The sequence below is a fragment of the Martes martes genome (genome assembly GCF_963455335.1).
Source record: "Martes martes genome assembly, chromosome: 16".
Taxonomy (NCBI): Eukaryota; Metazoa; Chordata; class Mammalia; order Carnivora; family Mustelidae; genus Martes; species Martes martes.
The window spans coordinates 14,475,819-14,619,997 of record NC_137904.1 but is presented as its reverse complement, the minus strand read 5'-3'; the positions used below and the strand labels follow the sequence as shown (position 1 = coordinate 14,619,997).

The 144,179-nt window shown below is 45.8% G+C and overlaps 1 protein-coding gene across 1 annotated transcript; it reads left to right on the top strand.

Moving 5' to 3' along the window:
* The first annotated feature begins 26,292 nt into the window (after positions 1-26,292).
* On the top strand, positions 26,293-124,606 carry MYOCD (myocardin). The gene is made up of 14 exons (XM_080826955.1): positions 26,293-26,657; positions 67,532-67,597; positions 76,394-76,449; positions 77,877-77,952; positions 80,645-80,806; positions 94,496-94,671; positions 97,124-97,249; positions 102,125-102,375; positions 103,996-104,149; positions 114,105-115,037; positions 117,355-117,498; positions 118,410-118,541; positions 119,742-119,799; positions 122,258-124,606. Exons 1-14 carry the CDS (start codon positions 26,603-26,605, stop codon positions 122,809-122,811), a joined length of 2,943 nt encoding a protein of 980 aa, XP_080683081.1. The 5' UTR covers positions 26,293-26,602; the 3' UTR covers positions 122,812-124,606.
* The last annotated feature ends 19,573 nt before the right edge of the window (positions 124,607-144,179 follow it).

Below are 144,179 nucleotides of genomic sequence, written 5' to 3'. Positions count from 1 at the left end.
CCTGGCAGCACACCTGACCTGTTGCTTGGCCAGTTCATGTCCACGTTCCTAAGCCAGTGCAGTGAGGGGAGCACATCTCAGCACGAAACAAGCTCTGAGAGAACCAAGTGAAATGGACTTGGTTCTCAGTGGGGATGTGCATAGTGGTGTTGGAGGCTGATACTGAACAGAGTCAGACACTCCCGATCTCATCGATGCTGAACAACAGAAGTTTCCTTGAAGCCAGTAAACTCCGAGGGGCATACGTTCTAGCCCCGGTGTGGGATCTCTGCAGATGGGAACAGCACACAATGACTTCTTCTTTTTTTTTTTTTAAGATTTTATTTATTTATTTGAGAGAGAGAGAGAGAGAGATCACAAACGGGGGAGGGGGAGAGGGAGAAGCAGGCTCTGCACTGAGCAGAGAGCCCGATGTGGGGGCTCGATCCCCGGACCCTGAGATCGTGACCTGAGCCAAAGGCAGATGCTTAACCAACTGAGTCACCCAGTGCCCAGCACACAAATGTCTTCTTGACTAGATGTAGGAAAGTTTCCACCCCTGAACATTGGCCTTGACCAAACTATGCTATATTGGAAAGCAACAGTACAGTCTAAATAACTTTTATTCCCTAAAAGTTCTTCCTATAATCACAAGCTTTACTTCTAGTTCAGAAGGCACCGTTGGGAAAGGCCTGGGTCTAAGTGAAGCTGTGTTGAGCAGTGTAGGGAATAATACAGTCCTGTACCGTCGGAGACCCCAGCTGGGATCTCACTGAGGCATTTGCTCTCCGCCGAATAGAATTACGCACGATTTCATCCTCTCTGCAGGGCCCTGCCTGCTCCTCCAGGATGGGGGATGAGAGGCCCAGTCTCATCCCCTCAAGGCAGGACAGTTCTGAAGGACCAACCCAGTTCCAGAGCTATCTGGGGTTCAGGACCAGGGTGTGGGTGAGGGAAGGAGGCCCTGGCTCGTCTCAGATACATTTACCAGGGCACCCAGAATCTCAGTAACCAAGATGGATACAATTTGAATTCCCATTATTCTTAAATAATACCCCCAAATCCATAGTACATAGCCAAATTTCAAATATAGACGGACCTCCACAGGGCCAGGATTAGGGTAAGGAGATTGAAATAAGTCATTGCAGGCGCAGGGTGAAATTTTGACCTTGTTTAAAATTGTGTCCATCGTGGATTTTTTTTCTATCAGCTTAAAATTATTCAAATGCTAGATTAAAATATGATGTGTCTTGGCGGCTGAGTTTTCTGGCACCCCTTACGTATTATCCCAAGGCAGGACTTGGTCACCCCGGTCCCGGCTGGGGTTTGCTGGAAGCATCTTCCACTGTGATCCTAGGTCAGTGTAACTCCCCTCTGCACCATCCTGCCTGCTTTCCTGTCAGAACTATTCCTAAATCATGCCCAACAAGCCTCCAACACCCACATCTGAAGATGTCCCCGTGAGTTTCCTGGGGAACCTCGCAGAGGACAGGGAGACACCTTGGTAGGATAAAAAAAATATGGTGGGCAAACCTGAGTTCGAGGCTCAGCCCCATGATTTATGGAAACATGGCATGGAGTCTTGGTGACCCTTTTCCTCCAATGCACAAGGAGAACAATCGTGTCTCTCCTTCATTTCATCGTGGGGCACCTTGCAAGGAGTAAATGAGCTACTCTAGGTAGAGAGTTCCTTTTCGTGCCTGGCGGGTAACAGGTATTGGTTGGATGGGGGGGGCGGTGGGGGCAGGATAGGACTGCACCTCCCAGGCCAAAGTGATAAGTGCCGTGACCTAACAGGACAAGACCGGAAACTCTGAGCAAAGACATGACACCGTTTCACTGGTTTTGCCACATCTGCCTGGGTGCATCATCCTACAGCTGAATCAACACGCTTCTTCCTTCTGGCTGCGGATAATCTGCCCCAGTGCTTCCCGGTGAGAGTCTAATGTGTGGGGTCTTGCTTCTTAGTGGCTTCTAAATATCTGCGATTAGGGACAATTAGAGACTGGCATACCTGCCTCTCCTTTCCAGCTGAGGAGGAAGTCCTGATGTGCCACTATCAGGGGCCAGACAGCATCTGTCAGCCGCCGTCTCAGGAATCCACGGGCTCATTCACACCCAGCACCCGCCTTGCTGACTTTATCTCTGTCCCCTGAACGCCCCAGACTGTTTGCTTCCCACTGACAGGGGAATCTGGCGTCTCGCTTTTCTCAATGACCAGAGCAAGATTCCTAAGTAGCAAGAAGCAGAGATAGGTGTTGCGGAATGTCACGGAAATCAGGAAAACCCCTCAGAGGATACGATCCCCTCTCTCAAGGGGCTTCCAACATTCCAACAGAGGGGAGAGAATAAACACAGACGTGAGACAAGCAAAACCCATGACCACAGACCAATGATGGGAGGTCCCCATCTCCCTGCCCACTGCCTGTCAAAACCCTTCAGGGCTCCTGGGACACCTCCACCATTAAGCGTCCCGCTCTCCTGCACAAGCGCCTTCTCCCATCCCAGACAGAAGCCACCTCTCTCGGTTCCCACAGCCTGTCACAGTGCTATTACCGTAGCGTCCGAGCATAGACAACAGCGGAGGTGGAAAAGCACACTGACCTTCCTTTCCCATTGCTAGAAGCTTTGCTTCAAATTTGCACGGCTGTGTCTGCTCTCGTGCATTTTTTTTTCCATTGGTCCCTTCCACGGTGTTTGTGCTTAATGGGTGCTCAGGAAATGCTTGCAATGGGATGGCATGGCTAGAAAACGCCAGAAGTCCCGAGGGAAGAAAGGAAAAATCAGTGAATAAGTTTTGGCAATAGGAGAGGTGCGGGGGGGTGGTAATTTATTTTCTGACACAGCCTTTTTTTTTTTTTTAAGAGAGGGAAGGGGGTAGAGGGAGAATACCATTTTTTAATTATTTTTTATTATTTTTTAAATTTATTAATTATTATTATTTTTTATTATTTTATTTTTTATTATTATGGTTTTTTTATTATTATTATGTTAGTCACCGTACAGTCCACCATTAGTTTTTGACGTAGTGTTCCATGACTCATTGTTGGCATATAACGTCTAGTGCTCCAGGCAATACGTGCCCTCCTTAATACCTATCACCGGGCTCCCCCATACTCCACCCCCTTCCTCCCTAAAACTAGAGGGAGGCTCCTAAGGAAGCTCCTTGCCCAGCACAGAGCTGAATGCAGACTCAGTCTCATGACCCTGACCTCATGCCCTGAGCCGAAATCAGGACTCTGACATTTAGCCAACTGAACCACCCAGGCGCCCCTCTGACATAGCTTTCGAAGAAACACAGCTACATGTTCATCTGAAGTCAAGGTTACAAATTGGAGCCCCAAGGGCCACGTTCAGCCTCCCTGCATGTTTATGGGGCCACTGTGAGGTTTGAACTCGGAAGGCCTCTGACTCGCAGACGCGTCCCCCAGTGGAGCCATATTTGCCCTCGGTTCCTGTTCCCAGAGGCTGGGAGAGGTGCCGGCCTCCCATGGTCATCTGACGTCCTCTCCCGCTCCGCCACGGCCCGTCCCTAGCTGCTTCCCTCTCTGGGGTTAGATCTGTTTAGCCAAAACACCCGGAGGATTAAGGTAATTTTTCCTTAATTTCTCAGCCATGTCCTTAAATGTAAGGTAAGCACTCCTCTTTCCAAGCCAAAAACAGATCTGGGAAGTCAAGGGAGATAGCTATATTTTGAGTGCAGACCGTAAAGCAATGCTTTCTTTCTATTAATCCTGACAACCACCTAGAAAGGAGGTGTTACTTTATCCCCATTTTACAGACGTGCAAGCTGAGGCTCAGAGAGGATAGATAACTTGTCCAACGCTACAAAGCTGGGAGGCAGCAGAGCCAGATTCCAGATCTGCAAGGAGCCCCCACCCCTAATCTTATCCCCACTTGGAGCTGTCAGGAAGGGGCAGCAATGCTGAGCCTCCATTTCCAAGGGCAGAATTTGGGAGGAGGGCAATTCCTGTTCTGAGCAGCCTGGAGGGTTTTCATGTAAGCAATTCCTGTTTATCTGCAGTAAGGCAGGCTGGTCATGTGCAGATAATCCAAAAATAGTTTCTAATTTTTCTTGGGATAAATATAAATTTTTTGGCAACAGACACCCCTCTCAAAGTGTGTTTTGATTAGAGTTACACGAAAAGGCGTTTTTATTCTCTGAGGATTTGCCAACTCATGGGTGAAAGGGAACCGAGAAGTGTGCCAGCCGACCTCCCTCCCTCCTGCCCACCAGCAGAACTGTGGACAGTCGACACAGTTGTCAGCGAAAGGATGCTGTGTAGAAGGAGGACATCTGGGCTCTGGCTGATTCTCTGCCACTATTGAGCAGGAAACCCAACTCAACCTTTCTCCTTTCACAGACAACGTTGCTTAGAAACAAAGACCTGCTTGTGACATGTCTTAGCCAAGGTTGCAAGGCAAGTTTGTATAGAATTGGAACTTGGAATGCAGAGACCTTGACTTCTTAATACTAACCCGCCTCTCTGATCCGCGTGTCAGACTGCCCCAGAGTCAGGAATGGCCAGAAATTGAGACAAAGACATGTCTGCATATGATTCAAAGTGTGACCCAAAATAGGGGATGGGGGCCAAAAAAGTGGCGGGTTGGCAATACTCTCTGTGATAGGCCCAGAAACCAGGCTTTCTTGAATATCTTGCTTCTGAAATGTTAATGAGCAACTTGGAGACAATAGGGAGACAGTTTGAGTAGTGTGGCCTGAATTATAATTTCTTATGAGGAATAGAAGTAGCATCACCAGGGACATAAATCTGATGAGCTTAGGTGGCAAAAAGATGGGAAGTTGAGTCAACTGGGAATGTCTTTGTAATTAACGATGCCAACTTTGGAATTTCGGCTGGAGCCCGTTATTTTCATAGTCCTCTAAGATAGTGTAGTTTGGAAAAAGGAAGTTCCTTTCAACCAAAAAGCAAACAAACAAACAAACAAACGCCATTTGTTTCTTCTTTCATCCTTCATCATCTTTGAACCCATCACCCCTGGTCTCTGGCTTGCATTCTTGCCTGCGCGTGATGCTTCTCGCCACTCCATTCATTCCCTTGCCTGACTGTCTGTGCGGACGAGAGCTCTAAAGCCAAGTGTAGCCAGACAAGGGGAGGGGAGATTTCAGTAGGTTTGCCCTATGAAGGAGCACTGACCTGACCCCTGAGCCTGAAATCTTACACCACCAATTCAGCGTGTAAGCTGATAAGTAGGCAGCGGCCACATTCCATGAATCTATGCTATTCTGTTAGGACTTAGAACTGGTATTTTAGTGAGGAAAGGGGCAAGGGGGAATATGAGAGGATACAGGATTACCAGAGGGAATGTCTGAGTTTGCTGGGGCTGTCACAACAAAATGCTGCAGACTAGGGGACTTAAACAACAGACATTTATTTTTTGGCCACTGAAAGTCTAAGATTAAGGTGGCCACAGGGTTGGTTTCTTCTGAGGCCTCTCTCCTTGGCTTGTAGGTGGCCGGCGGCTCCCTGTGTCTTCAGTCGGTCTTCCCTGTTAGGCATATATGACCCTGGTGTCTCTCTGCATGTCCTAGTCTCTTCTACAAGGACATTACCTGGTTGGATTCGGGCCCACTACCTCATTAACATAATCACATCTTTCAAGGCCCTCTCTCCAAAGGCAATCGCATTCTGAAGTACTGAGAGTTCAGGCTCTGACATATGAATCTTGGGAGGATACAGTTCAGCCCATAATGGGGTGATGCATGCATGCACCAAAATCAAGCTTCATCTTCAATTTTTTCAAGGCAGGTGTAGACATTAGACCCAGGAAGATGAAAAACAAATGTGTTTTCTAAGAGCATTGTCTGCTGGTAAATGTTCAACAGTGTTGGTCAGTCAAAGAGGAAGCCAAGATTTGTAGTGTTGGTCAGTTTCCGTGGTGTAAATATTCCCACCGCCATATAATGCAAGTTATCACTGTGATGTCACTGAACAATCAAATCTCACCGGCCAGTGTGAGTAGGCTCCAACACACCTATAAATAATGGGGAGGTGAAGTGATGCTGTGTCATCCTGGCCAGATTCCTTCTTGCCATAGTTGTCTCTGGCTTGAAGGCCCTCCTTACTCTCTACAAGCTACTGGTTCTCTAATCTGGAAAACTGAAGATCTATACATCGAAACATTTCCTGGTTCCCTTTATCTGGACCTGAAGTATTTTAGTACTGATACACAAAATTCTTGCTAGAAGCCATCTCAACTCTCAATACTGGACAAATCATCTCTAAGAATGGTCATGGGGAAAATACGGTAAATGTGTGAAAATGTTCTATAATCTCCAAAAAGGAAACTGATCTGATATATCAAGGGAAATGCCCCTCCATTTCAGTAACAGTTACTACAGTAATCCTAGGCAACCTGATCTTTAAAATGTATTCTCAGTACTCTCCAGGAGGATTTTACATTTATGAAGCTAGTCCTGAAAAGGAAGCAATCTGACATTAGAAAATACTTATTGGTGAATTAAAAATGACAGATACATTTTAAAATGTAGTAAATGCTGTACAGAGCAGATGGATCCTGTATAAAAATTTAATTCATGTAATTACAGTACAAGTTCAAAAAGTTTTCCCATAACTTGGAATATAAGATAGAAACGTGAAGATGTTTTTGAAGATCTGAAGAGAAGAACACAGGGGGAATGATCCAGAAGCTCTAGTATTTCTGTGGAATAAGAATTCCAGAAAGAGAGATCAGAGTGTTCAAAAGATGAATACTCAAAAGAATTCAGAGAAAATTATTCCTGAACTACAAAGACGAGTCTTTTCGCCAAGTCTTACATCTAATGAATGAATTGAGACACACATCAAGACATACTTTCTTTGTATTTTTTAAAAATTCAAGAATGGGCTGGGTGGGGGGTATCCCATAACCATCTCGATACTTTTTAAAAACTACCCACAAATGAAAAAAGTCAACTCTACATCAAATGTCTCCATTACAACACTAAAAACTTAAAGTCAAGTTTACAGATTTTAGATGAGAAAATATTGTGATAAAGAGAAAGTTTTTCAACATTCAGACTTTAAAACCACACTAGCCCACCCATCCTTGTAAAACAGACCAGAGAAAAGAATTTCACAAAAACAAATAAGTAAATAAAATAGAAAGAAATAATGCAAGATTGAAGAAGTCAATATACAAATAAGTCGTGATAAGTAATAACAGTAATATTTAAACAACAGTTTCATAGTTTTTGTTAGAATGATTTTGAAACTGAATTGTATCATGGAAAAGTAAATTAAGTCTGATTATTCTGGATTTAATGTTCTTGATTATTTTAGCAAAAACCAAAAAAGGGAGAGTAGCAGAGGTTAACTTATACTCTAACTGGAAAGAGTCAGTGAGGGGTTCCCCGAAGTGCCATTTAACTAAGTTCCTGCAGAATGTCTAGTTGATTAAAAGGAGAAGATCATTCTTGACAGAGGGAACATGTAAATGGAAGCCTAGGGTGTAAATAGAGACATATATGTTTGGCTATTTTTTTAAATAGATAAAATAGTAATAAAAGACTAAGGATAAGATATAGAATTTGAGAATCAGGGGTGCTTCGGTGACTCAGTCAGTTAAGCATCTGACTTCAGCTTAGGTCATGATCTTGGGGTCCTGGGATCAAGCCCTGTGTTGGGCTCTGTGCTCAGTGAGGATTCTGCTTGTCCCTCTCCCCATACCCCTCCCAGTGCTCATTCGCTCTCTCTCTCTCTCTCTCTCTCTCACTCAAATAAATACTCTTTAAAAGAAATTTTAAAAAGAGAATTAGAAAATCACTATAGGAAGACAATATAAAGAGAAAACTAGCAACTAATATGGAATCATAGAAAAGCAGAATACATAAAACATGGTGAAAGAAGTCATGTTCACAAATAATGTATCACAATAAATATTAATAGGTTAAACCTCCCTCATTAACAAAGACTCTGAAGTTGAATCAGATTGAGAATCCAGATTGTGTATTTTTATTAGACAAGTACTAAAACAACATGCATGAAAAGGTTAAAATAAAAATGTGTACAAAGGTGTAACTTGCAGAAGAAAACAAAGAATACAGGGATAGTCATATGGACATTAAAGAAGAACCCGAGACAAGAGGCATTGCAATGACACAAGGTTGTCTACCTTTCTTTTGCTGTGTCCTTGATATAAAACGGAGAAAATAAGAGATAGTAAGAAGGTAATGGAGAATACGATGAGTCCTATATGAATACTAAGTGAGATGTTGCTTAAAAGTCCTTACCATAATGCTGCCAGGCACATAGAGTTAAATAAATGACGATATAGAATGCAAAAGACATCATTCACCAATTTCCTCAACTTTGTTCTCCAATCTCATCTCTACAACCCTATTATAGTCTCTCATTATATTTCTGCTTGATTACAAAAATAATCCCCTAACTGTTCTCCCTGTCTCCAGTTCCGCACACTTCAATCTGCCCTGCACGGATTAATCCTCTTAGAACACTATTTTTAGTATGTCATTCCTTGGCTCAAAAGTTATACACAAGAAGAAATCCCAACTTTCCAGCCTGTTATTCAAAGCTCTCTGCAGTCTGCCATGATCCTACCCTTTATTTACAGGCTCAGGTTGTTATTTTCAGTATGAACTCCCCAGGAACATCCACCTTTCCAATAGCCCTGAAACATTTTAATTACTTCTGTCTCTGTGTCTTTCTTCCTTCACACTTGAAAGTTTCTTCTACCCACTTCCACGTGGGCCTTTTCTGCTGCTACCCCCAGTTCCAGTCTCAGTATACAGGGAGTCTAGCCACTCCACAGAGAAATAACCCTTTCGATGAATGAGGAATTAGGACTGGTATTCTGACACCTAAGTAAGTCCTTGCGTCTATCATTCCTTACCATATATCATCAAATTTAAGGTTGTTGATTGCAAGAGACATCATTATTGCATGTACAAGAAAGAAAAAAACCCTGTCAATTACAGTGTGACATTCCACTGATTTTTAAGAGACTTCTTTGGTGATAGTGAAGAATGGGAAAATGTGCATCTGAGGTCCAATAAAATATGATCGTTGTTTCATTCAATAAGTATTTTCTTATTGCCTGCCATATGCTCAGCATTATGCGGATCTTATCAACTAACACCAACAAGGTGCCCACATTCAAATTTATACTCTGTTGCCTGTGACTTTTACCACCCCTGCTCCCCAAAAAGGATGGTAAGGTCTTTAAAGGTAGAAATCGGTGTCTTGTACTGTACCTCCCATAGTAGGTAGCACATCTGTTTTGCACAGTGTAGGCACTCAGTATTTAGTGAGTGAGGTAATGAATGAAAAAAATGGTGTACGCAGTGCAATCAGCTCAGTTCTAAATTCAGACACGAGAGAATATGTGATCTGTTTAACACTAGTTAGATTATAGACTGGGATGCCTGGGTCGCTCAGTTGGTCAAGATCATAATCTCAGGATCCTGGGATTGGGCCCCTTGTAGGGCTCCCCAGTCAGCGGCTCCCCAATCTCCCTCTCCTCCCTGCTCTTGTTCTCTCTGGCTATCTCTTTCACTATAAAAATATATAAAAATTTAAAATCTTTTTAAAAAAAAGGTTAAAGACCTCTCAGTGTGAATGCCTTTACACGACTTCATAAAGGGGTCAGGGTAGGCGTGCAGTTTAAAACATATGGGAGGAAGAAATCCTGTTATGTAGATGGGACTGGGCGCTGTCTCAAGTACTCTCCAGGCTAACCAGAGGAACATAGAAGATGATTATTATGCATTATTTGTACCACTTTATAAAATTACTAACTTCCCAATTATTTTATCTATGTAGCTTTTTTTTTCTTTTAGAGAAGGAGAGTGTGTGTGTGTATATGGGTGCAACCGGGGGCAAGGGGAAGGGGCAGAGGGAGAGAGAGAATCTTAAGCAGACTCCACACCCAGTGTGGAGCCCAATACGGGTTTGATCTCAGGACCCTGACGTCAGGACCTGAGCCGAAACCAGGAGTTGGAGGCTTAACTGACTGAGCCACCCAGACACCCCCCCAATTATTCTGAATAACAAAGCAGCAGATGCTTTTCATTTGTTGGCTTAAGATTTGTGTTTTACCTTTTATGAACCACCTTAGAATCCATACTGTCTATCAGTTTGCCTTTTTCTTGGGAACTGCCTCACCTGGGAGACTGATTCGCATCAGAAAGCCACCAGCCCAGGAGCGAGGGCGGGTCATCCCCCAGAATTCCGGAATCTCAGGGCAGCCTTGCCTCTCTCCTCTTCAACATTATTCAGAGTTCTGAGGATTCTGGAGATTGCAGGATGCATCCCTTGGAAAAGCCCATTGTGGGCTTTGATCAGCTGGGGGTCCCTCACTCTGGGAAGTTCCTACTCCTTGAGCACGCTCCTCGGAGAATAGAATGGGGAGAGGGCCAACTGGCTGCCAGCAATGCTCATTCAGTCCATCCGCAAACATGTAAAGAGATTCACAATATGCTGGGCTCGGTATTAGACCGTGGAGCGCGTACAGAGAGGAGTACACTCTGGAATGAATCCAGCGGTCCCTCAAACGAGGACAGTCCCTTAGAGGATTTTTGTACTTTTAGCTCTTCTCTTTCCTTTTCCTTTGTGATGTGTGATGAGGATCACACAGCTCAGCGGAAGAGCCAGGACCCATCTCACTAGTCCCATTTTACACTTATGAGAGAGGCCCAAAGAGATTCGCACAAACGCCCAAATTCGGGTGGCTTAAAGGGTTTCCCAAATTGCAGCTCCCGATTACAGCCTCCCGACTGTAAATCGAATGCTCCTTGCCAGAGTACACAGGTCGAGAGGCAGGGATAACAGCAGGGCAGGTGGATTTTCAGGTAACTCCACTTGAGTCCCGAGGGTGTTCCAGAAACGTCCACCCCTCTCCCCTGCCACCAAACACAAAAATCAAAGAATCGTGCCAAAGAGTACCAACTGAGTTGAACATCTGAAGGTTCAACTATAAATGACGCGTAGAAGCTCTAGGCAAACCACGTTAGCAATGGAAGGCGACAGGGAAATTTCAAATGTCCCATGTTCCATTTGACCCTCTGCTCTTGGCTGTGGCTTGGTCCTGAGCAAAAAGCTCCAGATGGAACAGATAGTGCCTGGGGCCCGGCTTGGGGTTGTGTTATGACTGCAAGTTGGCGTCTCGCCAACTGGCATCTCGCCTTCACCACGTCCTCCCCAGTGACCCTGGCCCACAATGGCTGGCTGAATTATTTAAATATTGTACATTACTAGTTAATAGACACAACATATTGAAAGTTTTACAATCAAATATTTATGCTGCTAGAAAACATTCTACATTATCTTTAAACAGCCATGTCATCTATTTATTTTCAATCTCTGATCTTTCTGTTTTTGTATCAGAATGAGAGAATTTAGCCTATTTACCCAGAAGTAAATATTATGATGAAAACATTGGGCAGCTCAAAAGTAGACTTTAGTAAAGCACAGAAGTATTTTTTGTTAGGGTCAATTGCACAACATCCCTTGCAAGGCGATACATTAAGAAATTTCCTTGGGATGCTTGAAGCATGGAGATTAATATTTCATGGCTAGATATTTCTTCTACCTGGCTTTGGTCCCCCTCGATGGAACATCCTGACCCTTCTTTGTGGCCATTCATCCCTTCTGTGAACTGGAGAGGAACCTTCTGCAGCACAGAGTGGGGATTAGTAGGGGACTCTAGTCAAGAAAATACATTTCATGCTTAACCTTGGGCTGCAAGTAAGTGTTGACGCATGGTGGCAGTCTGAAGTCATCTGTTTGGAAGTCAAAGGCCACACACCCTCAGCTTGGTTGCTTCCCTCTCTGCCAGACACTCCTACTTTCCAAATGCTTCTCCCTAACCCTGTCCTGCATTGCTGCTTTATTAGGCTTCCAAAACTAGTCACCATGTTTCAGGGGCAACTTACCTCTGCCCTCGAGAGGGTCCAGCTAGTAAATTCCTCAAGACCCTCCTTGAATATCAGGTGGTTTTTTTTTTAATGTCATTTCCATTTTTTTCCACGTCCTTTCCATTTTTTTCTCATACCACTTCCATTTTTTCCCCCATGTCATTTCCAAAGAATACTCTTACAGTTTCAGGAAAGCTGCCAGAACATCATAAGGCCAGAATGCACCATCTTTATGATGAGCCTTGGCTCCCCATGTCTGACTTTTGGTGCTCAAGATCTAATTTTTGCCCCTGAGCCCCAAATTGGCTCTTTCTGACTCTATACCTTCAGCTTCACTTCACCCATCTCTGATTTCTTAAGCTCGGGCTGCACTAGTTAGGGTGTTGTTTGTGTCATTCCCCACTTTGGAGGCTGGGTAACCTGCAGCTCCATCTCCTGACTTACCAGGAGCCTCACTAGCCTTGAGAGAGTGTAGGGAGAAGGAGGTTCATGTCAGAATCTCTGCCATTTTCCCAGAAGCCTCCTTGAATATCAGCTCCCTCCCCTAAAGAGAGAGGAAAGGTATAGGTCTTAGGATTACTATGAGGAATAGATAAGAATTTATGTGTACATTTATTAATTATGTGTAAAATACCTCATCCTGTGGTCCAGAGCATGTACTCACTGATTAAGTAGTGGTGACTGTGATTATTATCATTTGTGCACAGATGCCCCAACTTCCTCAAAGATCTCCCAGGTCTTGATTTCCCCAGTTGTTCTGCCATGTAAATATAGTTTTTCCCCATCAGTCATCTAGACATCAGCTCTCAGTCAGTACTTTGTAGCTACAAGAAGGCATGGAGATAGGACATGTTAAAGAATAGAGAGAGAGAATAGAGAAAAACTGGGGCAATGTACAGTAGAAAATCCATGCTTTAGAAGAAATTACTCATTGTACTAAAAACAGACAAATCCACTAAATAGATAGTAAAGAGAAGAGGCCCCTTTCTACAGAAAAGACAGGATACAAATAAGACAGGAATTCAAAAACTGAGAAGGGCAGTCCTAGATCATAAGAACCCTTGTTCAAGTCCCCATGTGAAGACCTAGACAAGGGCCAATTCCAGGGATAACAGCTTCCTCATCCACAGGATGAGACAGTCCAACAGAATTCATTCAACTAACAGCAACCATTTACTGAGCATCTACCATGTACAAGACACAGTTCCAGACACTGAGGTGGTTCCACTGGGGCACAGGAGAGACAACAGTCCTCCTGCTCACATTCCCATAGTGGAGACCAAAAACAGTAGACAACTCAACAAGATTGTTACAGTAAATGATAAGAAATAAAGAAAACAGAATGGAGACATTGGTAGAGCGTGTTTGGGAGGAGTGGGCTATTGAGGGTAAGAAGATCAGAGAAGACCCTTCTGTGAAGCTGATACTCCCATGAATACCCCAGCAAGTCAAGAGCGAAGGAGCCCATTAATGCTGGCCATATTGGTGCAACCCCCTCCCCCTTCCAAGTGAAGGGTGAGATAGAGGAAGAAGAAGTAAGATCCAGAGGAAGAAAGAGAAGCCATCAGAAGACATCCAGAATAGCCACGAGAAGGTGGTTGGTTGTATTCTGAGGGCATTAGGAAGCTGCTGGAGAGTTTTGAGCAAGGGAGTGCTTTACACGGATTTATATTAAAAAGATCATTCTGCCTCTCTGTAGAAAGTGGACTTCAGGGGGACAAGAATGTGAGTTGGGGAGAATCGTTAGGGGTTTATAAACACCGTCTAAGAAATGCATGTTGGTGTGGTCCAGCATGGTGGCTGAAGATAAAGAAAAACAAATGGATTTCTGATAGACATTGGAAAATTTTTTTGAAAGAAAACCAGCAGTGTCCACCATTGGCAAGAGCTAAAGGTGTCCCTCCTACAAAACTAATGGGAAATAAAAATGCACATACATTGTGTCTTTGCTGTAAATTCTGGGACCTCAGCACCAAGGCCAACTAATGTTGCTTTTGAAGAGTAAAGTGCATTAAGATAAATTTACCCACCCTATGCTGTTTTTATTTATAAGAAGGAGAGAGAAAAATAAGGAATTTTCCGAGGCTGACACATGAAAGAATGATTTGTCCAGTCGACCCGATAAATAACAAATAGTAAAGTCTTCTAGTTTTATCGTTGGCATAATCATAAAGAACGTGCTGTGCTTATTATCTGCTTAAAGGGGTTTCATTCTGTGTGATGTTGAAGTGAGTTATAATCTTTAATAAACAGATGTCAGAAATTTTTTAATTCCGCTGTCATGAATGTTTACAGAAGTGTTGTATTTTTTTCTCTCTCTCTCTCTCCCGTTGGTGACACTTTTGTTGGACATCAGAAATGCCTTTGCTACGTTCCCAGAGGTAGTATCATTTCCAACTAAAGAGTGGAAAGCCATTTCTAAAAATCCATCTATGTCTTTTCAAGGATCAGGCCACACCAGTGATGCGAGTGGCTTAAAGGCTGGTGCCATAATACCCGTTCCAAACCATTAATGGGAAGTTCCAGGGTCCCATAAATGAACCTGAGGACACTATTAAATTCATATTCTCATATAAGGTAGGCCTAGCATGGAAGGTGGTCAGAAACCAAAGAAAACTGTGGAAGGGTTGTTTGATCATTCTGAGCATCTTAGTACTGCTGAAGGAATTGATCATTTTTGCAAAATTTACATATATGAATCACAACTCCTGGCATCTTAAAGATAAAAAAAAATGAACATGTGAGTGCCTCTGACATGCCCAAGGTAAAATAACAGCCCCGCCCCTTACCCAGCTGGATGATTTCATTCAAACTTCTCTAAGCAAGGCTACCTCCCTACCTCCCCCTCTACGGGAGTTATGGGGGCTCTGGGGAATTTTTTTTTTTTTTTGCAGGGCTCCTGCCCATATAAATAATTTGAATCACTCAAAATCAGCATGTCAGCATGATTCTGGCAGGCTAATAACACAACAGTCAGAGGATGTGATCAGGGCTGGTCATGGGGCCATGGACCACTGAAGCTCTGACGCTAGAGTTTATGCAGGCACCTGGTCAACCCCACCATGCGCTAGAGCATTTGAGAGCACCCCGGAGGAGAGAGAGACCAGGGAGGGGGCCCAGCCCATCTAATTTGGGCTCAGAGGTCTTAGACGAGGTAGCACTGCTGACCACAAGACTTAGAAAATTTCAAGGGAGGCACTCCAAAGCAAGGCGGAGCAGGGGGTGGTGTCCCTGAGATATGGCACCTGGGGTAGAGCCCCTTATTGAAGGATGGGATACTCTCTGAATCTGTTTCCCTATCTGTAAAATGGGAATAAAACTTGTACTACTTCCCAAGGCTAGTGTGTGTGTTAAATTTGATAACAAAACCATGCACATCCCTGGAATTCACTTGATGTTAGCTAATGCTGTTATGTACTTGTACCTACATATAAATACATACGTTTGAGTAAGTATGTCATAGCCCAGATTCAGCAAACTTTCTGATGATAGGTTAGGTCTATCAACATTGAACATGTGGCTCTATTTTCTGGCAGGCACGATTGTGTGTCTGTCTTCAAAATTGCCCGTCAGCAAACCCAAATACAGCGAAAACAGTAAAAAAGAAGAGGACACAGAACTTTTTAGAAACATTAGTTCTAAGTTCTGAAAGTTCTACCCAAGTGGGTATTAGTCTCCAGCTTTTGGTTTTCCTTTTCAAGTAGGGCCAAAACAGGGCACCTCGGTGGCTCAGTCAGTTAAATATCTGACTCTTGGTTTCGGCTCAGGTCATGATCTCAGGGTCCTGGGATTGAGCCCTGCACTGGGCTCCACGCTCAGTGGGGAGTCTGCTTGGGATTCCTCCCTCAGCCCCCCACCCTTGCTCGAGCATTCTCTCTCTCCCCCTCTAATAAATGAATCTTAAAAAAAAAAAAGGTAAGACAAAACAAAACTTAAAACTCAGTATCATTTTTTCCATTATTATAATTAACTTAAGGAAGGATCATTGTCATTTATATTTCTGGTGGAATCTCTATTAAAAAAACTCAGATGCCAGCCAATACAAAACTGCAAGTCAGGGGGTCCCTCCCCCACCTGCAGTACCACACCCAGCCAGGAAGAGGCACCGATTTCTTGCAAGGACAGTCTGGTTTCTGGTCCCCGGCGGCTGTTTCCAGAATGCTGACCTTGCCACTGCTTTGGAATTGCTCTGGATCTTTCTACCACAAAAAACAATTATTTCCCAAAGGATCACCATTCACAGATGCTAATATGTAGCATTGGTAGAGCACTTCAAAATACATGATGAGCCTCTCTGCACCCTACCTTTGCCTGTAAATGGGTTGGTTGAAGCATGACTCACCACCATCATTATGGCCATCATCATGGCTCTCCTTTTTGGGGGGAGCTTCCCACGTGCCAGGCTTTGTCCTAAGAGCTTTATACATATCTATCTGTTGAATCCTCTCCATAAATTTATGATCTAGATATCCTCGTCTTGCAGACAAGAAAACTGAGACACAAAGAACGGAGAGGTTGAGTGACTTGCCTGAGGTCACCCAGCTAATAAGTAGTAGAGCCCCAGAATTACACGTAGGCATCTGACTCCAGAAACCACATCCTTTACCATAATTAGCCACCATGCCAACACTGCCCCTATATGCAAAGGAAGAATTATACTGCCGACAGTCCCATGTTCCAATAAACTCCTTTCTGAACCCAACCCATCAGCAGACCCCTAAATTCTACTGAATCTTCTAGGCTCCTCCTTCTTGCAAATTTTCTGTCAGGCACGCTGGAAGATAACTCCAGCCTTAAGACTGGAAAGCCTTAAACACACAGTTACCATTCTTTAGCTTTCCATGATAATGTAACAAAATCCTGGTTTGTGTGTGTATGTGAGTGTGTGTGTGTGTGTGTGTGAGGTTTTTTTGTTTTGTTTTGTTTTGTTTGTTTGTTGTTTTAATGGAATGGGTCAGCACCAGGGTAAGTTCCTAATAAAGAATTTTCCAGAGGAAAAGTAGGAATTGGCAACATACCGTAAGAAGATACTGCACGAGCCAGGAAGCAACATAGAGACGTTTAAATTTTCCCTGACATGAAAACTGACCAACCAGAGGAATTCAAAAACAAAAACAAAAACAAACAAAGAAGAAAACCCAACAACCCACCTGTCAAATGCAGGGCACGGATATACCCAGAGAGGGAAACGGGAGCAGCTTCTAATCAACTGGAAAGGAAGAGGCTAAAAAAGGTTCTAAAAAGAGGGATGCCTGGGTGGCTCAGTCGGTTGAGCGTCTGCCTTTGGCTCAAGTCATGATCCCAGCGTCCTGGGATCGAGTCCCACATCGAGTCCCACATCGGGCTCCTTGCTCCGCAGGGAGCCTGCTTCTCCCTCTGCTTCTTCCTGCCACTCTACCTGCCTGTACTCTCTCTCTCTCTGACAAATAAATAAATAAAATCTTTAAAAAAAAAAAAAAAAAAGGTTCTAAAAAGAGCAGTCGCACAGAAGACCTGATCTTCTACCTGGAGAACAAGCTCGGTGACTCAGTGCTCCTCTCTTCTAAGTCCACTACTCCAGCTGTCCAAAAAAGAAAGGTGTCTTCAGTACCTTACAGGGGGACTACGAGGATCACAAATACACACAAAAGGGCTTCAAGAAGGCACAAGTCCGTATGACTTGAAGCATAAAAGGAGTGCAGTTGTGAAACAGAAAGATCTTACGGGAGGGGGAGGGTGCCGAGCAAGGGGAGCACAGAGAATTTTTAGGGCAGCGACACTTCTTCTATGATGCTGTCGCGGTGCGTACTCTGTGCTGTTACACGTTCCTCCAAAGCCGTGGAGTGTACAACACCAGAAGCAAACTATAACGTAAACTCTGGACTGTGTATGTTCCGATGTGTCAGCGTAGGTCTGTCAGCTGCTACAAACGGACCTCTCCGCGGGGTGTGTGTGGGTGGGGGAGGAGGGGTGTTGTATGGGAAATCTCTGGGCCTTCCTTTCAGTTTTGCTGCGAATCCAGAGCTGCGCTTTTAAAAAAGATTGTCTTGATTTACTTTAGAAAAAAAAAAAAAAGGGAAGAAGAGTCATGTTTGGGATTGCAACTCCTGTCCTAACACCATGTGGGTTTAAGTCTGAGAGATGCCCGGGTCAGTTTCTATGAAACTGACATATCCATTCAACTTAATAATCACAAAAAGGAATTTTGCTGCAGAAGCATTCAGTGCTTGGCCCTTGGCTAAAATGAATGATTTTTTAAAAATATTTTATTTACTTATTTGAGAGAGAGAACAAGCAGGGGGAGAGGGAGAGAGAGAGGGAGAAGAAGACTCCCCATTTAGCAGGGAGGCCAACGTGGGGCTCGATCCTAGAACCCCAGGATCATGACCCAAGCTGAAGGCAGGTACTTAACCCACTGAGCCACCCAGGCACCCCATGAATGATTTTTTTTTTTAATTTCTTTTTACTGGACACCGGGTTCCTGAGATGAGCAAGCAAGGGTATTGTTGGTTAACAAGGCTTCCATCCTGAGTTTTCTTTACTGTTATCATAGCTGGTTTTAATAGCACTTGGAATTTTCCCTTTTTGGGCATTCTGACTTGGAATGTCCTAATTTTAATAGTCAGATGTCAGTTTTAATTAACCTGTTCTAACTCCCTGAGTGGGCCATGGTGTTTTCAGATGGCTGGAAATAACCTTTCCACACAGTGCCCCCACCGACACATGCGATGAGGTAAAGAAGAGGTTTGGAAACCTCTGGAATGATTGTGGCTCACTGAATAGTACTGCGTGCCCCCCCCCATACCCATCCCACACTGGGTAGTGCTTCACCATTCCTTAGCCATAATAGGCGGCCCAGGTTAAGGAGGTGAGGCACACAGGACTTGTCAGGTCATCTGAAGCAGGTCGGGGATTTATGGGCTTCCATTCTGTTTTCTGGGGAGCGGGGGAGATGGCAGGGGAGCAGAGCAAAGTGAGGAGTTAGGAAAACAGAATGTGACCAGTTGCCAAGGGAAGGGGGAAAAAAAAGGTTTTGAAGAAAAAGCAAAGCTCCCAGATCAGACCAAATGAGCCAGAAGGGGTTTCATCATCTCTGGAAAGCGTGAATGGAGCGAATCAGAGCGAAACAGTCCACACCTCCCAGGCATTAGCTCACCCAATCCTGTCCCGTCTACTCTCTACTCTTTGAAAGCCACCGTATAAGACATCTTGGTAAATATAAAGAATAGTAAGACATAGCCAAGGCCTTCAAGAAGTTTATAAACTCTTTGCAGAGAGAAGATTAAAAAAAAAACAAAACAAGAAAAACTAGTCTATATATAATTCAATCAGAAATTATATCAAAGGGCAGTTTATTACAAGATGAGTCATGCGGAGAACCAGAAACATAAAATTAAAAGGGAAAATAGATAGTGCGTTATGGGTATGAGTGAAAACAATGTTTCTGTCCCCCAGGGGCCTGTAAACTCGTGGAAGGATTTTTGTGTTAAAAAGTAATGGATAAGCCTCCCTGACAAATGGAATAACAAAAGTGCATGCAAGATATGAGAGTAGCAAAGCAAGGAGGCCTTAATATCCTCTGCCTGAGCTGTCAAGGAGGGTTTTCTGAATAAGGTCACAATTTGGGTTGTGAAGCTGTAAGTAGGATGTGTGGAGACCGAGAAAAGAAGGCATTCTAGGTAAAGAGAAGCATCTTAGGAAAAGAAAAATCGAGAAAGGCCTCCATATTTGCAAAACTATCTGTCACTGCTAGTATGTGCTAGTATGTGCAGAATTAAATGGGAAAGCCAGGAAATAATGTACAAGTCAATGGGGCCGAATAACATGGAGTTTCTATGTCATTCTTAGACGTGTGGCACTAGGGAGCCAACGCAGGATTTAGGCAGGAAGCAAGGTGATCCTGCTTATGATTTAGAAATATCATTTTGATGACGGCACAGAAAACCGGTTGGAACTGGGAAAGACTAGGAGCCTGAAGACCATTCAAGAGTCACTTGGAACAAACCAGGAGAAAAGCAAGGAGGCCTGGAAGTAAGGAAGAGGCATCAGGAACAAATTAAAGGGGTAGATTCAAGAGGAATTCGGGAGAATGGCTGTGGCATGGCGACAGGTTGTTGATGGACAGAATGCAGGGGTGGATGGCGGGTTAGCTCCCAAGCCAGACATGAAGTGAATACTTTGCCCGTTCATTCAATAGAAAGTGCAGGGAAAGAGGTAGGTTTTGTAGGGAAACTTGGTGAGAGGAAGCAGTAAGTTTAGGTTTTGTACTTGTTGGGTTTTTTTTTAATCAATTAATTAACATGTAGTGTAATACTAGTTTCAGAGATAGAATTCAGTGATTCCTCAGTCTTATGTAACACCCAGTGCTCATTACATCACGTGTCCTGCTTAATGTCCATCACCCGGTTATCCCATCCCCCCACCCACCAACCCTCCAGCAACCCTCAGTTTGATCCCTAGACTTAAGAGTCTCTTATGGTTTGTTTTCTTCTCTAATTTCATTTTATTTTATTTTTCCCTCCCTTCCCCTATGTTCATCTCTTTCATTTCCTGAATTCCACATATGAGTGAGATCATATGAAAATTGTCTTTCTCCGACTGACTTATTTCGCTTAGCATAAGACCTTCTAGTTCCATCCATGTCGTTCTAAGTGGTAAGATTTCATTTTTTGATGGCTGAGTAATAATTATATATATATATATATATATATATATATATATACACACACACACACACACACACACACCCCACACCTTCTTTATCCATTCATCTGTCGACGGACATGTGGGCTCTTTTTGGAAAGTCTATTGTAGAAAGCATCTGGTCTAGAACGTAGACCCATCTATGGGTCTAGAACGTAAAGAAACAATTTCAGGCTGACATACAGATTTGGCAAGAGTTTTGAGAGAAAGGAAACAATGCCTAACCCTCAAGAGAATCTAGAAGCCCAGAGACTGACCGGCGCCTATTAGACAAAGATTATTCATCATCATATGCCCTCCAAGTACAGGGAAAAAATGGAGGGGACCTGAAGAATTGGCATGAAGCAAATTCCATCTATCCACTCATGAAGGACAACCATGAGCCCTGCTTTGTGCAACACGCACCTCGAACTTCCATATTCTTTAGGGCAAACAAGTCACAGCCGCGCGACGAGCCTCTTGAATATACCCTGCGCCCCCAAGGACACAGTCATCGCATAAATCCAGTGCAAACTAGCTGAAGAAATACTAACACGTGTCGGAATGCACATTTTTTGCTTCTGATCTGTGCTTCTCCCCGCCCTCTCAACAGTAACAGCAACCAGGAAGCAGCCCAAGAAGAGGCAATACAGGGAGACATGTCTTCTTAACGCAGTGACCCTGCCCTCTAGTGAACGTGGCCCAGCCCAGTGGCTTTAAACCAGAATGATCGAATTGCACTCCCTTTCCTTGGGCACGAGCAAGGATGGAGACAGGCTAAGAGAGGGGGACAGGGTGAGAAACACTGCTGGCAGGCAGGGGGACAAGGAGCTGTGACGGATACTTCCAACTGAAACTACTTTCTTTACCTTTGTTTAACTTAAAGCCTTTGTTTAACTTAGGCAGACGTCCTTCTACGTTCACTTTCATGAAAGAAAACAGGTTATATTCATAGGGCCACCCCTCATGAGTTCCATCGGAGATTTCATTCCGATGATAGCGTAATAACAATGTTGGATTTCTGGTGCGCTGGGGGCTGGGGAATGCCCGGTCCCTGTATCCTTAGCCCCTGAAGGTCCGGGATCACGACTGTGTTATTTTATAACCCCCGCAGGGCTAGAACACAGTCCGCGGTTAATAAATACTTCTGGAATTGAAACTGAAACAAAATTGACAGGCTGAGGCTATATCCCTTAAATAGGTAATTTCTTAAATTGGTAACTTGGTAGCATGCATTTCACTCTCGTTCCTGGGGTCAGGGAGCCTCTTAGAGACCAGATTTTCTTGGCAGAGGCATATGGGCCTCATTCAGCTTGGAGACATGTTTTATTGGCCCCAGAGATGGATTTACCATGAAGTTAATGTAACTTCTGCTTCAGGGTCCTTCCTCCCTCTGACGCTGGCCCTGGGGATGCTGGGAATAGCTGGGAATTCTAGAGAGTTCCAGGTCGGAAGGGAAGCCAGGATGCAAGTAGGAAGCGTTTCTGCATTTCCATTTCTGGTCAGTTGACGGAAGGATCTGAGTCTTCCGTGCTGCAGTCGTAGTTGTGATTTCATTTCTCAATTTTGGTCAAAAGCCACACTTTTATGAACCATTCCCTTTCTGACTTTTTAAAAGCCCCCCGCCCTGACCCAGATATATAAGGCGCAGGTCCCATCCTGAATCAGACCCTGGTTGACTTGCACTGTGTTTTAAGAGTTGTTTTTTTTTTGTTGTTGTTTGTTTTTTGTTTTTTGAAATTACTAATAGTCACTCACATCTTTAGAAACCAATACATGGAACGTCTTGCCCTGGGTTTTCACTTGGTTTGCATATCCGGAGGGAATGGCAATAAGTTTCTGTCTGGCTGTGGTCAGCCCAGGCTATAGGTCCTCGCTGCCCCATGTGGACCAGCCCTGTGTGTCGGGTCTGCCGCAGACATCCGCCTCCCCAACACATTCTCTCCGATCGCTGGTCGAATCATGGGAGTGTGCAAATCGGCCTGTAAGGTGTATATCTAACCAGCACCCTTGCCAAAGTGTCTTGCATGGATCCCTACACACACTTTGAATGGATGGATGAAAGAGGCAGAAATGTTCCCCTCAAGTTGCTCATCAGACACGTGAAAGAATAAAAGAGGAAACAGATAGCAGATGATACCAGGGACAGGCACTGAGGACAAGGAGACAATGAGGTCCAAGAGGACAGGGATGACCTTAGGGTGGCGGAGGGATTGTGCTAAGAGAACTGGAGGTCCTGAGGTCCACATGTGTGAGCTGTCCCTTTGCTCACCACCCTGTGCCCTGCGACCCAGCCCCTGTCCCCAGGTGGCCCCATGAGGAGGTCCACACAGGGTCGGGGTTCAAGTTGACCACCCTGAGCTGGGCGGTGGACTCACGCTTCCAGACACAACACTCCCAGCTGGCTGCAGCCCAGGACCCCAGCTGTGAAGGGCAGAGTCTGAGCGAGTTACACCCTTGAATAGCCCTCTCTCCTTCAGCATGGGAGGGGCCCTTGAAAGTGACAGATGACATGGCCATGGTTAGGTTATGTGATCTGGCAGAAGGCAAGGAGTTTTGCAGATACCATGACATGTCCTTAATGGTATGACTTTGAGTTCATTAAAAGGGAGATTATCTTGAGTGGGTCTGGCCTAATCAGAGGAGTGCTTTAAAAGGGTCTTTCATGAAAGAGAGATTCTCCTGTTGGCTTGGATGAAGCAAGCTACGCTGTGCTCTCGAGCTGTAAGGAGCTGGATTCTACTCAGCCAGTGAGCTTGAAAGAGGACGCTGGGCCTTTGAGGAGGCCACAACCCCGCCATTGCCTCGACGGCAACCCCATGAAATCCTAAGCCCTGGCCAGCTAAGCTTGCCCAGAGTCCTGATCCACAGAAACTGTGAGATAGCAAGCATGTGTGCTGTGTTAAGATGCTACACTTGTGGTACTTTGTTACCCAGTCATAGATAACCCTTGGTGAAGTAAAGGAAAGCCGTAGCACAGGGATTCGGGATTGCTTGGAATCATCAAGAATGATCAGAGGTCAGGGGAGGGTCAAGAGAGGGACCTAAAACACAAAACACGCCATGGAGGATTGTTCGGGGGCACTCGCAATGTCCTATCTCATTTAAACTTGCCTGCCCTTCTAGAAGTAAATATTTCCAGCGTCATGTTACTGGAGGTTGCCATCTTGGAAGACTTCGATAACTCACTCCAGGTCACAGAGGGAGCTCAGAGTTGGATGAAGGGCCTCCTGACACAGGCAGCTCGTGTCCCTCCTCCACCTTATATCACAGGCTCCGGACAGAAGTCCCAGGGTCACATGGTATATGGGACAAAGGCCACCAAGATGGTCAAATAGTAGGACAGAGCTTGGTGGCATCCCGTTGCTGCTCTCATAGCTGCTTGGAAATCTTTTCCCCTCGGGAACAGCCTCTCCAAATTGCTTTCTTTAAAGAAAAAAAAAATGCTTGCCCAGGGAGGAGGAGGAAGGATGAGCTTGCATTAGAGCATATTTATATCCAGAGATAGTCCACACTGTAGGGGGCATAAATCTCAGCGGGCAGACGTCAGCAACTCTGGGCTGCGATGGGAAAATTGACATTTTGGTGACTAGCATTTCCCAAACTCACTCAAAAAAGAAACCAAGCTCCCCTACACACACACACACGCGCACACACACACACTGTCAGACCAGCGGAGGGAAAACAACGCGCTCCTGTCCAACTCCCCTAGGTCACGCAGACCCTTACTTTCAATGCTGGCTCCAGCTGTTTTCATGAACAACTTTCACTGACAAAGAATTCTCTGCCAAGTTGCATGGACCTCTTCACAGCCCTACGGCCCTCAGGAGAAAAATCTGTTTGGGGTTTTGTTTTTGTTTTTGTTTTAATGTGTTTTTTCTCTACTCGGATCACCTTGCAATGTTCCCTATGTCACTGATCTCTTCCCCGAAGAGCACCTCTCGGCCACAGGCAGCTCGAAGTTACTGGCATTCCTCCAGGCTCCCGGGCTCCTGGGTTCCCAAACCCCAGCCTCTTGACCTCTTTCTATCGAAGACCAGGAGCCTGGGGCTTGACTGAGGACAGGAACAAGCTGGGAGGAGGAAGGGGGTCACTCTGTGTTGGAAGAATAATATCTCCTCTCCCCACTGCTCACATTTCAATCCCAGGGATTTGTTACACTCCATGGCAAAGGGGGAATGAAGGTACCAGATGTAATTAAGGTTGGCAATCAGCTGACCTTGCAATCAGATTTATCCAGGGGGGCCCAATGTAATCACAAGCATCCTAAAAGCAAGGAAGAGGGAGGCAGAAGTGGGGCGTGGGGAGATCCGAGTCACCAGAGGGGTAAGGTCTAATGTCCACCACTGCTGGCTCTGACGATGGGAGAAAGGCACCACGAGCAAAAGAGCATGGTTGGCCTCGAGAAGCTGGAACGGGGGGTAGGAAACCGTTCTCCCCCAGATCCTCCAGAAGGGACCGTAGGTCTGACCGTACCTAGATCTTAGCCTGTGAGAACCCATTTCAGACTTCTGACCTCCAGAACTGCAAGGTAATAAATTTGTATCATTTTGATCCACAGAATTCGCAGTAACTTGTTACTGCAGGACTAGGAAAGTAACGCACTGTGTACTGTGTGGAAATGGAACATGGTCACCCAGATGCTCCAGTACCTTCCACCGGCCTGGACACCCCCTCGCGGCCAGGACGCAGTTCCCAATGGGAACATGGCTGGGATTGCTTTGCCTCCCTTCTGACCCAGGCAGGGACCGACCTCGCTCAGAAGGCTTGTACACAAAGGACTGGTCTGATCCAAAGAATGGAGGCAATGATCAGAGAATTCCAGCAGAGGTCTGAACTCAGGGCACCAGAAGTTGTCCCAGGAGCTTGTCCTATCGGGTCTTCACGTGTCACCCCCTAACCTTTTAAGGGTTACGTTCTCCTGAGACCTAAGCAGTTATGTATGTGATCCAGGAGATCTGGGGCCCATGCGTGTTGAAGGTTATAAATCAACTCAACCCAACATCATGTAGGTACACAGTTTGGGTTTTATTTTCGGTGCCATCACCTACTGAGCGAGCTTCTTGAGAGCAGAGCCTGTTGCACTCCCCGATGAGCCTTCTTTGGTGATGAGGAGCCAATTCAGATCAGGTAGAGCTTATAACCCCTGGCACATTCTAGACGTCCAATAACTCCGTTTGGGCTTCAGAATAGATTTTCCCCCGAAGGAGGGACTCATGCGTAGGAAAAGCCTAGAGCTTTTGCAAGCTAAGCCCGACTCCAGCTCTGACCCCCTCCCTCGCTCCTGAGACCCTCCCTCCTTGAGTCCCACCCTCCTGCCCCCCCACGTCCGTTCCACTGCTGTGTCTTCCCCCAGAGGGAGGGCCTTGCCTCCCCGGGCCGGATCCGCGCATCCACCCCGGGAAAATGAAAGGCTTTTCCGTTTCCCCCCGCCGCTCCGCTCTGCCTGCGCCCCCGAGGCCCGGGAACGCGGAGAGAAGGTGGGAGCGCGCTGGGTCCGGAGCCCCACTGGGCTCCCCGCGTGCGCGCGCGCTTCCTGCGCCGCGGGGGGCTCCTACCCACCCCCGCGCAGCCCCTGCGCCCCCGCGCACCGCCCACCCGCCGCCGGCCGGGACCCCGCTCCCGCCGCTCCCCCGGGCGGCCGCCGGCTCTGGGCCGGGCTCGCCGCGCCTGATTGGCTGAGCTGCTGTCAGGAGTAAAAAAGTATCGGGTGGCAAACTTGAGCCCTTCATAAAGGCGTGGTGGCGATACTCCGCGGTCGCTGGCAGCCTATGACATCAGCCGGGCACGCCTGGGATGCCGCCGCGGCCGGCCGGACTCGGCGCAGGAGGAGGGTCCCGCCGGCTGGGAGTCAGTTAGCCCCGCGCAGCGAGGGGGGAGCCGCCAGCTGCCTGGGGACACCGGTCTCGGCCGCCGGCCGCCGCGGTCCTCCTACCCAGGGGCGCTCCCGGAGAGTTGGATGCGTTCTGGGTTGTTAGCTGCGCTCCGCTGGGCTCCCGGGAGCCCGTTCCTGGTGGAAAACAGGGGGCGTCTGGCCAAGGGACCAGCGGCTCGTTGAGGCTCAACATGACACTCCTGGGGTCTGAGCATTCTTTGCTGATTAGGAGCAAATTCAGATCAGGTAGGGCTAAGTCGCTTAGCATTCCTTGTTAACTTTCCTCTTCTGCAGCTCACAACTGCTTCCCAACCAGTGTTCCAAAGCCGGCCGTGGCTCCTTCCACTTCGTCCCCCGCCAAAGCACAGTTTTGAAAGTGAAGACTTTTATTTGACTTTGGGGTTTGGGGAGGGTTGGGGGGCGGGAAACTCAAATGTCTTCCGTTTTCAGTGCTTTGAATTGTTGGATGTGATTTTTGTTTGTTTTTATTTCTTTTTTTTTTTCTGTATCTGTGAATAGAAATTTTGGAGGGGTCCATCCGAAAGGAAGGACTTTGAAAATGAACAAATAAGGGATTTCAAGTTGGAGAGCTACATAATATCAGTTGTAACTGCTGAGAAGATGAACCTGACGCTGTGTATTAATAGATACAGGGTCACTTAAAATGTAGCTAATCCAAACAAATGTATTTCCCAAAAAAGTCACTTGGGGGAAGTAAAAATAGCAAATTTGGAGCACACCAAGTATTTAGGATGACATCACTGTAGAAAAAAAAAAAAAAAAGTCCAGTGCCACAAATATTTTTTCCCAAACCATCTGATATTTATAAATGGAGAATTTCCCCCCCAAAATTTCTGTGTTAGTGGCGCATACAGAAACTTCTCAGAGAGGACGCGGAGTGAAGGTGAGTGGAAGGGAGAGCCGGGAAGTCCAGCCGCTCGCCATGAAGGGTTGGTCTAGGCGCCCATGGAAGGTACCAACGTGTGGGTCCCCACGTTTAGGCAGGGAGACGCTCGCCCCCTGAAGTTCTTTCTCAGTAGCACTGTGTGTAATATTGGCTTTATAAAAGCGGCGACAAACCACTCAATAAATGGCAGGATTCCTACTTAGAAGGTGGATTACTTTGAGAACTCCTATGTGAACATTCCCGGTTAACAGGTGGTCGATGGTAGGATGCCGGCCTCGTTTACGATGATTCTCCGCAGCTTTGCTAAATGGGACCACTCAGTGTTTTCACTTGGGATTCGTGTTTCAAAAGTGGGTGTTGGAAAGTAAGGGTCATCTGGGAGTTCCTTAGACGCTTCTGGCTTTTAGATAATCTGTGAGGTCTGTTGGGGGTTTTCTAAGGCTCTGTACTGTTGAAGGGAGATGACCATTCAAGAGTTTCCGCGCCGGCGAGCCTCGGTGCCCTGAGGCTCTGGGGTGAACCTGCCAGGCGTTGGGTTCCACAGCGGATGATGTCCTTCCTCTCCTTTCCCTGGTGAGGTGCGCTGGTTGGTCTGTTAATCCGCCAGAGACCTTGCTTCTGCTGTGTAATGTGGTCAAAACGGCAGGGCAACACTGCCACCTTTCTGAGGAAGAGAAGATGCAGATTGGTTTTTGCAAAAAGCTACGCTGATTTGGGATGCGCCCTGGCTCTGTCCATGGAAGGGGCAGGGGAGGGGCTGGTTTGTCTCTAAAAGGAGTTGAAGTACTTGGTAGGAGCACTGCACAACAGTCTTAGGGAACTCATCAAGGAATCCTTCCTTGGGGAAAGCGGAGGAGAGGGAATTCCTAATTCCTGATTTAGCGCGTTAGTGGAGTCCTGGTGTCTCCCAGGTAGAGCCTGGAGCTTCTGAGAATTCCAGTTGCCTACTCGCACTCGCGTTCTTTTTCTTTTTCTTCCTTCTTTTCTCTCTCTCTCTCTTTTTCCCCCTTTTTTTCTTTTCTTTTCTGCTAAGCTTGGACAGACTTTTGCATCACAGCAAAGGGTAGCTTCGGGAAGACATGATATCAACATACAGAATAAGGGCATGCTTAATTCTCCAGCTTTGATAAACAGCCCAACTGGGGTCTGGAAATGGACAAAGCACTTTGGTGACTGGAGGTACAAGGGGCTGATAATCTCCTGAAAGACACACACACACAAAAACAAGCAGCATGGGAAACCAAGTAAATGTCATGTTGCAGACCTCGATGATTCTTCCTGGATATAATTACATCAAGTCTGGCTGGCTGTACCAGCTTAGACCTTGGGTAGGCAGCCTGCTAGCAAAGAGGGCCGGCCTCTTCCTAAGAGAACATCGTTTATTCTGTGTTTAACAATGACTGGGAAAACCTCTTCTCTGTTTTCATTTCTGCTCTGTTTGCTTTTTTCTTCTTTGCTTTCAGGAGCTACTCCTGATGGAAATTCGTAAAACTCTGTCCCACTGCTGGTGTTGGGTTTGCTGGTAGACCTTGGCGTGATGTGTCTAATTAAAATTATTTCAAAAAATAATTGCAACTAAATTGTTCTCTGATCACAGCAAGATGTCCCATGTTTGTGGGCTCGTTTATAAGTGAGCAGATGCCAACCAGCTTTCTGTAAACTATGCTCACATGTCCTTGTTATTAAGGACAAAAATCCTGCTAGTGGAGCAGTAAACTGGGATATTTTGCATGTTTTAACATATTTAATGATATAAACTCCTCTTACTTGAGAGGCTGTGGGGTTTCATGGTTGAGTGTGCGATTGTGGAGCCAAACTAGCTGGGTGTTTTGCAGGCGTCTCTACTTTCCAGCTGTATAACCTTGACCTTAGATAAATGTCATAATTCTCTCTGCTGCAATTTGCTTTATCCGAATAATGGTGGTTATATGGTGGTTGCAAGGATTAAATGTGACGATAAAAGCAGAGCATTTTAAAAATGCCTGGTACGTGGTAAGCCCTCGAAAAATATTGTTATGACAGGGCACGATCCCTGGTTGGGCACTTCCTCTCTCCGAGTCTCGGTTACTTAACCTTTAAATGTCAGATTTCGGTTAGGTGATCCCGCAGACCCTTTCATAACATTTTATGGTTTTATGAAGATGCACAAAGACTGGGAGCAAACAAAATTGGGATGGCGCTGTGTAGCTGTTGGACATAAATGGTAGTTTCTATAAATGCAGTAAGTAGTATTACTTTTAGACTGATCACTTTTTTACCTTGTAAAAATTCTCACTTGTTTTGTCAATATCTGTGATCAGTATCTCCGTCTCCCGTTACCATGAATACCATAATGCTTGTGTCAACACACCTCAGACTCCGACCTGTGGGTACACACACTCATACAAACACAAACAATGCACAAAGAATCAAAAGAGGAGAGAGAGATCCATTCATGGATTCCCTTCAAGAGAACGGCTATATTTCTTTGGCTTTTTGTCTTCTCTTCTGACTCAAACAGTCCACGCAAAGGCAAACTCTGGTATCCCCCCATGATCTTGCCTCCTTTCCCCACAAATTTAGGGCTGTCAAATTTAATAAGTGAAAACACAGGATGCCCTGTTGAATTTGAATTTCAGATAAACAATGAATAATTTTTTAGCATATTGCCAAATTAGGGACATACTGTTATCTGAAAATCCAAATTGAACTAGCCATTCTGTATTTTCTCTGGCAACCCTACCTTCAAACTGAGCAAATTTTGACCAACTCTCTGTGCTGGCCCCTCCAATACGCCATCAAGCTCTCGAGATTTTGGGTGCCCAACGATGCCTCAAAATGCAAAACTCGCATTTTAGGCATGAAAGAGGAGACTCGGAAAGAGGAGGGGGTGCCAGGAACATGAATGCTGGGTCACCTGGAGTGGAAGCCAGAGAAAGAACATGGGAGCTTCTCTCTGGGCTTTCTGCCCTGGGGGTCGGGGGGAGGGTGGCGAGGGCGCTCAGCAGACAGGCTGATTGGTGCTCAAGTGCAAGGACTCCCAGACTTGGGATCGCAGCCAAAAGAACCCAAGGCACATGCAAAGCAGGCACTGGAGAGGCAGTGGCTGACTCTATTGGACTGGTTGAATCTGCAGTTGCTTCCAGCCCTAAGATTTGATTTTTTTCCCCCCCAAGGGAATGGGCTTGAGTATTTTTGTAATATTTGAAAACGACAAGCTTCATGAAACCATTATCGTGATGCTTTGGGACTGTTGTGTTCTCAGGGATCTGGATATACAGTAGGTGTTCAATATATATTTCTTGAAGGAATCAATGAATCACACCTGTTGTCTTTGTAATTAACACGATAATCTAAGATAATTGTTCGTGTGCGCATGCGTTGCTTCAGTATTTCATGGAAGACCACTTTTTCCAGTGAAGCCTTCTTGAGTGCATATATCTTAACTGCTCAGTTCTATCTTGCTGTAGAAAAAGACCAGGAGATTATTTTTAAAATTTGGGGAAACTTGTTCTATCAAGATCTTTCAGGAATTTCTCCTGGTTGCAAGCAGAATAGAAGGAAGCTAATTTTCACTCCGGGTGTCCATTACAAACCACCCCTAGCTGAACTAATTCTTTCTTTGCCACTAATTCCTTTTCTCAGCGACGGTGGTATCCGCCTCCTGTAGCAAATTACCACAAGGTCAGTGGCTTAAAGCAGCTCAAATCTATCATCTTCTAGTTATGGAGGTCAGAAGTCTGAGAAGAGTCTCACTGGGCTAAAATCCAGGTGTTAGCAGGGCTGTGCTCCTTTTGGAGACTCCAAAGAATCTGTTTTCTTGACTTTTAGATCCTAGAGGGGCCTGGGTCCCTTGGTTCATGGTCCCTTCTGCATTCTGCCAGGGGCAACAGAGTAGCAATTTCAAATATCTCTCTCATTTGCACATGTAAGAATTTCGTGATTCCATTGGGCTCATTCAGGATAATCTCCCTACTTTAAGGTCAGCTGAATTCCATCCACAACTTTGGGTGGAATAATTAGACACAGGACATGGGGGATATCATGGCTGTAGATGGAAAGAGAAAGAAAGAAGAGAGTTAGGGGTGGGGAAGGGTGAGCTCTCTAGTTCTCTTGTTCCCAAGGGCACTTAGTCCCATTGGCAGGGCTCACCCTCCTGATCTCATCTGCACCTAATATTTCCCAACGGAAATACATCCCGCTGGGGTTTAGGGCTTCCGCATGTGAATTTGGAGAGGGAGGGTCAAGATGCAATCCCTAAGACCATGTGAAGTGACATATTCATAGGTCCCAGGGATTTGGACGTGGACATCTTAGGGGAAGGGCACCTTATTCCACTTATGATCCCACCTTCTAATATAGCATTCCCACCTTCCTTACCTCCACCATCCCTCTGTCCTGCAGACTTTGTTCTGCAGAAGTTTTCTCTTAATATGGATTACATGGCCACAGTCCCACTGTTTCCCCCACAGTAGTCCACAGAAGACTGATTCCCTGGGGCCTTAACTTTTGTGGGGTAAGACATTTGTAACAAGAGGGAGACAGAGTATGATGTATCTTTAACTGCAGGATTTCTGGAAGACCTTACTAGTTCTGATGTATAGTATGAACTTTTTTAAAAAAGATTTTTCTATTTATTCATTTTTGAGAGAGAAAGAGAGAGAGCATGAGCAGAGGGAGGGGCAGAGGGAGAAGCAGACTCCCTGCCAACCAGAGAGCCCAATGAGGAATTCAGTGCCAGAACGCTGGGATCATGACCTGAGCCAAAGGCAGATGCTTAACCCACTGAGCCACCCAGGCACCCTATATTGTGAACTTTTAAAAAGTAGTGATTCCCAAAAGTGTTTCACCTTTATTCACACAGCATCCCATGGGGCACGTTTAGCTGGATAAACACATTGTGGAAAATTCTGCCCTGAACAGAGAAGCTCACAGTTGGCAACAGTGAATTCTTTAATAGGGTGAATTTCTATAGGTAGGTTCCTGGCAGGTCCATCCCCCATCTGCCCCATCCGCACCCCCCCCACCCCCCACCGAGGTTAGCATTCTGATGGTTTTCCTTCCTAGCTGCTTGCTTAGATGCCCACTCACCCTTTCCCTCCTTGGATCTTTGTTATTAATTGGTATCAGGCTTCACTGCTCCCCCATCCCAGGGATAATCTTTGTAGGATCGTAACCCTGTCCTCAAGAAGCTCACAGGTGACCTGGAAAATGCTCTCTGTGAGTTACATATCATTCATTCATTCGACAACTGTGTCTTCCATGTTTCCCTTGCAGTGGACGTTATGAGAAGCTGGGGGCTGGGTATACAGTTGGGGAGCAGGACAGAAACCTTCCCCATCTTAACATGGAATCTTAGAGCTGACCTTCCATTACTCTGTGCATGGTTCCGGGAAACTGTGCCTTCAGAAATCCTCATGAGAACACAACTGGCAGGACTTTAAAAGATGAGTGCATTTTCATTCCTAAATGGGAATTTAAAGTCTTTTGTAAAAGCCAAAGGAGCACTCGGGGTCTGGCTCAGGCCACCTGCTTGAGACCGTTGCTGTTCCCGCCTGTCCCAGCTGTGTGAGCTGTGCTCTCGTACTGGACGGCCGTCCTTTGCCATCTTCATTACTGGGGCAAGAGCCCCGACCTCCCACCTGTCTTCTTTTTATCCATAGCTCTTATCATTAATCGGGTATATTAAACATTTGACTTGGTTACTTGTTTGTTATTTGTCCACCATAGAGGCCAGAATTTTTGTTCATTAGTTTGTTTCGCTGCTTTCTTCCCCAGCATGTAGAACCGTGACCGGCATAAAGAGGGCACCATTCCGTGTGTATTACAGATACATTTTATTCTTCCCGTGAAGATTATTCAAAGGCAATGAAAGTAAACAGTCTGTGTTTTTTTACAGATTTTATTTGAGAACAAGAGAGAGCATGAGTGGGGGGTGAGGGGCAGAGGGAGGGAGAGAAGCAGACTCCCTGCTGAGCAAGGAGCCAACACTGGGCTTGATCCCAGAACCCCCGGATCGTGACCTGAGCTGAAGGCAGATGCCTAACCGACGTAGCCATCTAGGCGCCCCAGCAATCCATGTTTTTATATATTTTTAGGCATAGGTGTTCTGTATTAAAACTAGAACGGTAAGGGAAGGAGAGAGATAAATACAAAATTCAGAAAAGTAGTTCCTATGGGGAACAATTAATTAATTAATTAACAAGGGAAGCTGGGTGAGGAGGTAGGGTATAGCCTTAACTAAGGAACCAGTTGCTGGTGGAGTTCTTAGGTTAGGCAGTGGGTGCCTGTATGTTTATTATTAAGTAAGTTAATTAAGCAGTGTTCATTCAGGGCTTAGTGATCCTATGTGGCGATATAACATGAATCAAGCATTGTAATTAGTCCAATTTAGTGTGCCCAGGGTCCTTCAAAAGAATTAAGTTTTTCAAGACCAGAAAGAGTGGCATTCATCTTTTCTCTGCTGTAGTGTGTGGCAGGCATGTCAGGAAGACTTAGTCAAGTTGGATTGAACCAGATTGGATGGATTCTAATCTCGTTAAATTGGAGAGAAACCAGCACATGGCTAACCTAGAAGTGTTCAGCCCCAGGGTCCAACTTTTGTATACTTCAGGGAAGCCAAATGTGAGTAGAAGATGCTAGAGCATAAGGTGACCTTTCATCGCCTCTATTTCCCTGTTATTAGCAGGAACTCACTGGCCATCTAGCAGATGGTGACCAGCTAGCTTGCATCTCTGCCCAGATCCGGAAGGAGGAACCAGCAGGTGCATTTCACAGGTGTCTGCCTTCCCAGGCCCACTCATGCTCTCCCATGAGCAAGGCCATGGCAGGGGGTGGGAGGGTGGGGGAGCCCATCGCATTCCCTCTGATTCCATGACCTTGGGCTGGGAATCAACCCTGCTCCCTGGGCCTTTGTTTCCATACTGATAAAATGATTCATGCCATTGTGAGGGAAAGACCTTTGCAAAATTATTGATAGTTTCTTGTACAGAAATAAATCCCTGTCCCCATACAGGAAGGGATAATGTGACCTGGTGACATGTGAATTGGATAAGAGACAAATATGGAAGAGTTAAAAATCTTTTGATGGACATAAATAGGATTTTTAAAACCCCACAAAACTCATAGCCAAGTAACTGTATTGCAGCCTTCCTCTTTCTGTGCTTAGATGTTCAACTTTCTAAGCAGGTAGTGTTTGATAGGTTTTTTTTTTTTAAGATTTTTATTTATTTATTTGACAGACAGAGATCACAAGCAGGCAGAGAGGCAGGCAGAGAGAGAGAGGAGGAAGCAGGCTCCCCACTGAGCAGAGAGCCCGACGTAGGGCTCCATCCCATGATCCCAGGATCATGACCTGAGCCGAAGGCAGAGGCTTTAACCGACTGAGCCACCCAGGCGCCCCTGTTTGATAGTTTTTAGTGAGTAATCTGCACTAACTTCTATGCTGATGTCCTCCAGGAGAACTAGTAAGTCAAACTTCACTTAACCAGTTTCAGATCCTATTCCCAGGTAAAATATGAGCATCTCCAAATGCTGTGCAAATGTCATTTATTCACAGAAATTTAGAACAAACAAGGTTGTTCCTGACTTTACCCATGTATGTATGTATGTATGTATCTATCTATCTGGGCATGGCAGAGTGCCCTCGGGAGCCACCGAAGGAAGACTAATTTCTTCCTTTTCTCCTATTGGTTGACGGAAGATACATTTTTCCATCTCCCCATAGACGCTATTGGAGTACGTAGTTCTCTTATCGTTTCGATCACTCTAGTGGAGGTTTGTTGTATTCAGCCACCTTAGATTAAAGAAGCAGTAACAGGCTAGCAGCAGAAATACTGACTTATGCTACTGTAACATTGTAAAGTGTATATAACTGCTTCGCTCATGCATGGAGACTTAGTCATCCCTCGGTAGGTGTAGCAATGAAGAGTGGACCCACAACCTCTCAGATACTTAGGATGTCTTGCCTAGCACCCCTTGCTGGCACCCCAGTTTGATCTATCACCTAAGTAAGTCTTCTACCCTCAATCCGCAACTCTTTATTCTCTGCCCCTTCTCAGCCCCTTCTCAGCCCCTTGAGTGAAAAGTCATCCATGCTTTCTTAGGAAACAAAGTCAGGTGGCCCCAGGGAGTATCCTCCTTTCACAGATAAGAAGTGACTGGAATGTCGCCTATAGCTTTCTGACTTTCCTATTTCCGGAAACACTCTCCCTTCCGGAAGTCGGAAGTTGTTTGACTTTGTTCTCCTCAGGACTGGTGGGGCTGGTTTCTCTGCCTGAGGTCAATTTCCATGTGGAACTTTTTTGGTACTCAAGCTCCAGACCGGGCGAGAAGGCTCCAAAACAGGCCAGAATGAGAAAATGCTATTCAACATTAATTGAAAAGTAATCTCCTCGATACTTTAAAAGTTTTTACTCTTTTGTGTTTCCTTCCTGTCCTTGTCCAGATGCATAAAGATTTTTATAAAGTTACGGTGAGAGTATACATAAGTTTATGCTTAGTGTTTTTAATCAGGGAGCATGATATCATAAGTTGTTTTCTAAGCTGCTATGTAGTAACACATTCTTGTTTTGAAGATTTTTTCAAAGCCCATCAAGTGATTATATTGGAATTTGTTAAACCTTCCCCACTTGGGTTGGAAAATGAAGACAGTTATAGTTTTTATATTTTAAGTAATATTACTGTGAAAATCTTAATGCACATAGCCTTTTTAATTGTTTTATAGGATACTCATCATTTAAATATCCAAGTGTGGGAATCTTTATGATTCACTTTGGTAGCTAATATTTCTGGAGCACCAACCATGTACCAAGCTTAACCCAAGTCCAATTTCCATATGGCAGTGAATGCTTGCCCCTGTAATTGAACCAGCTCAGAGTCGTCTTGGGTACTTACTCAGCGGTGACTGGTGTTCAGTAAGCTTTTCACACCTTTTCAGTCTAAAATAGGAAGGAAAAGGAGCCACAGTCAAAGGATACCTTTGGGAACTTCTGTGTGATCTGGTCTTTGGGGATCGCCTATTACCAGATAGGACTGATGCCTCATCAAAGGAGAAGCAAAGAGGAGGAGGAGTTAATGAGAACCTATTATCTGTAGCACTGTTATGATCTCATTTAATCCTTACAGAATGCTATGGGGCAGGTGTGATTATCCCCATTTTATAGATGAAGAAGTTGAGGCTCAAAGTACCTTGGTCAGCATAGCATAACCCAATACCTGATGTAGACCACATCTCATCCCATCGGTTCCACTGTGTCAGGATGACCCTTGACTGTTATAGCCTAAAAGCTCTCTCTCTCCTCCTACTCCCCAACCCTACCCTCTAGAGACCCTTCCCCACCTCCAACATATATGCCCACTCGGCCAAGTGGATTTAATATGCTTCATTCTGGATGACAATCCAAGACATACACCCAATACCATTCTTGTCCTTGGTTTCCTAAATAGTGATTTATCAAGAGACTTGCTTCTAGTACAAGTTAATCTATAAATTATGCATGCCCTCCTCCCAGAATGTTAGGACTTTAAATGAAAGCTGACTACTTAAATCTCAATTTGAGAACAAAAATTTGAGAAATTGTTAAAAACCAACACCAACAGGGGCGCCTGGGTGACTCAGTGGGTTAAGCCTCTGCTTTCAGCTCAGGTCATGGTCTCAGGTTCCTGGAATCGAGCCCCGCACCAGGCTCTCTGCTCAGTGTGGAGCCTGCTTCCCCGCCCCTTCCCCCTGCCTACTTATGATCTCTGTCAAATAAATAAATCTAGAAAAAAAAATAAAACACCAACAATAATAGGCTTGCCCCAAGACCCTAAACATAGCTATAAAAGAAATTCCTAGTACCAGAGAGTAGGATGGTGGTTGCCAGGGGCTGGAGGGTGGGAGAAATTGGGAGGCTGGTAACCTTCAGTAATAAGATGAATCAGGTCTATGGATTTGATGTATAACATGGTGATTGTTGTTGATAACACTGTGTGTATGATTGAAATTTGCTAAGAGCCCTGAACATAAGTGTTCTCACCAAAAAAATGAAGGTAAGGATCTGAGAGGAGAGCCCTCTTAATTAGCTCAGTGGTGGGTGTCCTTCTACCACGAGTATGCACAGCAAACCATCATCTCACGCACGCACTCTTACCTTACTGTTTTGTCCATTATACCACAATAAAGCTGGGGGGGGGGAAAGATATATACACATAAAGATACACACACACACACACACACATATATATATATATATATATATATATATATAGTAATTCATGTTAGGAGTAAAACATATTTCAGTGGATTAGAATTGTGTGTGTGTACACATACATACACACCTTTATGTATATATGTATGAATTTAATCTCTATTAAACTAAATTAATTAAACTAATTTAATTTAGAATTTAATCTCCAATTAATTAAACAAATAATGGTGGCTGTTCAAATTAGCAATAACGTATGTGATGAAAGTGTGTTGGGAAAATTGATGTCCTTTTGGAAGTAAATGAATTCAGCTATTTATGAGTCTTTAAAAAAAATCCATGTGGATTAAAGAGCTACGGAAATCTGTAAAGTATTAGTAGAAAACAAAATTGTTTTATAATCTTGGAGTAAGACACACCTTCTGAAGCATATTACTGAAGCCAGAAGAGAAATACAAATTGATATTTTTGGCCACTTAAAAAGTTTAAAATGCTACATGGAAAAAAAAATCAGCAAAAGAAATTTAAAAATCAAACAGTAGATTGAAAGAAAACACTTTCAAAGTTATTAGAAGGACTTGTATAAACAATAAGATTAAAAGTCTACAACCTAAAGAGCAGAAGAAATCAAAGGAGAAAAATCATCACTAAGCACATAAAATATATTCAACTCACTAACACTCAAGAACTTGCAGATTGAAAGCATTTTTTCAAACATCAGATCTGCAAAAATGCCAAATATCGATAACATCAAGTATTTTCCAAGCGTGGAGAAAACAGACACCTAATCCCCTTAGTTAGCACATCTGAAAGCCTCAAGGGATAGAGGTTGCCAGTTTCTATTGAATTTTAAATGAGCTCACTATCAACCAAGATACATTAAGGCATCTAATTGAAAGAAATGCTTGTATGTACTGGGATTTTCAGGACATCACAGTTTATAATGTCAAAGAGGATGGAAATAGCATAAACCTCCGTCAGTGGAGGATGTGGTTAATTATGCTACACTCACGAAATACGATAAAATGCAGTGCAAAGCAAAAAAAGAGATGATAAAATTCTATATGAACTGACATGGAAAGATCTCCAAGACATACACTTAGTTTAAAACACACACACACACACACACACACACACACACACACACTATGAAACAATCAGGCAGCATATTTGCATTTTTATTTTTAAAATGGGTATAAGTACACAGAAAAAAGTCTTTAAGACTATAGGGCAGATCTTATCTATCTATCTATCTATCTATCTATCTATCTATACCGTTTGAATCTTTTGAAACAAGAATGTATTGGTATCTATGAAATTAAGTTTTTTATGTTTTTTAAATATTTATTTATTTGAAAGAACAGGAAAGAGTGAGCAGGGGGGAGGAGCAGAGGGTTAGGGAGAAGCAGGCCCCCCACTGAGCAGGGATCCCCAGGCTCAGGGCTTGATCCCAGGACCCTGAGATCATGACCTCAGCCTGAGGCAGATGCTTAACCAACTGAGCCATCCAGGCGCCCCTGAGAAATTTTTAAATATGCCAGCTTCTAAAGGGAAACTGACAACATCATCATAGTGGTAGAAGAAAACACATTCCTGTAAACCTAATCAAATAGACAAACATTCACATTGGGATTTGTAGGATATGAACACTTAACAGTAAATTGACTATGTATTTTAAGCGTCTGACATGACCTAGAATATCAGAAGACAGTTCTGAATTTAACTGTGCCCACCCCCAACACAATACTCACTGAAATATCAATACATTTCAAATCTCAAACTCATTTCTTGATCACAGGCATTTTTGAAAGAAAATACTTTGAAAAGTTGAAGTATTTTAAGCTCCACAAGTTAGGAATCAAAACACATCACAAACATAACCAAAGTGTTGAAGCATATGCATAGGAAAAAGCCGAGAAAGACCCATCCCCCAGATGATTATCTCCGAGTGGTAAGATTGGGAGTAATGTTGAATTTTTCTTATATTCTTTCTTACATTCCCACGTTCTTTATTTTGATTATTCAGTGTCTCCTAGGTCTGCTATAATAATCAGGAATGACTTCAGTAATAAATCAACTAGCAGTGACCACTGTTTGTTTATTTAAGTCCTGAAGGAGTGGCAATTAGAGAGAATTTATCTGAGGAATTAGACCAGGAGGTGGCTGAGCACCTGGTCGGTTTAAGTTCTTGATAAATTCCCTCCAGTCCTAAAGCATGCTCACATTCAGACTATAACCCAGGGGCATCTGGGTGGCTTAGTTGGTTAAATGTCTGCCTCCAGCTCTGGTTATGATCTCAGGGTTCTGGGATCGAGCCCCACGTTGGGCTCTCCCTGATCAGTGGGAAATCTCCTTCTCTCCTTCCCCCACCCCCCTGCCTCATCCCCCTGCTCATACGCTCTCTCTCTCAAACAAATAAATAAAATCTAGAACAAAACAAAAAAAAACTGTAACCTAAAAACCTCACTCCTCTGTGAAGGCGGAAAACCCATGGCCCCTCATGTTAATCAGCACTGGAAACTGTAAATGTATTTTTTGGGGGGTGGGCTCTGCAGTCTGGCTGCTGTGGGTTCAAATCCTGGCTCTGCTCTTCCTGGTTGTAGTCAAACCTCTACCTCTCTCTTGGTAGAGGTGGCAACAAAGAAGCCTTCCCCATGGAGATTCTGTGAGGCTTTAGTGAGAAAGCATAGAAGTGTTTGACACAGGGGCACCTGGGTGGCTCAGTGGGTTAAACCTCTGCCTTCAGCTCAGGTCATGGTCTCAGGGTCCTGGGATCGAGCCCCGCATTGGGCTCTCTGCTCGGCAGGGAGCCTGCTTCCTCCTCTCTCTCTCTCTGCCTGCCTCTCTGTCTGTCAAATAAATAAATAAAGTCTTTTTAAAGAAAAAGTGTTTGACATAGTTCAGGGATGTGCCCATGTGTGCAATAAATTGTAGCAGTTTTATTCACAGATGAATATCAATTCAATATTAATTGTTAGTGTAACTATGATATGGTGTGTTAATGTACAATACCCTTTTTTTTTTAAGATTTTATTTATTTATTTGACAGAAATCACAAGCAGGCAGAGAGGCAGGCGGCGGAGGTGGGGGGAAGCAGGCTCCCTGCTGAGCAGAGAGCCCAATGCGGGACTCAATCGCAGGACCCTGAGATCATGACCTGAGCCGAAGGCAGCGGCCCAACCCACTGAGCCACCCAGGCGCCCTGTACAATACCTTTAAATCATTTAAATATTATTATAAAACCCATTTTTCTTAATTAACAACTAGGAGCTTCCCGTGGCTCTCTCTCTCTCTCTCTTTTTTAAATTTATTTGACAGAGACAGATAGTGAGAGAGGGGACATAAGCAGGGGAAGGGGCAGAGGGAAACTGCCAAGCAGGGAGCCCGACATGGGGCTTGATCCCAAGACCCCGGGATCATGATCGTGGCTCTCTCTTCAGATGTGCTACTATTCTCATTTCTTTGTTACCTTGGGTTGTGTTTAAGAGAAATGAAGAGTTATTATCATTGTAACATTTACACTACAGTCTATAAAGTGCTCTGGATATGTGTTATCATTTATTTTCTCCCTTTCAAGAAAATTTCTATGTAAAGCTTTCTTGTCATTTTCATCTCCGGACAGGGATGGTTATTGTCCAGATTAGGTCTTTAGGCTTTTTTGAAGAGAGCCCCAGTCTTTGTCTGGGACCCTGCAAGGTTACCACTGGCTGTAAGGATTAGCAAAGGCTCATGTCTGTTTTTCAGGCACTACTGAGAACCCAGATCCTATGCTCTTATAATAAAAAATACTGTTCTGTCTAAAAATAAAACCTAGACGAAGAGCTCGCTCCAGAGGGAACAAAATTTGAGGCTCACAGAGCTTGTGGACTATATAAAACAGTCTGCTTTACATACCATATACTATATTATCCAGAGCACATTACATATACATATAATATATATACACATATACTATTTTATGGTGCATTAACTCCCCCCTCCAAAAAATCATATCAGTCCATACGCTTTTATTTTCATACCAACTCTGGGAGGTCGCAAAGCTGCTTGTACAGATGAGGAGACGTGAAGACCTTAAGAAATTTGCCCAAGGTCTCCAAGTAGATTTAGAACCAGAACTTTCGCATCTGGGCCCCCAAAATCAAGTTTGCCACACGATTGCCCTGAGGAATGTGCTGGCGGGGCAGGGCGGTGCTAAGAGAGGCAAGTGCCTGGCGTTGAAGGCAGTGGCTCTCTCAACCCAGTGTTCCCCCTGCCCGAAGCTTTCTTGTACAGAGCAGCCACCTGCGCTGGCTTCGGATTGGAAGGGCTTTAGATCAGGAGAGGGGACGATTCAGCAAGCGGAGCACACTATTGGCTGGGAGTCGAGAACGGGACGGGGCCTCGGGTTTGCGGAGGAACCTCTGACTCAGTGGAATGCCAGCCTCTGCAGAAGGTTCTGGTCTTAACACATAGATTAGAGCCTGACACCATGGAATGTCCCAGACACAGAAAATGTTCTAAATGTTATGTCTGGTTGCGTCAAAATCTTGTGTCTAAGAGCAGGGCTAAGATTACTTTGGAACATTAAAAAAAAATGTACTGTATCTACATTTATTATTTTTCCAAACTTGAAAGATATGGGTATAAGTATATTAATGAAAGATGTAAAGTATATATATACATACATATATAATATGTATATACTCACGTATCTTCGTATATATACTTATCTATTTCACCCTTAATATGTAGCACTTTATATATATATGTACATATATATATAATAGTGTGATATTTTAAGGTATAGTCTTGTACTGTCTATTGTATAAGTATTTATAGACTCCATATATCATATGAAAGGTCAAAGTTTCCATCTTTGGGGTGTTCTGTCTGCTGCAGAAAAATTGAAAGAGAAACCTGGAATGTTCAACCAAAGGAGAACGTTTAAATCCACTCACCATGAGACGGAGTGCACATTAAAGACGGTCCTTTCAAAGGATCCCAAATGGGATGGGAATCTGTCTAGAAGGCAAGAAAGAGGCTTCAGTATTCGACTGTCCTACAGTCCTACTGTCCCTCCCAGTTCTTGAGAAATTGTAGAATAGATGTTTCCTGCGTATATGTGCATATATGTGAATTGGAAGAAGGAAAGGCAAATATTGGCAGGTTGTCAGGGCAGGCATTAAACACGTGAACTACCAGTGATTTTGCTTCCATCCTGGGACTTTTGCACATTTCCCATTTTTCTCTAACGCACACACATTTCTTTTGTAATCAGAAGAGTCGTGCGTGCTCTAAGTGCGAGACTAGTGTGTCACCGGCATCACTCGCGATCTCAAAAGAACTGAAATAGACATTCAGAGACTCTAGCAACGTGGAATGAAAATTTTCCTCTTCATCTGGGGGAGAATTCCTTTTCTTTGCCCTCCTAAAACACGCCCTTTGCTCCTGGCCCTACTTTCCCTTTGTTACCAGTTCTCCAGGGGGTCCCTGGACAGCTCCTCGGACCCTGTTAATATCCCCATAGTAATTTACCCCTCCTAAAGGAGTTTCAGTCGGACTGTTGCAATTCGCTATACATCGGGTGTCAGGGTACCTTCCTTATGGGTACGGAAAGCGGGAGGAATAATACCTTCCTTGTAGAGATGGGAAGGCAAGGTCTGGGAAGGGTTGATTACCTGCTCCAATTCACACGCTTAGAAAAATGGCAGAGCAGTACTCGAACCTGGATCCCCAGGCCTCGGATCTGGTGACCTCTCCCTGTGAGTGGGTGGACATCAGGAGGTGTAAACCAGAGGCCCTTTTCTCAAGGACCTCCCTCGGCAACAGCTTTCAAGGAAAGCAGGTCAAATGGCAAGTTGTTTCTCCCGCATGCCGCTCCTGCTGTCCCGGGAGCGTGCAGGCTGTCTGCTTAATTCACTCGTGGCTTCACGCCATGGAATACATAAACAAGTGGGGAAAGCCTCCGAGAGGGATCTGGATGCCCAAATGGAATGATCTGTCTTCTAAAATTATTGTTTGAAATTGTTTATGTCAGTTGCCGAGTTTCTGTTCTGTGCCTCAGGGACCTGTTTGTGATGGAGGGAAAAATTCCTGCTGCTGAGCAGGGACCTTTGTGGGGCAGCTCTGGGGACAGCGTGACCCTGCAGCCCCCCGTCCTCCTGACACGGGGGGGCATGGTTTGAGGAGATTGGCTGCAGCCCCGATAGGGCACCCCAGAAGTATCCGGTGCCCACTGTTGGCTGGGAGCCACTCCAAGCGTGTAGCAGGTGCTAATTTAATCCTTGCAACAACAACCACCCCGTTGGGAGGTAGTCGCCCCCTCCTTACCCCCAGACTCACAGAGGAAGAAATGCAAGCACCCTTCAGGAAATTTCTTAAGATTTCACAACCGGGGGACACCTGGGTGGCTCAGTTGGTTGAGCAGCTGCCTTCGGCTCGGGTCATGATCCCAGCATCCTGGGATCGAGTCCCACATCGGGCCCCTTGCTCGGTGGGGAGCCTGCTTCTCCCTCTGCCTCTGTCTGCCAGTGCGCGCGCTCTCTCTCTCTCTCTCTGACAAATAAATAAATAAAATCTTTAAAAAAAAAAAAAAAGATTTCACAACCGGCAAATGAAACAGGTGGGACTTGGACACTTGTACCCCTGGCTTCGGAGCCCATATGGGCTCCACTCTTCCTTGCTCTGCTTCTTGCTGGCACCAACTGGCCAGAGCTGGCTTGTACCACCCGACTCTCTCACACGTCCTCCAGGAGAGCCCACAAACTGTGATTCTGCCCCCTTGGTGACATGGTGAGCCCCACTGGAGGTCCGGCTTCCTCATCCCTGGGGTGTCTTGAGCTATTGTAACATGCAAAGCCTTCAGCTCCCAAACCTGGCAGCTTCGTAAGTGAGAGAGAATTCCTTTTGAGGCATGAATTAGTCTTCTTCAAATGTTTGGACAAACTGAGTGTGGTGCTTAGGGAAAGAATAGCTTCACAGTGTTTGTGTGAATAGACATCTTTCTAAAACTCCTTTGGACTGAGCCACGAGGCTTGATCATTGAAATAACCGTGAGGCGATGCTGAGTTTGGTCTTTTGGGATTGGACTGTCCTCCTGATTTTTACCCTCTGAATGCCCAGGGCTCGAAGCTGTTCTGAATGCCTGTCTCCCAGGCTCCTGAAAGGAACCCGAGTCAGAACCTATCTTAGGATTAAGAAACGAATAGTGTGTGCCCGGTCCCAGGCTCTTGCCCACATGCCTGTTCGTTTTGAGAGCTACTGAGAACAGTCTGGTACCCCAGCCTACCCCAGGCTCACCTGCCCCCAGCCCCGACCACAAAGGGCTGCATCAGTAATCCAGTCATCATTTTGACCTCTTCTTCTCTGGATGCTTCCATCAATTAATGGGTAGACCCATTGGACCTTTGTCCTTCTTGGTCACTGCGGCCATTTGACTGTGCATCAGCTCGCAGGGCCGGGCTTGGCCAGAGAGTAGTTATTATTGGTACCTGGAGTCAGAAGGCAAGGAGCAGAGTGTGCTCAGGCATCAGGACACACAAAAATATGTCCTGGCTCTTTGCCTTATTTGGGAAACATGGCCAGGATTGGAGCAGGAATAGCATAGGCCACCTGGCATGTCCGGCCACGTTCTCCTGGCCAGACACATCAGGGGCAGCCCTGTGTCCTCTTCCCCAGGCATTCTGATAGCTGTGTACCCCCAAGGAAGGATGGGCTTTAGCCGGCTGGACTCGGGCTGCTCATGTGAAGGGTAGATCTGGCCCAGAGTGGGATACCACCAGGTGGAAGAAAGGATTTTTTGTGGGAGGGGGGACACCCATTGGCAAGAAAAGGAGAGTTATATCTCCGATGCACCCACAGTATTGATTTCCTGCCATAGTCAGGACCCAGAACTTCCAGGAATCTTCTTGCTCGACCAGCCATGGCCAGCAGCTTTTCGATGTCCTTTGTTGACAGGATAAAGGATGCCCAGTGTCTGTAAAGACAGAAGTGCCAGAGTCATGGGTTTTGCATAAGGGTCCAGCCGGCTAAAGTCAAGGACGAAGTTCTGGGCATGTGCTGCTGCTCTCCCTGAGGGAAGAGCCTTCAGCGGGCTGCTGCTCTGCTGTGTCCAGGGCTTGTGGCTGTACAGAGGGGACACAACATAAACAGCCACCCAGGATGCTTGAAGCGACATGTGTCAGCCAGGTTCTGGGCCCGCCAAGGTCATGCTCTGGGGTGTGCATGTCTAGGCCCCCTGATGAGCTCTCAGTCCACCTCCCGACGAGTTCAGGCTGGTAAAACACGATTCAAAAACAGATCTTTTTAAAATTGTCCTTCGTTGTACCAGTAACACCTGCCACCTCGGATGCTTTCCCTCCACATTCATCAATAGGAAACCTCTTTGTTGGAAAAAAAAAATTAGAATTGGATCACAGAAATCTTGAACAAGCTCTAGCAAAAAGAAGCAATTACTAGAAAGATAACTGGGTGTCTCACGGAACTCAGCCACAGAGACACGGTTGAGACTTGGAGGAAAATCAGCTGGAATTGGGGACGGGAGCACTTGCAGGCCACGGTCTGTGGCTCCTGTCCACACTGCATTCTTCTCTCTCCATCAGCCAGCTGTACCATTTTCCCAGTTCACACAGTTGACAATGGCCACCCCCACCCAAAAAAGGTCCTGAGTTTGTTGTCTCTCCATCCGATTTCCAAAATTCCCAGGGACAGGCACAGTGTGGCTGGGTCAGTGCCCATTCTTGGAACAAAAGCTGTGATCAGGGAGAGAGATGGCCCAGTGGGAACATCTTAGCCGCAGAAAAACCACTTTTCTAGCAGATTTTAAAAAGGCATTTCTTTGTAAGAACCCAGTGGAAAACCATTTGGAAGAAAATAAAGAAAAGGGGAGGAGTCATTGGCTTCTGGATTGTTCTTTTATTTCTCCTTCCTGCAGTAACTTTACTGTGCGTGTTTCCTTCTCTCATGAGACATGCCTAGTCTTCGGGAAACCAAAATCCGCCCCCCCCAACTAAATAAATTCAGGGTTGTAGGTTTAACAATTTCATTTATTGATTTGTTTAGGTTTCTCAGGAGAAAGAAGCAGAAAAGCCTTCTCTGTTTCCCAAACGATGTAGAGCATGCCCCAGCTTTAACTATTTGCTTAACCTTTTCCTCGTTCTCTTTCCCTAGACTGCAAAATTCATATAAGCAGAGTTCATTATAGCTTTACTTGTGGCTGGATCTTTAGTGTCTAAAACAGTGCCTGGACATCGTGTTAGGTAACCAATAAATATTGAATGAATGAAGTGCATGAATGAATTGTGTTAGGGTGTCCATCCACCTGACTGCCAAGTTCCCAGATGAAAGTGTTACCCCAAAGTCTCCTGGTAGCCCTACCAATTTGGCTACCAATAGCCATAATAACACCAATACTCTGATTCCTTCCCTTCTCTCTCTCTCTCTCTTTCTCTCTCTCTCCATCTTTCCTTAATTTATTATCAAGGCAGAATAATAATTATAATTCACTTGCTTCTCAAATCTTCCCTCTCTTCTCCATTCCCACTACACATCGTTGGACTTCCTTTCCTTACCCATTGGTCATGAAGAGTCTTCAAACCAGTCCTGTCTCCCCCATCTGTGTTAGCACGAAATTAGTCATCCTAGAATCTCAATGTTACCATATTGCTCTGCTGCCCAAAGCAGCCCATACTGCCTCCTTGTACAGGATAAAGTCTGAACACTTCGTCCCAACACTAAGGACCTCTGTCCTTGAATCCCCAACCCCTCTTCAGTTTCATCTCTTACCAGTCCATGATAGGGATCTTTTTCCTTGAGCTAGCTGGTATTCTGGGGAACACAACATAAATTGTGGGGCTCCATCCAAAATGGCAGCATGGCATCCTTTGCTCAAAAATGAGGGCAATGTCAGGTGGTGACAGCATTGCGTTAGGCCAAGCACAGAGCCCTGCTGAGCATGGGGATACTCGTTTATCCCACATTCAAGTTCATAAGTGTGTTGGGAATTCCCTTGGCCAAGAATGCTCTGTATCAACCATCGTCCCCACATGATTCTCTCTTGCAGATGGAAAGGTCCAGTTCTACCCTTGGTAGCCTTCTGTGAATATTTATTCTTGAATCACCTGTGGCCTAAGGCTTTATTTATCTAACTCAAGTGCGTGTGCCGTCTCTTTCCCCACTAGATTATTCGTGCCTAAAGTTACCGTGTCTCATCTTGAGGGTCTACAGATGCTCCACCAAATAGCAAGTAACTATTAAATACTTTGGGAGAGGTAGAATTGGCCGATAGACACATGAATGAAATTTGTCATTTCCAACCACAGGCTCACTTGGGGACCCTGCATTTCTGACTTCTTAGAACCTGTGTCCTGCCTTGGGGTCTTGCAAGCCCTGCCCTGCACTTTGAACATAACGCTAAGAACTATTACAAAAAATGTATTGTGAGCTTATCGGGGGAAACTCTAGGGATTAGGAAAAAACTCAGAGGTCTGGGCTTGGAGACATACAAAGACCCGGGTCAAAAATGAAGCCAAGGGTTCATGAGATGTGAGCACCCCAAGGAGCCTCTGTGATCATCAGCTCATCTTTCTTGCTTTATGAAGGAAGAAACTACTTGGAGGTGAAGTGTCTTGACCGAGGTCGCATAGTTACGTAGTTGGAGGAATAAGGCCTTGTCCCCCGAACTCTTGTGAGACTTGGGATGTCACACTGATTTATTGCAGCAGACAGAACATTGGGTGACCTTCTAATCACTATCCCTAGGTATTTTGTATGCAAAGCAGAAGTTGGTTACAGATGCAGGTTATTTTTAAAATACAACTAACTCACTTTGGTTTTCTGTGAATTTCTGGATTTTGGCATCTGTCCTCTGATATACAAATTATTTAAAGGATTTACATTTTGACACAGGGAGTATCATCTATGCAGAAAATGGAAAAAGTATGCAGTGATAAGACAAGCAGCAATCATGGGGTCTGACGGAATGATTGCTTCTTAGTTACCAAGGGGTGCTGGTTGGTGTCCAGAAGATTCTAATAGTAGCCAGGAATCCATTGTAAGAAGGTGCCGTAGAGCTGGGAAGGCCCACCACCATCTGCTGATGTAAAAGGAGGCTTCCCTCTGCAGCTGTTGCTAAGGGATCTGGGCTTGGTCCTCGGCTGGCATCGGGAACTTTCCCGTGCCCTAAAGCCTTCACCGTCCTGCAGGGAAGGTTCCAAGGACCAATATGGTTTGGGGCACGGGGTTCTCTCCGTTCAGCGAGGCACCGTAATCCACCCCTCACTCCTTTCCTCCTGAATAGAATCACTCCCATCTATTCCTAAGCAATATGTCTTAGGAGGTTGGAGACTTTTTTAGATGGAAATCATAAAAATAACATTTAATTTGGAAGGGATTTTAGGATGATCCAATCCAATGGTTTTTCAAACTCTGCTTCACGGAGCTCTGACATTTCATGGGTTCTGCTTTTATCGTTTGCCCCTGTGCTATTTTCTTTTTCCTTCCATGTAAGATTTCAGCTTAAAAACAACTTCTGGTGTTTTGTTGTTGTTTTTTGGTTTTGGTTTTTGTTTTAAGTTTGAGAGCACCTAATTCTCATTTAGTCTATCCTTCCCTTCCTGGGTTAGGAGACTCGGACCCAAAAAGGTGGATTCCTTTGTGTTATTACTTTGAAGTGGTGTTGGAAGGAGTCCTTACGTTCACTCAGCAAAATCGGGAGGCTTCTTTTCACCTTCCTGCATAGTCAAGACAGAGCCATTTCTAGAGGGACTAGAAATCGTGGCCCATTGAAAGAGAGGACAATGATTCTGTGGATAAGGAAATCTAGGGTTGGTATAGTGAGTACACATGTTTTATTTATCGCGCACCATTTTGGGGGTAATTTTAGAATTATTTTGCCCCTCCTTAAAGACAGTTGACTTAATAACTATAGAATAAGCAAGTTATTTTATGATTTTAATAAAGTTTGAGTACAAATTAATTTAGGATTCAGAAAAAGAACCTTGTTAGACCATGCCTCCTATTGTACCTTTACAAAATACAACCGTGATTAGAGACTTACAGAGAGGGTAGCAAGTGGGCTGCACGGAGACCAAAGGCCAAGCAAGGCCAAGCAGAAACGGCATAAGAAAAAAAGGGAGGATTCAGTAGGAACAAACAGTTGAGGGGAAGGCATGTAGGACAGAAACTCCATCAAGTATGAATAATATGACAGTCTTAAGAAGGCAGCATATCCGTGGCAGGATGGGAGAAGTAAGAAGTTAGGGTGATGTTCTTAGCCATGATGATTTCTTGAGATGGACCAAATCCAATGATGATTGGAGCAGTGATGATTTCTTCAGATGGACCAAATCCAAGGTTAACACACAGGTCCCAGCAGTGCCTTCATTTAGTGATAATAATTTCTTGGACCCAGGGAGTATTCTCGACAGAAGATAATACAAATAAGAAGTAACAATTGCCAGAGTTGAGAAACACTAAGATACCTAGTGTTATTTGGGGACCGTAATGTTGCTGGAAGCCCTGAAAAGTGTCCTCCACCCAATGGAGGAGAAAGCAGCTGTTTTCCACCTTGAGTGAAAGTAGGAGAGATTTCTGGGTTTTAGTGGGACTCACCAGTTTTACCAACACAGCCCAAACTGAAGCCTGGGTGGGCAGTAACCCTGTTTATTAGAGGAGGAAATATAGCTTCATCATTCTGATCCCAGTTTCCTGCTTCTAAGTTAAACAGTTGAGCACAGATTCATTCTGAAATCCTTACAGCAAATCTTTCATATGAAAATTGGTTTCATTTCTTTGTTTTTTGTTTTTTGTTTTTGCTTTCCTCTTTCTCCCGTCTTCCCCTCCCCACCTTCCTTGGAATCCCCTCTATATTGAGCCTAGGGAGATGCATAACCCATGAAATGGCCAAAGGCATAGCTTTATAAATCCAGCGCTTCTGCCAAGACACTTGACCTCTTATGTCCCTCGTGGGGTAGAACCTGGTGTGGCATGATTTAACACCACTCTCATTTTCTATCAAATACACATGAATTAGTAGTCTTCATTGGAACTGATATTTATACACACAAATACTCTCACAGTAAAAAAAAAAAAAAAAAAGGAACCTGTTTTCCTACCATCGTTTCTTTTTTTACTTCCTCTTTCTCCCTTTCTTCCATCCTTATTTCTTTTTCTTTTGCCTGTTTCTCTTTGTCCAGAAAACCCTCAGTGAATTCAGAATTGATTCACACTCCAATGTCATTGGATTAAACTTCCCTTACCTGTTGCATGTTAAACATTTACGTGACTTCCACTTTTTGGTCCCTTAAAACCTTGTATTCTGAAGGCTTGGTTTCAGGGATCTGAGCTAGGATGTAACTAGGGGATTCAAAGTATCCCAAATTAGACTCCTATACCCTATGAAGTAGATATTTAATAAGTCAGATAAACCCCGTCTGCCACCAAACAAAACAAAAATATTGAGGTCAGAATGCAAAGAATGCATAAAAATGAGTAGATTCAAGGTTATGCAACTCTGTATTATATGACAAGCATGATATCGAAAATCCATTTGATATAGAATTATATCAATCATTTATATATCAATTATATATAGAATTATATACTTATTATATAGTTAACAATTTGAAAAAGTAATTAGAGCCTTTTCTAATTCTATATACTAAAATGTGATGCATTGCAAAGTTAGATGTGAAGTTAGATTCAAAACCAAAACCAGAAAAATTTAAGAACATATAAGTGAATATATAATCTGGATTGGAGATCTAAGTATATACTAAAGATAGAATTCATAAGTTTTTTAGAAGGATTGCTATAGAAGTGTTAAATGCCAAAATCATTACAAACTGATTGAATGGCAAACTAAAACCAGGGGAAATTTACAACATAGAGGACTATACTTAATGTGCTCAAATATAAATAGCTCTCACAAATATATAAGGAAGAAAAATGGAAACATTTGCAAAGAATGTTACCAGGCAATTCACATAGGAAAAGATAGGAATAGTCAACAAACCTATGAAAACATATTTGACTAAGAAATATAATGGGATACCATTATTACTTAGCACATTAGCAAAGCTTTTTTTCTTCTTTAATAATGTCATCCATTGTTAATAAGGGTGTTGACCAAGAAGAAGAGTCTATAAAAATGACCAAAAGTATTTATTTGGGGGTCTTAGGAATTGCAAGGGACCAAACTCAAAAGTGCTCCAAATCATGAGCAGGGAGTAGGCTTATAAAGGCAAAAACCCCAAGGTTACATAACTTGTTTTGAAGAAATTATGATTGGTGCTGACAGAGTTAAACTGTCTACTACATGATTGGCTGTCCAGCAACCAGATGCTACATTATCTCTGTTCCAGTCCAAAGTAGAAGGATGTGTTCTAGGAGGTGGCAGAGGTACAATTGACAAGTTGCAATTGATAAAAGTCGAAAGTCCACTGTGTTCCAAAAATTGAGACAGGAGATGTGCACAGGCCTCCTTCCTCAGTGTCCTCCCTGCCCTGTTCTTAGCAAAGCTTACTGCACTCTGGAGTTTTCTTTCACATGGGTGTAGTGAAATGGGGGCCCTCCAATAGTCCTCGCAGGAATCCAAAATAATCTATCACTTCTGGAGAAAATGAACATGCAATGTACAATAAAATGGGATTAATTAGATATTGAAACATGGTGAACTACTATGTAGCCATTAAAAATGATACATGCATAAATGATAAATACATATACACCCACACAAAAAGTAACCATATATTGCCCATGAAAAAGCAAGGTACAAAGTGGTATAAAAACGTGGTCTCGTGTTTTCGCAGGTTGTATTCGTGTTTTCGCAGGTTGTATTTGCTTGTTTCTATTTCTGAAACCTACTTTTTCCTCAGTCCTTCCAGAACTACCTGGAAGGTTTGTTAAAATATATTTCCAATATATCCCAGACCTGCTGCACTATAATCTTCAGGAAAGGTACCAAAGAAGTGGATGGAGGTTGTTTTGTTTGTTTGTTTGTTTTTTCGTCTCCAGGTGACTCTTAATATCAAGAAAATGGGGGACATTGGGATCAATCTAATCTCTTCTTTTATTTAAATTGACACTGAGATCCAGAGAGATTCTGGGACCTGTCTGAAGTAGTTACTATGACGTAGCAGAATGGGGTCTAGAATTGTATGTGCTGGATTTCAGATTAATGATCCCTTTCTAGAACGCCATAGCTAATTTAGACTCACGTTCTTAAATTCAACTCCCAGCAACCTATTACTTCAGTTAGGCAGGTAAGAAAACTTCTCCTCCACTCCATTGTTTTTCATTCAGTAACGATCTTTCTTTGTTGATGGCAAATGGAAAGTTTTCTATTTCCACCGTTCCCTAGCAATATGACATTTTCAAACAGTAGCACAAAACTCTTTAAATAGAAAAGATCCATTTCCACTCTATCGTGACTCAGTAACAGCCACAGGATTCTTCTCAAACTTTCCTAAAAATGTCATCTTTGGGCTGGACTCAAGAGGAACATTTCAGCCAAGGAGACACATTTTCCACTCTGTCAGGAATGAACGAGCATGGGGTTGGAACATGAAGTGTTTTGCAACCCTCAGAAAAGCAATACTTCTCACCAAAACCATGGCAACAACTCTGTGTGATGTCGTCAGAGCAGGGGATCATTCAGGAGCCTCATGCTAATGAGGGACTCAGCAGGGCCCGTCACCTGTGTCAGGTAGGATAGTCACGCAGCTGCCTGTTGGCTCCAGAGAGACAATGGTGCCCTACGTGACTGTTGCTATGGAGACATTTCGGGCAGTGCTATTGAGCTGAGGGTCCCTTATGTTATGGGTACCTAGGTGGCAGGTAGCGTAAGGTGTATGCCTCACATTATAGTGGGTCCTGTTCTTCGTTTGAAAGGAACCCCCCCAAAATGGGGAAAATACATTAAAACATAACGTAGAGCATGGGTCCATTTGGAAATTGTACCCATGAGTCCAAAGTCACATGTGTGCAATGTGCTTCCCTCCCTCCATAACTTTATGGCTTTGGAGGAGTTATCGGTGCCCTCTGGGCCTACAAGCTGCAACATAAGATAATAGTTTATAGTCCTATAGGATTAGCAGGAGGTTTCAAGGAGGTAATTTCTATAAAAGCTTCTGTTCCAGACCCTGGCCCTTTTCAGTTCCCTCAAGGCCAGAACTGATCTGTGAGGAGTTAATGACTCTGTTTCTTCTCTTCACTCCCGCCTTTCCCACCTCGCTCAATGAATGGCGCCTCCCTGTATCTTCAAGGCACTCTAGAAGATTCCTCCAGATTCCTCTTTCCCAATTTCTACCACCTGGAGCCCTGGCCTGGCCAGCATTTAGGCAGCTTGACAAAGGCATTTGACAGCCTTGTATAGTTTAGAAAGTAGCTAACTCACTACCTTTAAACAGGACTGTTAAAAGTTACACGTTATTGGGGTGCCTGGGTGGCTCAGTGGGTTAAAGCCTTTGCCTTCGGCTCAGGTCCTGGGATCAAGCCCCACATCAGGCTCTCTGCTTGGCAGGGAGCCTGCTTCTCCCTCTCTCTCTGCCTGCCTCTCTGCCTACTCGTGATCTCTGTCTGTGAAATAAATAAATAAATAAATCTTAAAAAAAAAAAAAAGTTACACGTTATTGTTCCTACTGAAAATGGCTCCCCTTTCTCCTCTGGCTTCTGTAACCAGAACCAAACAGGTGGACTTTCTCCTGAAGTTGTCATCATCAATTTAACCCGGAAAGGCATTTGACAGCCTTGTATGTTTTAGGAAGTGGCTAACTCCTTACCTCCATCCCAACAACCATGAGATAGGTTCTTAGGATTTGTTACTGACAGGAATATTGATTGCTGTATACAGATGAGAGGGCTAGGACTCTTAGTCACAGTGGCTTGTCTAAGGTCACAGGGCATGGTGGAGTCAAAGTTAGGTCTCTGGGGGCACCTGGGTGGCTCAGTGGATTAAAGCCTCTGCCTTCAGCTCAGGTCATGATCCCAGGGTCCTGGGATTGAGCCCCGCATCGGGCTCTCTGCTCAGCAGGGAGCCCACTTCTCCTCCTCTCTCTCTCCGCCTGCCTCTCTGCCTACTTGCGATCTCTGTCTGTCAAATAAATAAATAAAATCTTTTTTTAAAAAAAGTTAGGTCTCTGTTTTCTATTCCCAACTCCTTTGCTCCGTCATGCTTCCTCTCCTGGGCACAGGGGAGTGATACGTTCTGGTTGCAACCCGATGGTGTGTAAAGATATTCCAGCTCCCGTTCTGGAATCAGGTGCCTGGTCTCAGCTGCATATAGGCACCTATTCCCCATCTTGTCCTATACTTGATCCAGAAGTTTCTGTGTATTCTTTAATAATCATCAGACAGGGGGCCGTTGCTCTAACTGGATGGTGTTCACACTTTACAAAATAGTAAAGGAACCTATTTGGGGGAGGTGGGTGTTTGGAGTGGTGGTAGAACTTGCTACTCTGGTCCTAAAGTTTATTTGGGAGGGGCGTGAAGGGAGACGGGTTAGGGTAGTCCCAAAATATTTATTTTAAAAGGATAATAGGAGATTCTTTGTATCAGACCTGAAAGCCTGTCGTAAGTCTACAGTAACTTAAATAGCGTAGTCCTGGAGATAAGATAGCCAGACAGATGAGGAAATGAGAATCGAGAGCCCAGGACTTCTCAGGAAAGGAGCAACTTGAGTGCAAACATGACTCCCAACTCTGACAAGGGCCAAAAGAAGGCCCCCCCCAAAATGCTTTGGTTGTGAAAGCTATGAAAGACTAACGCCCCAAAGCCAGAACCATTAGAGAACATACTGTGGTGACAAAGACTCCAAGAACGTCCTTCCCTTCACCCATCAAAGATAACCGTATGGCCTCCAAGGAAGCGAAGAGAGGACTTGAGGGATGCCTGTCCCTTGTAGGTGGTTAGAAGTGGGAGTGGGGGGTGGGGGAGGCTTGGGCCAAAAAGCAACCCTCTGCTTAGAGTATTTTTAGCTACGGTGGATCAGTGGACATTTGCCAAGAGTTCTGGGGACATGAAAGGCTCCAGCCAGCTTGAAAGCAGGGAGGGAGGGACTGCCCAGGGAAGCACACAGAGGCAGTTCAGGAAGGAGGCCAGTGCTGGCAGGGGGCAGCAGTGCCCACAGGGAAAGCCTGCTTCAGCAAGTGCAAGCAGGGTTTCTGCCCAAAGGGTCAGGACTCCCTGACATGCAGCGGGGAGCAGCCACAAAACAATGGAGGTGGTCCTTCAGCTCCTACCTCCAGCATCAGAGCTCAGCCAGCCCTGGAGAAGAAGCCAGCCAGGGACGAGTTAGGTCTGCTGCCAGGATCCTCCTGGCCTTGGCCGTCTGGCCATTCCCTGTAGGCTTGGAGCACTCACTGGCAGCCAGGCCTCCAGCTTCGGTGGAGAGCAGGAATATAGCATGATAAGAGTGGCCAGGCAGCGGGCGGTGGGCAACCTGCCACCCGTCACTCGTGAGAAGAAAATCAGAACCACCTTGCAGGAGAGCTGTTTATCTCACAGACCACAGGCTTTCAAATTTGACACGTCCAGAGCCCAAACAGTTCCGCTTCTAGGAGTGTATCCTAAAGTCATATTGATGATGTGGCCCTAAATTGACTACAGAGTGTCCACTGTTAACGGAAAACTGGAAAAAGAAGTAAATATTTAATAGTAGACATTTAGTTCAACAACATGCAGAATAACCAAAAAAGTGGAAGATGCTACTACCAAAATAGTGTCTTTTGAAGTGTATTAAGTGATATGGAAACATATCTGTGATGCGTTACTAAGTAAATAAATAAATAAATAAATAAAATAAAAAGTCCTTTCAGTTAGGGAAAGAAGGATTTATAATGGGATCCCACAAAAAACATCTAGGGAAAAGGATCTCAAGGACATGAATCAAACATGAATAATAGTTAGCTCTAGTATAGGAATAAGTTTTTTTTTTTTTCTGGAAGCTTTTCTCTAGTTTGCAATGTGTGTAAATTAAGTACATATTGATTTTGCTTTCCAGTCTTTATTTTTTTCAGTTATGTATACCAGAGAGAGCACAAGCAGGCAAAGTGGCAGACAGAGAGAGAGAGAGAAGCAGGCTCCCCACTGAGCAGAGAGCCTGATGCAGGATTCGATCCCAGGACCCTGGGAACATGACCTGAGCCAAAGGCAGCTGGTTAACTGACTGAGCCACCCGGGCATCCCAGCTTTCCAGTCTTTTATCCCTTTGTATTATGTTCTAAGAGAACCGTTCAGCTCATCTCCTTGCTTAGTAATTCATGTTTAACTGTATTTGTTCCAATAGTCAGCCACCCACTGGAGTTTATCTTAATGGACTATAACCTTATTCAACATTTGCTTTATTTTTGTAATTTAGTTTTGTGCTTATAAAACACCCCTAACATAAAATGTACCATCTTGAGCGTTTAAGTGTGTAGTCCAGTGAGATTAAGTACATTCACATTGTCATGCAACCATCACCACCATCTGTCTCCAGAGCTCTCTCTGTCTTGCAAAACTGAAACTCCATCCTTGTTACACAGTAATTTCCGAAGTCTTCCCCCCGCCCCCAGCCCCATCCCCTGGAAATCACCATTCTATTTTCTGCCTTTGTGGATTTGACAACTCGAAGTACTTCACACAGCATTTGTCCTGGGGTGGCTGGCTCGTTTCACTCAGGGCAATGTCCTCAAGTCTCATCCGTGCTCTAGCAGGTATCACAATGTCTCCCTTTTGAAGGCGGACCAGTGCTCTAACATATGTGTATACAGCATGTTGTCTGTCCATTCATCTGTTGATGGACGCTTGGGTCACTTCCATCCCTTGGTTATTGTGAATAATGCTGCTGTGAACATGAGAGTACAAGCATCTCTTCAGGTTTCTGCTTTTACTCCTTTGGGATAGGTACTCAGAAGCAGGATGGCTGGATCATAGGGTAGTTCTATTTGAATTTTTTGAGGAGTCGCCATATTGTTTTCCATAGGGGTTGCACCATTTTGTATTCCCACCAGCAGTGCCCAAGGGCACCAGTTTCTCCACAGCCTTGCCAATTCTTGTACCTTTCTTTTTTTTTTTTTAAATTATAAATGGGTGTGAGGTGATAATTATTTTTTCCCACCCTTCCCCCAGCTTGTTTTATTTTATTTTATTTTAAAGATTTTATTTGTTTATTTGAGAGAGAAAGAGACAGAGAAAGCACAAGCAGGGGTAGAGGCAGAGGGAGAGAGAGAAGCAGGCTCCCCACTGAGCTGGGAGTCCAACATGGGGCTCGACCCCAGGATCTGGAGATCATGACCTGAGCCAAAGGCAGATGCTTAGCCACCCAGGCACCCCTTTTATGTTTAATTAATGAAAACTCTCTTGTCTATCTCTGAGAAAAGTCCCTTTTCATTTGTTCACACTGTCACCTTAAGTATGTTCTTCTGTTGTACGTTTAGGATCCTACATTGGTGGTGCTGACGTTCTTCCCAGGTTAGGTGATTCTCAGTCATACCCTCACCTTGTGCCCTTTTTGGAAAGTTGTCAGCACAGCCTCGGAGGGGGAAAGATACGTTGTTGACATGTATGCTTTGATCTGATTTGATGGACTAGGGGAGAGGCACAGGATGGCCAGTAGCTGGTTTCAGGCAGCAAAGGGTTATTGACCGTCTTGGGTATTGCCAACAATCTGGAGTCCACTCCTGTGTCTCCCCAGATGCTATATTTGCCGCTCCTACCTGGAGACTGGCAGTTCCATCTCATAACCAGTACCTGGTCCAGTGTGGGGAAGGGTACAGGACATGGTAGACAGGACAGGACAAGGGTACCTGATCTAACAACCCTGTAAGAGGGAGCTTAATACCCCCTTCTGCTCCTGGGCAAGGAGGATGGCTGGACAAGGTCTTCTATCACTCACTTGCATATGTCTTATGATGTACTTTTCAAATCCAATCCCATATTCTGTTTACCTCCCAAAGTTTACTTAGAGTTTCAATCCACTGAGGAATTCTCTTCGTCTTTTCCAGGGCAGGTATAGATTTTTAAAGCTATCATATCTGTTATTTCTAGGAATCAGGAACCATGTACTACTTTTGCTTCTTTTTAGAAGAAAGAGGATAGAAGAGAAGAGAAGAGGATAGAAAGTATGTTAGTATACATTAGAACTTAGCACCTAGAAACAGATCATAGCTAATATCAGCATTTTAGTAAATGACAAAGTGATGTTACAAACCAGTGGACAAAGGGAAATTCTGTAATAAATCTCATAAATTTATTAAATAAATATGTAGTTTTCCAACTCTTTGGAATAAATTAAAATTATAGCCTAGCCTCAAACCATAGACAAGATCCCCTCTGCGGGGATATCATAATTGGAGGCAAGGCATGTAAACACATTTGGTAGGTGTTGGGCTCGGGTAGAAACAGACCAAACTGGAGGAGAGAGTTTGTGTGGGAATAGTGCTTGTGGAGAAGATCTCAAATGCTAGAATCAGGAGCCACTGAAGGATACTGCACAAAGTAACCATACGGAAATAGAATTTCAGGGAAATTAATCTGATAATATGTGTAAGGTGCACTGTAAGGAGAGAGTCTGCTAGAAAAGATGCGAGATGATCTAGTCTAGATCGGAATTGATGGTGCTTAATTTCTGGATATCCCAGAGACTTCCTAAAATCTGAAAGAAGGCACAACCAAATCCACACACGCACATTGCATGCAATTTCAGGGAATTAACAAATTAACAAATTAACAGAGCTCTGAAGACCAGCCTCTTCTTTGGGGAGAAAAATTTATTCCAAAAGAAGGATAGTACATAGAGAAGGGAAAATAACGTAGGGAAAAAAAAAACCAAAAAGGAGTAAAAAGATTATGTATTCAGAAAAAGTATATATCTCACCAGTTAGGAAGTTATGGCTTTGAGAGTGGTAAGCACCTGTCCTATTCAGCAGTTATGCTGATAATGAGCCATGTCTCTCACATAGCAGGCCATCAGATACTTATTGAAAAGGTTGAAGGGATGTGATGAATAATGCCTTTAATCTTTTTAACAGGAGGATCTGCCAATGATGAACTAAAAAGGGATGAGTAGGGAAATGAATGATGTCAGGTAGCACAATGATTTCTCCACATTCCATACTCAAAACTAATCATACCCCAAACTAATCATGCCCTTTACCAGCTCCTTTTAATGTTATTCTTTCTTGACTGGTAATGTCAATTTTATTCCTATCTTCATTTTATCTTTCCTTTCCTCAGATAACTTACCCCTCTTTTTTAGGAATTCTGATACAAGTTTTCATGGCCCCTTCTTTGGAGACAGTATCCCAAATCAGGCCTGACCCCTGAGCTTTTCTCCAGCCCAGTTTTCAAGTTGCATATCAGAAACATTGTTGATAATGTACTGGGACTTTTAAGATTCAGACTGTTTAAAATTAAACTAATCATTTTTCCCCAGACTTCTTTGTCAGCATCGTTATAACTTAACTCTAATGCATGCTCTCAAAACCCTGGATTTTCAAGTTTCTGGATTAGTGGGACTTAAATTTTGGAGGCCTTGGCCCCCTTTGGGAATCTGGCAAGGGCTATGGACCCACTCCCAAGAAAAATTACGTAAGTACATAGTACAAGTGTATAGTTACAGATAACAGGGAGTTCTTAAGTTTCCTACAGCATAACTGAAGATCCCAACAAGACCCTTTGATAGTTTGTCCATATTTCTCTCCTCCCTTTTATCACTAGATTCTTTCAGTTCTTTTTTTTTTTTAATTTCTTTTCAGCGTAACAGTATTCATTGTTTTTGCACCACACCCAGTGCTCCATGCAATACGTGCCCTCCTTAATACCCACCACCTGGCTCCCCCCACCTCCCACCCCCTGCCCCTTCAAAACCCTCAGGTTGTTTTTCAGAGTCCATAGTCTCTCATGGTTCACCTCCCCTTCCAATTTCCCTCAATTCCCTTCTCCTCTCCATCTCCCCATGTCCTCCATGTTATTTGTTATGCTCCACAAATAAGTGAAACCATATGATACTTGACTCTCTCTGCTTGACTTATTTCACTCAGCATAATCTCTTCCAGTCCCGTCCATGTTGCTACAAAAGTTGGGTATTCGTCCTTTCTGATGGAGGCATAATACTCCATAGTGTATATGGACCACATCTTCCTTATCCATTTGTCCATTGAAGGGCGTCTTGGTTCTTTCCACAGTTTGGCGACCGTGGCCATTGCTGCTATAAACATTGGGGTACGGATAGTCCTTCTTTTCACTACATCTGTATCTTTGGGGTAAATACCCAGTAGTGCAATTGCAGGGTCATAGGGAAGCTCTATTTTTAATTTCTTGAGGAATCTCCACACTGTTCTCCAAAGTGGCTGCACCAACTTGCATTCCCACCAACAGTGTAAGAGGGTTCCCCTTTCTCCACATCCTCTCCAACACACGTTGTTTCCTGTCTTGCTAATTTTGGCCATTCTAACTAGAGGCAACCCACGGAATGGGAGAAGATATTTGCAAATGACAGACAAAAGGTTGATATCCAGGATCTATAAAGAACTTCTCAAACTCAACACACACAAAACAGATAATCATATCAAAAAATAGGCAGAAGATATGAACAGACACTTCTCCAATGAAGACATACAAATGGCTATCAGACACATGAAAAAATGTTCATCATCACTAGCCATTAGGGAGATTCAAATTAAAACCACATTGAGATACCTCTTTCAGTTCTTTTTGTTCAAAATGTTTTTCATTTTTTCTCATTTCCATTTCTCGTGCCTTTATCCAACTCAATCTAAGTCAGAATAACTTAAGGTTTAGAGCACTTGAAACATGCTTCAGAATGGCTGATTTTAATGACGGGATATCTCTATAAACTCTTTCCACCTGTTGCACTAAGATCTATGGTATTGAAATACAAAATAAGTGATGATTCTTATTTACTATTGATGTGACATGTAGAAGATGGAAGTTATTTGATGGACAGCTTGGAAAACAACTCATTGCAATCACAATATTTTGACTGAATTTACCAGTAAAGCCATCTGGGTCTGGAGGGTTTTTCTTAAGGGGGCAAGCTCTTAATGCAACTTATTCAGTCATATAACACTATTCAGGTTTATATTTCTTGTATTAATTTTGAGAGTTGTAGCTTTTAAGAAGTTTTCTATTTTATCCAAAAGTTGACAAATACATTGGCACAAAATTATTAATGATAGTCTCCTAAAATCCTTCTTAATCCTTTAATATACTGTTAGGTCTACAGTTATAATCCATCTTTTTGTTCTTGATATTGGTAAAATTTATTCTTTCTTTTTTTGATGAGTCTAGATAGGGATTTGTCAATTGTGTTGATCTTTGCAAAGAAACACCTTGTGGCTCTGAGTTTTCTCTGCTACTTGTCTACTTTCTATTTTGAAGACTTCCGCTCTAATACTTACTATTCTCTTCCTTCTACTTACCTTGGACATACTTCTTTTTTAGCTTATTAGGTAGAATCTTAGGTCACTGATTTTAAATCTTTCTTCCTGTCTAGGGGCACCTGGGTGGCTCAGTCAGTTAAGCATCTGCCTTCGACTCAGGTCATGATCCCAGGGTCCTGGGGTCGAGCCCTGCATCGGGCTCCCTGCATCTCTCTCTCCCACTCCCCCTGCTTTTATTCCCTCTCTCACCATCTCTCTCTCTGTGTCAAATAAATAAAATCTTAAAAAAAAAAGAAGTATATTGCCAAATATTTTCCTTAAATATCATGTTGCTTTTGATTTCTAACTAATTCCAGTGTGATCAGAGAACTACTATATATGAGTTTAATCTTTTAAAAAAAAAATGTATTGAAACTTGTTTTATGGCCTAGTATATCTTGGTGAATACTAAGTGAACCTTAAAAGAATGGAAAATTTAAAATTATTGAACACAGTGCTCTATAATTATCAGTTAAATCAAGATGACTGGTAATTGTTCCAAATCGCAATGTCATCAGTAATTTTTTAAAAAATCTAGTTCTACCAAATATTGAGAGAGGAATCATAAAATCTCCTACTATGATTTTGAAATTGTCTATTTATCCATTTCATTCTGTCAGTTTTTGCTTCATTTGTTTGAGGATTTTATGAGATGGCTGTCCATTTATAATTGCCAGGTCCTCTAATGATTTGTCCCTTGTATAATTATGAAATATTCCTTCTTTATCTTGAATAGTACTCTTTGATTTGAAGTCTCTTCTATCTGGTATTGTATAGTCAATCTAGCTTTCTTAAGCTTATTGTTTGTATGCTCTATTTTTCCCCATTTATTTACTTCCAACCAATCTGAGTCTTTATATATAAAGTGTTTCTCTAGGAGACACTGTATGACTGCATATTTAATTTTTATTGCCTTTGATAATCTTTGCCTTTTAATTTGAAGGTTTAGACCATTAAAATTTAATGTAATTATTTTTTTAAAGATTTTATTTATTTATTTGACAGAGAGGTCACAAGTAGACAGAGAGGCAGGCAGAGTGAGGGGGGGAAGCAGGCTCCCCGCCAAGCAGAAAGCCCAATGTGAGGCTCTATCCCAGGACCCTGAGATCATGACCTGAGCCGAAGGCAGAGGCTTAACCCACGGAACCACCCAGGCACCCCAATTTAATGTAATTATTAATGTTTTTAGACTTCTGCCATTTTAATATTTGTTTTCTGCTTCTCCCTCTACTTTTTGCTTCTATAGTCCCTACTTTATGCATTCTTTCATATTGTTTTATATTGAATATTTTTTAGTATTCCATTTTAATTTATTGGGTTTTTTTTTTTTAGCTGTTCCTCTTTGTATTTTTTTAAAGTATGCTCTACACCCAACACAGGGCTTGAACTCACAACCCTGAGATCAAGAGTCAGATGCTTAACTGACTGAGTCATCCAGGCACTCCTTCTCTTTGTATTTATAGTAGGTGTTCTTCATTAATCTTTTGCAGTCTACCTATATGAGTATTATACCATTACATGTAAAGTGTAGAAATCTTTATGTTATGGTTTCAATCTGTATTATATCTACATGTGTTAGAAACATCACAAGCCACAATATTATAATTTTTCTCTAAACAGTTACATACATTCTTTTAAAACTTAAGAAAAAGAAATATCTTTAGTATTTATCAAAGTTACTTATTTAGTCATAAGGTTAGTATTTATTACTTACTTTGGTTGTAAGTAAGTTTAATATTTATCATAGTTATGATTCCTGAGCACCTGGGTGGCTCAGTTCATTAAGTGTCTGCCTTTGGCTCAGGTCACGATCCTAGGGTCCTGAGATTGAGTCCCACACCAGGCTCCTTGCTCAGTGGGGAGCCTGCTTCTCCCTCTCCCTCTGCCTGCTGCTCCCCCATTTGTGTGCTCTATTTCTCTGACAAATAAATAAATAAAATATTTTTTAAATAGTTATGATTTCTGATACTCTTTAGTCATTCCTGAATATCCAGGATTCTTTCTGCTCTCATTTCCATTCAACCTGAAGATTTCCTTAAGCATTTCTTAGAGTAAAATCTGCTAGCAACAAATTATCTCACTTTCTCGTTCCCTGAACATATCTTTATTTTATCTTTGTTTCTAAAGGACATTTCCTATGAAGTGTTGACTTTTGTTTTCTGTTTTGCATTTTGTTTTTGTTTTATCTTTTGGCTTCCATGCTTTCTGATTGGGAATCAGTGTTTCCCTTTATATAATATGTTGTTTTCCCCTGGATACTTTCAGAATTTACTCTTTATCCTTGGGTTAGTCATTAGATTACAATGTATCTAAGTGTGGCTTTCTGTGAATATGTCTGGTTGGGTTTGTTGACCTTTTGAAATCTGTGAATTTATCTATTTCACGAAATTTGGGAAGTTTGGGGCCATTATTTATTTCTCTGCTCTCTTTCTGGGACTATAATTAGCTGACATTAGACTTTGTAATATTGTGGCACAGGTCCGTGAGGCTCTCTGTGTGTCCATTTTTTCCCATCATTTTCCTCTATCTTCTTAATTTTGATCTACCTTCAAGTTTATTGATTCATTCCCTCTAATATTTATTCTTTTGGGGGCTTAAACTCACAACTGTGTGGCCGGACCCAAGATCAAGAGTCAGACCCTCAGCCAACTGAGGCACCCAGGTGCCCCTGATATTTTTTCTTTTATTAATTTTTTTCCTTATTTATTTATTTATTATCTTTTTCTTTTTTATTAATTTTTTTCCTTTTATTAACTTCATTCCTGGATTTTTTTTTAATTTCAGTTACTCTACCATTTTGTCTTCTTTTTATATGTCTGTTTTACTGCTGAGATTTTGTATCATTCCATTTATTTCAAGCATGTTTTCTTTTACTTCATCAAACATAGTTGAAAATAACTACTTTAGGGGTGGCTGGGTAGGTCAATTAGTTAAGTGTCTGACTCTTGATTTCAGGTCAAGTCATGATCTCAGGGCTGTGACATGAGGCCCTGAGCTGGGCTCCGTGCTGGATGTGGAGCCTGCATAAGATTCCCTCTCCCTCTCCCTTGCCCCTCCCTCCCCAAAAAAAGAAAAAAGAAGAAGGAGAGGGAGAAGGGGGAGAGGGGAAGGAAAGAAGAAAGAAAATAACTACTTTAAAGTACTAGTATGATAATTCCAACATCTGGGTCATCTCAAGGTTAGCATTAGTTAATTGTCTTTCCTATTTCAAATGGGTCACATTTTCCTGGTTCTTCCTGGTTCTTTGTGTGTAAAGTAATTTTGGATTGTATCCTAGACATTCTGTCTTGTGTTATGTAAACTCTGAGTTCTTTTACAATCCTCTGGAGAATGCTGGTTTTGTTTTGTTTTGTTTTGTTTTGTTTTAGTACACAGTCCAGGTAGATCCAAACATTAAGTCCTTTTTTGTCTATGTGCGCAGAGGTTCAAATTTCAGTTTAATTTTAAATTTTTGCTGTGCTGCTTTGAGCCTGCCCCATGGAAACATCATGAAGGGATCAACCTGAAACTTGTGTGAGTTCATACCCGTGGTTAGGGGATCCCTTCCTTCTCCAGCTCTTTTCCCTACATGACATCCCCTTCAATCTATGATGGTCAGCTGTGGTTGTCCAGGCACCTTTCTCTGCTTTCTCTGGCCAGAAGGATGAGCATGTTTTCTATTAGAGTTTTATTTGCCAGGGACCTGCCACTTTATGACTCCAGGTCACCCTCAGTTTTCCCCCAAACAGGAAACTCACCCCATGCAAATCACTTCTCCAAGTTTCAACTCCAAGTTTCAACAAGGTGCCTGATTCTGTTTCCTGTTCATAATGCTCAGGTAGTTATATCTCATATTTTGTTCAGAGTTTACAGGTTTTATTAGTGGGAGGGCCCTTCTGAAGGAGGGCTTACATAACAAACTCTCATACCATTTTCATTTATTTTTGTCTTCTTTATTGTCCAGTCCTAACTTGGAGGAAAATGAGGGTATCGTGAAGCACAGTCTAGCAACCAAACGTAGTTAAAAGCAATTCAGCAACACTGATGTCTCTTGAAGAAGATTGATGAGCGTCCAATTTGAAACCATGGCACCACTTTAAAAGATTATCTTTCCCCATTGCTCTTCCAGTATTGTGACTGCATTTGCTCTGAGGCCTCTCTCCGAGATACTAAATCACCTTGAAAGTCAGCCCACAGAGCCTTCCTATTTTTCTCCTCTTCTCTCCATTCTAATTTTCTCTTTTTAAAGGTAGTTCCTTGTTCTCTCTTTTCCTTACAAATTATTTAGACCAGTCCCCCTTTTTGTAAATGTTTGCTCTTTCTGTCCTTATTCTGAGCAATTTAAATGCTGGATCCAAGATGGTAAACTTAGAATCTCCCTGAGAAGGGCGCCTGGGTGGCTCAGTCAGTTGAGCATCCAATTCTTGATTAGGTTATGGTCTCGGGGTTGTGAGATCGAGCCCCACATCAGGCTCTGCAGGGAGTCTGCTTAAGATTCTTTCCCTCTCCCTCTGCCCCTCCCCCAGCCCACCTGTGTGCTCTCTCTCACTCTCTCTCTCAAATAAATAAATGAATTGAGGAAGAAGAATCTCCCCGAGGAAATGGAATATCCATGAGGGAGAGGCTAAGTGTCCAAAGATAGAATTTTTAGGGGGAGAGTAGAGAGGGAATAGGAGAAAATCACAAATGCTGCATTCCTGATTTTAAGTATAGTTTTTTAAAACTATTTGTATGTATATGATATATATAATCTATTTGTGCTATGGATAGCAACAAAGTTTTAAAATATAAAGTTCAAAGAATTCACAGTATTTTAACTTTTCTAAGCAAACCTGATTCCAGTAGTACATCTTTGAAATTCCAAATGGGTTCCAGAGGCTCATAATACCCCTGCTTATTGATGAATTATTTTGTGCCAGGCACTGCACTAAGTGACTTGCGTACATTGCTTATCAAACCTCAAAGCAGGCATTGTTCTCATTTCCATTTACAGATAAGCAACTTGCTCAGGGTTGTCCACCTTTTGAAGGGGCTAGAAATGAGATTTGAACCCACATGAGACTCCGAAGCCTATCGCTTTCTTCATTCTCTCTCCCTTTTGAAAGGGCAGGTGAATTCCCAGCAGAATCAGCTGATGTGTATCTGCGAAGTGGTTAATAGGGAGACAGGGAGCATAGTCCTGTGGGAACAACATTCACTTCAGAAGAGGAGAGGAGTGTTCCCAGTTCTGGTTTGTTACAGTCTTCCTGCAAATCCCTGCAACCCCCTCAGGGTCTCTCCTCTTTTCTTTCTCTACGTCTGTAACAGAAATACAAACGTAGCTCCTGAAGAAGTTCAGGACTGTTCTAAAAATAAAATGAGGGGTGCCTGGACGACTCAGTTCATTGAAGCATCTGGCTCTTGATTTTGACTCCGATCATGATCTCATGGGTCTTGAGATCGAGCCCCAAGTCAGGCTCCTCATTGAGTGTGGGGCCTGCTTGAGATTCTTTCTCCTCCTCCCCTGCCCCACCCCCCTTGCACAAGCACTCACTCTCTCTAAATGAACAAATAAATAATCCTTTAAAAAAATAAGAATAAATGAGAAGAGCTGGCAAAAATTCTGATGTAAATATAAACAACTACAGTCTTACGCAGCCCAACTTACAAACTAACATTTTCTTTTCTAAGTTTTGCAGTTACGACTTCAGCAGAGGAGGACCCAGGAACAGCTGGCCGGCCAAGGCGTAACACCACGTGAGTAGCTGTGTCTCTTGTTCACCGATCTGTTACAGGGGACCGTGCAATTTGGGAGCTGGAAAGCACCTCTGGGGTCACTGAGCCTAATCGTATGGATGGGTCTCCCCCAAGATCCTCGTAGACTCATTGTCAGCAGAAACCCCAGACCTTGGATGCTTTGCCCCGGACTCTATCCACCTGCAGGGGCTTCCCTTTCGGGATGTAGGTTGTAGCTGAAATGCCCACTGGTGGATTTGTTTTTGGAGTAAACACAATCCACTGTGGGCATCCCTTCTCTTCCTTTTAGAATGTCACCCCTGTACTTCCAGAAGCATCAGTCACACGTCCATCCTCTTACCTCCTTGGTTCCCATTCTCTTTGGGGCACTTGAGTCCACAATTAATTGAATGCTGTCGAGTGCTTCCTTTCTGGGACACTGAGAACCAATGGCTTTCTAGCATCAGTGGTATAATATTGAATCACAGGCCATAATTGGGGTCAAAGAAGAAGGATTATCATATCTTTTAGTAGATAGATTTAAAATTTCCTACCAAGTTAGGGATTAAATCTAACTTTTGATTATCCATAGGACCAGAAGGAAGGGGGCCTGAATGAATGAAGTCACAGTTCAAGCTCCTGTGGGTCATACCTTTTAACTTCCTTCCCCAACAAAATTTAGAAATCAAAACCCATAATGATTTCTTGCAGAAATCTAGATTCATCATGACTCTTACTTCAGAGTCTGGCAGGCAACAGGCAGACAGTTTGGCCCAGTCAAATGTCCCGCCTGTGGTTAGTAATAAATATTGGAGCCCCATGACCCAAGGTCTACAATTTTAAGTGTAGTCCATGCCCCAGAGCCAGAACAGAACTGAGAATGTTTCAAGCCTTTTCCTTTATAATTCAAAAATAGCTCTTTGTTCATGGCTAAGCCCTCCAAACAGTAAACAGCAGGTGACTTTAATAGTAGAACCACTCAACCTGCAATTTAAAGGCTGCATACACAGTATGTACAATGGCGGTGAGAACCCACACGATCATGCCTCGGTGGTCTGTTTCATCTCAGCCCACTAGCGGAGGTGCTAAAAACACAGGAGAGAACAAAGGTCTGTCAACTTCCGGTCAGATAAGTACATTGTCACTCAAAGCTGAGCAGGCCAGTCTTTTTCAGGATCCTGTTACATGCGTGTAGAATCTGACCTGATTAAGCATCACCTAGAAGAATTGTTCACTAAGTAGAAGATTGTAGGTCCAGCAAGATCCTCTCAGAGGGCCATAGTCTGTGCCCACATCCTCAAGTCTCTGAGGAGCACCTGTAGTTGGGCACTATTAGAATCATCTATTCCCCCACTGGGGTTTCTTTCCTTTGATTCTGGAAAGGCACATGGAGTAGAGAGACCCAATCCCTCTCAGTCAGCCCAGGCTGCTCACAACTGACAAAGCTTGACTTGTGTGCCTAAGTACTCTGAACCTGGCTCTTGCAGCTAGCATTTGGATGAGATTAAACTCCTTTATTCCTCGTTCCTTTTTTTGAGGTTTATGGGGTTAAATCTCTGAGAATCCGTAAAAACACCTAGGAAAACTAGGAATGAACCCTAGGGTATATTTTAAAAATAACACCTCTATGTGCATTTTGTAAATTCAATGTCTGTTTGTGGAGCAGGGTCTAATGGGGGGTGGGGGGAATATTATATTTTGTCCTCCGGGATTTCCAGAATCAAATAGTGTACCTATTAACGAAGCCCTGCTTGACAGAAATTTTGCATCCTTAGACCATTGAACCATTAAGATAATTACTGGGGAATAAAGTCCTATGAGAACAAAATGATTTTTTTTTCTTTTTAATTCGGCAAAATGATAAAGGTTAATTAAGTGTCATCCATTTTCCCTAGTCTTCAGCTAGCTCCTCTCAACTAGGCTTCCTGAGGGTGTAGATTCTGCCGTGGAAAAATACTGAAGCTGCTGTGGGCACACAAGGCATGCCCAGCCCGGACAGACCTCAGCAACTTAGTTCTTCTCAGGAAATTAGATGAGAGATGCTTCTTCCCCCTGCAGAGATTAAACATGCCTTCTAAATGCAGTGCAGAGCATGTGTCAAGGCAAGCAATCAGGGGAAGGAAAGGAGAGCCAGCAGACTTGGGGTCCTATAGATCCAATCAAATGCAACAAATTTTGTTACGAACCAGACTAGACAGAGGGTAGCGTGCTGGGCCCCATAGAGGCAACCGTGAGCAAGACAGTCCCTTGAATGGACTCAAAATTTTAGGGGGAGAGGTGATAGGAAACACACAGAAGTGTAATTCAAGGTAGAATTTTTAACATAGTTATGAATACAAGCTCACTTTATCCATAAAATTTGAAATAACTGCAATCCTCCGCCCCCCCCCCAGATTTGAAAGTTTGTCATAAATCACCTTAATGGAAGGCTGATGGCCAAGCAAAGTGTTCCTTGTCTCTGTGTTATTATCGCATAGCATCACTGTTTTTTAACCAGTCTGCAGAAACACTGCTATCCTTTGGCAGAATTCATCTTGAGTTTTACGTTAGATTAAATCTCAAAGGCGTTGTCACTCCTATTTGTGGCAGAGCTGGGACGAGAACCTGCAGAGGCATTGCGCCCCACGTAGAGCTCTTTTTTCAGAGATGCCAAAGGAATTGCTTGGACTTTAAAAGCAATTCCTTAGGTTTCCCTCAAGCATTTTGTGTCCCAAAAATTCAGTTGGAATCTGGGGAAATTAAAAATATATGTAGGTGGAAATGCCAAGAAAAACCTGATGGTTTTAACAAAATGGCGTTAGATTTTCTGTCCTCATCTGTGCCTCACCATGACCAAGAGTGAAGGAAAAGTTCTGCTGCTTTAGCCTCATGGTAGATCTTACGTCACTTGCACATCAAATTGATGATGAAAGAATAAGGTTTCTCTCCCTCCTGACTCCGATGAAATAAACCATGTGTAAATTTCTGTTGACTAGTGGAACTAGTCTCAGTGGATTGAATTTAACTCCTTCCTTCTACTTGGTCATGTATCCTGCAGGTTTTAAAGTTACTGACGAGTAACAAACAGTCCACCACAACCAAAATTCACCCCCCTTAATTACTTCCCTTTGGCATTTATTTATTTCTCACTTATGTCCATTATGGGTCTGGGATCTCCCCTTTCAAGTGCTTTGAATGAACATAAACTCATTGTTCGTTGAACTTAGTCAAGAACGGCAGAGCTCCAAGGCCAGCACAGTGGCCCCAGAGCAACTCAATAGTGGAAAGACGTTTTTCAGACCAGGAGCATGGGCCCTGGCCAGATTCTAAGATTGTTTTCACATTTATAATACCACTATAGAATTCACATTGTCAGAATAGTCATGAAATATCAGTGAAATACCCTCTCATAATTAGCTTAGAAATATTACTTTAAGAAACTATTGCTTGGACTTGTCTCCAGAATCCCACCTCCGAATCTCTAAATGGAGAGTTCAAGTTTCCTTCTCTGCCACCACCAGCCAGGATTCAAAGGGAGCACTTCCCTGCCCCTCCCTTGTGGGGTCAAGACTGCAAAAGACATCTGTGTTCTCTGTTTTTCTCCTGGCTTTAGGACAGAACCAGCCTCCTTCCCTGTTGACTTGTGGGGCTTGGATCTATTCACCATTTCTCCTGCAGATTTTCTCCACCACAGTTCTTTTCCTTGGGCATCCCTCTCCTGGTGGAATCCAAAACACCACTTTATTCCAACCCCTTGGGAAGCCTCAGTGCCGATGGATAATGAGCTCTGTGGAGTAGCGATTCAGTGGTATTCTGACCATGTGCTGTGAGGAAGGCCCTAGGGGACGCACAGGAGTCAGACGTGAGTTCCGTTTCAGATGCTTACTGTCTGGAAGGGGCCCCAGATCACCCCTGCTTGATTGTTCCGAGCAGCGATTTTAGAAAACATCACACCACTGCATGGGACTGAGTCTCCGAGGGGACCAAAGGAAGGAACTACTTCCTCTTTCCCTCTCCCTCTGCTAGTAAAGTGGGGTTAATCTGTAAAAACCCAGGGGAGAGAGAGAGGAGGAAACAGGTAGCTTGTGGTCCTGGAATATGAGAACAAGAGAAGTGCAGTAGACCGGGGGCCCAGAGAAGCTGCGGCATCTCCACGGAAACTTCCAGAAAGCCGCCACTGGCCAGAATGAACCATCCGGGTGGCTTGTGTCCATGATCTGATCAGTGTAAATGAATGGAAAGCTACGATGAGCTGTCTATGAACGGTGCCACCTTATTTGTTTTGCAGACTAATCCCAGCCACAGCAAAGCCTTGGTAAATCCCCGAGTTCTCTGTGGTACCTCTCCTGAGTAGCAGCAAGAATGACTGGGCACACTCCTCCACCCACACCACATGCAGCTTCATGATAGTTTTGAGAAGTCGACCATGCAAAGTCTTCCCTCCTCTTCTCTGTGCATCCATCTGACTTGGCTTCTTCCTCCAGCACCCGGCGCACAACTCTTGGCTGTTTGAGCAGCACATGGCACGAGGGTTTTAATCTGTCTGCCTCCTCCCTCCCTGTCTAACCTCTCAAGTTCAGAGACAGGCCAAGGCACTCTGGATTTCCATGGCGAGCCCATACTGGTTGGCCGCGGGGGGAGCGGGGGGTGTCCAAAATCCTAAATGTTGTCTTTCTCCTCCTTCTGTCCTCGGGTTCCTCATGCCCTAGAAACTAGGAAGACAGTGACAACACGCATACTTTTGGAGTCTCCATAGAAATCCCGGAGTGTTCACATATGAACCTCTCCCAAGTGTGCAGCCAGGTCTGAGACACAACAAAGCTAAGTTCTTCAGACTCCTGGGACTGTCCTCTGGGTACTTAGTAAGCAGTTAGTCGACGGCCTAAGAGAGAACGTCATTTCCCAAAGCAGAGCACATCTCATCTGCTTGGAAGAAAACCGTTCACCATCTAGTTTGTCTTTCTAAGTGAGACAGAAGACCAACATTACTAAGCCCGCTGTACAGGTGGGAGACTCTCGCACGTGTTTGAGGAGACAAAGGATGGACAGAGCCAAGATGGTAGTTCCCAAATGTTTAGTCACCCAAGACGGTTTTCATTATACTCCACGCTGCCACGGGTCCTTTGTGTTTTAAACTGTTTTGTCTTCCACCCACTCCCCAAAGAACCCCCCATTCATGAATGAGGAATCCATATATCCATTTCTTATTAATTAATGGCATTTAAACTGAACAGTCCATGCTTTTTGGTGAGACAGCCATCATGAAGGCACACTGTTATGGTCCTAGGCAGCCACAAGGAAAAGGGACTATTCCATTAGACTTATCAGCCTTTCTCCAGGCACACAGACCTTTTCCCTTTGGCTCTTTGAAATGCTGAAACGTAGTCTTAGGAATTCATTTCTCTCCTTTGGAACTCCCAGGTTCCGGAAGATCCTATATCAGGATGCACTGGCCTGGCAGGCTCCAGACCAGTGGTCCTCAAACTCAGGCATCAGGATCAGCAAGGAGGGCATGTTCCAACATAAATCCCTGGGACCCACCCCCGAGGGTCCAGTTGTGGAGGTCTGGGTAGGGTCTGATCCTCGGCATTTCTAACAAGCTTCCAGGTGAGATTAAAGATACTGGTCCGGGGGCCACGTGTTAAGAACCACTGTTCGAGGTGCTGCCCTAGGACACCAGCCCTATGATTCTGCATGTCCGTCCTCATCTGGAATCCTGAAGGAGCTGGGTTCTGTCCTGCAAGCCTGGAGGGAGTGAACCCGTGAGAGTAGGCAGGCATGGCCCTGCCTTTGTTGCCTGAGCTGACCAACAGCAGCCTTCCCCCCGACCCCGCTTTGTGCTGGAGGGTTGGCCAGTCCCCTTCACTGATGCCTCAGTGGCCCCAGGGCCCGTGTTCTCCTTTTCCAGGACTCCTGTTGGAGGCATGAGGTTAGGGTCCAGAGCGGAGGACAGCAGGAGGCCTGTTCTATCCTTGGGATCTTTTTCTGAGCTCTCGTAAGCAAATGTTTATACACACAGCTGACCCAAATTAGCTGGGACTGCAGGACCGAAATAGGACGAGGCCGTAACTAAACGCTGAAGCGAGAACATGAATTCCCTTGTGAGAAGTGATTAATCTTCCTCCAGGGGGGAACAAGTTAGATGTGTGGCTGACTGAATTTACAACCATATTTTAATTTGAAATCACATTGACTTTTTTTTTTCAATTTAGAAATCCAAATTCCTTTTCCATCTTAAATGTCAACGTCCCCCAAAACAAAAATTTTGCCATTTGATACTCCCAAGGCTGGCGTCAAGAGGTCTTTTGTGTATTTTCCAAAAAGCCAACTTGGGGGGTGGTGCATTATGGCTTTTGCTGGCCCTCAGGGGAGCTGGCTAAAACCCGCATTCTCTAGAGTCATGGAAAAAGCAAATGTCAGTCACAGAGCCGTGGCAGGATGGTTCTCCGTGGGGTGACCCCAAGTCAGCACCCCATATGACATCCCTTAAGCCCCGGGGAGATGAGCGTGTGGTAAAATGCAGTGTGTGGACCTCTTTGGCTTTCTTCCCAAGTCCTTGCCAAATGGACATAGCGTCTCCCACTGTGTCTCTGAGATAGAAGTTTCCAGAAGACCTTTGTGCTCCTGGCATCAGAGACCTGGACTGTGCAAATCAGTTCACAAGTTATTAACACCAAGAAGTGATGAATTACAGCCCTCCAAGACTAAGATACAGGAAATGCACTGCTTCTTCGAACAATTAATAAGTTCTGCTAATAGGAACCGAAGAGCCCCAGGGGCAAGAGAAATTCCTCCTAATTCCTAAGCCCCATTAAAACCAATTGAGTTTGGAATGTAAGTGATACTGCAGGATGGATTCATACTGCTCCCTTAAGGCTGCTGCTTAAGGAAAAGGATGTGTGAATGCTTTTTAACCACTTAATACAGACACACAAAGATCATTTCCTTTCCGGAGAAAATAAGTGATGAGTCCAACACCAATATGGAATCCCAAATTAGATGACCACCAGACTGTGGTCTTCGGACAGAGGTGAAGACCTCTCTGTGCGGACTGTACCGATTCACCAGGGCCCCCTAGACCTGTAGCCTGCAGACTTGTAGGCTCTGGTTGCTGGGGATACGGGAGTTGCTCTCAGAGCACCACTGGTATAAATTGCAACCATGATCAAATGCAGGAAAAGACCAGCCTCCTTACAAGGAATGGCGACCAGACCCAAATCAGAGAAAATGCCTAAGCAGTGAGTTAGGACAGCACGTTTCCCCAGATGATTTCCCAGAGCTACTGAGCAGGGACGAATGGAGGGTATGGGCGAGGGGGCATTGGAAATGGCAGACTTTGCAAAGAAGCCCGTTTTAAGAATGAAAGCAGCAAAGAGAAACATGTTCGATCAATGGGAAATGTGATATTCAAGCAGTACGTTCCATTATTTTTCCTATAAGAAGGGAAGCCCCTTAATCTCTGCTTAAAGTGAGGAAGGGGGTAGGCAGCCAGCTGGGACTACTGGGCGCCTTCCTTCGGTCGACACTCCTTTGGTCCCCTGAGGCAGGAACACTGAGAGGGAGCAGGCCTTAGTGGCTTCCCAAGCTGTACCCTCCATAGAGAATAAGGTGGTCGACCAGCTGCCAGGACTGCCAAGCCATTTGCTTGATGTCCAGCAAGCTCTCCTGAAATCTGTACTCAGATTTGGAATTTACCTAAAAGACTGAACAAGACTCACACAGGTCCACCTCCAAGTGGCCGATCTGGCCAGAAACCCAGTTTTTTAAGCTGGCCAAACCTTGGAGGAGTATTTCATTGCCCGCCACTCACAGGTGGACATCTGCTGCATCCTGCAGTTCATCAGCTTGTCCAGACTTGCAACTCAGAAAAGTACTCCGTGCGGTTTTGCGAGCACTCACCAACCTCGTCACTTAGAATGCAGATTCGATTGTCTGTGGCTCTGGATTGATTGTTTCAGGGGCTCAGGAGAGCTCACAAGAGATGAGGAATGTTGCCCAACGATGTTCTGCTTCTCTGCTAAGTCGGAAGAGGTGCCCCGCCACGGTGGAGAGCAGGAAGAAGAGGGGAGGTTGGAGGCAGCATTGGGTCCAGGCTCTCCAGGCTGCTGTGTGCTCTGGCTGACCTGGGCGTGTGTCTCTCGCATGCTAATGTTTTGAACACCACACCTTGGAAGAAGTGAAGTTGTCAAAGGACCTAGGCTCTTAGCCCTAACTATGTGACCCTGCGCAAGTCAGCAGATTTCTGTGGACTCAGTTTCCCCATCCTGTTCAGGGCAGGAGCTCATTTCACCATCTCCAGGGCCCCTTCCAGCCCTCCAAGTCTGATTCTGTGCTTCTCACCCAGCACCCTTAGCTGCATGTTCCCGTCCGACCCGTCACGGACCTTATCCCCGGTTCGAGTCCCTTCCTGCAGGGACCTCCCATGGCCCTGCCCCTCCCATGGCCCGCAGCCTCCACCCAGACTTCCGCACTCAGGGGCAGGCCAAAGTGGGAGAGGGCGTTAGGCACCCCTTCTGCCCCTGTCCCTCACTCTGGATCGGTGTCCAGCCTCCCAAAAGGCCCCGCGCCTCCCCAGGATCTCGGAATGCCCTGTCTCCACCACCTGTCTCCTGTCGCACGTCTGCCTCTGCTGCTGCTCCTGTTTTCGGCCTCAGTTCCACCCTCCTCTGTATCCTCTGGCTTCAGGGAAGCTGGTGTCTCCTCTTCGATTGCTTGTGGCCTAATAAAGGCGCTCACATCCATCCTCTGCACAGCTCAGCAAGCACGCCAGCATATCCCGTCTTTGCTGCTCAGTGCCCTGAGCCCGCCTCTGCTCACGTCCCTGTCTTTCCGTTGCAGCACTGAAAAATCCAACTGAGTTCCATGAGCAAAGAAAACATTTGGATAGTGACAAGGTAAATTTTTTTTTTTTTTTTTTTTTTTTTTTGGTGTGCAAACTGCCCTCTTTCTGAACTTGGACTCCAGGGTATGGATCTCTCTGAGTGTTCGGCTTTGGCTAAAGCAGGCAGAATTTGTACCACAAACTTGATACATGGGCCCTCTCCCCCAGACCCCCGCCACACCTTAGGGGATCCTACTCCTACGAACAGAAAACTGGAGAAAGGTAATTGACCACGTTTCACTTTGAAACTATTCTTTAGCTTAAGAAAATGTCCCCAGTCTTTCTGATGTTGGGAAGATCAAGGCAAGGATGCTGAAGAAGGCAAGCAGACTTCGAAAAGCCCTTCTAGCCCTTTCTTACAATCAGATTTTTTTAAAAATCCAATGTACTGCTAAGGTAAGGTCTGTGAATACAGGGCTGATTGGCAGGTACCTAAAGGCAAAAGGCATTGGGTTTATGTCTCTTTCTGTTTTTGTTTGTTTAACACTTCAGAGTTGGGGGAGGGGGTTTGGCATATATTCTATACCTTCATAGTAGATCTCTGCAAACTGACTTATCAATAATAGAATAAATACTATTTAACCGGCGTCAGCCCTGTATGAGAAGGAGATGCAGAGGGGGTGCCTTTTTCCTGGGATTTCTTTGTCCACGAGTTCTAACCTTGCAGCTACATCGTGGGAGGAGAAAGGAGCTGAGCTCTGTACCTCCTCACAGTCACTCCTGAGAGGCTGTGTTCCCTGCTACCTGGATAATAACTGTCTTCTATCAGAACGGGAGTGACCTCCAGGCCCCTTTCAGGAGTCCAGTAGGAGATCCGGTAGAGTGGGATCAAAACCCAAGGCCTGAGATCCGGGTGTGGCCCTGCCAAGCCCCCATTTGTCCCCCCAGACAACTCCACCTTCAAGAAGACAATGGGACTCGGTAAATCATCCCCGTGTGTCCTTCCCACTCACGGTGCTCCTGAATTTGCATTTTCTCAGGTCCTAAGAGAGAAGGCAGGTGGGTCCTTGGAAGAGGGCATAGGCAGTCATGTTCTCCTAAATGGACTCTGGTTACGTTTCATCTCTAACCTTAGTCAGTTTCACGGCTGTTTTAAGAGTCCGAGGAATAGAACTGACTAGAGCACAACCAACTTCGTGTCATCAGAACTTTATTAATGTTTTGTTAGCACGTACCTGCCGAGCCTTTAAGTGCGCAGCCCTGTGGGGACCCGGACTTCTTCCCTCTCTACTGAATTTTTCCACCTTAAAATTACTGGCGAAGCTTTCGCAAACCTTCCTGCATCAAAACGTAGGAGACCAGAGAGATTTGCAAGTCCTGTTTGTCAAAACAAGGACTGTTCTCTCCTTTAAGAGAAATCGAGGCCCTTTTAAAGTCAAAACGGGGCAGCTCAACCATGTGAGGTCGCTAGCAGAACATTCTCTGTGTTTATACCCACAGACTGAAGACTCCCTCAAGCACAAGGTCAGAAACAGGCCCGACCGCGCGGACGTGGTTAATATGCACATACTCCAAGGTGAGACCACACCCAAGCCTGACCCAGGATGCCCGCCATGGTGGGCATGTGCCAGAGGTTTTTTTTTCTCTCTATGTCCTCTTGATAAACGTCCCCTCCTATTCCGGAGTGCTCGTTTGAGTCACCCGAGAGCCATGGAGACCACCAAATCAGGAAGGTAGAGGCTGGGCTCCCCTCTTAGCTCTGCTTCCTCCCCATGCTTCCTGAGCGCATCTTTATCCCTGCTGTGTACCAGATTCCCCCGTGTGTCTGTCCTTTAGCCGGTAATGAACCTCTGGTACGCTAACTAAAGAAAATAACCAGGCGTACAAAAATGCATATACAGCAATGTTTACGGAGGGGTTATTTTTGATGTTGAAGCATGGGAAATGGTGACATGTCCCCACACTGGGGGACGGGCTGAATTCATGACGCAGGGTCCGTACAACGGAATGCCTCGCAGCCACTACAAATGAGGCTTTAAAAGGAAAAGGATATGATGAGAAAAGGACGTTCAGTGAAGACGACCAGAAAACAAAGCCGTATTTACGGTCAGATTCAGGGATGAACAAACATATACATAAACAGTATTTATAGTCCGATTCTGTGATTTAAAAAAAACAAAACAAAACAAAACAAAACCAGAACACAGCCCAGGGGCACCCACCTGGCCAGCTCAGTTGGTGGAACGTGTGACTCTTGATATCAGGGTTGTGGGTTGGAGCTCCACGTCGGGTGTAGATGACTTAAAAAGAAAATCTTGAAAGAAAGAAAGAAGAAGAAAGGAAGGAAGAAATGGAGGGAGAGAGGGTGGGTGGAAGGAAGGAAGGAAGGAAGGAATACATAGCCCTAACAATAAATATAAATAGTTAAAAACTGTTGACTCAAAGTGGGAAAGTTTCTTAATGCTTTCACTGTCTTTCATATACTCTTTGAGCATTTCCCATACTTACGAGGGACGAGTATGTAATAATACTACAATCAAAACAGCATGAGAGGGGCGCCTGGGTGGCTCAGTCAGTCAAGCCTTGGACTCCATATCTCAGTTCTGATCTTGATCTCGGGTCATGAGTTCAAGCCCCGTGTGGGCTCCACACTGTGCATGGCGCCTACTTAAGAAAAAAAAAAGGCATGAGAAATGTTATTTGTTACATCATCACCATCTGGAATTAAAATAGGCTGTGAACTCCCATGGCCCCCCGTTCAATTGCATGACTCTACTGGTTCCCATGGGATCCTCTCTCTTTTAGAGAGATATTAGGAATTAATGCCCTCGGGCACCAAGGATCTGCTGGATGCAAAATGACCCCTCTTTGCAAAGGTTCATGGTCTAGTTTGGGAAGCAGCGGCATAAGCTTGAGGGCCGTGCCTGTAAGTGCTAGAGGCAGTCACAGCAAAAGGGGCGAGTAAGAACAAGCTTTGTGCTGAGACCCAAAGAGTAGGGTGCCGGGCTTGTGGTGGGGAGAAGGGAGGAAGCTCGCCAGGGTGAGGAAGCTAAACAAAGGTACAAAGGTGAACTCGGTGAGACGTGATGGACAGAAGGGGAAGGACCAGGGTCGCTGGAGTAGTCCTTTGGGGATGGGGAATCTCCGTTCATGGCACAACCAGAGTGAGACAGAGGAGCGTTGTGCAGGGGTTTCAAGGGAGGAGTGTTTTCTCAAGGTTAAATGATGCACAGGATGAATCAGAAAGGCCCCTGAGCCAGGAGACCCAGCGAGAAGCCCTTGCCATGACCTGAGGGGACGTTAGAGGAGGTCCGGGGAGGACCTAGTCTCAGCACACCTATGCTTGGTCCGCAGTACTGATGTTTTGTCCACCCCGTGTCAGGTGCATTACAGAGACAGCTTTTAGACCAGACCTGACCTGTTGCAACCATACCACATCCCGAGACCACTCCCATGTGGCAATTTCTAGATCAGCCGCCAGACACGCGGTCTGGGTGAGTGGGTTGATGAGAACAGAACAACAGGGCTGGGAGACTGATGTGTAAATATCTCCTCTTTTAGAGTAAATATCTAGAATGTGTCAATATCTCCTCTTCTAGAGTAAAGCTCGAATCCTGACGGGTCTGTCTGAACAGCAACAACTGGTCGACCAGGCTCTCCTCCATCTTCTGACACAGAAATAAGTCAGGGAGTAATCAGGAGAGGATTATGTGGGCGATTCAGGACTTGATAGAGACCTTTAGCACCGTCCAGATAATGAGAAACCACCCACCAGATGGACTCAATTTTTAAAAATGCCCCCGTTTAATTAAGTAACTGTTTCAAAGGGATTTTTTTTTTAATTTAACAGTTGACCTTGACATTGGCGTCCGTTAGTATCACAACATCACCAAACCTTAAGGAGTAATACTACTGCAAATAATAACAGATAATTATCTGGCAGACTCTGTCCATGCCAGGCAATGGAGAGACCGGACGGGCATCCCTGTGCTGCAGCTTAGGGTCAAAGGACTGCCTATCCACAGAATTGCCAAATTGCACATTTTTTTTTTTCAAGAATCGGTGCAAAGCACGTTTCTCTAACTCTTCCGGGTCCCTCAATTTGCCTTTATTTGGGAGTGTCTGGTCTTTGCTGCTAATCCATGTGAAATGACCGTGATCACACGGAAACATTCATTAGGGTGCGTGTACAAAAGCCAAAAAGCAAAAACAAACCCAAAGCTGCCATCCGAACGGTAGCACTGATTCTTCCGGTTTCAATCCCGCAGGCTCCACTCCAGAGAGATCCATCCCAACTGCTCAGATGAAGCTGAAAAGAGCCCGTCTTGCTGATGATCTCAATGAAAAGATCGCCCTCCGGCCAGGGCCACTGGAGCTGGTGGAGAAGAACATACTCCCCGTGGATTCTGCTGTGAAGGAAGCCATAAAAGGTAGTTAGAACCCATGGAGTGCGTCCCTCTGTGCTCTGAGATCCGAGGGCAGCCAAGGCTCTGGGGCACCAAGGGTCCTGGGGGCGGGGCCTCTCATGGGACAGGAGTCCTGCCCTGGGTCACTGTCCCAGAGTCCTCTCCATAACCAGAGGTCACGGATTCAAGCAAACTTTCATTTCCCTTCGTACGGTTTTGGGGTTTTTTTTTTTTTAAGTAAAGTCATGTTAATTATTGCTGACATGTAGGAAATGTATTGAGTTTGCTCATTAATTTTTTAACTTTGAAGAGTTTCTCAGTCATTCTGATAATTTCTCAGTTATCTTCAATTGACTAGGTACGCCATCATGTCTCCTACAAATAATGAAAATTTCTCTCCCGCTTTGTTTTTTTCTGCCTTGGTGCATGCCTGATACTTGAAAAGTAACACCAAGGTTTCGTTAATGTATTATATAATTAGCATCACCTAAAAAACCATACACAGTATATTCATAACATATAAATTATATATAATTTTCATGTTTTATTTACATATTACATATTTGTGAATTATATGAATTTTATATGAATTACAAAGTGTACAATATACTATGTTATGCAAACTTAACATATACTTTATTATATATAAAATATCTGTATTATACATAGATGTACATCATATATAAAATTATATATATGAATTATATAAAGCACATAGTTTATGTCATTTCATACTGTATAATGAACAATGCATTTTAGTAATTATAAATATGTTACATAGTAGAAAATTATCTTTATTTGCACATTGCCAGGGATTTAATCAGTATTTTATTATTATATATATGTTATGTTTTTGGTATGTTGATAACATTTATTTTTCTGTTTGTTTCTATCACAAATGGGGATTTCTTCTCTCATGCATCTCTATATATGGTACTACCTTTTGGTATGTAGATAGGTACTTTTTTTTAAAGATTTTATTTATTTATTTGACAGAGAGAGAGATCACAAGTAGGCAGAGAGGCGGGCAGAGAGAGAGAGGAGGAAGCAGGCTCCCCGCTGAGCAGAGAGTCCGATGCAGGGCTTGATCCCAGGACCCTGGGATCATGACCTGAGCTGAGGGCAGAGGCCCGACCCACTGAGCCACCCAGGCGCCCCTGTAGATAGATATTCTAAGGAAGTATTTCTCTATCCCATCCTACTAAAGAGTAGTGTATAAGATGGGTGCTGAATTCTTAAATGCTTTCAACATGCACAGAAAGATGATCGCAGGAGTTTTCTTCTTTGACCTAGGAATATGGCATTGCTCTCTTTTCTAATCACCATGCATTTCTGGAAAAAAATCCTAGTAGAATTCTTTTCTGGAAATATCTGATATTTTATTTGAGATTTGCATCTGTTTTATTATTAGTTAGGATAATAGTAGCTGCTAAACCAACCACAAAATTTCAGCAGCTTAACAACACAAGTTTACGTTTTGTTCGTAAACGGTTCAGAAGGGATTTTCCTTAATGGCACATTTTACCGGCACACAGACCCCTTCAGTCTGCCTGCTCCCCTGTCCCCTAGAGCAGGATAGCAAACTTTCTTTAAGAAAGGGCCACACAGTAGATAGGCTGAGTGATTTAAACTGTCCATCACAACTACTCAGCTCTGCTGCTGCAGTGTGAAAAGGTCCATAAGCGATAAGTCAACAAGTGGACATGGCCATGTTCCAATAAAACTTTATTTACAAAGGCAGGCTCACAGGCCATAATTCGTCAGCCTGTGCCCTAGAGCTCCCCCATCCTCTGCACCTAGCTAGTGAGGGGGAAGAAAGAATGGAAAGGCCCACCGACCTATTTTTAAAAGCCTCCACCTGGAAATAAACACATCACTTCTGCTCGTATTCCATTGTGAAAACAGCATGTATGGCTGGGGAAGGTTTTTTTCTGGCTGAATGGTGATTTTCCAGTATAATGTGTAGCTCAGTCTCACAACCCTGAGACCATGACCTGAGCCAAAGTCAAAAGTTGGATGCTCAACCCACCAAGCCATCCAGGTGCCCTTAAAATTTGCATTTTTCAAAAAAAACATTATCATTACTCCATTGAGTAATTATTATTAGCCTAAAGTTGTATAAAGTCTTGGGTGACAGTTGTTCTAAGCTGCTTTCGATCAGGGGTTTTGCTCTGGTTTTCCATGCCTTGTTGTTGATTTGTGCGTTTTTCTCCCCTCCTCCCTCCCTTTTTCATCATACTTGCTAAAAGTCTTTCTTTTTAATTGGTTATTATTATAAAGAAGCAGTTCATGAATTTGTTTTGGTGGTTGTTGGTTTCTGGTCTCTACTTGGATTCATTCAATTTGGCTTCTCGTCGCGGTCATTGCGCAGGAGAATCTCCATGAGGAGAGCTGAGGGTCAAGAGTGTTCATCAGTTTCGGGTGCAGTAGGGACAGGTGGGGGCAGAGGGAAGGTTGAACAACAGGCCCCCCTTCAGGTGAGGAGTTGGAGGGCGTGTGAGCAGGAGCGTGGTCAGTGGAAATGGGTAGAAAGCAATAAACATGAGGGCTAGCAAAAAAAAAATAATAATAATAATAACAGGCAGAGCAAGAAGCTCCCTGAAGGTACAGTTGCTGTGGGATCCACTGCCATTATGTTCAGAGCTGGACTTTGCAACTTTGGCCACACAGCCATTCAGCGATTTGATCCCAAATGCCTCAATTGCTCCTCTCTGAAACCCCAGCAACACCAATAGCTATCTTCTGGGGCCTTTTTTCAAGGTGAATTCAGTTTTTTACCTATGTAAAGAAATAGCTGGGCACTGACAGTACATTGGGGAATTAGTCCGGTTTCTGATCTCCAGACTTCGCACTTGAGCAAGAAAAGAGCAGGAAAGCCATCATTCCACATGCCAATTCCTCTGAAGGGACTAGATAAGAGTCACAAAGATCATTCTGGCTGCAATGTAAATTGGACCCAAGAGATGGGAAATAGTGCCAGAGTACTGTCTTCTGTTAGGGGGTGGCTAGAGTTGTTTGAGGAAAGTTGATGGAAGCATGAATGAGAGTCATGGCTGGGGGTGTGGAAAAGAGGGACTCAGAGAGAAAATTGATTCTGCGTGATCAGTGGGATACACCAACTGAGACAAAGGAAAGGCAAAAGATAACACCTAGGTTGGGCAACTGGGTCAATGGTGGCCATTTATCAAGATGGGGGCCATGAGTAGAATAGCAGATATGGGGAGAGATGATGGATTCCTGTTTCAACTATGGGATTTGAGGGGCCCACAGAAAATCCAAAGGCAAGGGACTAAGTAAACATGGGATTCTATCAAACTAGAATGCAGGAGAATGTTGATCTAGAACTACAGATCCAGGAGACTTCCGCATACATGAACATTTAAACCAATGGACTAGATAAGATTGTCTTTCCATTCATATATTTCTTCACTTACTATTTATGGGTTATGCTCTGTGTCAGACACTATTCTGAGTGCTTGGGATATGGCAGTGACTAGAACTTTTCTGTTCTAGTTGGGAGATACTGGCAGTCAACAGACATGTAATGAAAAATTACATATCATAATTAAAGGGTAATGTAAAAATAAAAGTAGTGCAGGGTTCAAGGAATCATGAGTGCCTGATAGAGGGTCATTGGGAGGAATGGAGGCTGCCTAAAAGCAAGGAGAGCTAGGAGGCTCCCAGGCAGTGATCTTTAAGACAGAGTAGGGAGACCATGAAGATGAAGGGAGCAACTGGCTGTGGAAAGAGGTGGAGGATATAGCAATAATCTTTCCATGTGCGTAATGGTTTTTATGGGCAAGGTGATGGCCTCATATGAAGTGTCAGAAAGACAGAGAGAGTTGCTCACAGACTAGCTATGGAGCCCACTCTACAATCTGTCGCTTCTTGTGATCAAATGCCCTCCCCGTGGTGAAGCGGTGAGTCAGGGCTTGTTCTCCTGTGTATTTCATCCTCTCTCCATGTGCTTTTCCAGGTGTGCTTAGGTTTTCCAGCTGTGTCTGTAGCTTGGTTTCTATGTTTCTGCCCGCCTCTGAGCAGAACGCTTGGTCATGGTCTTCCTCTTGGTTTTAGGAAAGACCAAGTGTTCCCCAACCCAAGACCAATCTAGAACTTCTCCCGATACACAAAGGGATTTTTTTTTTAATTTAAAAATTTTATTTATTTATTTTTTAAAGATCTTATTTATTTATGACAGAGAGAGAGTGAGAGAGGGAATACAAGCATGGGGGAGCTGGAGAGGGAGAAGCAGGCTCCCAGCTGAGCAGGGAGTCCAATGAGGGACTCCATCCCAGGACCCTGGGATCATAACCTGAGCCGAAAGCAGACGCTTAATGACTGAGGCATGCAGGTGCCTCCCCAATTTTTTATTTTTTAATTTTAATTCTCATAGAGTTAATATGCAGTGTTATGTTAGTTTCAAGTGTACAATACAGCAATTCAACATGATGACTCAGTAGTCATCATGATTAATGTCCCCTTAATCCCCTTCATCTCTTTCATCCATCCCCCCTCCCACCTCCCCTCTGGTGACCATCAGTGCATTCTCTATAGTTAAGAGTCTGTTTCTTGGTTTGTCTCTTTTCCTCCCCACTTTGTTCATTTGTTTTATTTCTTAAATTCTACATATGAGTGAAATCATATGGTATTTATCTTTCTCTGACTTATTTCCCTTAGTATTATGCCCTCTAGCTCCATCCATGTTTTTGCAAATGCAAATTCCATTCTTTTTATGGCTGAGTAATTTTCCATTGTATATGTACACTACATCTTCTTGATGCCTTCATCTATTGATGGACACTTGGATTGCTTCCACAGTTTGCCTATTGTAAATACTACTGCTATGAACATCGGGGTGCATATGTCTTTGGAATTACTGGATCATGTGGTAATTCTATTTTTAAGTTTCTGAAGAACCTCCATACTGTTTTCCACAATGGCTGTACCGGTTTGCTTTCCTACCGGCAGTGCATGAAGGTTTCCCCTTTCTCTGCATTCTCACTAACACCTGTTTTTTCTTGTGTTGTTGATTTGAGCCATTCTGACAGGCGTGAGGTGGTATCTCATTGTAGTTTTGATTTGCATTTCCCTAATGATGAGTGAAGTGGAGCATCTTTTCATGTGTCTGTTGGCCATCTGGATGTCTTATTTGGAAAAATGCCCATTTTTAGTTGGATAATTTGGTTGTTTGGTTCTGAGTTATATAAGTTCTTTATATATTTGGGTACTAACCCTTTATCAGATATGTCATTTGCAAATATCTTCTCCCATTCAGTAGGTTGTCTTTTAGTTTTGTTGATTGTTTCCTTTGCTGTGCAGAAGCTTTTTATTTTGATAAAGTCCCAATAGTTTATTTTTGCTTTTGTTTCCCTTGCCTCAGGAGAGACAGATCTAGAAAAATGTTATTATGGCCAATGTCATAGAAATCACTGCTTGAGCTCTCTTCTGGGATTTTTATGGTTTCAGGTCTCACCTTTAGGTCTTTAATTTATTTTGAGTTTAAATTTTTGTGTGGGGGGTGCGCCTGGGTGGCTCAGTGGGTTAAAGCCCTGCCTTCAGCTCAGGTCATGATCCCAGGGTCCTGGGATCGAGCCCCACATTGGGCTCCCTGCTCAGCACGGAGCCTGCTTCCCTTCCTCTCTCTCTCTGCCTACTTGTGATCTCTGTCTGTCAAATGGGTAGATAAAATCTTTAAAAAAAAAAAAGAAGTAAGAAGTACTTCTTTCATTAAAAAAAAAAAATTTGTGTGTGGTGTAAGAAGGTCCAGTTTCATTCTTTTGTACATAGCTGTCCAGTTCTCCCAACTCCATTTGTTGAAGAGACAGTCTTTGTCTTTTTCCCACTACATATTCTTACCTCCTTTATTGAAGATTAATTAACCATTTAAGTGTGGGTTTATTTCTGGGCTTTCTAGTTGGTTCCATTGAGCTATGTGTCTTTTTTTATACCAGTACCATACTGTTTTGATTACTACAGCTTTTTTGTAGTATATCTTGAAATCTGGGATTGTGGTCACTCCAGTTTTGTTCCTTTTCAAGATTGCTTTGGTTTTCTGATTTGACTTCCATAGAAGGCTTGGGCCTCCTCGTGGCCACATCTCAGAGGAGTATGTCCCTGATTCCTTTTTTCCCCTTCTTGGAAAGCCATTAAAGGGGTCTGAGCAACCCCTTCTGACGTGGGAGGTGGGGGGGCTGTCACCCATCCCAACAAACAATGCACAGGACACCAGCTGGGCATCCTACAGTTCAACTCAATTTTGACACTACCTACCTGAAACAGCATCAAATCTCAGGGGTAAAGGGCTCAGTCCTGCCAGATCACCTTCCTCTCCAGACACCAGTCACAAACACATGTCACCTGGGCTTCTGATCAACCCGCCATTTGCAAATGCAAGATTCATCTTCCCTCCTTGAACTCAACTGGATTGCTAGAGCAGCTCACAGAATTCAGGACACCCATTTACATACTGGATTACCCGTTTATTATAAAAGGGGATAGCTTGGGGCGCCTGGGTGGCTCAGTGGGTTGAAGCCTCTGCCTTCAGCTCAGGTCATGATCCCAGGGTCCTGGGATCGAGCCCCACATCGGGCTCTCCGCTCCGTGGAGAGCCTGCTTTCTCCTCTCTCTCTGCCTGCCTCTCTGCCTGCTTGTGATCTCTGTCTGTCAAATAAATAAATAAAATCTTAAAAAATAAAAAATAAAAAAAATAAAAGGGGATAGCTCAGTAACAGTCAGATGGAAGAGAGACAGGGGACCAGCCACATATGGGGAAAGGATGAGGAGCTTCCTTGCTCTCCAGGAACACCACTATCACCAAATCTCTGCAGGGTCATCAATCCAGAACCTCTCCAATCCAAACCCCATCCCTTTGGGGTTTTAATGGAGGCTTCATTCCAGAGTCACAATTGATTAGAAGGATGGCTAAGGGTGAATGAACTCAGGCTCCGGCCCACCTCTCCTCTCCGTGGGGGTCAGAGGGTGGGACTGAAAGTTTTCCCAGCCCCAGCCCCAGCCCCATCCTTCGGTGAGGTCCAAAAACCACCTCCTTAACATAACAAACAACACTTTTGTGGCTCTCATCACCTAGAAAATTCCCAGGGTTTTCAGAGCTCTGTGCCAGAAATGGGACAAACTCCAAATGTCTATTTCTTACTATAAATCACCATATGGCAACCCCTAACCACCCCAGGCTCTCAGGACAGAATACTGATACAAAACACCAAATCTGATGTTACAGGGGCGTGAGGATTTAGGAGACAGAAATTACATAGTGGAGTTTGGTGTGGGCCCCCTTGAGCTGCTGTAGGGTCGTTATTACTTAAAGATCCCTCAGTTGGAGACCCCAGGAGCTGACTCCTAGCTTAATTCTCTCACTGGCCATTGGAGTCTTGTCTTTACTTGCCAGGAGCATCCCTGGAAGCTTCCACAGAAGCTCTTTATTGTCCAGAGGTCTGGCTTCTGCTTGAGTGAAACACAAGCCCTATGGGCTTTCCTGTTTTTTCCAAACAGTGGGAGGATGCTGGTTCTCAGCTCTAACAGACAAACCCCTCCTTCCGAAAGTGTCCTCACCTTTCCCTTGGTCTGGCCCAGGCAGCCAGCAGAATGCCTAAGTCAGCTACTCAGGTCCTTTAAAAAAAAAAAAAAAAATTGAATGTGTGACTCAGAATATACAATCTAGCTATTAAAGATAAATTAGTTCGTTGTGTCACTATAACCCTTTAACATAAGGAGCAGTGTTTCTAGTCCACGAGGACGTATCTGGAAGACATCCTTTTACAGCTGTCACTTAACACTTCCAAAAGATCCTGCACGCACCTCCACTCGCTCACTCGCACTCACTGCCCCCCAGGTGCAGACTTCATAGCAAAACAAAACAATCCCTATTTACTAAGAATCCCTGTCCTTCAGAAATGCTGATAGTCCTGAGGCTCTGATCATTTATTTGAAGGCAAATAGACAATAATCACAGCCCTAAGCCAGATGGTAGAGTCATTTGCTTTTGTCGTTTAAAAAAAAAAAAAAAAGTTTGCTTTGGCATAACTTTCTTGTGGAGAGAATTTATCATTCCAGAAGGAGAAATCAGTTCAAAAGTGCACATGATCCGAAGGGAAAGAGGCCCAATGAGGCACCCATGAAGAACAGGTTTCTGTGCTGGGGGTGTCTGCTGCCCCTTGAAGCGGTCACTGGCCTCACGGAGGAGCCTGTGGCTGGGGACAGGTGCTACACCCCTGAGAGGGAGCTCAGACAGGTCGGGGTCCTGCAAAGGGGAAGCAAAACACCGTGCAAATATCTTCACACACCTGACCATCTTTCCTCCTTCAAGAATTAACCTCGAGCTCTAACACAGGATTAGTCCTCTCAGGGTTAAGGCGTTGTCTCCACTCCTGTGGTCCTAGCCGCAGGGTCACAACCGGAGGCTGAAGGCACATTGCTGAACAGCCGGGAATCTGAAGGACAAGGAATCCTCCTTCCTGGGAACATCCCCTGACCCCATTTCCGTAGCAAAGGCCTCCGATCCCCTTCAAGGGCCACAGGTTCTGTCTTTGTTGGAAGATAAAATCCATCCTCTAGAGATGGTGACATCTTCCCTGTATTAAAGTATCTTTCCGCAAGAGCCACATTTAAACCATAGCTATTTCCTTGTCCCTTTGGAAAGGGATTCTCCTTCAGTCTCTTCCAAGAGGGCATTAAGAGGTGGCCTGCCCGGAATGGAAATAGCTCTCCTGCAGGGCACGGAGCAATCTTGCACGTAGATAAGCAAGCCAGGTCCCTTTCCACAGCCTGCTTTGTGGTCTCCCACAGCAAGGTACCCAGGACTCCAGCTCTCTCACTTAATCTCGGAATCTTAAATGTTTATGCAAAGAAAGTACAACTGACTCATTCATCTAATTGCTTCCAAGAGGGACAGGGAAAGCTCAGTGTCGCCAGGCCCACATCCCCCAGGGGCCAGTGCCCAGAGCCGGCCCCGTGGGCATAGCCGGAGGATGATGTCAGGGCTTCCCAAAGCAGGTCCTTGTCACCGCACGGCCTGACGTGTCTGCGGGGACAATAGCCAGCACACCGCACTCCAGCGGCTCCCAGGGAGCCTCGTGCTGGGGGCGATTGGAATGGAGGCCCAGGGTCACAGCGCAAAGCCAGCAGACTCAGCTGTTCCCAAGGCAGCCCGATAAGGCGACCTTTGCGCCTCTCCACGTGAGCCTGGCTTGAACCAGGAGGGAGAGGGCGTGACAAGCAGCCTTTCCGGGGACTCTCTGGTCCCGGGGAGGACAAATCAGTTTTTCCAGCTCTGGAGTTGCGCTGATCTTTGCAAAGCTGACCTCAGGACCACCTGCCTCCTGGGTGGTCTTATTTATTTTCGATAATGGCAAACTTGAGACAAGCAGCTACTCCTGACAAAGGCAGTAGCCGTCATCACCCCAGCTAGGGATGACGGAACGCTTGCCCACCCAGGGGCTGGGCGAGGTGCTTTGCACATGTTCCGTTGTTTGAATCCTCAAAACCTGGAGGGGTAACTGTGGCTGCTGTTTTCATCTTAGAGGTGGGGACACTGAGGCTCTTGGGGGTTCAGTAATTTGCCAGCAGACACTAGCACTGATGGGGCAGGACCAAGAAACAAACCAAGGCATCTGGAGTCCAGAACTGCTGTTCTTATTGACCACACTAAACAGACACCATATTCATCATCTCTAAAGGAAGCCACTGCCTTTGGCTACCCGCGTCTCTCTGCTGTTCCGTTTCTCCTGCCAACAGGGGCTGAGCTGTAGGAGTGCAGCCGTGTGGGGGCACACTCCAAGCCACTTGGTCACAAATCCAAGCCACTTGCAGCCCGAGATGGTGGCGATTGGCAGGGGCCCCCAAGGCAGGGTCTTTGTGTCTGCACTGTAACAACATGGTTCTCTATGGCGTATTCTGACCTGGCACATGGGCCTTTTAGAGATCAGACAAGTAGGAGTTCGGTGTGGGGCCTTAACCCTCACTCTGTTGGCTCACCTAGGTGTAAACAACTCCCTATAGGAGGTTCCATGAACACATGGCTTCTCCATTGACTTGGGCAGAAAAACCTCTTAAAATGATTGCCTGTCACTTGGTTAAAGTAGACTCCCAGAAGCTGTGCCTCTCCAGGGATTGGCTCCCAAAATAATCCTGTCCCCTGACAGGGGGGATCTCTTCCTCCCCCTCCCATTGCCACTCTGCTGTTTACCACTCTGTTAACTTCCATTTCACGCCCCCCCACTCCGCCAGAAGGTCAAGTGTGTCTCCTCCCTGTGTGTTGTTCTGTCCATGGTTGGTGGTCATTTCACACTCAACCCAATCCCACCGCCTCCAAGAGTCTCCTGGACCTTCTCCACATTGAGATCTCCTCCGTCTGTCCGACGGCACTGGCCAGGTGGTTCTAGTCCTTGACAAATGTCCTCAATGGTGACCCATGGAGATCAGCTCTTCTCGGCATTACATCTGATTTTACTTCCGCTTCTCTCCTTCTCCCACAGTGGGAAAGCTGGATGGGAACAAAATAGCCAGGGAATGCCCTCCCCAGAATGTCCCGCCTTCTCCGTCCTCGATCCTGGTGTCACCGTCAGTCCCTTACAAAACCTCAAATACAAGATGCTGTGGAATTTGGAGCTATCCTTAGTGCATTGTGTGCAGGAAAAGGAGAGGCATTTTCTCTGCTACCTCCCCCATTCCATTACCCAGCGGGTGTTCCCTAAAGCACAGGCTGCCATGTGATGCTTTCCAGGGAGGGTAGTGGATTTTGCCTTCCCTCTGCTGGTGGCTCTGAGCATTCACACTGCTGTCTGAGCACAGTCCCTATATGATGGGGTGTTAGACCTCATATGTCCTCGTCCCCAGAACAGTGATGAGAAAATGGGCCCTCCTCTGACTCACGGGACAACGATGAGACCCAACAAAGTTGATGCTTTTTGTTACTATCACCACCATTAAGTAAATTCCTGATTTAAAAAAAAAAACCTATTCTTATCATTTATCATCGCTCCGTTTGACACAAAGTGGGATGTTGCCGATAAGAAACCATCCTCTCTCTTCCTGCCTGCCTCTTGTAAGTTTCCTACTCACATGCTAGAATGTTCGGACGCCTTTGCGATTCAAGGAACCTCCTCTTATGTGTGGCGTATTTGCGATGGGATGCTCGGCGTGGGTGTGGGTGAGATGATGGGGGTCCGTGGGCTGGGGGAGTCTCGGTCCCCTGGAGTATCAGCTCTCATGGAGAAGCTTTCTACCGCATTAGACAGGGGAAAGTCAGGAGGGAATACGATAGAGCTTTCAAATGGAGGGTCCTGTCCGGCCGGGAAGACTGGCTGCCCCAAGGGACCAACACACTCACATGAAGGGTTCTCTAAGGATAGAAGCGATGTTGGCCCAGGGCATGTGCCAGACACATCCAACACGATGCTGTGATTTCTGGGGTGGGGAAGGCTTAAGGTCCCCCACCACGCTCCTGTGTCTCCCTGGCCCTTAATAACACAGGTAAGCCTTTGAACAGGGACCAAGCCTTTAATTCCACCAGCAGAAGTAGGACTTGAAATTTCAGTGACAAATAAAGGTTTATTTGTAGAGCCCAGGGTTCCCTATAAGAGAAGAGAAGGGTGTAAGGCTGGATTCTTAAAATAGAAAGGGGAGTGTTTGAGAATACTGGAGGGGGCGGGCAAAGAGTGACCCCTGATCTCCAATTAAAAAGTTGGCATTTATCAAATACCCAAGGAAACCCCTCTCTCAGGAAATGAATGGGTTGCTGACATAAATATCCAAAAAGGCTAAAATTTATTTATTTCAGGTAATCAGTAAACAAATCTTTTACATTATTCTCTCTACTTTTTTCTTTTTTTTCTACTTTTTTCTTATTTCAAATTTTTTATTATGTTTTAAAAAAGGACACCTCTGAAAATAGGAGAAAAATAAAAAGTTTCCAGCAATACAATGGAATCCTGTGTAGCTATTGCCAAATATATATATAAAAATATACATACATATATTTATATATATAAATATATATAACATATAAATATAATATATAAATATAATATATAAATATATATAATATATATATTTAAATTGAGGACTATCTCTGCATGCTCCCAAGGAAAGGACTCTAAGTAACATTGTAGCGAGAATAAAGCAAGTTTCAGAAGGTATATTTCATGAGTCCCGTGTGAGTGAAATACTCTGCACCTGTGTCTATGTTTTGTTACACGGATAGACCTAGATCTAGAAGAGTCACCAAATCATTAGCAACAAGTGGGATGGATATATATGTTAAGCATCTTCATACGGTATGAGAGGTTCTGGTAAGTAACTATTAGGTCTGCCATCACAGAAAAGCAATCATGAGTTTAAAAACAGTCCTCAGAGGGGTAGACTAGCCACACGGGTCCCCAAGCCCTTCCAGGTTAGTGGGGTGCCCAGGGCGGGGGCAGGGGGAGCAGCTACTGGCATTTCCACCTGCCGTGTCCCTTCTGGCTCTTTCCTGCTTTGACACTTGGATGTCTGGAGGGTCCGTGACAGAGACCAGGAGTGGTGGTGATGACAAGCCCCAACCCACATTTGTTCCATTTCTTGACGCTCCTTGCAGCTTTTCCAATCTCCACTGCGAAAGCCCCCCTCTCTTATCTGCCCAAAGCAGGAGTCCAAAGTTCTTGTCCATGTGATTGCAGATTGCCGGGCTGGGAAACTTCCTGATAATACCCAAATTCCTTTAGAAGAGGCGAGCCTGGGATTGGGTCAGAAGCGTTTCTGGGGCCTGAGCACATTGTGTACCGAGCAGCTAGATAATAAGCCAGATACAGTTCGGCAATGTTCAAAAACAAAACAGAAAACAAAACACACGCACAAACCATAAGGGACATATAAAGATGGCATTGTAGTGCCACCCGGTTGGATAGCCCTTTTCCCCAAGCCGATGAACCTGGTCCCCTCCAAAGGCCACGCAGGCTGCTGGGGAAGAATTTCTGCCTTTCCAGCTGTTGGGGGTTTCCAAAATAGACACAGAGATAGGAGGTATATAAAGAAAATCCAAATAATAATGACCATAAGATCATGCTGCAGTTTCTGGGACATATTTATGGCTTTTACAAACAGCCACACGTTCGTCGATACGGGGTTTGTGACCCTGACGACAAGAGCTAATTCTGACATTTAGAAATTGAGACTCAGTAGCAGGTCTGGCTTATCCCAAAGAGCGAAGTTTGCGCAAGAGTGTGTGCTGTGTGCCCTGCTTTGTATTCCAACATGATGCTGGGGGCCCCTTGTCATCTCCGCTCTATGTCTCATAGAACCTGAGGGAGACGGGCTTCCTCCCACTGCGATCTCCTTTGGCCTTGTCCTGTATCCAGTAGCCCCTTTCTTTCCTTCATCTTCCCTGACTGTGTTCCAGAAAGATAACAGGGCTCGCACCAAAAATGGGCAGGAACAGATAAACCTGAAGATAAACTTGAACAAGCGATGGGAGACCTTTAATATGCCCTGCATTCTTCCCTGCTGGACATGTCCCTTTTATAAACACAAGTTTCCATTTGGAGTAAATCGAGGAGATGCCCCATAAAGTTAAAACCTGTCTTCGCTCTTACCTTGCGCTAGAAACAGATCGAAGGAGATAGATGTGTGCACTCCTGGTAGGGAGGACACGGCGAAGCATTTCCAGAAAGCCCTTCGAAGTGCCTCAGCCACTGATCCCATTCTTGGGTTTTACCCCATCAGGTAACCAGGTGAGTTTCTCCAAATCGGCAGATGCGTTTGCCTTCGAAGAGGACAGCAGCAGTGACGGGCTTTCTCCGGACCAGGCTCGGAGCGAAGACCCCCAGGGCTCAGCGGGATCCCCTGCAGACACGAAAGCCTCAGAGACCCCTTTGGCGGGTCCTCTGGGGCCAGTCCAGGTGAACAAACCCCACCTCAGCCTGTGCTGTCTTCACGGGCTTACAACCACACTGCCATCTTTGGTTTTGCGTAGAGACCCCTATGATGTCTCTTGACGGCATTCGAACCTCGTGCCTCTTTTGTCTCCATCCAGTCCAGGGATATGTGTGTGGTGGCCAAAACCTCTAGAAGACCCCAAAAGAGAACCCTCGGGACTATAACCCTTTGACTTACTCTTGAAGTGTCCACTCTGCCAAGTGCATGCCTTTTATCTGCCAAATTTATGGACAAGTATAAAGAGTCTCCATGAGATCAGATGAGTCATGATGCTCTCCCGGATAGAATGTGCCAGAGCAGGACAGATTTCAAAGCCCACAGGCTTTCACGCACGGAGGAATCTCTAAGGGTCCTGGGGAGGGCGGAGCAGGAAGTGCTGATTGGCTGCACGGCAGGGAGCCCCGAGATGGTTCTTCCCTTACAGACTTCTACCTGCCGAACCACTGCCAAGTCCACGTCCAGCCCAGCCCGAGCACAGCTTAATGGGGCTTCCCTCAGCCTCACAGCCTTGTGTGATGGTATTCCTGCAGCCCCTAGGAGGAGATCTGTGTGAGCATGTGCATACGCACACATGCACACACACACACGCACACACATACGCAAGGGGGCAGGAGTTGCGCAGGTGTGGCAGCAAGATGTGTCCTCCTCCTACCCACGGATGCTGCAGAGAGCCTTCCTTTTAGGGAGAGTTTGGTCCTGCTGGCCTCACGAGAATTTCGGGGTGCCCTGAGATTCGATGTTATGTTTGAAACATGGCTTACACTGCAAATTGCCAGAGGAGTATCAGGGACAGCTTGGGTAATGCTCATGCAGAGTCCTGTTCTGGAAACCGTGCCACTTCCTAATCGTTGTCTTGCCCTTCTGCACGCCATGAAGCGAGCGGAGCTGGGACTGCCAAGGAGACAGTGTGGACTGGGAGAAGCCGAGAGCGAACAGAGCAGAAATAGCCATAGGTTCATTGTGCCTGGGTTTGTTTTTTTTTTAAGATTTTATTTATTTATTTGACAGAGAGAGATCACAGTAGACAGAGAGGCAGGCAGAGAGAGAGAGAGGGAGGCAGGCTCCCTGCTGAGCAGAGAGCCCGATGCGGGACTCGATCCCAGGACCCTGAGATCATGACCTGAGCCGAAGGCAGCGGCTTAACCCACTGAGCCACCCAGGTGCTCCGTGCCTGGGTTTTAATGGAAGCGTGTTCCCTCTCCCTGCCACAGCCGGCCTTCACAGCCCAGCTTCTTTGAGTATTTCGGATCCCTTGTATCTGTTATTCTGAGGGTAAATTCCTCGGCTTCTGATTGAAGAATGGGTTCAGGAGAAGACACGTTCTTTTCTGCTTCACCCAGGAGAAGGGGTCAAAGGGAATGAGCACGGGGCTATGCCAGGCTCAGGGCAAAAAATCATTTTGTCATTACACCCAGAAGCCCCAGTGAGCAGATCAGGACACTGAGGCTCGAGAGGAAAGGGTTCTCCAGGACTTTGCAGGTGCTAGGGCTCAGGAAAGGGCAGAGAAGCTCCAGGAGGGAGAGCACGTGCAGCCCCTGTCCCTCTCGGTCACAGGACCAGATTGCTGGAGAGGGACGGAGACAGTTACTCCTTTTCTCCAGGCCTCCACATACAGAAACCCATCTCTCCTAAAGGCTGTTCAGGACACTACCTACACATACCCCGTATAGACACACACACCTACAGCTACATATATGCATGTGCATGTAAACATACATAAACACACACGTGTACACACCCACACGTGCACATACCTATGAACATGCATGTACAAACACACACATACACAGAGACACATTCACGTACATGCAGACCCACGCATATGCACATGCACACACAAATAAACAGAAACATGTGCACACATACATATGCACATGTGCACGCTTACATATATACCCAGAAATACACATGTACACACACACACGCGTGCATTTTCCCTCCATGTGCTAACACCATTTTTATCGAGGGTTTTGTTTGTTTGTTTGTTTGGTCCTACTTTCCCCCCCAGATTCCTACACCGATTCCTCCCTCCCTCTTCCATTTCTCATGGGTCTCCTTATCAAGTCCAACAGGTGGACCTTGTCACAGGTGGAACTCTTCGCAGGGGGACCGGCTGTCTGGGATGGTCTAGAACAGGCCATTTCTATTCTTGTCTTCTGGAATGATGATGACTGACAACCCCTTCAGCTCTCAAAAGTGACCTGAGTTGGCTGACATATTATATCATACTATATCATACATACGTATATGAGTGATTCCTTTTCCTGGGGAGGTCATGTGATGTGTACTTGGATATGACGTGCAGATGGGAACAGCAGAGCTATGTATGCGGCAGGGGAGGGAGGGACTTGACTCTATCTCTGCATCTTACAGTTTTCCTCCTGCATCCGACTCATGCTGAAATTTGGATTTCAGGATCATTCTTCTGGCTCCGAAAATGACAGGAAAGACTCCGCCTCCCAGCCCAGCAACCAGTCAGACACGGGGAAGCAGGGGCTCGGCCCTCTTGGCAACCCAATCACTGTGCACACTGCCGTAAAGGTAGGGACGGGCCATCCTCCCAGCACCTGCCTGAGCGCTCGCTCCACGAGCCAGGTGGGAGCAGAGCTCTCGGGCCTACGTGTGGTGGTTCGGTGGGAGTCAGAGAGGAGAGTCACACGGACCCGTGGGTAGGCTTAGCCCACTGGGAGCACCGCAAGTCAGGAGAGGAGAAAGGGGCCATGCGTGTATGCAGACCAAGAGTCTGTTATCTGTGCAGACACGGCCGTGGGTCTTTCCCGCAGAAGAGAAACCCACGTGCTTGCATTTCTTTGGAATTACAGCTCAGCCCACGTGTGCGTGACTTAAAAGACTTCATAAGGTCAGCCTGGAGGAAGGTGCAGCTGATGGGACCACACATAGGATTTGTAAATGTCATCAATTAGGTGGGGGAGGAATTGGGCTTTATGCAGGGGAAGCAGATCTGAAGGCTTTGGGTCATGTAATACCTCAATCATTTAAGCCCGGCTCCCTTTGAAGATAAAGGGAGGGGTTGTCTGCACAGTAGACCATAAGCATCATAGCCGATTCTTGGTTAACTTTTCTCTGCATTATACTTATTAGTTCACAAAGAACTCTCTCCTCTTACTAATTAACTGCCTGCTAGTAATCGTTTGGTTTTCTTCATAGTATTCTATCCCAAATAACTTACTAGTTTTGTTTTGTTTTGTTTTGTTTTGTTTTGTTTTGTTTTGTTTAGAGTTGAGGGGGAGGGAGAGAGAGAATCTCAAACAGACTCCCCCCTGAGCCTGAGATGATGTCCTGAGCCAAAATCAAGAGTCAGGTGCTTAATGACAGAGCCACCCAGGTGCCCTCTCCCAAAAAACTTCTCATCAATCTGGGGGCAAGTTATCTCTGCTCCAGGGTCACCCCTTAATGCCAGCTGAGAAGTCTTTCATGAAATACTTTTCCAAAAGATCTTAAAAATCAATGTTAAGGTAACAATCCCAGAATCCCTTCCACTACATTCATATACATAAAAGTGGATGGCAGGACTTTCAGTTTCCTGTAAACGTCCCTGAATATCACCTCAAACTCATTCCCTAAGTAGTTTAAACCTCGTTTGCAATTCACTCAGCCCAGCAGCTTTGACATTACCTGTTGGTGAACTTTGTTCACTGCAGGTGGAAGGAGATGGCTCACGTAATTTCTACTATCATGTACAAGGAGAAACTTTATTACTGTTTCTACCAACGTGTTTAAATTTTGCCTAAGTCAAATTAGCACCTCCTTCAGCCTCAGTGCACTAAGGAAACGTGATAGTCGCCTAGAGGAAGGACAGGTCAGTTTCAACAAAGAGCAGGATTGACACGTAACTGATCTAGAGGGACTGGTCGTTTCCTTGAGAGCCAGTCTCCCTGCTGACGGGTCGTTATCTATGAATTCTCGGTTGTTTGCTATTCATCATCTCTAAAGGAAGCGAATGCTACAGGGCTTCTCCAAAGACGGAAGCAGCCCAGCTCAGGGGAAACATCTCTGCTCTATTGACTTCATAAGGTACCTGTGGGGCCACTGAGAGAATGCACAAGAATACCCCAAAACTGTGAAATCCTATGTAAGGGAAAGGTGTTCGCAGGTTCACAGTGCAGGCTCCTAGAAGGTATATATCGAAGCTGAGTACAACTTGATTCCTGGGGCGCCTGGGTGTCTCAGTAGGTTGAGCGTCTGCCTTTGGCTCAGGTCGTGATTGCGGGGTCTTGGGATGGAGCCCCACATCCATCGGGCTCCCTGCTCAGAGGAGAGCCTGCTTCTCCTTTTCCTTCTGCCTTTCCCCCTCACTCGTGCTCTCTCTGTCTCAAAATAAATAAATAAAATCTTAACACACACACACACACACACACACACAACATGATTCCTGCACTCAAGAAGCCTATAGTCTGAGTGTCACAGCCACCACTACCCCCATACAGTGCTGTGAGCAACTAAGAAAAAATGGGCCACAAAGGAACTGAACAGACGTTTTGCCAAAGATAAATAAATTGCCAATAAGTACATGAAAAGGTGCTATGTGTCATTAGCCACCAGAGAAACGAAATTCAAACTCACAACAAAATACCACCTCATACCCACTAGGATGGCTATCTTGGAAAATTCCAAGTATCGGTGAGAATGTGGGGAGATTGGAGCTCTCACACATGATATGCCCACTACAGAAAACAGCATGATGTTTTCAAAAAAATTAAACCCAGAATTACCACAGGACCCAGAATTTCTTCTGCTTAGGTATATGCCCCACAGAACTGAAAACAGATATTCTAACGAGATCTTAGATGTGAATATTCACGGCAGCGCTATCCACCGTAGTCAGAAGTTGGGACAAACCCAAGTGTCCATCAGCGGAAGGACGGGTCCGCATGTGGCGTGCCCGCACAATGTGGAGTGCCCTCACTTAGAGAGAGGAATGAAGTCCTGCTACAGAAATGAGCCTGAAAACATGATGCTGAGAGAAAGAAGCCAGACATGAAGGGCCACATAGTGTAGGATTCTGTTTATATCAACCACTCTGAATAGGCCAGTCCACGGACACGGAGAGCAGATGAGCAGTGTCCCGGGACCCCAAGAAGGAGAATGGGGACGGGCTGCTTCCTGGGGGGGTGGGGTTTCCTTTTGGGGTGGTGAAGAGGTTCTGGAACTACAGAGTGGTGAAGCTTGTCCAACGTTGTGCATTTATACTTTAAAATAGTTACTGGAGAGGTTTCTCCATTACTTGTGTTTTACCATGATAGAGAGTGTCCCCTTTCTGGGGGGAGGGACGGAGCACTGCCTTCATCAGGGCCAGTAGCGCAGGAAGCAGAACCGGGGCTGGACTTCAATCTCCCCCAGCCCCTGAGCAGGGCGGGCTGTGGTGCGACCGTTATCAGACAGCCCCGAAATGCCGTAGGAGACTGCCAGTGAGAGACCTCACTGTGAATGGGGAAGGGCTTCTCGGGGAAGCTGGGGTGTGAGCCAGACTCAGAGGACAATCCCGAGTCAGGTAGCAGGTGCAGGAGGGAATTGCAGGCAGCAGGAAATCACAAGGAAAAGAGGTGAGAGGGATAAGCTGTTGGGTGGGAGGGGTCAGGCGGTTGGGCGAACGATCTTCTATGACAGAGGGGGCTTGGGACTTTGTCTTGCGGGGCAGGCAAACTGACGGTAGGCTGCTGGGGCGGTAGGTTGTGGGGCAGGCCCAGGGCACGAGCAGGTTTGAATCAGAATGCCTTCTTGCAAAAAAAAAAAAAGTCACAGACCTTTAGCCATAGACCACACCATGCCCTCTTGCACTACACTAACCTACTTTACACATCCGTGCCTGGATCTGAAACCACTGGATCTTGTATTCACCTCTGCTTTAGAGAAATGAATGTGCTCCCCTCCCTTGGCCATGCAGTTCTAGGCAGAAAATAGAAAAAGAGAGAGAGAGAGAGAGAGAAACATCAAAAAGACAAACTTACCTCCTGTAGCTTCTGGTTTCAAAAAGAGTATAGATTGATACAGTCCCATGGAATCAGGATTCCCGTGGGTTCTGTAGGCTTTGCCTTCGACTCTCCAAAGAAAGCGGTCCAGCTGGAGTAACTCCTGGAAAGCTCAGTGTCCCTGTACTAAGGCAACATGGAGAGAGAGCTCCCATCCCTGACCGGCCTGCAGCTCCCCCAGACAAGGAGGCAAGTCCTAGGGTGAGGTGGGAACGGTCGCTGAGCTGGAGCAAAGCAGGGCAGGGCTGATGGCAGGAGCCCCGCGGAGATTCCCCCGGAGCCCAGAAGACTGATTAATTAGCCAGAACGCTAATCGATGGAGGAGCGGGGAGAAATTGAGCCACCAAGCACCTGGGAATTCTTGTGCTCTGTATTTATTACTTCCCGCAAAGAAGCCTCCTTGAGAAAACACAGAACAGGCTTCGGTGGTGGGATACGCTAAGTCAGAGAAATGGAAGTTGTAGACCGCTTTGGACAGGTCACTTTTCAGAGGTGTGTTTTGTGGTTAAAAAGGGGAAGCTGCCCCGTGGGAACCTGCCTGCCAGGTGTTCTGGAGCTCCCTCTCGTGGACGCCGCTGGTATCACAGCTCCCGCAGCGCCTTTCCCCCAAATCCTCAAGCTGCTTGTCAGACATCCATCAGGCTTCTCTAAAGTCAGGGCTGGAAAACTAAGATTTTTTTTTTTTTCAGCTGATGACAGTATGGACTACTGCCTCCTAAAATAGGGAGGCCTTTTGATTTCAGGAGCAGGTTACAGGTATAGGTGTAATCCTTTGAGACCTGTCCTTATGTCTCTAGTATCTTTCTAGAAGGATCCCCAGGCATGGGGGGGGAGGGGCGCTCACCCTTCTCAGAGTAAGTCAGGTATCATTATCTCAGAGGCTGTCAGTTCCTGGGGTTACGTCCATATGTGAGGTGGTGGTGGAAGGGGGAGGCTATCTTACTTTTCCGCCCAAATCTGCAAAAATCCGCATCAAAGACAAACTTAATTTCATCCAAGGGGATGTCGTTCATAAAGTCAATTTACTGAGTGCGTCACTAAAGGTGATTTCGTGTATACGGAGGGAGGAACTTCCTCACGACTCCATCTCAGGATCAGATCGTGTCCGTCTGTCGGTTTTAGCCAAGGAACGTGTCCTAGCCGAGACCCAGGCTTCCCCGTCTCACTCCGCCCTAGGAGGGAAATGCTCCTGGAGCCACTTCTGAGAGTCATATGCCCCTCCCCCCACTCTAGAGTGAGGCACCTGTAGCAGTAAGCCTCAGGCCCCAAGATCTCGCTGCGCTTTGTGCCTTTGCTCTGTTGTATCTCCAGGACTCGACAAAGCCCGTTAGAGCAGAACCTCCTCGCGATCTAGCCATGACACCCAGCCACCCCCACCCCCCACCCCCACCTAAAGCACCTGTCATCTCTTCACCCCCCTTTACAGTCCAAGTCCTTGAGCGACAGTAAGAACCGCCACAAAAAGGCCAAGGACCCCAAGCCCAAGGTGAAGAAGCTCAAATACCACCAGTACATCCCGCCGGACCAGAAGGCGGAGAAGTCCCCGCCGCCCATGGACTCGGCCTACGCCCGGCTGCTCCAGCAACAGCAGCTCTTCCTGCAGCTCCAGATCCTGAGCCAGCAGCAGCAGCAGCAGCACCGGCTCGGCTACCCGGGGATTCACCAAGCTCAGCTCAAGTGAGTCGGGAGGGCCCAGGGCAGCGGGGCTGAGCGGAGGCCGGCTGGGGAGGGCTCCTCTGGGTCCCAGGCCCGCGGGGCCGTCACCTGGGACCCCAGCCAGTCCCCGATGGTGCCCCGTCCTCATCTGGTAGGTTCAGAATAGGACTCTGTTTAGGAACCATGCCCACATTTTCGGGAGCAGAAGGCCGGGAGGAAGCAAGGAAATCGAAGCCCTGCGAAGAGGTATCACTGGGAAAAAAGAAAGGATTAGCGCTCTCCGACCGAATCGTGGAAGAGAGGAGAAACCGTGTCAGGGTGGTTCTCATTCTTGGATTTGCCTGGCCCATATGCTTTAGGAAGCAACAGACCTGAGTGACTGAGTGACAGCCAGCCCCGAAGATGGAGCCTGGGGGTCCCGACATGGCACCCCCAATGCAGTCACCTTTTAAATGGCCATTCCCTTCAACTCTAAAGTTGGGGTGGGGGTTCCTACACCTGTGTCTGCTCAGCCTCAGGTCGTGCAGGCAATGATGCTGAGAGCTGAATACAGCCATGCTTTAGGAGGGGTGCTTCTGCCCCCCCAGGACACTCTACCCTATGCCAGAGTCTCTACCGCTCCCTCCTGTCTCCCCGGAACTCATCTGGAGTGTCACTTGCCCCTTGGCACCGAGCCTGCCCGGTTGGTGTCTTCACCCTGCCTCTCCTGCTGATTGATTTCTTGCCTGATCCTTGCAGGCCATTAGCACGTGACCTGATGTAAATGCAAGTTACCCACTGAAAGTTCTGGCCACCCAATTCCAGTGGGGGGGGGGGGTGGCTCTCCCCACATCACCAGCCAGGCACCCTGCGGTTCCACTCAATTCTGGCACCATCTGCCGGGACAGACAGCATCGGATCCCACAGGTGAGGGGCTCAGTCCCACAAGACTGCCCCCACCTCCCCCACTTCAGATGCCAATCGCAAGTCTAGAAGCTCTGACCTGGGCTTCTGGTGGCCTGGGCTATAGGTCAGAGGTTCCCACGATTTCCTCCTCGGGTGCCATTAATTCGCTAGAGCAGCTCCCAGAACTCAGAGAAACACTTGACTTACTAGATCACTGGTTTATTATGAAAGGATGTTACTCAGGAGCAGCCAGATTTAAGAGATGCGCAGGGCAAGGGTTGGGGAAAGGACGAGGCGCTCCCCTGCCCCCCACCCCAAGCGTGACACTCTCGTCATTCTCCATGAGTTCACCAACCTGGAAACTCTCTGAACTCGATTCTTTGAGGTGTTAGCGGGGCTGCCTGATTGATTAAACCATTGGTCATTGGTGAACGACCCAGTTTCCAGCCCGGCTCCTCTCCCGAGGGGTCAGGGGGTAGGACTGAAAGTTTCCACCTCAAATCACAGGGCTGGTTCTCAGGCATCCAGTCCCCATCCTTACGTGACCTTGGGACTTTCACAAAGTCACCTCGCCGGTATGGCAGACGACACCCCCGTGGCTCCCATCACTTAGGAAACTCCGAGGATTTCAGGAGCTCTGTGCCAGAAAGAAGGACAAGGACCAAATGTGCCATTTCTTATTGTAAATCATGGCATTACACCCCCATATATCTATTTGGCTGTATTTTAAGTGCCTCCTTTTTGTTTGTTTTTCAGGGAGCCAAATGAACAGATGGTCAGAAATCCAAATTCTACTTCAACACCACTGAGCAATACCCCTTTGTCTCCTGTCAAAAACAGCTTTTCTGGACAAACTGGTGTGTCTTCTCTCAAACCTGGCCCACTGCCATCAAACCTAGATGATCTGAAGGTACAGGATATGGTGTGGTTTCCTTCCTTCCTCCCTCCCTCCCTCCCTCTCTCCCTCCCTTCCTATCTTTCAAAAAATATATTGGTAGATTTTTTTCAAGATCTTATTTGTAAGTCATCTCTACACCCAACGTGGGGCTCGAACTCACAACCCCAAGATTAAGAGTCACCTGTTTTACCAATTGAGCCAGCCAGGCGCCCCAACAAATGCATCAGTAGCTTTTTAACATTTCCCCCAACTGATTTCTTGAATCAGACATTGGGAGGGAGAAAGTATGGGGGAGACTCAAGTAGATGACAAAATTTTAACTGCTGTGGTTGAGAACCCCCGCCCCCGCCCACGGAGCAGAAGACCCCGGGGCTTCTGAAAACTCAGCTCTTTCACGGGCTACGCAGCCTCTGGTTAGTTTCTTCATTTCTCTGCCTCTTGGATCGCTCATTTGCATACGGGGGTTCTTGTGAGAACCCGATGGAATCGTGTATACGTGATAGAACTCAGCGCAGAGAGCAGCTGTAAGATCGATGTGGGCTTCCAGAAGGTTCTAAGCCAGCAGTCAGCTCCATGATGAACTTCAACCAGTCTCTGGTGAAATGAGAGAAACAAGAACCATGTAAAGGGCTTTTCATAAATCTGAGTGTGTTCAGCATACCGTGGCAGATCTTCATTCAAAGTATTTATTTCCTCCCGATGTTCCGCATCTAAAGAAAGATCCTGTTTGGAAATGATGACAGCAGTGGGCGGAAGTTGAATGTTGATGGTAGACTTTTGTTTCTTTGTGTTAAGTAGGGGTATTGTTGAAGAAGGATGTGAGTCTTGGGGAACAAGATGAAATGTTGGTAACCCGATGTCAGCTGCATAATTTGAAATAATGTAGTGTTCTGTGAAATCCCCGAGTCTGAGAACTTCTGCCCTGAAATGTGACAGAGACGTGTTCAGTGCTGGGTGTGGGGGAGCAGTTTACTCTGGATCACAGACCTCAGGCATGTCCCTTCCCTGGGATGGACCCTGGGCTCTGAGCTGAACCTAATGCATTCCAGAACAGTGCTCACAACTGGCGTGTTCATCCTTCCAATACTTACAAAAGAACTGAAGGCAATTGCGGTGCCTTCAACTCCTCTAACGTGTGAGCACACCTGCTCCCCTCGATGCTTCATTTCGTTGTCTGTGATCCCACCTGTCCACCTGCTTTCCACCCACCTGTTACTCTCTCCTCCCCCGAAGGACCTTATCCCTTGTCCCCAAAAAGCCAATTTCCTACAGGTCCCCATGGTCTTCACTAGGCCAGGCTTTCTCTGTCCTCATTTGTCACCCTCCGTTCCCATTCTCAGCCTTTGGCCATTATCTGCCTTGGGGGAAAGGTGGCGGTGGGATTATTTCATATGAAAGAAAATTAATTCTATGGCTACCAGTGGCCGACACCCACCAATAAAATGGATCTTGGGTTGTGATATCAAGTTCCTCTGTCCCTTCGCTTGGAATAACAATGCTTGGGTTTCATTGAACTTGTCCCAACGTAGCATCCATAAGGCTGGATAAGGCTGCCAATCTTCCGGGGATGCCCTCCAGAACAGCGGGCCACCCACCCTCCACTCCGCAGGTCCTAAATCCATGAAGGTATAAAATCAGCTCCTCTCACCCAGACAACAATTTGCTAAACGAAGTAAGCCAGACACAAAGGGACAACTATTCTATGAATCTGCTTACACGAGGGACCTAGAGACGTTCAAAGAGACAGAAAGTCGAAGGGTGGCTGCCAGGGGCTGGGGGGAGGAGGAACGGGGAGTTAGTGTGTCATGGGTACCTAGGTTCTGCGTGCAATGAGGAAAATGTTTTGGAGACAGACAGCGGTGATGTTTGCACAACGGTGTGAATTTACTAATTCCACTGAACTGCATCCTTAAAAGTGATTAAAGGATGTTTCATGCTGTACGTCTTTAACCACAGGGGAAAAAAAAAAGAAGAAGAAGAAGATTTTTTTAAGATTTTATTTATTTATTTGACAGAGAGAAACACAGCGAGAGAGGGAACACAAGCAAGGGGAGGGGGAGAGGGAGAAGTAGGCTTCCTGCCGAGCAGGGAGCCCAATGCGGGGCTCGATCCCAGGACCCTGGGATCATGAACTGAGCTGAAGGCAGACGCTTAACAACTGAGCCACCCAGGTGCCCGGCAAAAAGATTTTTTGGATGCTTCTGGGTGGTTCAGTTGGTGAAGCATCTGACTGATCATTTCAGCTCAGGTCTTAATCTCGGGGTGTGAGTTCAAGCCCCACACTGGAAAAAAAAATTTTTTTGTTTTTAAAAAGTTGTCTACCTTACGATGGGAGCTCGGGGTCAGGTAGATCTGAAGTTGCCTTGATCCCAGACAACATCATTCAGAGGTGATGTACCATCTAGCAGAGTGGCCAAAGGTGGTTTCCTCAATGGGCACATGCTCAGAATGATGGGCTGGTTGGAGTCAAAATAGATCAGCATCAGTACTAGGAAACAATGGGGGTAGCAGCTACCAGTTTTTGAGTGTAAACCATCAGTCGACCATGTTGTGTAGCTTTGCTTCCATTTTTCACCCTGCAAGACGGGTTTTACACATGAACATAAAAATCAGGACCTCCAAGAGGCTAAATAAATAAGGCATAACTCATTATCATCCTAGATATTTTTGAGCTCAAAAATGGTATGCTGTATAGAACAAAGACACTGGATTTGTTTGTTTGTTTAAGATTTTATTTATTTATTAGAGAGAGAGAGAGCATGAGTTGGGGGAGGAGCAGAGGGAGAAGCAGACTCCCCGAGGAGCAGGGAGCCCAATGCGGGACTCGATCCCAGGACCCTGAGATCACGACCTGAGCCGAAGTCACACACCTAACCGACGGAGCCACCCAGGTGCCCCTAGAAGAAAGATACTGTTGATAAACTTAAAGCTGGCCCCAACAGCACAAGTGAGAAAAGGGTGGGAAATAGGTTAGTTCTATCCGGACTCAGGCTCACATGTAAAAGAGACTCTGCATTTTCTCCCCCACCTGGAGAAGCCGTCCCAGTTTCACCGGGTCGTTTTACAACTTTGTCTTGTGTTTCCAGAGCCCACAAGTCAATCCAGAATGCTGACGTCCAAAAACAGACTTAACATCGCCTTTTGTAGAAGCCAAAGAACCTTTACAGCGTAAATAAGTTTGGTAAATTCATAGGATTTAGTTTCAGTTTCTCGGGTAACACTGATTTGTGTATTTTAAGTTAAAGTGGGAAGTCTGGAGTTAAATTCGGGAGACAGATGACGTTTATCCTGCCAACCTCACTTCCCTGCGTGGGCTGCACATTGCCAAGTTTGAGTGTTGGTCAGTCGTGAGTTCACGGTTCATGCTACAGGCACACGGTGCACTGAGATCATATGCTAAGTGAATAAATGTCGTGCTTACCCTCCCCCCAAAAAAGAGACTAAATGCTGTGCAAGTGAACCAGCCTATAGATGAGAAAACTGGGGTTTGGACTTAAGGGAGTGATTTTTTGTTTGTTTTTTCTTATTTAATTTAATTTAATTTTAAATTCCAGTATAGTGAACATGCAGTGTTATATTAGTTTCAGGTGTACAATACAGTGATTTGACAGTTCTGTACAATACCCAGAGCTCATCACAAGTGCCCTTCTTGATCCCCATCGCCTATGTCCCCCGTCCCCCTTCCCTGCTGGTAACCATCAGTTTGTTCTCTATAATTAAGAGTCTGTTCTTGGTTTCTCTCTCTCTCTCTCTCTCTCTCTCTCTCTCTCTCTTTCCTTTGCTCATTTTGTTTGTTTCTTAAATTCCCCATAGGAGCGAAATCACATGGTCTTTGTGTTTGACTGACTTCCTTCACTTAGCATAATTCTCTCTAGCTCCATCCACGTTGTTGCAAATGGGAAGATTTCATTCTTTTTTACGGCTGAGTAATATTCCATTGTAATTTGGCTATTGTAAATAATGCTGCGGTAAACATAGCAGTGCCTATATGCCTTTGAATTCCTGTTTTTATACTTTTTTTAAGTAAATATCCAGTGGTGTGATTACTGGATTGGAGAGTAGTTCTATTTTTAACTGAGTGATCGCAAAGGTTTTGCTACTGTCACTCGAAATGAGGATGGAAAAGGGGAGGGACAGACGGAGAAACCTTCATTGGACTTGACCACTAGGTGTTTGGGGAGAGGTGTCACCTGGGATTATGACACCAGAGGCAGACATTGGGAGGGTCAAATGGGGAGCTGATCTGAAGGGATGTTGGCAGATGCATTCAGTTTGGGGAAACTGAGTCACAGGTACCACCAGGACGACCCAGGGGAAAAGTCTAGCTCGTGTCCATAAGGTTTCCGATCCAGTTCAGCTCAACTGTGTTGTCAGCCTAGGCACAGAAATTTTGGAATCGTTTGCATAGTGGGGCAGGTTGAAGCCACAAGACAGAACAAGACAGAATGAGAGCAGTTGGAAAAAGTGGGAAGGGAAGAAGGAGAGGAATAAAGGAAGCGGGTGATTAACCATACTTTGGAAAAGGAATACACAGGAGGAATTAATGAAGGTGACCCTCAAAACAGGTCATCAGAAAGACAAGGTATCAAAAGTAGATGTTCTCCCAAAAGGCTCATGTTTTGCTGACTAGGAATAAAAGGGGAAAAGCACTGAGAAAAGTTTGGTTTTTCATTAAAAAGTTATACATGGGGATGGGGCGCCTGGGTGGCTCAGTGGGTTAAAGCCTCTGCCTTCAGCTCAGGTCATGATCCCAGGGTCCTGGGATCGAGCCCCGCATCGGGCTCTCTGCTCAGCGGGGAGCCTGCTTCCTCCTCTGTCTCTGCCTGCCTCTCTGCCCACTTGCGATCTCTGTCTATCAAATAAATAAATAAAATCTTAAAAAAAAAAAGTTATACATGGGGGAGGGGAGCGCTCATGGGGGCGCAGTTTGTTAAGCATCTGACTCTTAGTTTTGGCTCAGGTCATGATCTCTGGGTGGTGAAATAGAGGCCTGTGTCAGGCCACGCACTCAGCAGGAAGATTCTCCCTCTCCCTCTGCCCTAGTCCCTCACTCCTGCTCATTCTGTCTCTCTCTCTCTCTCTCTCAAATGAATAAACCTTTTTTTTTTTTTAAGTTATACATGGTAACATCACAGTATATGGTTTTTTTCTCTTTGCTAATCCAGTATATGGATTTCTTTTTCTCTTGTTTCTAAGAAACCGGAGAGCCAGAGAGCATGACAGCATGAGAGAGAGACAGAGAAAATAAAGGGAAATTTAAAAACTGGAAAAACATGATGGATATTAAGAAATAGTTGTTGATGTGTTTCAGGTGTGATAATGGTCTTTTATTTTTTTTTTTAATAAAAGGTACTTATCTTTTAGAGAAAGATACCGGAATGTTTACAGATCACATTATATGATTTGCTTCAAAATAATTTAAGAAATATAGTGGAAGTGGTTTGGGGCATACATGACTCAAGATTGGACAGATGGATCATTGTTGAAGCTGGTGAATGGCTCCAAGGGGTTCATTCTACTTTTTTCATCAACTTTTGTGTATGATAGACATTTTCCAGAATACACAGTTGAAAGAGTGATTGGTGAAAACACCAGGGAGTGTAGGAAAGAGATGTATACAAACCTTTGTCCCCAGCAAGCCCACACAGCGTCATACTCTGAAATGTAAGGTAAACCGAGTGCAAATATGAATTGCATTATTTAATGATGTAGCTTAAAATATTCAGTGCCAGAGCAGATTCTAAAAATAAATGTAGAACTCATTAATTTTAAGTAATTCAAACTTAAAACAATAATGAGTTGCTGTTCTGTGCTTTTTCAAACCAGCAAATCTAGGGGGGAAAAAAAAGATAAAACAGTGCCAGAAAGAGGAAGAGGGGGCTGTATATTTACCAGTTGCAGTAGTGTGAGTTGTTGTAATCCTTTTCAAATACCTTTTAAATGATTATAAAGTGATTATTTACTGTCGAAAGAGGATAGTGTAGGGAGAAGTAAAGAGTATTTTAAAAGATAATTGACCCACATAGCATTGCAGATTATATTTCCCTATAAACTTAACATACAGGTGGACGTATTTTCTTTTAAAAGTTATTGTTGAAAAAAATTTAAAAATTATTGCTGTAGGGTAATCCTGTGAACGTGAATTTCTGGCATCTTTTTTGTTTAATATATCATAAGCAGTTTTCATAATTTGCAATATTCAATAAAATTTTTATTTTTTAAGGTTTTATTTATTTATTTACTTATTTGTCAGAGAAAGAGAGAGCACAAGCAGTGGGAGCGGCAGGCAGAGGGAGAAGCAGGCTCCCCGATGAGCAGGGAGCCTAATGTGGGACTCAATCCCAGGACCCAGGATCATGACCTGAGCTGAAGGCAGATACTTAAAACAACTGAGCTACCCAGGCATCCTGGAATTTTTATTTTTCATATCATATCATTCTACCACCTAGTTAATAGTCCTCTGTCGGACACTTAACTTGGTTCCCAATATTGCTATTAAAAATATAATTTGTACAGGGGCACCTGGGTGGCTCAGTGGGTTAAGCCTCTGCCTTCGGCTCGGGTCATGATCCCAGGGTCCTGGGATCAAGCCCCGCATCAGGCTCTCTGCTCAGCGGGGAGCCTGCTTCCTCCTCTCTCTCTGCCTGCCTCTCTGCCTACTTGTGATCTCTGTCAAGTAAATAAATAAAATCTTTAAATATATATATGTATATAATTTGTACATAAATTTGTTTTAATGTATCCGATTACTGCTCTGGGCTAAATTCCTGGGAGTAGAATTCCTGAACCGAAACAAAAGTTCTTGCCAGGGGCACCTGGATGGCTCAGTCGGTAGAGCGTCTAACTCTTGACCTCAGGTCTTGATCTCAGGGTCATGAGTTCAACCCCTGTGTTGAACATGGAGCTTACTTTAAAAAAAGGAAGAAAAAAAAAAAAAACAACTTAAGTTCTTGCCAAAGAATACATATTGTAAAAATTTCTGTCCTGAACGTCTGTGCTGGTCTACTTGCCAGAAGCAGTGGGCTGAGGCAACGTTTATCCATCATGACTATACACACTGGATCACCGGGGCTCTGGGTAAAATACAGGTTCTGATACAGTAGGTGTGGGGAGGGGGCCCGAGTGTCCACATTCCTAACATGCTCCCAAATGTCCTTGGAGCCAGTGGTCCAAGGACCACACTCGGAATAGCAAGGTATTAAGGAACTTTCTTAAAAAACATTTTTATTGGCTCATTTTTGCTGCTACTTCCCTAACACAAAGTGTTCTTAATTCCTTTGTCAATTTCATGAGTGCAAAAATATGTCCATAATTGTTTTATATGGGTTATTAATGCTGGTACATGTCCATTATTGGCCATTTTTTATGTTTTTAATCTTTTAAAAAAGATTTTATTTATTTATTTGACAGAGAGAGCACACGCAAGCAGAGGGAGCAACAGAGGGAGAGGAAAAAGCAGGCTCCCCGCTGAGCAGGGAGCCCAGTGCGGGGCTCGATCCCAGGACCTTGGGATCATGACCTGAGCCAAAGACAGACGCTTCACCAACTGAGTTACCCAGGTGCCCACAAAAGATACATTTTCTTTTAAATGGCCAATAAAAGGGGCTCCTGGTTGTCTTAGTTGGTGAAGTGTCTGCCTTTGGCTCAGGTCATGACCCAGGGGTCCTAGGGTTGAGTCCCATATAGGGATCCCTGCTCAGCAGGGAACCCACTTCTCTGTCTCCCTCTGCTCCTCTCCCCTGCTTGGGCTCTCTCTCTCTCTCCCTCTTGTTCTTGCTCTCTCTTAAATAAATAAATTTTTAAAAATACATCTTCTGTTTGTGACGAGTTGACCACGCCCATTATCCATTTTGAGGTGTTGGTTTATATTGGGGGTTTGTTAAAGCACACTTGGTACATCGAGCTTACCAACACTTTATTACTTGTCCTGCGATTATTTCTGTCTGACACTGCATTTGCATTTTCTTTTTGGTGTTTTTGACTTAGAGGGATTTTTTATTTTTGTCTTATTTTTAGGATAGCTTTCTTTGCTTTTGGGCTCAAAAGATCCTTCCGTACAGAATATCAGAAGGCTGTTTCCCTATACATTCTTCTAGCTGTTTTGTGGAATTATTGACACTTGGATATTTAATGTTTCCTGTTTCAATTATAAAAGTAATATCTTCTGTGATGTATTTAGGGTGTTAGAGATAAGTAGAACCCTTATTAACATTTTAGTCTATCTTTATCCACATATTTTCATCTGCAAGCATACGTTTAAATATATACACACATATAAACTTATATAATTCTTAGGAAAATAGAATCAAGAAATTTAAGCTATTTTTCACCTAAAAATATACCATAAACAGGGGCACCTGGGTGGCTCAGTTAGTGTTTGACTTCCGCTCAGGTCATGATCTCAAGGTCCTGGGATCAAGTCCCGCATTCGGCTCCCTGCTCAGCGGGCAATCTGCTTCCCCTTCTCCCTTTGTCCCTCCCCCTGCTCGTGCTCCCTCTCTCTCTCTTTCTCTCTCTCCCAAATAAATTTTAAAAATCAAGAAAAAGTAATATACCGTAAGCAATTATTCATTCTCGTATGTAACATCAGGGTTCATGAATTCTGGTATTCCATCATTCATAGGCACTACCATTAATTTAGTTTTAATATAGTACAGCTATTTTTAGATAGCTGTAGCTTATCATTTATGAATATTATAAAAAATGCAGGGATGAAATCATCACACGTGAATCAACATAATAATGGCAAACGCTTATACCCCACTAACAATTTGCGAGACACTATTCCAAGCACTTTACAACTGTTGAGCCGTTTCAGGCCTCACAAAAACACGTAAGGTCGGTATGACCGTCTCCATTTTACAGAAGGGGAACCGAGGGACAGAGTGGTCTCTGCACTGGTAAGCGGCAAGATCAGGTTTTGAACTGAGGGACTTCCCGCATCACAATCTTGCTCAGTATATGACTATCATCTAGCCAGTTATTAAAATTAGGACATAAGTGGGGTGGCTGGGTGGCTCAGTCGGTTGAGCCTCTGACTCTTGGTTTTAGCTCAGGTCATGATCTTGGGGTGGTGGGATCAAGCCCTGTGTCCGGCTCCACACTCATTGGGAGAATCTGCTTAAAATTCTCTCTCTCTGCCCCTCCCCCGGTTCAGCCTCACTCGCTCTCTCAAATAAATCTTTAAAAAACAAACAAAAAAGCAAAAAACAGGACCTAAGTGTTAATGTAGAACCATGGTTCTCAAAACTGGATCCCGGGACCAGGGGCACCAACATTCCCTGGGAACCTGTTAAAAATGCACATGGCGCATTTCCTGCACCTGCTCAAGTTGGAGAACCGAGGACAGAGAGAGCCTGGTAGGGCGAGCAGTGGCCTAGGAGCAGAAGACCCGGAGTCTCGGTGTGCTTTGGGATGATTGGTTGCCAGCCGATGGCTAAACCTGGGCAGACATCAATCTTCTCATCTACAGAATGGGGCGAGGACCGGAGGAAGCCGGTAGAGTAGGCGACCTCTATGTTCATGTGGTTTCAAGTGGGCTGTCCCTTTGTAGGATTCCCGGATCGTGAAGGGGGAAAAAAAAAAGCATGATGCAAAAACCTATTGAGCCCCAGGGGAGGGGAGGGCATTGTAAGCGAGTGATAGAAAAGCGGACGTTGTACAATTCCACTGGTGATGTTTTAAAGCGAATGTAACAATTTTTTTTAAGATTGTCCTTACACGGGGCACCTGGGTGGCTCAGTGGGTTGAAGCCTCTGCCTTCGGCTCAGGTCATGATCCCAGGGTTTTGGGATCGAGTCCCGCATCAGGCTCTCTGCTCCGCAGGGAGCCTGCTTCCTCCTCTCTCTCTGCCTGTCTCTCCACCTACTTGCGATCTCTATCTGTCAAATAAATAAATAAAATCTTAAAAAAAAAAAAAAAAAAGATTGTCCTTACACAGGCACTAACCACTCCCTGGTTTCTGTAGGTCTCGGAATTAAGACAGCAGCTCCGAATCCGGGGTCTGCCGGTGTCAGGCACCAAGACGGCCCTCATGGACCGGCTGCGGCCCTTCCAGGACTGTGCGGGGAACCCCGTGGCCAACTTCGGGGACATCACGACCGTCACCTTTCCCGTGACGCCCAGCGGCGCGCTGCCCGGCTACCAGTCGTCCCCGTCCGCCGGCGCCCTGTCCAACGGCTTCTACCACTTCGGCAGCACCAGCTCCAGCCCCCCGATCTCGCCCGCCTCGTCCGACCTGTCCGGGGCGGGGTCCCTGCCCGACACCTTCAACGACGCGTCCCCGTCCCTCTGCCTGCACCCGTCCCCGGTGCACGCGTGCGCCGACGAGAGCCTGCTGGGCGGCCTGGGCGGGGGCTCGCTAGCGCCCGAGCCGGACGGGCGGGACTCGGAGAAGGACAAGATGCTGGTGGAGAAGCAGAAGGTCATCAACGAGCTCACCTGGAAGCTGCAGCAGGAGCAGCGCCACGTGGAGGAGCTCCGGATGCAGCTGCAGAAGCACAAGAGGGCGGGGGGCCCCGAGAAGCCGCCGCCCTTCCTGGCCGTCCCCATCAAGCAGGAGGACGCCGCGCCCAGCTGCCCCTTCGCGCCGCAGCGGAGACCCGGGAAGGGGCAAGGCCGCGGCGCCGAGTGCCAAGCGCAGGCGGGCGAAGCGGCCGGGCGCCGGCCCCTGGGGCCCGCTCCCTGCGCCGAGGCCTCGGGCCGCAGCGACGCGCTGCCTTCCACGTTCCTGAGCCCCCAGTGCTCCCCGCAGCACTCGCCGCTGGGCGCTGTCAAAAGCCCGAAGCACATCAGTTTGCCCCCGTCACCCAACAACCATTACTTCCTGCCCTCCTCTTCGGCCGCCCCGGGGGAGGGGCACAGGATCTCCTCACCTGTCAGCCAGGGGTGTGCTGCACAGGTAAGAGCTCCCGCCCCCAGGCTCCCCCTCCCCAGCCGGCACCCCGCTTCCTGGAAGGGGGGGGCTGGCAAAGGGTGAAGAGCTGACATTGGGAGTTTTAAGGGGCAGGGTTTACCAGAAGCCCGAAGCAGCCTCTGGTCTTGACAGTAGATGGGACTCTCTTCTCCGAGGTGGAGGTTGGCAAAATTGTCTTGTAAAAGGCCAGATAATGAACACGTTGCCTTTGTGGGCCCTGTGGGCCTGAGTGGGGCAACTCCACAGAACCCTGGTATCATGAACACAGACAACTGTAACTTGTAAAGGAATGCACATGGCTGGGCTCCAATAAAACTTTATTTATAAAAACAGGCGGTGGGCCAGATTGCCAACCCCTGTTTTTAGGACTCCTCGGGGTAAAGCCTTACCATAGGCCTAACCAGTCCATCACGAGAGCCAAAGGGAAGTTATAGGAAGTTATAGGAAGATAATAATCTCCGTTAATGGTGTGCTGAGTGCAAATATTTACCAAGCACCTATGGTGTGCCGGGCACTAACCAAACAAAAGTCCCTATTCTCATGGGAAGATAGACAGTAAATAAACATGTAAAACGTATAATGTATTAGAAAATGATAGATCCTTATTTTTAAGATTTTATTTATTAGAGAGAGAGAGAGCGAACGCACGAGCAGGGGGGAGAGGGAGAAGCAGGCTCCCCACAGAGCAGAGAGCCCCATGTGGGGCTTGATCCCAGGACCCCAGGACCCCAGGGTCATGACCTGAGCTGAAGGCAGATGCTTAACCCACTGAGCCATGCAGGCGCCCCTAGAGGATGATAGATGTTATGGAGAGAAAGCAGGGAGGAGTGGTGATGGGGCATTTCAGATTTGTGACTTGAAGTCAAAGGTCTGGGGCCATTTGAGCCAATCTTTGGAGGCAGTAAGGGAGAGTGCCTGGTGAATATTCGGGGGGGAAGACGTTGCAGGTGAAGGAAGCACAAGGGCAAGGCCCCGGCCTGGGAGTCGTGGGTGGGACGTTCGGGGTCCAGAAGGGAGGCCAGTGTGGCTGGAGCTGAATGAGAGGCGTTGCAGGGACGGCGTACAGGAGTAACTAGTTCAAAGACTTGACCCAGGGGATCATCAGAGACTTCCCTTGTCCACGCAGCTAAAAAATCATTAGGAAAGTCTACCTAAGGCTCTCTGAGAAAGAAAATTTCGTCATCAAAAGTTCTCAAATCTACCTTATGAGAAAGGAAATGGGAAGAAAATCCACAGGCTTGGATCCTGCCAGGTGACCGGTATGGAGAGGCCTGCCTCTGAGTAATTTCCTTAATTGTTACAACCCTATGAGCTCCAGTTCTGTATTCTTGACTTGCCACGGAAGAAAGTGAAGCTCGAGGAGGTTAACCCAGGAGCCCAGGGTCACAGGAACCCAGGGTTTTCTGATGCTAAAGGGCATGCCCTTTTCCCACTGAATGTTCTCTGGCCTGTGGCCATGGACAAAGAAAATCTGTTTCTACAGCCTCAAACAGCACATTCAAGTGAATGATGCCCGCTTCTGAGTGGGCACCCTGGGAGGGGCTGGGACATCCCAAGGGTTATCATCCAGGTTGATGAAGTTTACTTCATCCTCATTATGGTGTCCTGGGCAACAAAGGTAAAAATAGTTCCAGAAACACAGCTCTGGACCCTAAGACCATGCCGACAATATAGTTCATAAAGAACTAGCGCTTGTGCAGTGGTTCATACCTTACAGAGCACTCCTTGGGGACACGAACAATTCCAAGTTAAAAAGACAAAGAGCGATGTAGAATAACGTGCCCGGTGGATGCTTCTGGCATCATATGCGGCACGAAATGTTGGGGAAGGCGGGAGAAGCACATTGGTCATGAAGGGCTAGGAAGGTCCAGGAAGGTCTTTTGCGGGGGTGGGCAGGAAGGTTTTGCAGAGGGGTGGGACTCAATGAGAAGGGCAGCGTTAACAAACAAGAGTCGGGAAAAGAACATTCCATGTGGGAAAAGTTAGGGAGGTACAATGTGCAAGGCATGCAGAGGGAAGTTCGGGGAGGGATAGATAGAATCCACGGTCTTGAAGGAAATGGTACCCAGCCTGGAGCATCTCGAACACTGGTTACAGGTGGAGACCCTATGCTGTAGTTGCACGGGAGCCGTGGAAGGCTTTCGAGCAATGGGTGATGCATACAAGTCCAGATTGGAGACTCTGGTCAAGGGATCTAGGGAGAGTTGAAAACATAAGATACCAGGGAAGGGGCCAGAAGTCTCAGCAAAAGCTCCCAAGTGTGCTAGCAGAGGCCGCCTCATTGGTTGTTTCTTCCTTCCAGAACTCAGGGGCACACGAGAGCCAGCCTGCGAGCTTCTCTCCCCAGCCCTCCAGCCTGCAACCCCCTTTCTCTGGAGCCCAGGCAGACAGCAGTCATGGTGCTGGGGGCACCCCTCGTCCCAAAAGCCCAGGGGTCCAGCAAAAGGTAGGCACCTGGAGAAAGGTTTAAACTCTGCCTCTTTCCCTTTTCTGTGGTCTTGTCCTCCAAATGAGGGGGTCCAAAGGCAGAAATAAATGACATTTTAGATAAAAACAAATTCACTGGAAACAGATTGACATGGATGTACTGAAGGAAGTTACGAGGAGCCATTGCCCGGGGTCATCCTGGGAATCACAAGGACGAACATGAACCTGGTCTGTTTGTGAAAATGACATGGCAAACGCACCAGTTTCCGTGGAGTCGAAGATTGGAATAGAGGCATGTGGGAAAATAATGCATGGGAAAGAGGAAGGTATGCAGAGATGTGGAAAGGTCTAGAAAGGTGCGGGGAGTTCGAGTCACAGTGCAGACTCTCGGTGGAAAAAAGAGGAGGTCATACATCCCAGCAGGTAGAAATCAGGGGTGGGAGGCCCTAAAAGGGCCCGGGCACTTCATAAAACACTCACCATATACGAGGCTGGTTCCTGAAGACAGCCCAGCAACAGCTCCCCTTCTCTGCAAATGCACTTGGTTAGGAATGAAATGCCCCGGGGGGCAAGTACTCTGGGAATTCCTGGGGTGATGGACTTTTTCCTATTGGACTGGAGTCTTACTTTATTTGCTTTTCTCCTAACCGAAGAGGGTTCGTCCTAGAGGGGAAAATGAGTCTGTAAGTTTCCCATCCTAACATACCTCTGAGTACGCCCATGATGTGCCCATGCTACATGCCATTGTCAGTAGAAGGCCAGTGGTGTGTACCATTGTCAGTGTATCGAGGTTGTTCTCTAAACCCTAGATCTCTTTTGTTCCCCCTCCAATCAGTTGTTCCAGATTCGAGCCTGGAGTTTATAAAACAGAAGCCCTACCGCCCTTGACCCCACGAGTTGACTCTCTTTCTCTGCACTGTACCCCCACAGATGGCTGGTTTACACTCTTCTTCGGAGAAGACAGGGCCAAAGTTTTCCATTCCATCCCCAACTTTTTCCAAGTCCGCTTCAGCCGTTCCAGAGATAACCCAGCCTCCGTCCTATGAAGATGCTGTCAAGCAGGTAACGTTGGAAGACTTGTTTTCTGGAGGGAAACCGGTTGTCTAAACGGACCTCGTTTTTCATTATTCACCTCCGTGCAGTTCGTAGATGGTGACACCGAGTGCATCGGGGGCCCCTCGGTGAGAATGGGCCCACTGCAGAATGGTGCTGGGTGTACATAGCAGGTGTGTGAGGCAGGCAGAGAAGACGGTGGGCTCTCTCGCTCTCTGTCAAATAAGTAAATAAAATCTTTAAAAAAAAAAAAAAAGAAGCAGCAGCAGCAGCAGCCTCGTTCTTGGGTTGGAAGCCTCCCCACCGAGCTGACTCTGAAGGGCTCTCGTGGGGCGCACTCAGCCTTCTTCTCCCCTTCTCCTGTGCCGGATTGTTTCCTCCAGGAGTTTCCCCGTCTGAGATGAACACTGGGCTTTAATTGCGCTGTCAGCAAGTTCAAGTCCTGTTCACAGCGGCATTATTCCCAAACCGCGGGAGCAACCCAGGGGGGCGTCCGTGGATGGATGGTTAGACAAAATGTGGTGAATACATACAATGAATACTACTCAGTCTTTTAAAAGAGATTTTATTATTTGAGAGAGAGAGAGCGCAAGTGGGAAGAGAGGCAGAGGGAGGGGGAGAAGCAGACTCCCCGCTGAGAGGGGATTCCCAAACTAGGGGCTCGATCCCAGGACCCCAGGATCAGGACCTGAACTAAAGGCAGACGCTTAACCCACTGAGCCACCCAGGCACCCCAATACTAGTCAGTCTTAACAAGGAAAGCGATTCTGACACATGGGAGCGACTGGGGGATGTTACAGAGTGAAGTAAACCAGTAATAAAAGGAAATACGCTGAGTGACCCCACTTCTCCAAGGTCTCTAGAGTCGCCCGAGTCATGGGAACAGGAAGCATAATGGTAATGGCCAGGGGCTGGGAGCTCACGTTTCGTGGGGCCAGCGTTGCTGTTGGGGAAGATGAGAAAGTCCCGGAGACAGATGGTGGGGACGGTCACAGAATGTGAACGTAGCGTACTTAATGTCACCGCACCGTGTGCTTAAAGATGATGAAAATGGTAGATTCTATGTTGTTTTTTACCGCAATTAAGGGGAAAAACCCACTTTAACCAAACCTAGCTCGCAGAGTCCGTTGTGCTGCTTCTGACGCACTCCCGCGGAAGAGGTGGCCAACCTTCTCACTTCTCTGTTTCCCTCTCCTTAATTGGCAACAGCAAATGACTCGGAGCCAGCAGATGGATGAGCTCCTGGACGTCCTCATTGAAAGTGGAGGTAAGACCGCCTGTGTCTTGCCCTTGGGGAGGGTCGGCCCCTGCTCGTGCTCTGGGGAGTGAGCCTTAGGACCAACCACAGGTGCTCGCTGGAAGTCAGACCCAAAAACCATGAGGGGGTCGAGTGTCACTTCACGTGAGCTTGCCGTCCCCGCTGGAGCAGATGAAGGAATGCCCAAGGGGGTTCCTCCCTGACCTCGTCCCTCTGTCCTCCGAGCTGGACCACCGATCGTTTTTACCAGTTTGCATCCTCCTCGTGGTCCATTTCCCTAAGTTTTTTTCCCCTTGTTGTCCCATTTCTCTTTGCCTTTCTGATCCCAACCTCCCCATCCTCTTAATAATAATAAGAGGAGAACAAACAAAGCAAGTTTTGGGCTACCTACTCAGAATGAAACTCAATTACTGACCTCCCGCGGGATGGTCCGTTCACGCTTAGATGTCATTCCAGCTTGTGACCATAAAAAAGAAAAGAAAAGAAAAGAAAAGATAAAGATCAACATGTTGTTTTTGCCTCCTTTTTAGTCATTCATTTATTTTTTTCAAAATTACATGGTATGTGCCCAGAATCTGAAACCACATAGACGAATAAGGTCGTGTAAGGAGAACATGTAGATGGGAGGAAAAACAAACCTCAGGTCTGAGCCTCTTGATAACAACCTTGAAAGTTCGGAGAAGGCAGGGCCCGGCATTGTACTGGGCTCAGTACTGCTCCTGACCAAGTCTGACCTTTGTGGAGCTTATGAGTCTGGAAAGGCAGAACACGCAGCAGGCAAGTAAACTGGCAGTTACTCCCTCACAGCAAGAGGAAGAAGGAAGAGATGAGCTGATGTATCTTTATATGGATAAGAGGAGAGGGTGGTATCAGACATCCTGATATATATATATATATATATATATTTTTTTTTTTTTAAATAGAGAGAGCAGGGAGAGGAGCAGAGGTAGGGGGAGAGGGACAAACAGACCCCCTGCGGAAGGCAGAGCCTGACACGGGCCTCATCTCACAACCCTGAGATCAGGACCTGAGCCGAAACCAAGGGTGGGACTCCCAACTGACTGAGTCACCCAGACGTCCCAAGACACCTTTCTATTTTTAATGACTTGTATGGCCAGGTCAGTAAAGGTAAGGGCACAGGAGGGGAGCACAGGAGATTTGAGGACAGAAACATCATTTGAGGACAGTTATAAATCAATCACGGATGAATTTTCTGGAGAAACACAGGACGCTAGGTTATATTAAGTGCCATCAGTAGGTCTGTTGTCGTACATCTAAAGTGAGACCAGTCATGGTGTCATGTTTCTTTTGGAACTAAGATTCATCCAGGTGTGGGTTGTTTTTTTTTTTTTTAAGATTTTACTTATCTGGAGGAGGGGGAGGGAACATGAGCAGGGAGAGAGGCAGATGGAGAGGGAGAAGCAGGCTCCTTGCTGAGCAGGGAGCCCGATGCGGGACTCAGTTCTAGGACCCTGGGAACATGACCTGAGATGAAGGCAGAAGCTTAACCATATGAGCCACCCAGGCATCCCTAGGTGTGGGGTTTTGCCAAGGGAGTGTGGTCCAAGGAGAAAAGAGCCAGGGGATAGAGAATATTTATAAGACAGTGGCTATAATGATGGAGCAGAGAGTATCGGCCAGACAGGGAAAGAAATGAGAGCCAGGGGGATGGATGGCTGGAGAACGAAGTAGAGTCAGTAGGTTGGAGTGACCCCGGGTGGATAAGAAACTGCCGACTTGGGGTGCTTCATATATGAACTAGAGTGATGGGAGGGGAAGGACAGAGAGTGAGAGATCGTGCCTGAAATTAGGCTTTCAGGGGGATGCAGTATTTGGGGATGACAGAGTCCAGGGTGTCCAACAGAGTAGGAATGGAGGAACCAATGGAGTTGGGGGGGTGGTAGGATGTCAAGGGCCACTGGACAGTCAAGTCACTTCCCAGGATGCTGAAGTCATAGGAAGGACAGGAGCTGAAGTGGGAAAGGCAGGGAACTGGGGAATAGAGTTTTCATTGGAAGCAGGAGAGGGGCCAGGAGACGCGGGTTGAGCGGGGGAGAGCCGAGTGACCCTCAGAACCACTGAGGAGCCATCAGGAGGAGGCAGACCGACAATCGGAAAGTGACATGGCATGGCACCCAGTGAGTCCTCTTCCGGCTCTGAAGTAAATGAGCCCCGCCTGTGGGTGTGAGGAGGATGCAGTGTCCTCAGGGGACAGCCAGGTGTCAGTGAAGGAGCAGGTGAAGGAACCTGCTTTGCGAGGTTGCTGATCAGAGTGGAAGTTCCAGAAAGAAAGGGCTTGGGGAGAGACCAGGGAGAACTGGGCACAGACAGGGCACTTTAGGGATGAGACTGGATGATAACCGGAGACACATGTCCATCTTGTGTCTAAGCGTGACTCCTTCCTCCCAAAGATCCCTATTGTGGAACCTGAAATGGTTTAACGGTTCCCATCGTGTTTTGCCAACAGAAATGCCCGCTGATGCTAGAGACGATCATTCGTGTCTTCAAAAAGTCCCCAAGATACCCGGGTCTTCCCGAAGCCCCCCAGCTGCCCTGCCCAAACCCTCGTCTTCGGGGGGCCACCTCTCCTTCGATCACTATGGCGCTGACAGCGATGAGCACCTTGAAGTCTTACTAAACTCCCAGAGCCCCTTAGGGAAGGTGGGCGATGTCGCCCTGCTGAAAATCGGGAGCGAAGAGCCTCCTTTCGATGGGATAATGGATGGATTCTCTGGGAAGGCTGCAGAAGACCTGTTCAGTGCCCATGAGATCTTGCCAGGCCCCCTGTCCCCGATGCAGACTCAGTTCTCCCCCTCCTCCGTGGACAGCAGTGGGCTACAGCTAAGCTTCACCGAGTCTCCTTGGGAGACCATGGAGTGGCTGGACCTCACGCCACCAAGCTCCACGCCAAGCTTTAGCTCCCTCGGCACAGGCGCCCCCAGCATCTTCAACATTGACTTCCTGGATGTCACGGATCTCAATCTGAATTCCCCCATGGACCTTCACTTACAGCAGTGGTAGACTGTCTGGGCAGAGGCGCTAAGGGAGGCCAGTGGGAATTTCACGGGGGGAAAAAACACACAACCCAACGCACTCCTATCGTCCAAAAAGAGGAGGAGGAGGGAATTGCAAAGAAACAGTGGAGACGTCTGTGACCATCAACGAGAGCAAATCGCAGTCAGTCACTCTCAATGACTTCAGCAATGCATTCAGAGATGTGCTTTCTCGGATCAGAAATGCCAAAAAGAAGAAAACAAAAGTCTTTCACTGCCTTTCCGAATACCAGTATTTTTGTAGCCCATGATTTTTCTCAGGCATTGTCCGGGCATAGTCTCACATCGTAGAAGCCTCTCTCGTGGGTTTATTAGACACAGCGTGGAAAGGAAGTGGGGCTCTTCTGGGGTACAGGGACTGTAGCATAACCATCGGCGTTTCTGGAGAATAGACCCATGGTGGAGGCTGCTTCACCCTCTCTCCCTGCCTCTAAACAGAAGTCAGGCCCCTCTTCTGTTGTTAGGTTCTTGAGGTAGGAGAGAGGAAAAGAACCAGTCCATTCCCAGGGAACGGCATCAACTCGGCCTCAAAGCCGCCCCCTTGAGGTGGTTCCAGTCCAGGAACCCGGGACTCTGTGTGGTCACGGCTAACGACGAACCCGCATTTGGTCCAGAGAACCCCGCCGAGAATTTCCCTCTTGGTCAACCAGTCACCAGGTCACTCCTGCTGTCTCCATGGTCATAAACACCATGAAACAGCCGAGAACCTTAAAGCAAACAAAACCCCAAACCTCCTGCCATGGAAGGTTCCCCAACACAACCCCCTTTAGTTTCAAAGACTGGAGGTGACCCCATAAGCAGATGGGAAGGCTATCTCTAGCTGCAGGAAGCTGTACCAGGGATCATTCAGACGGTGCTAGAAACCCTTGTCTCACATGTCAGGAGCATAAATACCATGGGTTCCTACAACAGGTTGATGATTTATGGAGGTCCAGCTTTTTGGGGGGGAAGGGACTTGGGGGTCCACCTCCATTTTTCTTTTTCCCAGTTTTCTTTCAAAATACCAATCTTGCTCCTCTTTTGAAACGTTTTTTTCTGCCCCAACATCAAGAGGACTCCTTAGCTCTAACAAGCTGCCATACTCCTAATAAAGCCATATTTTAAAAAGACCAAACTCCAGGTTCTCCCAGAGAACGCATTTTCCATATAGCATCATTTGCTGGAAAACAAACAAACAAACAAACAAAAAGCCAAAAGAATGTCCTTGGAGGGCGAAAGAAAACAAACAAACTGGCGACTTGGCCCATTAACCCTAAAGCTCATTCCGCTCTCATTTTATATAGTAATCAGTGATTTGGGTGGTTTGGGGGAAATTGGAAATCATTACGTTGTAAAGATAGATCTGAATGATATTTGCAAGGAGAGAGGATGGCAGGTCTGGGCTGGTGAAAAGAAACACAGTTGCACATGGGAAAAGGAGGGAAAGAAGAAAAATAATGGTCTCCTGCGCATCCCTCATTACCTCGTGCTTTTGCCGGGAGTCGAAACACTCGAAGGGCAGGACGGTCTCTCTCAAGTTCACTGTGGCTCCACCGTTTCGTAGTGCATGCCGTAGAAAGTAGCTATTGCTGGTTGGTTGGTTGGTTGGTTTGTTGTTGTTGTTGTTTAATTTAAATCACTAAGGCACTGTTTTCTTCTTTTGTAAAAAAAAAAAAAAAGAAAGAAAAAAAAAGAAATATTCACTGTGCACTTACGGAGAAGATAACCAAAAACGTTGTGATTCTAGAAGTTCTCTTTTTGATAAACCAAAGATTTTAGAAGTCATTCCATTGTTAACTTGTAAACATGTGTGAACACGGAGTGTTTTTGGGGACCGCTGCTCTGAATGCTGGCAGATCTAAGCGGGGGGGTAGGCGTGCATATGTGTGTAGACATATGCGTGTCTGTATACATGCCATGTGTCTGTGTCTCTACATGTATGTTACACGTACTCAGTGTTACAGAGCATTCTCTACCCAAAGCCCTTAAGCCCCAGCTTGATGTGAAATGATACTTGGCCTTTCTTACTACGAGCTCCTGATTCATCAACAGACCCCACGTTGCCTCTCTGTGTATGACTGACAGCTCGAGCCCCGTGACTCACGGCCACTTGCACACTGTGGACACGCTCATCTTGACAAGGACTATGGATGTGAAGAGACACAACAGCTTGACCCTTTGTTGCCGGGAACGGTAAACACCGTCTCTCGTAGAAAGGAGTCAGAGGGACACAAAGACCGTTCTTACATTCCTTGATCAGCACCGTTCTTTGAGAGATCCACACTGTACTTTCCTTTTTTTGGGGGGGGGGGTCCATTTTCTCTTATGTCAGTCATCAGAACCAGAAGCCGAGAGGGAATCGTTACCCGTCTCTCCTGGGAAGGAGAAAACTCTTATGAACACATTCCTCACTTTTGTTGGTCCCGAGAATGTTGACATTTTATTAGGATCTGGACAAAGCTTGCCAGTCAGTACATTTTTCGTGTGCCATGTTGTACGACTTTATGTTATTTTTGCCCCCTTGATTGCCTTTGGAAAACAAACTCGCAGAGTCCCTACTCGGGCTGTTTCTAGCAGAAGGACTGGCCTTGGTTGGGAGGCCGCTGAGCTTTGTTAAGACTGTGCATTTGTCTGGAGACCCTGGTAGGATGTTACCAGCACTGCGCACGCATCACAGAGCAGACCCCTGGATTCCTGGTCTCAGCCCCCTCCCACTGGCCCCACACACCTATCCCCTCTCTCTCCCTCTCCATCCGTCAGATGCGGCACTTACGGTATAAAACTAGGGATACCTGGGAGAAACTCAGAGAAGTCGGCTGCACCCAGTGAATCAGACCATGTTAATTCATCTATCTGCTAGTGGGAGTTTTTATTTTAAGTACTTTTAAACTGTGGAGTGCGTCCTCTTTTCTGGAGATCAGTGGGGCGTGACTGGGGGATGCACGGAGACTTCTGGAGATGGCCACGTCCCAGCTTCTTCACACTCTCAGAGCTGCAAGGAGCCACATGTGGTTTTCTCCAGATTTCTGGGACTCCCGTGGTGAAGCAGGCCCAACAGAGTTTGCAGCCAACCCCAATGTTGCTGCGGCCGCGTGGGTTCAAGCTTACTCAGCAGAGTCAGAAAATGCGTCTGTGCAAATGCTCTCGTTAAGCTGGTGGTCATTAGCAGTAGCCCTGCTTCTGCCAATATTATTGAGATGGCACGTTCTGTTTTAAGGAGGAGAGGGAGGGGGAGAGGACGGAAGGGAGGGGAGGAAGGAAGGAAGGAAAGAAGGAAGGAAGGAAAGGGAAGGAGGGAGAGAGGGAGGGAGGGAGGGAGTGGGGAGGAAAGGAGCAAGAGAGGGAGGAAAAGAAAGAGGGAAGGAAGCCAAGAGTTTCCATCTGAATAGTCATGGGTCTGTGCACCGGTGGCGTTTGCCATTCAAAGACATTTATTTCTGATCTGGAAAACAAACAAACAAACAAAACCCTATCCCAATTATTTAAGACAGTCCTTCTCAAAACATATTTAAACTCCACCAACTCTTCAGAAACAAACACGGACCTGGCTGAAACTCCCACATCAAGTCAACTCACCCAATGGACAATTCCTTGACGTCTGGTCTGTGGCGAGCGCACCGATTCCCAGATATCCGCTACTAATCGGGCGAGGTACCCATGGTTCGGGTTCCGTGACTCGAGCTGCAGTTCCTACAAGCAAGAGCACTGGGAATCTCCCAATCCTCAAATCAGAAACCCTTTGCTATGGTTTAAAAAAAAAAGGGGGGGGGTCTTCATTTTTCCAGTCCCTGTCTTTGACTCTTACAAGCTCTCTATGCAAAAGGGACACTTGGGGTGGGGTGGGGGTGCCCACTGTACGCCGGGCCCCTTAGGAGAAAAGCACTCAGCCTCCCCTCCAGGGCTCCATTCCTCCCAGCGGGAAGCCCACGTGGGCACACCGTTTGCTGTCAGGGATGAGTCAACTCAGAGTAAAAGGAGTCTGGGGTCTTCATTCTCTTTTAAGTCTCCTAAAAATCTCCTATAAATCCAGATGGCCCTATAGTTCCGGGAACTGTTCAGGTTGTGTTAGGGAGCTGACTTTGATTCTAGAATCCACATTTTTCCGAGGACCCCTGGCTAGCTTGAGACGACGCACAAGAAGACGATTTCAAGACAGGGAAAGACCTGGGAAGAATTTCTCTACCCCCTACCAGGGAAATTGTAATAGGACTCGTTAGGGTCAACAACATAGAAGTAATGATTCTGCTTCTAGGACCTGGTGATTTCCCCAGTGGATTAGGACCAACAAACTCCTGAACATCTCATGCTTCTTTAATCACCAGCTCCCATCATGGACACTGGTCACCCGAGTTTTCTCTACAAATGGTTGAACAGCTCCAGAGTGTTTATGGAAAGAGGGAGTATAACGATGGGGATCTTGGATGCTATTCTAGTATTTTCCAAAGGAAGGGAACGCACCCTGCTCCCTAGAGTTCCCCTCCAGTAGACCCGCAGTGAGGAAAGAGGGTGCTTGAAGCCCTCTGTTGGAGAAACCCAAAGACATACTTTGCAAAGAAATCAGAAAAGCCGGCATACGTTTTCTGGGGGGAGCTGTGTGTTGTGTTCACGTCTGTCTCCCTTGCTCAACTATACATTACCAGAAAGAAAGGTGGATTACCAGGAAAAGAAGCAATGGCTAAAGTACCAAAGTTGGCATGTGTTCTTTTAAAAAAGTATATAAATATATTTTTAAATAAAATGTTTATTTTGAAAAAGACGTGAGCTTTCTTTTCCCCCTCGACTGTATGGTACACCAGGCCCCGTGCCACACCTTTCACCGGTGCTGTTTGGTGCGTTCTCACAATGGCACCATGAAACTACTGTTATTCCCATTTTACGTATGAAGAAACTGAGGCTCAGAGAGGTTTGGTCAATTGCCTAAGATTCTGTATCTGAAACAGACAGAGCCAGCTGTCAGATGTTTTATCTCTGAAGCCCCTGATCTCAAACAGTACGCATCTCACTTGCATTTACCACTGACAGCACTAATATGATGGAGACTTTAGTGAAAAGGCACAGACCCTCCTGTCCCGAATGTGTTGTAAAGGTATATACACACGTGCCTCTCAGCCAACCCGTCGTTTTCATCAGTTTAGCAACTGAACAAGGTGAATAGTAACGTGGAAGCCATTGGGCACCGAAGACATGCGTAGACTCCCCAAGCAGGACTCAGTCTTTGTTTGGTTTTCTCTCCTCAATTCATTGCTGCCAGTTCCCCACCAGTGAGTGTGTAAACCACGTGCAGGAACTGAGCTGTCGTGAAAGGAGCCCTGGGAGGGGGGTCCCATGCCCTTGTTTAGATTTGATCTAGCTTCATGCTATGGCTCTGCTTTTCCTCCTCCACTCAACGTTCTGGTGGGTTCTCCCCATGTAGAAACAAGAAGGGCACGCTGGTGAGAAGCCCCAGGTGTCCATCCTTCAGGCAACCAATTCCAGCAAAAGAGAGTTTCGCATTCCCAACTCACAGCAGAAATCTCGCCATTCCCTCTGTCTCTCAGTGGGCCCATCCTGGACCCCATCTCTGCAGCCGTGAGAAGGAGGTACACATCCACTCACAGGGTCTGGATTCCCCCATCCATCCCTGAGCTGTGGAGTGGGATCATTTGAAGCTCATGGACTGACAGTAGAGAAAGTGAGATCTTTCTACGGGAACATTGAGCTGCTATTAGCAAAAGAGGGAACAGGTGTCGAAGAGGCACGAACCGTAGATTTCTAACATGCAAACCCCACTTTCAAGAATTTTGTCATCTGGAGATGGAGACAGGTAAGGAAGTCTGGTAAGTGCTTATGTGGGAGTAAGGGCATACGATGCCCATGTAGTAGGGGTTAGAGAAAGGGCATTTCATAAAATCTTAGGTAGGGAGAATGGTCAAGGACCCTCCAAAGGAGACCACTTTGATACAGCAGTCGGCCCGGCAAAAGGATTGCATGCATTCCGGGCAGAGGGAACAGCGTAGACAAAGGTTTGAACATGAATGAGAATTTTTTTTTTAAGATTTTATTTATTGATTTGACAGAGATCACAAGTAGGCAGAGAAGCAGGCAGAGAGAGAGGGGGAAGCAGGCTCCCTGCGGAGCAGAGACCCCGGTGTGGGGCTCGATCCCAGGACCCTGGGATCATGACCTGAGCCGAAGGCAGAGGCTTTAACCCACTGAGCCACCCAGGTGCCCCTGAACATGAATGAGAATTTACCATATTCGGAGGATATAAGAAGTTGAGGTTGGCCCAAGAGCCGGGAGCTCCGATGTAGGATTGCTGAAAACGGATGGCCCAGCTCAAGAAGAGAGAGAGAATCCTCCCTTCCTTCCTCTGCTTTTTGTTCTGTTTGGGTCCGCCACAAACGGGATGATATCCAACCACATTGGTGCGTATGGTCCTTCTTTGCACAGTCTACTGATTCAGAGGCAATCTTTTCCAGAAATAACCTCACAGACACCCAGAAACAATGTTTCACCCACTATGCGGGCATCCCTTCCTCCAGTCCAACTGACACATAAAATTAACCATCACTAATACTGCTAATAATAGAATCGCCTTGTCATCGTCATCAGCAGCCTCGTAAGTGAATATCCATGGTTATCATTATGTGGAGATGAATAACCGTCTCCAGTTCTGGCTCAAAGTGGAAATCTTGACTCCCCACATGCCTAGATTATAGCAAGTCCCCTTTAACATGCTAAAGCTCACGTCAGCTCCAAATGTCAAGAAATGCCCTTTATCTAGTAACGGAAAGAAGGAAGGACCCACCGTTCCTGGCTTTTGTTCTAAAAATGGAACACCAGTGTATATCCTTCAAGACGAGAGGATCCTGTTTCAACCAGCATGGGTTGTTTGAGATGGACCTATGTGCTTCCTAGCACCCGGGCCAGCGAATTAGAGTCACGGCTGCCGAGAGGGAAGTCCAGGGACTTTCCACTTCTTACTGGTGTCAGCCTAAGGGGCTCCCCAGAAAGTGTGGTCTTGCTTCCTTGGTGTTATGCTCAGCCAAGGGACCTCCGGGCTAAAAAGTCAGCTTGGGCGTCTCCAGGGGGAAACTGGGGTTCTTTGATAACGTGGCCCCGTGCAGATTGGCGCACTGAATCCTCTGTCTTTCCCGTTCTTCCAAGCCCAGGACAGGATTCGAGCTCTCTGTGCTTCTGTTGCACGCCAGCCACATGGATAAGGGTTCACACGGACACTTCCCAAGGGGAACGGGTCGGGTGAAGACAGGATCCAGCAGGGATGACCTTGTAATTGATTGTCTAGATCAGAACGCTTTTGTTCAGACAAATGCTCTATCCAACAAAAGGCCAGGACAATAGGCATATCGAAGACTGTCCCAGGAAAACCAGGACTATGGTCCCCTTAAATATAAGCCGCCCGAAGGATCTAGACCCCCATCCACTCTCACTCATCTTTGTTGTTCAGCTCACGGGCTGCGGGGGTCAGGCTGACAAACTCACCTCTTCCGAGCACACCTTTCTCCCCCTGCACCCGTACCCACTCTCCTGACTTCTGTTACCATCCATTTGTTTTTGCCTGGTTTTGAACTTGGTATAAACAGAATCAAATGAAAAGTACTCTTCCAAAGCTGCCTTTTCCTGCTCAGCGTTTTTTGTTGTTGTTTGGTTGGTTGGTTGGTTTTTGTTTTTGTTTTTGTTTTTTTGGTGAGGTTCATCTGTGTTTTTACCCACTCTTGGGTGAATGAATTCATTTTCCTTGTCATATAGTTTTCTACTATCTGAGTGTATCACCTTTCATTTATCCACTCCATTGGCTTGTTTTTTTATTTTTATTATTTTTATTTTTTTAATTTTTTTTAAATTTTTTATTTCTTTTCAGCGTAACAGTATTCATTGTTTTTTCACCACACCCAGTGCTCCATGCAATCCGTGCCCTCCCTAATTATTTTTATTTTTTAAAGATTTTATTTACAAATCTGAGAGAGAGCTGCGCATGAGTGGTGGGGGAGGGGCAGAGGGAGAAGCGGGCTCCCCACTGAGCCGGCACACAGCCCCCCAAAGCAGCGCTCCATCCCAGGCTCCTGGGATCATGACCTGAGCCAAAGGCAGATGCTTAATGACTGAGCCACTCAGGTGCCCCTTTTGATTTTTTTTAAGTTTATTTATTGAAGTAATCGCTGTACCCCACGTGGGGCTTGCACTTGGGACCCGGAGATCAAGGGCCATAGGCTCTAAGGACTGAGCCAGCCAGGTGTCCCTATCCGCTCTACGTTAATGGGCATTTCCATTGTTTCCAATTTTTGACTATCAGAAATTTTGCTGATGCATTCTAGCGCCTGCCTCTTGTTGCAGATATGTACACATTTCTGTAGAAATGGGAAATAATTGGGGCATGGGGTATGCCTATGGCCAAGCCTTAGCAGATAACGCGAAACAGTTTCTGAAGTGCTTGTACTGAGTTCCCTCTGCCTGAAACGTTGCTCCGTGTCCTCACCCACACTCGGTTCTAACCGTGTTTTTCAATAGCAGCAATTCTGTGGGTATGCTGTGGGTTTCACTGTAATATCCATCGACATATACTGGATGACCAATGACGCCGAGCAACTTTTCATATACTCTTAGCCACTGGGGCTTTGCCTTGGCAGTAAAGTGCTGTCCAAGTCTCGTCCATTTTTCTTTTAGGTTTTCTACCTTTTTCCTATTGGACTATAGGATTCTGGAGTTGAGTCCTTTGACTGTTTTGTATGTGCAAACAATTTCTCGCACTCTGAGGACGGTTTTTTTTTCATTCTCCTAATGGTGTCATCTGACAAACGAAAGTCCTTCATTGTGAACTAGTCCCATTGGCCAATATTTCCATTAAGGTGAGAGTTTTTAGTGTTGTGTTCAAGAAATCATTGTCTCTCCCAAGGTCATGCAGAAATCGCTCTGTCTTGCTCTTTATTTTGATTTTTTTTAAAATTTCTTTTGGAAAGAATGATTTTCTAGTAATATAGTTTAAAGAATGAGTGGCCTATAAACCTTTCCAGTCATTACGCGTTTAAAAATAACTTTCTTTTGCCCTGGTTTGTGAACATTGGACCAGATGTAGACTTTCTGAATTGCACTTGAGTCACAACCTATTTCTGTTGGAGCTCTAGAAATGTGGTTCCAAATTTTATCGGCATCGAGTGTTGCAGGTACCAAGAGAATCAGCTTCTTTTTTCTTCAGAGACAAATGTCTTTTCTCTGACTAGTACCTATCCGCATTTGTAGCTTTCTTTTTTATTGCTTTTTTTGGTTTTAAAAATTGACATGGAATTGACATATGACATTTGTTAGTTTCAGGTGTGACTATGATGAGTTGTTATATGTGTATATTGCAAAACAATCACCACTGTAAGTCTAATTATACTTATTCCATACATAGTTATCATTTTTTTCCTTGTGATGAGAACGTCTAAGATTTACCCTTAAGAAACTTTCAAATATACAACACAGCATGTATCTTTGAAATTCAGAAGTGTTACCAAGATATGTATAGGGTTCCCCCTTTCCTTCCCTCAGTAATATTTTCTGGAACTTGGTGAATCATTGAAATTTTGACTTGAGTCTTTCTCCAGCTTTGCAAAAAAATTTTTTTCTAACATTTTTATACTTATTTCCTCATCATCTGTTCTGGAAATTCTATTACATATTTTTTGAATTTTCTGAAAAAGATTCCATGTCTCTTTTCCTTTTTCCCTTCATTTCTTTGAGTTACTTGCTTTTTCCTCTGGATTTCGGGAGCATTCTTCCAGCCCATCTCCTAATGCACCCTTTCCATTCTGGGCAGTACCAATTCTGCCATTTCCTGTCTCTACTGCATTTCATTAATTCCATTGATCCAAGAAGTCTTTCTTATTTAATATGGCTGTCTTTCGTGGCAGCCAGACCCTGCCATATCAAAGCAATGTTCTCGCAATTCTCACCAAACATGCATATTAGACTTCAAAACTGCATTTCCCTTACTTCCCGCTTAACTCTTTCACTGGGGGACATTTCTCTGAATTCTCGGATTAGCCTCCCTGTTTCATGGATAAAATAAAAGCACAGGCATTTGAACGAGACAAACCTGGGTTGGGATCCCCGTTGTGGCACGTGAATCATTATTCACCGAAACCCTCTGAGCTGTGACTTGTATGATGGGTATCCTAAAACCCTTATCCCACAGTTCTTTTAAGGATTAAACGAGATCATGGATGTTGAACAACGTGGGTTTGAACTGTGTAGGTCCACTTGTCTGTGATTATTTTTCAGTAAATCCGTTGGAAAAGTTTTTGGAGACTTAGAACAATTTGAAAAAACTCTCCAGCAGTGTAAGCCTAGAAATACCAAAAAGAAAAGAAAAAGTTAGTTATTGTGAGAATATGATGTATAGTACATGTAACATACAAAATATGTGCAAATTGACGATGTTATCAGTAAAGCTTCTGGTCAACCGTAAGCTATTGGAAGTTAAGTTTTGGAAGAGTAAAAAGTCACACCTGGATTTTTGACTTTGTGGGTGATTGGTGGTTCAAGGGTTATTGCTGGTCAACGGTTAAGTGTACTTAGTGTAGTACTTAAGGGTGTGGTCTGTTACCATCATCTTTCCTATTCTATTCAACTACTCAGTTTTTTTTTCTCTTTGTTCATTCTCACATAGAGAGGTCTGGTTAGTCCAGACTTTGGTGGCTGCGATGGCGGAGGGAGGTTTTGAGGGGGAAGGTAGTTTATCAGAGATGGTGTATATCATCATTTAGTTTCCCCTAAATAATAATAAATTCTGCCTGGTCAGTTCTCCCCTCACCCAAAAATCACCGATGGCATTCTCTGCCAAGATTGTGAGTGGCACCTTCCTCTAATTTCTTTTTTTTTTTTTAAGATTTTATTCATTTATTTGAGAGAGAGAGAGAGAGAGCGAGTGCACGAGAGGAGAGAAGGTCAGAGGGAGAAGCAGACTCCCCGTGGAGCTGGGAGCCTGATGCGGGACTCGGTCCCGGGACTCTGGGATCATGACCTGAGCTGAAGGCAACCACCCAACCAACCGAGCCACCCAGGTGCCCTTTTTTCTCTAATTTCTATAAGTGACATAGAATTTATTATCTTTGATGAGTTATTTCAAAATGACGTTGGAGGAAGAAATGAGTCAAAAGCTACTAGCTTTAGTTAACATTTTGAACCCAAATGTCGCATTTAAAATTTAGGATAAATAAAGAGAATTAACACATAAAATGTTGTGGTGAAAATACAGTTGAATACTTCCATCATTTGGGGATAGGGCGGGCTTTCTAAGCATCCAACCAAAGGCATAATGCATAAAGGAAGAGATTACTGGATCTGACCACGTTAAAAATATAAAATTCCTGGAGGACAAAAATCAGCATTAGGGATCTTAAAAGGAAGAAGCCAAACTAGAGAAAGCTCTTGCCATCAGACACAACAGTATGAATATAATTAGTATAGCTAACAGGCTTTTAAAAATCAGCGAGAAAGTATGGAACCCCACCACAGAAAAATGGGCTGAGGACATGAAGAAATCGGCAATTAATTGAAGAAAAACTGAATAGCCATTAAACATGTGGGCAAAATGTTTTAATGTGATTTTTTAAAAACGCAAATTAAAATGGCACTATAATGCTATTTCTCATCTACTCATCTGGCAAGATTATTAAAAGTATTATAGTGTAGGTCAAGGTGTGGGGAAAATAGAAAATTTATGCATAGGAAGTGGTCCTGCAAAGTGTTTTCATTTTTTATCTAGAGGAATAATTTGGGAATACCAAAGAAGCTTAAAAACATAGTGCAGAAATTCCCGTTCTTCAATTTTGATCTTAAGGAAGTAAGTATGTGTGCAGTTTCAGCCACCCATGTGTTAATCAGAGATATTTAAAATAACAGAAGACAGGAAAGAACATATTGACCTAACAAGTGTGATTCCATTTTTGAAATATATTTATAAATGCATAACGTTATCTTGGTTAGCGAGGATATGCATGATTTTCATCTTTTAATTTATCTGACTTATTTATTCTTCAATAAATACCATTAAGATGTATGTGCATTTGTACGGATGCACATATGTTGTTAGAATGTATTAACATTTTATTAGTGAGTTCGTTTTATTCACAATTTTTATTTTGTAAGTGATCTTGGTAGGTTGTTTTTGTGTTTGCGCTATCTTCATTAGGTTTGGTAACAAGGTTAAGCCAATTTCATAAAATGAATTGGGTTGCTTTCATTCTATTTCTGTGTTCTGGAACACTTGAAATAGCAGAGGAATTAATCTGTTCCTTGAATCTCTTAAACAGCTCCCCATAAAACTGTCTGGGCCTGATTACTTTGGGGAGTGTTATTCTGTGACAATGTTTTCAATTTCTTTAGTGGTCTTGGTCTACTCATTCTTGTTACTTTTGAAACATCTGTAGCAACTTCTCTTTCCCCAGTGGAAACAGAGCTTATTTTTAAATAAATAAACATAAAATTGCCCGCGCTCTCATAGTTTATTTTGCACCTATGATTAAATCCTTTTTCTCATTCCTAAGGTTGTGTCTCTGTCTTGCTTCTTTCCCCCTTTCTTTAGATCTATTTGCTTTATCTATTTTTAAAAAATAACCTGCTCTAAGTTGAATTCATCAATGACTTCGTTAATTTCAGCGCTGGTCTGGTCCACAGGTGTCTGTGCGAGAGCCCAGGGTGAGAGGCGATAGGCAGCTAGGTAGAGTGCTTCTCATGTTGGTGGAAAAGGTGAAGAGGACAATGGGAAAATGTACAAAGCCTGTTAATGTGTAGGCTGGAGTTGGCCAGTGCACTTCCACTCACCCGCCGTTGGCCAAATCAGTCACACACAGTCAAGTCGAAAGTTACTAGGTAGGAAAATAGGGTCTGCCCATGATAAGGCTCTGGCAAGGGTACAGATCCAAGAAAGCTGAAACATTGGAGCTGATACTGCCCAAAGATGGGAACATCTGTCACCTTGTTTAAGAGAATCTGTAGGGCCAGATTATCTTGTTTAAGAGAATCTTTAGGGCACCTGGGTGGCTCAGTCGGTTAAGCACCTGCCTTCGGCTCAGGTCATGATCCCAGGGCACTGGGATCCAGCCCTGCCTTGGGCTCCCTGCTCAGGGGGAAGCCTGCTTCTCCCTCTGCCCGTCCCCCTGATTTTGTTCCCTCTCTCACCGTGTCTCTCTCTGTCCAATAAATAAAATCTTAAAAAAAAAAAAAAGAATCTTTAGACTCAAATGGTGTAAATTTTATAGCAGTAGGTATAAAGGTGATTGGAATCTGAAAAGGATAAGTAATACTTGGTCATTGCTGGTCGTAAGGCAGACTGAAAAGAGGAGAGGGGGGATTCCAAAATGACTCTTACCAACCTGCCCAAGAGTGACACCCATCACTCTGTGCGTATTCTATGTCCAAAGAGAATTGTATGATTGATCTTGACCTCTTTGGGAAGGTGAAGTGTAATCCCCTTTCATAGGTACAGGCGGTGACCTTTTGAACCATAATCAAATTGTATATGCGTCATCTCCCTTTCCTCTCCCTCTCTCCCCTTCCACTCCCCTACCATCATCCTCAACACCTCACACCCTGGGAATTCTTTATCTACAAAAGGCAGGATGGTGTGTTCTTCAAACTTCAACCATTTTTGGTATAGACTATTGAAGGTCCAAAGCCTGGATTCCTGAAACTCAAAAATGCTTTTCTTTAGAAAGTCTATTCGCACCCGTGTTTCTGAAACCTGCTTTGAGAGATCCGATGAGCAGACCTGACACCCCTTTCTCTTTTTTCTGCACTGTCATCCCGTCCCTGCGTAGGAAGGACAAAAACATGAGCTGCTTCCTGAGGGGAGGAAAAGTTCATAGAACAGGAAATATGTAAGGAAGCCACCCGTTAGTAAAATACGCTCTGGCAGGATAGGCTGTGTTTGTGGACAAGGAGAAAGTTCCCTTTTAGAACTGAAACGTCCCCAGGTTGAAGACAGGGACTGGCATGATTTGGGAATTGTCTTGCAGAGTTCCCTAATACTACTGTTGTCCTAAAGAACTTTCTTTCTTTTTAAGATTTTAATTATTTATTTGAGAGAGAGACAGAGACACCAAGAGGGAACAGGAGCCAAGAGGAGAGGGGGAAGCAGGCTCCCCACTGAGCAGAGAGCCCGATGCAGATGCACGACTCAATTCCAGGACCCTGGGATCATGACCTGAGCTGAAGGCAGAGGCTTAAGCAACTGAACCACTTAAGCACTCCCCCAACAGAACTTTCTGAGAGGATAGGAATATTCTATGTTGGACTGTCTGATACAGCCCGTGTGGCTATTAGTCACTTAGGATGTGGCTAGGATGACTGAGGAACAACATTTTTAATTTCATTTAATTTTAATTAATTTAAATTTCAGTAGCTGCATGCGATCAGTGGCTACTATCTTGGACAGCGCAGTTTTAGATGTCAGCAGAGATAGTGTTGCTCAAAGTCATACAGTGACTCTTAATATCTCTTTTATTTATACGTTTAAAAACCATGCTGTGCCTTGGTTGCTAAAAATATCTCAAAGTGGCAATAATTTCAGTGTGTATAGAAATGATATTGACATTAGAAGCATAGCACAGTTGGTTAAGAGCAAATCATGCCTTCACTTATTAATTGGCTGGAGCTGCCTGACCTAATAAGCAGAGGCTAAATTCACAATTAATTAAAGATCTCATGTTCATTCAGCCAAGACTTGCCTCAAACCATCTTTTGTGCAGCAGACTAGCAAGATACTGCGAAGCATATTTAGGACATCTTGCAACTATAATCAACATACGCAAAATATACCATTGCAAAAAAGTTCTTTGATTTATCAGACTGGTAATTCTGCCGGAGGAATGGCACTCTGCTCTATTCTGACTATAATCATATTTGTAGTAAATGACTATGAACTCACGTACTACATAGAAATGCATGTTATTCAATTAGTGTTAATTTAGCAAACACTTCTCTATCTTTGCTATCTACTGGACGATATTATTTCTCTATTAGAGATAGGAAAACTTAGAGATTATGCAATTTTTCTGCCAAAGGTTATATAATTGGTATTTGGAAATCTAATATTCAAACTCATATCTGATCCGAAGCCCCCACCAGAGGGACCCTGGTCTTACTTGACAGGTGGATGATAAAACCTAATTGCGACCAGCTGTCTTTTCCTAAGGATGGAGGCCGCACGAGGAAATTCAGGACCCTTTTCAAGGAGCCAACAGATGCCAATGGGAAACTGCTGTGTAGCAGGCTCCAGGCCTGCCACAGCTGATGCCCCTTGGTCCCCTGTGACCAGCTGTGAGACTGTCATACAAGAAAGTTGTCCCAGTCAAGCTGGTTCCATAGGCACGGAACACCGTTATTATACCCTTCTTCCATTTTGGCTTCTGGTTACCTCTTGGGTTTGGTAAAAATTAAGGATGACACTTCTGGGATGCATGCTACGCTCGCTCGGTCAGGCCCTGGGACGGAAAGCTTAACTGGGCTCCTCAACAATTTCCAGGTGGCTTTAGGCAACTTTATGAGCCCCTTGCCGCCTGCACAGCTCTCCTTCCTGCGAATTCGAAACAGCAATGCCTCACATTCACTTAAAATACAATGAAAGACAGATGCTCACTTTCCTTCTTTGCTGTTGTAGTCTCGGTACCACTTCGCTATTTTTAAAGCAGTGAAACCTTTCCCTCCCTGGAGTGCCACAGTGCAAAGCACCGGCCTCCCCCCGCGCGCCGGCCTCCACCCCCACCCCCACCCCCCGCCGGCCTCCGCCCCCCGCCGGCCCCCACCTCCGCGCGCCTCGGTCCTGCCAAACTTCGCACGCGGAAAGGTGGGCAACGGCGCAGGACTACAAGTCCCAGAATGCACGGCGCCCGCCGCACAGGCGCAGCGGGGACCACCCGGCCAGCCGGCCAGGAGCCTGCGGAGACTCCCGGGTCCCCGCGCCGGAGAGGGGCTGGGGGCAGGCGGCCGGGCGGACCTGGCCGGCGCCGAGGGCGGCCGCGGGCGTCCCCATGCAGGCGCGGCGGCGCGCGTGAGGAGGATGCGGCAGCGGGCGCCGCGGCGGGCGGAGGAGTAGGCGGCGGCGCCCCGGGGCGGGAGCCGCGCGCGGGCCAGACGGCTCCCGGAGGCTCCGCAGTGCCGCCGCCGTCGCCCGGGAGGCTCCGCGCGGGAGCCATGTAACCCGCGGCGGGCTCCGGGCCGCTCCGTCCTCGCCCAGCTCCCGGGCCAGCGCGGCAGCGGGGCCACGATGAAGAAGCAGTTCAATCGCATGCGCCAGCTGGCCAACCAGACGGTGGGCAGGTAGGTCCCCCGGGGCGCGCAGGTGATGGAGCCCGCCCGGCCGCCCGGCCTCCCCGCCCTCCGCCGCCCCTCCGTCCGCGGCCCGCCGGCCCCCGCGGCGGCCCCTCCGGGACGGCTCGCGGGCGCGACCCCTCCTCCCGGAACTTCCAGCCCCGCGAGCCCTTCCCTGGCTCTGCCCGCCGCGCCCGGGCTCCGGTTGCCAAGCGCAGAGTGTGACGCATCCTTTACCTGCGTCCCCAGCTGCCCCTTCACCCCGTCCTCCCTGCCTGCGCCCGGGACTCCCCTCTTCCCCCACCCGGCCGCCGGGCGTCCTGGAAACAGGTGTTCGCTCTGACGGTGCCGACGGCTGCCGACCCGCAGTCGCTCTCCCCTCCCTGCGCCGAGCTCCGGCTTCCCCGGGGGTCCGGGGCGAAGTGCTGGGCCTGGTCGGCTTGGCAGCGCGGAGCCTGCGCCTCCTGCCGCGTTTGCGTTCGGGGACTAGGGCTGTACGGGATTCTGGGTCTTGGCCGGGTTTCTTCAGGCCATGGGTGTTGGAGAGGGGGTCGGGAGGGGGCAGGGGGCGCGGGAAGGTGCCGGTGGAATGGCGCGGCGCTCGGCTCGGTCCTAGGACTTGATTTCAGGCGAGGGAGGGAGCCTGCAGAAAGGGAGGTCCAGCCGCTCTGGAAGGTGAGATAAGCAGAGGACCACAGCCAGGTAGGGGAGGGGAACAGAGAGGCCCTACGGTCCGGCAGAGCCGGGCCCTAGGAAGCTGCAGGACCCAGCCCGCCGTCACCGCCGCGAAAATGGGCTGCATCTGGGCTGGTGTCTCCGGGAGCCTCTCCGCAGGGTGCCAACATCTATTAATGTTACATAAGGATTCCGGTGGGTCTCGTCCGAAGCCAGACGCGCTGGGAACCCAGGGGCGTTGGGCAGAGGGGATTTTTCATGGAACTTCTGCTCCTGGGGAGGGATTTCCCGTGCTGCTGTGTGGCCGAGGAACGGAGGTGTGCAGCTCTAGAGCGAAGTGGAAAGCCGAGAACCCAGCCTTGGGTTCAGTTCAAGTGCAGGCTTCACTCATGGAGGGCTCTCCACTAGGTTTTCGCGGAAACCAGATACCTTTCTTGGGTGGGAAGTGGAGCCTGAGCTGGCATCTGGTAGGGTGGGGGTGGGGACATCCCTGGGGAACAGGGCACCAGAAACTCCCAGGTGAGCATACTGCCCTAATTCCGGTGGGCATCCGAGGGCAGGGGATGCGCTGGCTGCTTCTGCTTCCAGGGACTCCAGATGGTTTCCAAGTAACAATGTCTAAAATTGACTTGGATTCATTTCCCTTTCCCAAACACATGGGCTTTCACATGAGGGAGAATTTATGAATAGAAGAGTCAGATTAGCCCAGATTTCTGGCATGGTATCGCCACAGATAGAGCCTCACATGGGCTGCTTTTTGATGTTTCGGACACTGAAATAGTGTTTTCCCGTTTTGGTCGTTTAGCAGGTGACCGTCGTCGAGCTGACCTGTCTTGAATATCTTGATTTCTGCATCACACTGGGGGCTGGGAGCAGGCATCACATCAGGGCAACTAAGCAGTCAGGAGTCCCCCCCCCCCCCAACCATAAACTGGGGTTGCTGGTGCAGCTTGGTCTTGTGGTTTCAGGTCAGTGCTCAAATGGAAATATGAGCTAGGTGTGCAGGCTTTCTGCCGTCCTCTTTCCAGGACTTTTTCAAAGTGGTGAGATTTATAAGCTTTAGGCTTAGAACCTTTTTTTTTTAAACCCTCATCCACTGAGGGAAGGACACAGGAAGAGGGGAAGCTGGGTTTCAGAATAAGTGAGCTTATTTGAAAGCCCCTTCTTGGAAGTCCGAGCTGCTGGTCACCAAGAGGTACTTTCCGCTTGTTGGTCGGGACGCTGGTGGATGCTGGCCGGTGGATGAATGCTGTCTTTATCAGACAGCAGAGTGAGGGCCGGTCCAGCACTGTGTCTCGCTAATATGTGTTCATTTTGATGACCTTTAAAGTAAACGTTTTAAAGCAAAAATCAGTTCATGTTTCTTTGCTGCTTAAGACTTTCCAGTGGCATCTCCTTGCACTTAGCATGCCAGATCTTTCCAGGGACCCGTCAGACTTTACCGACTGACTTGACTTCTTGTCTTTCCATTCACATTCTGTTCTTCCGGCTTTTCATTCACCGTGCTCCAGCCACAGTGACCTTCCTTGCTCCAAACACCCCAAGTTCATTGCATCTGGGGGCTTTGTTCTTGCCTTTTTCTCCCCTTGGGCTGCCCGTACACCTCTTCCTCATCGTTCAGCTCTTAGCTCGGAGGCCTTCGAGAGGCAGCCCCCCCCCCCCCATTCCCTGTCTGGCCCCTCATCCCGTTCAAGTTTGTCACCGTGCCCCTCGCTCTGAAATGCTCATAGCTTTCATCTTTTGTTTTCTTGTCTGCTTCCAATAGAATGTATCGATCACCAGTGTATGGCACCTATAACCCAATGCCTTGTAGACAGTTGACGCTCAATCCATGCTTATTGACAAGATTAAAACTGCTCCCTGTAGAGTCCACACCGGTAAATGAAAGGGGGCAGCATTCACTTTGACTTCCTGGGACTGCATGAGGCAGGAGTTCGGCATGGTTTCTTAATTTCTTGAATCAGTAGAAGCCGTCGGATGGAATGTTTGGAAGTGGTAATTGCTTTACGGAGTTGCTTTGGATTCTTGTCCTTGGGTGTCTGGGAAGTGATGACTTTCCTGTCTTTGAGGGAAAACAAGCAATAGGCATGAGGGTCACTTCTCCCCATGGCTCTTTATCCACTCGCCTTTGGAAAGTTGTAGGTTCTGGAGTTCTGAATCTGGAACTGCTCGCGACTGGCTCCAGTCACTTGAACAAAGTAGGAGTATCCGTGCTTCAACGTCCTCTATGGAGTTACTAGTATTTTCCCCCCGAAGCGCTCACATCTGAGTAGAGAGGACATCAGCGGCTGTGTAGGGAGGTTATAAAATGCATTGCCTTTAATTGGGAAGAGCTTCCTCTCCTCCCGGGTGTGCTTCTCCAGTCCCTGCACAGGTTTCTTCTGCTTTCAGTTTTCCACTTTCACTGTCTTCATTTCACTCCGTCCTTCGGGAAGTATTCCCGGGCCTTGCAAGCCTGGGCCCCCATGTGCCTTGTACCGTGTTTCACACTAGGAAATGCTGAATCAAGAGTAGATGTAGGCATCTTTGGACAAATGCTGTCCTCCCTCCTGGGTGACATGCACTATGGCGTGCGCACACTCATACGTTCATCCATTTCTGTATTCCTTCAGTAAATATTGAATGTCTGCTCTGTGCCAGGCACTGCTGCAGTTCAAGAAACATTACAGCGCAGAGGACACAAAATCCCCTTTCTCTTGGAATCTGTATTCTAAAGGCATGCTTTTTAAGTTGTACTGCAGTTTTTATCTTGTTTATTTTTCCCTCTAGACTTCAAGTTTGTTGTGGGCAGGGACAGCTAACTGCTCTAATGCCTGGCATAGAGTAGTTTCTCTGAAATTCTTTGACAACCGAATGAATAAGGGAGCCAAAGGTCCAGGTGTTGTGGATCGGGAAATTGTGCAAAGCGGTTCAGAGGCGGGAGAAATTCCTGTCACGTTGTGATGGAGTGGATGCCCAGAGGAGTGGACAGCAGCTGCACTGTGGGCTTTGAAAAGACGGGACAGGTTTTAGGAGGTGGGCAGGGATCAGTTCGTGCCTGATTTATATGCCATTTTGTACCTTCAGGGGCATCTGTCAGTTGCTGGGGTGAGAAGCACCCTGAAAGGCATAGTGTTTTTCTTGGAAGTTGCAGGGGTTTGTGTTGGGTGGAAAAAAGCCCTGAGCAGAAATTTAGAGACCCCCCTCACTGCAAGAGACAAGAGAAGTTAAATGGGGGGTGGGGGGTATGGATATTCAAGAGCAGGGCAGTCGGGCAGGTTGAATTATTTGGTGTTGGAGGCTCTGAGCTGGGAGCCTCTGTCTCGAACCCCACTTCCCATTCCTAGACTGCTCAGCCTGCAGCCCCGAGTGGGCTTGGTTTCTGGTGCACAGCCTGGCCGAGCGTCTTTGCCACCGTGCAGCTTCTGGGACAGAGCTGCAGCAGCCAGGCGTGCTGAGCTGGACGCTCAGAGACAGAGCCTGCAGGTCAAAACAGCCAAGACAGGGAGCATCCGTTCCTTGAAGGCCTCTCTGAGACACACGGCCTTGCCCATCAGCACGCCTCCTAAGAGCCATGACCCAATCAGTAGGACGTTGGGGGCACAGTCAGAACCAATTCTAAATGAGTCATCGGACTGCTTCGTTCCCCCCTATTCTGCGTGTCCTGGGAGTCGGACCTGTCAGACCAACACAGGCCTGGTCACATCTTCCTTTTGGCCCCGCAGGGCTGGGCAGACCCACACTGGTCCCCCAAGGAGGACTGTGCACATTTATTACGTCTCTGAGCAAAGTTTTTCCTTTTGAGTTTTATGGAAGCTCGTGTCTTGCCACCTGCTCTGGTGTATAGATGTGAGATAACAGAATGTACTCACCAATTGATGAACAGGCTAGCAAATCTGGAGAGAATATTTTTTGCCTGCATCTTCTGAGCTCCTTACTGTGCAGATCTGGGCGGCTCTCAGCAATCCGTGTGAGGCTGCCTGGGCATTCCTGCGGAATGCTGTTATCCCAGATGTGCAAGTCATTGCCACAGAGCCGTTCTCTTCACCAGCAGTTAATGACTTCCCTCCCGCTTCACCCTCACCAAGGAAATGTATCAATCTTCATTAGTATTTTCCATGATGGGTGATAAGGACCACTTTTTTTTTTCTTTTGCCTCTAGAGAAAGTGAGTCAGCAGCCTTGTGAGTAAAGCAGTAATTTGGGGTTGTTCCCTTTTGAGGGGATTAGTAGGCATCCCTCTTATTAATAATGAACAGTTGATTTCAAATGCTATATTGATAATGACAGCAAATAATAAAATTGTGCTTCAGCTCTGCGTGGAGTCAGGTATAGGTCAGAGAGAAGGTTGTGGGGAGAGGGAGGAGAGCAAGGGGCTCTCCCGCCGGGAGCTGGGCATCTCGGTCGGCTGGCA

Bases quoted from the DNA above. Each gene is read 5' to 3' on its own strand.
- MYOCD (XM_080826955.1), top strand. From the start codon at position 26,603: ATGACACTCCTGGGGTCTGAGCATTCTTTGCTGATTAGGAGCAAATTC. The intron at 76,450-77,876 runs GTAAATTTTTTT...TTATACCCACAG, and splicing joins AACATTTGGATAGTGACAAG to ACTGAAGACTCCCTCAAGCA. The intron at 115,038-117,354 runs GTAAGAGCTCCC...TCTTCCTTCCAG, and splicing joins GCCAGGGGTGTGCTGCACAG to AACTCAGGGGCACACGAGAG.